The sequence below is a fragment of the Diuraphis noxia genome, unplaced genomic scaffold, assembly GCF_037042655.1.
Source record: "Diuraphis noxia isolate RWA-SAM2 unplaced genomic scaffold, SU_Dnox_SAM2 contig0001, whole genome shotgun sequence".
Lineage (NCBI taxonomy): Eukaryota > Metazoa > Arthropoda > Insecta > Hemiptera > Aphididae > Diuraphis > Diuraphis noxia.
In genome coordinates, this window is record NW_028301711.1 from 21,026,186 (window position 1) to 21,162,218 (window position 136,033).

The window sequence follows — 136,033 nt, forward strand, 5'->3', positions numbered from 1 at the left end:
TCTTATACCCTAAAAATACGATATTACTAAATATATACATTTAATACATACATTTCGGAATTTTCAACAGCATACTCGATATAAACGCGATCAAGATGTAATTCCAACTGACCAATTAGTTGTTTAATTTGTTCCAGTTCCGGTATAACTGTATACTATTTATTAGTAGATAGTAGATACCACGTATCCTATAATCGTCGTAGATAAATAATTATTGAGAGTGTTTTTACAATATAACCGTGTAGGTACTTTATAGATAACCAGGTAGGTACACGAATAGAAATAATGAACATTTTTCAATTGCAATAAAATATATGTTATAGCGATATCATATTATATTATGGTCATAGGTATTATATTATACGGCTACAACACAATGAAACTGCGCTCAGTCATTTGTTGGCACTGTATATATTATATATATATAGTTTACTACATAGTGTGCCTTAAAAATGGAATTAATAAAAACAGCACGAGGGTATAAAATTGTATATAAAGGGCATATGTATACATTACAAAAAAATGTTGGAATTTTATTCGTTAGCGTTGTTCAAAAAGGCAATTTTTTTATAAAATAACAATTTTTAACATAATATACAATATTTATTTTATTTATAATTTATAATTTATTATAATATATTAAATTATTTATATTTAGTCTATCCCCGCCTCCCCGGTATAATGTTAGTGATGATTTTTTTCCGCACAGGCACGCGCTCCCCTCCCACCAACAATTTTAATAAAAAGAAAGAATAAAATAAAATTAAAACATAACCTTAACCAGCTCAATCTCACAAGTTATGACAGTGAAATTTCCCTTAATGGACACCTCCAAATAGCGACATTTTTTCAGGAATGGGGACATTTTCACTACTTTTACGCAGGAAAACATTTGTTTTTCTAGTTTATGTTCTGTGATGTATCCTACTCGTATTTAGTTGTGTTTGTAATTCCATTACATACGAATGTATTATCTCCAACACAGTTGAATTAGAAAATGCCTCGATACACGAAATTACAATGCATCAAGGTCTTAACAAGCTAAAGCAACTGATTTTAGATTCTGAACGAAGTGATGAATGTATTGATTTTACAATGATGTGTGTTTTTTTTTTTCTTGTGTCTGTATACAGCATAACTAGTCGAAATAATGCTTCGATTTCAAACTTTGGGGGTGGTTTCCGATGTAAAAGTCAAGATCCTTGGTGCATTATAGAGGTCAAAAGTAAACATTTTCCAACAGTTTTCAAAAAAATCGAGAAAAACAAAAAAAAAATGACAGAAAAAAGAATTTTTACGCAAAATCAGTTTTCGACCAAATCGATATTTTTATATGGTTGTAATTCAAAAACTAATCACTGTAAATACTTGAAATTTTCACCAAATGTTTATGTTAGTGATATCTATATATAGTTTAATTTTCAAAAATGTTTGACTGTTTTGAGTTATTTATAGACCACAGAAATTTTCAATTTTTCTGTATTTTTTTTTTTTGAAGTGTCGATAAAATTTTTTTGGTCCTATCAAAATACTTGAAAATTTAATACAAAGTTTCTCATAAGTTATTCTTACTGTGAAGACTGTGTTCGTATCGTTACGATTTTACGAAATGAAAAGGTTTCAAAAAAGGTCAAATAAGGTCTTTATTGTTTATTCTATATGTTTATAAAAATAAAAATATTTATCTTCTATACTTCTATAGAGTGTTTTTACCCGAACAACGAACAGATGGCCGTAAAGAGGGGTGTTGTAGGTAATGCTCAGACAAAACTAAATATGTTAGTTCCAAGTAAAATATTAATAAATTACATTTTTCCGAATAATCATATTGTATGCTCAGAAATGTGCTCTCAAGTGTACGGGTAGTTATAATATTATTATTATTATTCAGTATAATTAGAATTACGTTTCATTCCACTATATTATCTGACTTATAATGATATTTCCACTGATTGATAAGATAGCGTTTAAAGGCTATAAATAATGTTGTGTTTAACATTTATCGGCACTTGGCAAACGAGTACGGTACACATAGATACACAAATATTGAAACATACAACACACCTTGTACATACGGGTGTTTCACTGTGTTTATGTGTGTGCAATGTGCACGACATTGTGTTAAACATATTATTATAACGTTGGACGGGATTACTTATCGAAAAGTTAATTTGTTATATTATTATCGTGATTTTAACGGGCGTCCTTCCGCCTTCAATGGGCCTACCTACATTATAAATACGTTGTAGTTAATTCATTTTTATATAGTAAACAGACGAGCGGAGGCTATTAGGTATCGTCATTTAATAATATTATAAATATAAAATTACTGTAAAAAATAATTTCAGTGATTTCCTTAGATGTTATATGGATTAATGGATTACATAATATTGTAATAATTTGGGAAACGTATTCGTTTAAAAATCAAATAAAAATCGTATACTAAAAACTCTATTGACATCATGTCAATGACATGAACAAAACTTATCGTTACATTATTATATTTTAATAAAAAATATGCCGTATGCGCCGATTGGTGATTGTCGGATTGTCCGAATCCCAGAGGAAAAGTCAATTTTGAAAAAACATGAACAATGTCCGGATTCATTTTCTTTAATGTCAGACAAAAAGTTCGAGCACATTTTTATTGTCAGACAAAATGTCCGAAAATATAATTAAAATATTTTATTACATTTTCATCTATAATTATAATATAGCCATATAGGTATTTCATGCTACACAAAACAAATAATTCAATACACACATCGAAGCCTATAATAATAATTTTAAATAATTCAATACAATTATCGACTATTATTACAGTAATATTAATAATTTAAATTACTTAAGTCAAAATAATGACTTAATGTTTGTATTGAATTTTTTGTTTTGTGTAGTGTGAAATACCTATATAATACAATTATAGATGAAAATGTAATAAAATATTTTAATTGTATTTTTGGACTTTTTTTGACAATAAAAACGTGCTCAGACTTGTTGTCCGACATTAAAAATAAAATGAATCCGGACTTTTTGTTCATTTTTTTTTTAAATGGATTTTTTGTCCCCGGACTTTTTGACCGATTACCGGATTGTCCATTTGTCCATGACCATGAGACATGAAGCCATGCACCTAAATGCCAGATTTGCATTGTTTATGGTACAACGTATTAAGTCGGGTTCACACTACACCGTGTCGTGTTCCATATTATATGAAATACGTACCTGTGTAAGTAACAAATTGTTGGTCTTTTAAAGTGATAACACGTTGCCTACATTGTGAAATACTTTTAAATCTACACGGGACACGGCAGAGTCATGTAAAGAGAACTCAGCCCAAAGACGGCACACTCGTTACGTCAAATTTCTGTTGACTTTTGTATTAGTTATTGTATCAAACATTAACTATGATCTACCAGAAAATTTCCAGTTGGGGCGAGCTCAACTTTTTGATACGACACGACATAGGTACCAAGCAGCTGTCATGCCACCTGAAAGTTAAGACGCAAAATAATATACAAAATAATTTTAAATTATAACGCTTTGTTGGACACAAACAATAATCCATTATTATAATAATTTAAGATATTATAATATTATCGAAGAAGCATACGAGTATATAAATAAGGCATGACTGGTGTGAGGGTCCTTTTCTTTTTGCTTTATTAATTTTTAGGTGGCCACGAATAAAACGGTGACAGTAAAATTTTTTTAATTTGGCGGTACCACCGTGGTGCCTGTAAATTGTGTCCGCAGTCCGGCCTCATTAGTCATTAGTGATTTTAACTCAACCACTGCGTTGTACGAGAACCCTTACTCATGTATAGACGTATAGTTGCTTAAATCTTTAAATTATTAAAATTTTCAATAAGCCGTTAAATTAACGGATGAAGAACACTATAAAATGAGAAATAATAACTGAACAAGTACAATGTATAAATAATTCTCAAACAATTTGTTATAACGGGTGAGTAAAATAGTGATGTCGATCATTGGAAAAACGAGGCTTATAAAACAATTCATAATATGATTTCGTCGGTTATATCTGTGATTAAGTATAGTAACTATCCTGTTTTTATTAAATTATTACATTTATTATTTTAATTGATGGTTATTATCATTTTAGCACAGTGACGGTAATAAGATAACGTTCAATGTGGCAATGCATATCGTCGTGTGTGCGTGATATCGTTTCGACAAATTAACGTGACAACACGAGCACATAATAATAAAAATTAAAAATAGATCCTGTCTCTGGTGTACACATATAATATTGTGCTCCAAAACACCATGTTAACATTTCTGACGACGTGTCGATGCATGTAGCTAATAAGAGTGTACGAGACCGCCTGGAGTCGCACTAAGAAATCTGAAATGCTGAAAAAAAAAATTATAATTGAAATGTATGAAATATTTATTATTCGACCATGTGCATAATAACCAACTATAACATATTATGGAAATCTAATAATATTTTATGACATTTTTTTTGGTGGTTAACTTGCATCTGTGTGTCGAAGCACTCGTAGCACACTAGCTCGTCCCACAATGTGTTTTATAAAGGTATACTATATTTAATATTATACTATGGTTACCTATTCGGTATTCATATATTACGAACTACGATAGATAACGACCGATTTAGATGAGATTTGTGTTGGGTAATTTACGATCAATCATTTTCTATAAATTGGTCTTTGTGAACCATAAAATTGTCGGTCAGTAAAATTTGTAGTATTGCCTTGCCATTGATTGCCGTGCCTCGTGCAGTGATTTAAATGATCAAAATATCAAATTACGAATATGAATATCCTTTATAATATTATTACAACACAAGTTTCGTATAAACCTCTGAAACATAAGTCGCGAACCGTCTTGCCCTCGATAGCCGATCATAGTTGATGTAGAAAAAAAAATTATATACTTTATTTATAGTAAATTACGATTGTTACGTTGGTAATCTTATTAAGTTATTTAAATCATTAAAGTGGCCTGCTGTATTGACCGTGTGAGTGTGACGGTCGAGTAATATAAATATAAATTATAATAATGTTTCAATAACCAACAAGTTTCTACTATATAGTTATTATTGGGAATTGGGATAGAAATTGGCAGTTGGTTGTTACGAATGTTACAATATTGTGGCTTCACTAGTAACTCAATAATAATATTCATACATCATTGCCGGTGTATTATGATTATTTTTTCTATATAAATTAATAATTAAAGGCCAGAGTCCGTTACAGTTCAGGTATAAAATGTTTAATGTATTACGTTATAGACGTTATAGTATTATACATATCTACATATTATACAGATATAAATTATACATAATATTGTTTACCCACACTTAAAATTGTGTTTATCACTCAACTAATTATAAAATATTTTTATTGTTTCTTAATAATCCCGATCTGTTGTTACTTTTTATGTTCCTTTCGCATCCACTAATTACCTTAAAAATAAACCTATTGCGAGTACAAGTATGATCTCAAATGTTAACTCTTCGTTTCTTCTATATGCCTATGCGCTATGCCAGATACTGCCTAGCCTCTAGCAGTCTAGCTATTAATTTTATATTATATAATACATTGAACAATTAATGATTAATGTGTAACTATATTATATGTATAATGTGTATATATGTTCAAAGGGATTATACCATATATTTAATAAAATAAATACAAATAAAGTCAAATTTGGTTATTAAATTACAGATATTGAAAATGATTATAAAATATATAATATAACCTTCCATTTCAGATTACTTTTTTTGTGAAACTGTAATGCTGAAAATGCTGTAGTTGTGTATGTGTATCATAATAAATTTTTAATTATTTTGCTTTTTTTCAGCATTGCTTCCTTGGCACAAAATTATTTCGAAATACGTTCGTATTTAATATTTATAGAAACATTATCGATTCGTATCCGCATAATACATTTTTATCCGCTTGTATATAGTGTACATAATAGAAATCACCCGCTAAATATAAATAAATATACTGTGGCTACTATTAAAACATCATCTTAATTCTGTCACTTTAACTTATATGTACAAAAAACGAACGTGAATCAAAATTTATAATAAAAAATTTAATTTTACTACTCATTATTCATACATTAAGTTGAACTGTTATGTGTAATTGTAGGTAGGATAAATAGCACTTAAACTTCACCGTAATATTCGTTTCGTTAAGCTTTTCTTAGTGCACCGAATAGCGTAGTTCTGCTGTAAGCACAATTGCTTAATATTTTGCCGCCTAATTTCCAATTTGATGAATTTCGGTTGTTTTTATATTTTTACTTTGCCTACCTGTTGTCTTTTAAACTAGGTATCTTTTAAAATATGATTATATACAATTTATTCACTGTAGGCCAAAATGTCGGTAAAAATTAATAAACAAAATTAATACATATTATAACACTAGAACGGGTTTTACTTTATTTTTCTTGTCTGTGGATTTCTTTTAGTCCTTTTAACCGTATATTTTTTTTTTCATTGTGTTACTCACGACGTTGCAGGGACGTTTTGGGAATTATATCGTCAAAAACCTTACTTAAATTATACAATTTGTAAACATCTGACGGTGGTGACTTGGCTGTGTGGGACTCATCGACCGGTTTTCGTGACGGTTTTATAGCCTCCTTAGCCCTTAACATTCCGTACACGACACGATATAAACGTTTGTTTTTTTTGTGTGACTGGTGTTATTTATAACCGTGGTGTACTCTTGTCTCATTGTCTGTTTAGGGCTATACACACGAGTTTTGTACTACAACTACTACGTATATTGTTAGGCAGTGGCGCCGAGAACATGATTCAAGTCTGGCAACGACCAGACCTAATTTAGGGGGTGGGTGTCTGGTGGTAGGTGGTAAAATTATAAAAATGTATAGGTATGAATAATGAATATCATAATATTATATAGGCTAGACATGTTACCATTATTTAGATGATTCAAGAATACTTATCAAGTAAAAAAAAAAAATGTGAATTATGATTATTTTACCACCTCAACTTTAATGATGTTGTTCTGGACCGTCAATGTTACCTAAATTTCTCTCTATAACATCTCAACCAGTAATACATCCTAGTCTTCCTAATTATATTCACGAGTCACTGCAACCATCTTATTCAGATACTTTTAATAATTACATTAAGTAACCAAATGTAGGTACTTATTAGAAGTTTTCTAATTTGAAACATATTATACAAATACATTTTATTTTAAGAATATTTTGTTAAATTTATTTAAGAATTTTTCAATTTCTCATTATATATAATCTAAAAGACCGGCGTATTTTAGATTCTGAACGAAGTGATGAATGTATTGATTTTACAATGATGTGTGATGTGTGTTTTTTAACTAGTCGAAATAATGCTTCGATTTCAAACTTTGGGGGTGGTTTCCGATGTAAAAGTGAAGATTCTTGGTGCATTATAGAGGTCAAAAGTAAACATTTTCCAACATTTTTCAAAAAAATTTAGAAAAACAAAAAAAAAAAATGACAGAAAAAAGAATTTTTACGCAAAATCAGTTTTCGACCAAATCGATTTTTTTATATGGTTGTAATTCAAAAACTAATCACTGTAAATACTTGAAATTTTCACCAAATGTTTATGGTAGTGCTATCTATATACAGTTTAATTTTCAAAATTTTTGATTTTCAATTGACTTTTTTTGAGTTATTTATAGACCACTGAAATTTTCGACTTTTTTGAGAATTTTTTTTTGAAGTGTCGGTAAAAAAATGTTGGACGACCAAAAAAACTTGAAAATTTAATACAAGGTTCCTTATGAGTTGTTCTTATCGTAGCTAAAAAAATTAAAAATCGTAAGTCACGATTTATTTTAATAAGCGTTTATAGTTCAAAATTTTACGAAATCTGTCGAAAACGCGAAAATTTGCAAGTAATTTTGAAGTTGAAAAATCATAAAATCTTTTGCGTTTATAACTAAGGATTAAAAATACAACACTAAGTTTTCCATAAGTTTTCCTTCAAGTAGCTATAGAGAAAACTCGAAGCATCATTATAGGATAAATTTTAAGTGCGTTTGAATTTTAAATTTTTACGAAATAGCGAACCGATAACGATTTATCCTGAAACGATTTTAAATATTTGTTATTATTCAAAAAGTATAAGTCCTAGATACTTGAAAATTTTACCAGTTATTAGGATTGGCATTTTCTTTACATGATTTAAATTTCAAAATATTTTGACTTTTTTTGAGATATTTATAGATGACTGAAATTTTCAATTTGTCTGAAAATTTTTTTTTTGAAGTGTCGATAAAAACTTTTTGGCCCTATCAAAATACTTGAAAATTTAATACAAAGTTCCTCATAAGTTATTCTTATAGTGATTAAAAAAATTTTAAGAATACATCGGCACAATTTTTTTTTATTAGTATTTGAAGTTCAAATATTGACTTAATACGTAAAAATTACGGCAATTTTCAAATTATCTTATATCGAAATTCATAAAAGTTTTTCTAAGATTTGATAATTTAATACAAGGCTCATAATATATTTTTACAATAGCAGTTGAAAAATAAAATAAATGTATAGCCACAATTTTTTTTTACATGTATTCAAATTTTAATTTTGACAACATACGTAAAAATCACAAAAATTCGTAAATTATTTTATCCTAGAAATTCATAAAAAATTTTCCTTTTATACCTAAGATTTGAAAATTTAATACAAGGCTCCTTACAAGTTTTTCAATCTTTATCACAAAAAAAATGTCCACCGGAAATTCAAATTAAATTTTTATTAGCATTTGAATTTCAAATATTGACAAAAATTCGTCAAAACCATGAATATTTGCAAATTATTTTGTAGTTCAAAATTCATAATATTGTTTGTATTTATATCTAAGGTTATAAAATTTAACACCAAGTTTTCCATAAGTTTTGCTTCAAATAGCTATAGAGAAAATTTGAAGTGTCATTATAGGAAAAATGTTTTGATCGTTTGAGTTTTAAATTTTTATGAAATCGCGTAACGATAACGATTTATCTTTAAACCAGGTATTCGTATATCTATGATAATATAAGGTATTATGAATTATGATAACTACACTAATTGATTAACTATGCCTTATGCAAAATGCGACTTAATTGAAAAATAAAATATTTATTTCAAAATAGAATATATGACAATATTAAAATATAATATATCCTAGACTGACAAATCATCTCCGTTCAGAATCGTTTTTCGTATACAATGATACCTATCATAGTATCATTGCACTCAAATTTAATCCCATCCATTACAGTAACCTACAGAGCGACATCCACGATTTATCCGCCGTTTTTTAATAATGCAGATTTCAATCTTTTAAAATACTTTAAATTTTTTTTTTTAATCACATCATTTTTCTAAGTAAAATTGAACTGGAAAATATTGTTTTATTTATACTTCTATAGGCTAAGACTGCCAAATGTGAAAACATATTATTTTTAATGTTCAATTTTTATAACTATTTGACACGGGTTTGTTAATATCATATATTTTATGATTTAATATTTTGTATTATAAATATTTAGTGAGCTAATACTGCTGCCTACAATTATTTTTTATTTGATTATACAAATATACCGTTAAATTCATTTTGCGACTTCGACAAATATTAATGCGTTTTTGGTTAGTAAATTAAAGTAAGTAAATTTATTATTTTTTTGCCGGTTATTATAATTCTTGATGATTATATTTACAATTCCACGATGAACAGCTATTGAAATGACTTGAGAATAACATTTCATTTGTCAATTTCACAATTCATAAATATTAAAGTTTTAAATTAATAGGAAGTTACACGGGTCTTAGTTGTCTCCGTCTTTACAATACGTGAAATTCGCATGAACATATTAATTATTTAATAAGATTCCCGTGTAGGCTGGGAAGAAAATGCGTATTCAAAGTTTGTGATGCTGCACGCACGACGAATGTTCCAAAAGACCATATTTTACTAACCAAAGTATCGAGGCATGTAGCTATTATTTCATATTTCTACAATCACGCGAAATTGTACACTAATAAATTGTCAACACGATAGAATTTTTTGACTTTTTGATAAACAATTTTTATGTTACAGACTATGCGCATAAAATCCAACTATAGTTTATTAAAGAAATTAAAAAAATCTCTACTTTGATGTAATTTTGTTTGGGATAGTTCACGTGCTCTTGAGCACTAGAACACAGAACACGAAACACCACTGTTGGCACTGTTTGTTGGGCATTTCAATTTTCAAGTGGAACGTGGATGTCAGTGATTGTTTTATAATATCATCTCTGGTCCATCCACGACATGGACAAAATGTAAATAAAAATAAATATTGTTGTTCTTGAGTAATTTTAGAGTAAAATCATCAATTAAAATTAATAAACTAAACGATTGTACGTGACAGTGTTTAATACGACGTGTTGCGCTATGGGCTGAGAGGGAAAACAAAAATTTTTGGAGCTGACATCCTCTCAATAATATTATTATTATGAAACAAGAATATCTTATTATTATTTTTAATTTCACACGAAACACGATCGTCGTCGCGTCCGTTCACCGTTGCCTCGGTCCAGTCGGTCCCGTAAGTCGTCGTCGGCGGGTGTGTCACGGTAAGAGCAACGCCTTCGTGTCCGCTGCGCATGCCGAGCGCCGCGTTCGTTCGTCAATCCTCTCCGCGTACGATTTCCAGCAGACATTCCACAACAACAAAACCACCACCACAGTTTTGTAATTTCACCGGTTGCAGTGCTGCGTGCGCCGCTGGCCACTGCATTTATCAGTTTTCAGTGTTTGCACTTCAGTTTTTGTATCGCGACTCGAGAGGCAAGGTGCTTGTCGTTCACGCTCGTTTCGTCTCCCGACTCTTCTACACTCGTCACCAGAGGTACGTTTATTATTTATTAGTTGGTACTATTGGTACTTGGATTTTTTTTTTATTTCCATAAAAATATCTACCACCATCGTGCTGTCATAATATCGTCCTACTTCTACTATTCAAATAGAAACGAAAACGTGGTTTTGCGTTTTTCAAGTCCGGCGGCGGCGGAGGATTATTTTCATTATTTTTGTTTTCTTTCTTACATGTGCGCCAAGGATAGTAGAAATTTTAAATTTTGTATTTTATATTTCAAATTCCAATTATAATAATAAAAATAAATTATAGATATCGAATGCTATTGCTATTAAAAAATTTGGTATATCTCTTTCCCCATTTACATATTCTTCACATAATGTATTGAGTTTATTTTGTTATTCGGTGTATATTTAAAAAAAAAAATTTTTTCGCAACATACTCGGTGAATTTTGCGCTAATGTTGATTTGTTTGATATACGTTATACTTATACTAGTGATGGAAATACGTCATCGTCAGAGCAACGTATATGAATGTAACTAAACACGTGGCGTATTATACATGGAAAATATGAAAAGAGTCATGTTTTCTTTTTATCTAAATTTTCGTCAACATAATATAGAGAATATTATTAGTAAAGTTCTAAAAATATTAGGATTTGTGAAACATTATTCTTTTGATTTTAAAAATCCACATTTATTCCTGCTACTAAACGACAATGCATTAATGAAGTTCATACACCAATTCTGATATTGATAGCATTGAGCGTGTCTAAACTGCTTATTGAGATACATAATATCATTCAAACTTATTATACCCATAGGCGGTACTAGACCCTCTTGGCAGGGGGGCAGAAAACAGTTACGAGCGTCTGGAGACAGCACTCTCGGAGCAGTTTCCCTTATCACAATACCATTATCACAACCAACCAAGATACTAGTTACAATGTTTAATACCATTCCTTTGGTTAATACTTTATTAGTATAATAATTATCAATTATTGATATTAAATTTAAATATTAAATTATTTAAATTATTACCATAACACAGCGATTCCCAACCTCGGGTCTCGACCCAAATTAGGGTCGCAGAGGTTTTTATAGAGGGTCGCGAAATTATGATTTTTTTTTTATGGGGGGGGGGGGGTTCACCAAAAGTTAAATTAAAAATATTAGGGTCACGTTTACAGTGGCGTGCCCAGGAAATTTCAATGGGGAGGGGGGATATATTTTATAAATTTTTTGGTAAAAGTACATTTAAATTAATTATGGTTATCCAAATATAAAAATTGCTTAACATTATATGTTCATTCATGCATAATGAGTATCATTCTACAATTAGAATTAATTTAAATAGCCCCACACTATTCACTATTGTTTAAATAAAATGACAAAATTAAACTAATAACATTTATAACCTTTATTAAAATATTTAATATTCAAAAGAAAAATAATTCTTATAAACAACTTAATTATTCCAAACGAAAATTTAACCGCCTAGATTTTGTACTCATCTCATTAATGACTTCATCAGTATTTATTTTAATGTCTCGATGAATGTTCATCAGAGCTAAGCCGTTTAATCTTGCTTGTCCAATAGAATATATAAATGTTTATAAATGTCTATGGTAATATACTAATATCTAATAAGTTGAAGTCAACAAAAAAAAGTCAATGGGGAGGGATATAACCCCTAACCATCCCCCCCCCCCCTTGGGCACGCTACTGCACGTTTATAAAAGGTTGGGAACCGCTGCCATAACAGCATAACTTCTATAACAAAATATACATAATTATTTTGTCATGATTATTAGTTACTACAAATTACAATACAATGGCAAAACAGGACACATTAAATTTAATTTAATAAGGCACGTTTCCCTATATTTTTACTATGAAATACACAATTATATACATAATTTAATTTTATCCCTCTGTATTGAACAATTTTAGTAGATGATCATATTTATTCCCTCTCTTTCCAATCATTAAATACTACAATTAATTAACAAAATATTTATATATAATTTTATTACTTCATCATAAATATAATGTACATTGTCAAAAATAATCTAAATTATAATTTTGATGGCACGTTTCCCTATATTTTTTCTATTATTACCTAAAATAGTTGTGTACTGCATTGTCTGCAGTATTGACATACACACAGTATTTAATTAACAGAATCTGTTAATTCTCTTTCTATGTACAAAGATGAAAGATTAGTGAATCTACTCTGCACCATACTGGTTCATAACCAATTCTTAATGCGACGCATTGTGTAAAATGACCTTTCACATGTTGCTTATGCAATTGGTATGGTTAATGCAACTTGCATTAATTTGTTAAGGTTTGGATATACTTCCGGATTACATGTGCATATGACATCTTCAAATTAAAAAAAAATATCAATATATGTAGCTATTTCTTGGCTTTTTTCGGAAAATCTTTTATTCAAATTTGAAATCACATCATCAATAATTCTGAAGTATGCAGTTCTTTGCCAATAAACGTCAACAGATACACATTCATCTTCATTAATACGGTATGTGGCTCCCGTTGGATAAGTCAAAGCATAATCTTGAAGTGTTATAGGTTCTTTTCTTTTACGTTTTTTACTTTGAATTCAAAACAAAAAATAAAATAATAAAAGTAATAAATAATCACAATGAAATTATCATAGTTAATAAGATAATAAAATATAAAAGTGATATTTAATTAATAATATGTTAAACTAACCTCCTATAGATACTAGATAGTGTTGTTAATACTATATCATTATCATCGCGAAAATCTTTTACTTTAATCTAGAATAAAGAGAATGCATTATTGGAACGTAAATCTTCAAAAGACTTTTGTAACACTTTTTATGACATTTACAGATTTATCCAAAGTAGCTGATTTACTTTGAAGCTGCTGACTAAACACATTTATGATTGATAAAACTTCATTTAGTATGAATACAACTACAACAAAATCACTGATTTGTATTGAATTTAAAATACCTATAAATAATGTTTTATTTATTTAGTTCATAATATATAATATGACAGTAATTATATTAGTTTAATAGGTGTAATTTAATAAATTGTTAATTTGTCATGAATAAAATTTAAAACTTCTATACAATACCTACCTATTGCTTTCGCTACATCTTTGTCATATTGAACTTCTTTTCGGAGAGTAACAATAATTGCCTTACAGTTCTTGAACAACAAATCCAATGTGTATCTTTTTAAGACTAAGTTGTTTTTGGATATCAAGTATAGTTAAGGATTTTTAGATGGTCGAGAAAAATGGACATAGGTTGATTCTATAATTTTGAATACCTTTGAGCACTATAAATAAAACATTTTTCATTGACAAAAGTTGATACTCAAGTTCTTTTAAAATAAATTACCTTTATTGATTTGGATAAATCTAAAACATCTAAATTAAGTCTATACGCCATACAGTGTGTATACAGGGTGATTTTGTTATCATAAACCACTCATTATTTCAAAAAGTATCAATGTTTTTGAAAATATTTTTTTACAAAGTTTCATGTTGTTAAAAAAACAAAGTTTTTATTAAAAAATTAGGTTTTTAAATAATTTTTATCATAATTTTTAAGTTTTTTACTTTTTTGAATGACAACCTAGAGTTTCAATTTCATATTCCAAAGTAGAATATTTTTCTAAGCATTTTAATATGTAAAAATCGAATTTTGGACGAGTAGGTTATGATTTATAAGTATTTTAAGTTTAGACAAGCGGAGTAGTGGACAAACATTTTGCTGGGTAACCCCGTAACACTTCACTCCGCCAATCTAAACTTTAAATACTTATAACTTATAAACTACTCCTCCAAAATTCGATTTTTACGTATCAAAATACTCAGGAAAATATTCTGCTTTGGAATATGAAATTAAAACTCTAGGTTGTCATTCAAAAAATAAAAATGTTGTTTTTTTTAACAACATGAAACTTTGTAAAAAAATATTTTCAAAAAATTGATACTTTTTAAAATAATGAGTGGTTCATGATAAAAAATTCACCCTGTATATGGCTACTGGATATTGCTTTTGCACTTTAGCTTATACTCTGTTTAGATGACCGGACATAACACTAGATCCATCGTAAGATTGAGCCACTATATGAATGATTTCCTTGTTTGTATTTTGTTGTTCAAAGTCTCGTTCAAAGTAATGCATTAAGTAAATTTGTGTTGTATTTTGGCCACTAGAAACATCTATGAAACCCAAAAATCTTCCAAAACATTCAATCCTACAGCATATTGTATACATAATGAAAGCCAGTGGTGTATTTAGGGGGGGGGGGCTAGTGGGCTGCAGCCCCTCCTGAAATTACAGTATTAACTTTTAACTATATTGTAGTCTCTAGGTGCTAGATAATTATTGTTAGTCGCTATATATTATAGCCCACCCCAAAAATTATTTCTATATACGCTACTGATGAAAGCTTTTCTATAACTCTTAAGAACATAATTGGCAATTATTATGAAATGACCCTTAATTATTTTTAAACATGCTTTTTCATTTTTTAGACTAAAATGAACGTAATATAATAACAATTACAATTTGGTTTCCTTAGATTTATAGATAATTAGATATTAAAATACCAACCTAGCTTTATCACACATAATAGCAAAGAAACCAGTTTTTGAATATTCATTAAGTGTCATTTCCTTTATGGCACTGGCACAAATATCAATAAGTTTGATTTGAATTCTCCAACTACTATAATTTGTATCTTTAGAATACATATTTTCAAATCTGATACTGATTTAGCATACAATTTGCACAACTCTGTAAAATTTCCTAAAACACAAAATAACTGATAATTTTACTTTAATAATATTTATTATAATATTAGAATATAGGTACCTTGATTAATTGATTCATCATTCTCATAATGTCTTCTAAAGGCAACAGCTTGTTTCCTATAAACGACACTATGTTGATTAGATGTGAAAAGTACTGAAACATTTTTCTTATTTGTTCTCTGTGTGCAGACGACAATTGAGCTACAACAGTTTCTTTTGTTTTACTTGAATACAATGATGACAGTTTCGAAACACATGGCTATGAGCAATATTATGTTTTTTTAATCGTTCACTGAGCTACATAACAATATTATAACTTTGATTAAAATAAAATAATAATAGTTACACATTTACACTATTAATCTATCAAATTTAAATTTGACTTGCACTCTTATTTTATTATTATTTTTTAATTTATATAAATTAAAATAATTATACACACCTGCAACTTATCCTTTCCAAGAGCACTGACACTTTGCTCCAAGTGCCCCAATAACGACTTATTTTCTTCTACTTTAATTAAGATTTTATTTTCATATTGTACTTTAAACCCTTTAAACCTTATTCTGAATTCAGAATTATTATTGTTAAACTATATACTAAAATTATTTTATTTTTTTGTTTATTCATATTAGCTATTCACTTATTTATATAATATTATTATTTTACTTTATATTAGTCAGTGTAATTTTAACCACTATATACAACTAGGCCTAGGTCCATTATATTTAATTATTTGAATTTTTATTATCATTGTGATTGTGTAGTCTAAGTTGAATGAAAATAGTAGTTACTATGAATTTTATATATTAAAATATTGTGCTACTATGAATACGTTTTTATGTCCTCCATCATTAAGAGCCCATATTACAATTAGTTGAACTCCGGTTAAACAACGGAATTCGGCCGGTAAAATCAGTGGTTCAAACATAACCGAGGTTTAAACTATGATTGTAAAACGGGTCCTAAATACTTTTCAAATGGCGTTTGGTTATCCAAATTTTTTCTTACTTCAGTCCAATTTCATTGGTTAAGAGTACTGTATTTGCTCATTTATCTGGCTTTTATATCATTCTTACCTTTAGAAATTAAAAAAAAAATTTTAAATGGATCCAGTTAGACTTTAAAAGAGGATAAGCTCGTATGGACTTTTCTAGTACCAACAAATCAACCAATTTTATTAAATCCTTCTGGATATTTTCAGATATGTTTGTCTGGAATTAATGAAAGAAGAGGACCAAGACCAGTACATTCCCCAATAACTTCTACATAATTACTGTGACCACCATTTACAGTTGTAAACATATAACAGCTACCTCGTCAAATGCCACCTAAAGCTCCTGGTGCCTCTCAAAAGAGGGCCCCAAAGCCAAATGGACCAAGACCTATGGTTTCTGGTGAAAGCTCTATAGTTCCTAATCAGGTCCCAATAGCAGCAGTAAGAATCTTTTAAAAATGTATGGCATATATTTACCAAGTATTTATATATGTTTTTTTCTAGGTACAACAAGGACTTAAGACTTTAAATACAGGTAAAACAAAAAAATTATCTCAAATTTATATTAGGTATATATAGGATTATATTAATATAATATAAACAAAAAAATCAACTTGTGTCTTTTTATACTCAAAAAAATTCAAGTTGATGTTAAATTTGATGGAATACCTAATACTATATATTAGTTGCTAATATTAATATTAGTTAATAAAACTTTTAATGATTCTAAATTGTATTAGTTTTTTTAATAGTTTTTGATAAATCCTTAGGTGGGGATGTACCAGCATTACCAGTAGGCCGTGGAGCTATAAGAGGTCGAAGACAAATTGAGCTTGAACATTTTAGGACTCCAAGACCTGAATCTTCATTGGGCAAAGTGGGAAAACAAGGTAAGATATTATTTAAATGAACACCTTTTTCTTTTATAAATATATTGTGTATACCCTATATTAAATGATGTATAAAAAAAATAAATACTATGCAACTAATTGTATAAGGTTAGTCAACAATACTTAGTTAATTACATTTACTTGGGAAGTAAAATAATATAAAAAATTAACTTGCAATATTGCATAAAATATTATAATATAAGTTAAATTTATTGTGGTGGCTACATTTAATTTATCATATTATATCAAGACTAACTGTTGCTATTAAGCGTAAATTATATGCTAAAATTTTCTTCAGGAACTTCAGGGCAACCTGTGAAATTGTTGGCAAATTATTTTCCGATAACCTCATATGCAAATTGGTGTTTATACCAATATAGAGTTGATTTTGATCTAGAAGAAGATAGAATTAGTACTAAAAGAGGATTATTAGCTCAGCACAAAGAACGATTGGGAGGATATTTATTTGATGGAACAATGTTGTTTTCTGGAAGCCGATATGATCCACCAGTAAGTTGTATACGTTTGTGATTTATTAAATGTAAATTGTAGATATGTAGGTATTATTTTGGTGGTACTAATATAAAAATGAATAATAGGTTTTAAAATATGTTTAAAAGAAACAATATTTCACTATTGGTTCATGTTAAAGATTATGCAACCTAGTGTTCAAATGTAATATCAAATTCAATATTTTGGTTTAGACTTTTGAACTTACATCCAAACGACGCTCAGATGATCAAATTATAATAATCAAAGTAAAATTCATAAATGTAATAGAGACTGGTGATTATGCCAACATTCAAGTTTTTAACTTACTCTTGCGCAACTGTCTTCGTCATCTTAAACTAACATTGATTGGAAGAAACTTTTATGATCCAGATGCTAAAGTAAATTTGTAATTATATAAATATTTTATCAATTATTTTCCCGTCATCTTATAATTGCTTTTAGATTGATATGGCTCAACATAAGCTTCAACTTTGGCCAGGTTACGAAACAACAATTGGCAGGTATGAAGACAACATATTATTAAGTGCCGATATATCTACCAAAGTAATGCGTCAAGAGACAGTATTGGACTTTTTAAATCAGTGTGCTAATGAAAGAAATCGTAACCAAGATTGGATGGTGAGTTTATTATGAATTAGTATGTTTTCAGTAAAATTTACTTTCAATAAATAATTTAATGACTAATATATTATTTAGATCAACTTTAAAATGGGAATTGTTGGTACTACAGTAATGACAAAATACAACAACGAAACATACAGAATTGATGACATAGATGAAAATTCAGACCCTACTTCTAAATTCCGGAAAAAAGATGGTTCTGAACTATCCTACATGCAATATTACAAAGAAGTACATATCTTGCGATAAATTTCATTATACTAGACCTTAATTAAAATATGCATTACTGTGTTAGAAATGGAACATAACCATTCGTACGGCTAAGCAACCAATGTTGATTTCAAAAAATAAAAGATCCATACGAACATTTGGTGAAGAAGATACGTTGGTGTATCTTGTTCCAGAGTTGTGTATTATGACTGGTATAACTGATGCCATGAGGTAATCAACTAAAATTTACTTAATTCATATTAATTTTTAATTGATGTTCTAACTATATTGTCTTAAATTATAGAAATAATTTTACACTTATGAAAGATATGGCAATACATACCCGCGTTAATCCCAAAGAACGTATGAACCGACTAACAAATTTTGCAAATCGTCTTCTCAAAACACCAGATGTAAGTTATTTTCATTATATATATTTGGTATATAAGTATTTTCAATTATCTTATTGTAAACATTTTTAAATTATCATGTAGTCTGTGAGTGAATTGAAAAGATGGAACCTGACTTTGAGTAATAAGCTTGTTGAACTAACTGCTCGTACTTTACAACCTGAACCAATCCAAAGTCGTTCTAAAGGATATAACGGCGGAGAAGAAGCAGACTGGACAAAACATTTACGCTCTTTACCAATGTTCACCTCTGCGATGGTGAAACATTGGGTTATTTTAACTCCTAAGGACTGTTATCGAGAAGTTGACTTATTTGCACAGACTCTGGCAAAGGCTGCTCAAGGGATGACTTTTACATTACCTAAGCCTGCGATGTAAATTTTTCACATAGTTAACTGTGTAAGTTTTCTACCGTATTATTAAACTCTCAAATACAATTTTCAGAGTACCAATGAACGATGGAAGATCAAATACATTTTTAATTCATTTGGAACAAGTTATTAATGAATCTAATCCGGCATTGATTTTATGTGTTATTCCATCGGCACGTGGTGATGTTTATAGTTTGATTAAACGGAAATTATGTATTGATAGAGCTGGTATGTTTTAAAATTTTATATTTTATGTGTACTCATTATTTATGTTTAATGTGTATTTTTAACTTTTTTCAGTACCATCCCAAGTAGTATTGTTGAAAAATGTGCAAAAAAACAACTTGTCTGTATGTACAAAAATCGCCATTCAAATAAACTGCAAACTTGGAGGTGCTCCTTGGCTAGTTACCATTCCTAAAAAAGTAATTATTTTTGAACACTAGTTCAACTGTATTTACATATTACGAAACATTTTTCAGGGGATGATGATAGTTGGTTTTGATGTGTGCCATGATAGTCAACGGAAAAATATATCATTCGGAGCGTTAGTATCAACCATGGACGACACTCATACAAGTTACTTCAGTTGTGTAGAGCCTCATGAAAGTGGAGAGGAACTTTCTGTTCATTTCGCTACTGGCATAACTAGTAAATGCTTAAATGTTTTTTTTATTGTGATTTGCTTGAAAAATAAGATAATACCATTAATCTACATTTCTGTAAACATGCCTCAAACTATATTAAGCTTATAATATATATGTTGTATTAAGTTGACAACTGTTAGAGCTTACCATTAGCTAATTATTTAGGTCCTCAAAGAATTTTCCCATGTAAAATTGAAATTCATGTACTTTGATAATATTTGAGTTATATATTGTCAAGTCAAGCGTATTTAGCATCGTTTGTGGAAATAATTCATAGTAAATACAATTTTTAAACATTCGAATAGTCTGTTCACACTGTGGGAGAATTTCTTCTTGTCCCTCTTCTGTTTGGCGATTTACTAAGGCAGTGTAAGATGATAAATAAAATGATTTCCCTTATATATATATATTTATCACATAATATATACTCACGACCAGGGCTCGGGACTTGTAGCACTTAAAATCATTAAAATAAGTGCTTAAAAAAGCTTTGAAAGCACTCAAATAAGCATTTAAAAAACTTAAATTGTTGCAAAAATACTTATCATAAAACTAAAAACTAAAAAATCTAACAAAATAAAAATAAATTTTTTCATTTTCGAGACTAAGGATTTTATGGATTTTCCGAGGAATTTACTGAAAAATGAAATAATAAACAATATTTATAATAGTTAAAAACATAAAAACGTAGAAATATTGGTAAAATAAGCAGAAAAACTGGAAATAAGCATTTTTTTTTAAAAACCGCTGAAACAATAAAAAAAAGCACTTTCAAACTTCATAACTAAATATATTATAACATGACATACACTTCCATACCACTATGCTACATTTAAAGTCAATCCATAAAAATAAGCAAATGCTTTAATTTCCGAGCCCTGCTCATGACATTTGTATGTATATTTATTTAACTACAATTTTTAATACGTATAAATTAAATTGGTCTGTTTTCGTTTCACTAAAAATGTCATAGGTATATAAAAGGTTTTAAAAAATAAAAGTTTTATATATTGAAGATTTGAAATAAACTATAGTAAAAAAATGATTTTGTCTTTTCAGAGGCCTTGGCCAAGTATAGATCTAAAAATGGGGTATTACCTTCTTCCATTATCGTATACAGAGATGGTGTTGGAGAAGGTCAATTATCACATGTCCATAAAACGGAAGTTAGACTTTTTAAGGTACCGTGATATTAATATAAGATATTCTATTTCAAATTTCATACTATAATTTATATTTTTTTAGACTGCTTGTGAACAAGTTTATGGACCAAAGTCTGTCCCATTTGCATTTGTTATAGTCACCAAACGTATAAGTGCAAGATTTTTTGCACCTACTAAGAATGGCCCTGAAAATCCTCGACCTGGTACAATAATTGATACTGTGGTTACAGACCCAACCAAGTAAGATATAGCTTAAATTATTTCATCACTGATTTAAAAACTTGATCAATATAATTTAATTCTGTTGTGATTGGTATAGATAGCTTACAGTTACTGTTTTACTTGTTTGTTGTATAGTAGTGTAAGTAAATAGAATGTAATGGTTAATCTTGAATTTCAGGTACGATTTCTTTTTAGTTTCACAACATGTAAGGCAGGGTACTGTAACTCCTACACATTATCAAGTAATTGAAGACACACTTAGATTTCCTCCTGATATTATGCAAAGACTTACATTCAAGTTGACCCATATGTACTACAATTGGTCGGTTAGTAAACCATTGTGGATATTTTTTTTATTATACCTATATATAATGTTTTACGCTTTTAGGGTACTGTGCGGGTTCCTGCTCCGTGTCAGTTAGCACACAAGTTGGCATTCCTCACTGGTCAGACCCTCAGACGTTCTCCCCACATTGGATTAGATGAGTTGTTATACTATTTATAACTAAATCATTTTGATATGTCATTCATATTTCAATAATTACTACTCTTATCAACTTTTTTATATGAAGCCATATTTAAATACTTTTATTTTATTGATCTTTTAATAGTGTGTATTGATATAATTCCATTTTTATGTTAATAACTGTTTTGAGGTGTCGCCTAATAATTATTAACTCTAACATCTTATAATTTAATTTACATTACTTGATAAAAATATATATACAATTACAACATATTGTAATTTTTTTAACCTAATAGTATACAGTCATGTTTTATCTTCAAGTATTTTTAAATAAATCAATCATTTTACCATCTTGGTGTTCCTTGGTTGTAATCATGTAATTAGGTTTAATTGTATTCATTTTCCATACATTAAAAAATGTATGCTTTAAGACATTAATAGGCAGACAATAAATTGTTTTCCCAATCGTACATTTTTTTTTCTAAATAACAATTTATTTATATTAAACTTGTGACACTGTGAATATTAAACATTAAATAAATAATCAAGACATAGAAGTAGACAATGTATTTCAAGCTGATATTTTTAGTGATCATGACTATTATAAATCAGATACAGAATCATGTGTGTTATATTACATCTGTGGGTATGTCACAAGATATATTAATAAACACACTAAGTGTAACAATTGTCAAATTGCAGTACAAGGTAGAGCAAAGAAATTATAAGATTATTTAATTCCTTAACTAAAAATTATTATTTTAGGTAAAACATCATTTTCTGATATGGTTGAAGCAACTCTCACAAATATTAAAACTAGAGAAGGCTTAATTCATCCAAGCACATTTTTATTCAATTTGTTGATAAACGTAGAGGAATCATTTCAAACATTTTGCAATGATTTTGATGTTTTTCAACAGACAGTTGATGATTTTTTTAACAAAAAATTGAAACTTATCAACACTTTTCCATGTAGTATGCATAAAATTGAAGTACTGACTTTTATAATATCATATTATGTAAAGATGAGGATGTGTCAATATACAAAAGTTTTAAACAATGATCAAAAAAACAAAATAATGCAAAGAAAAAGAAGAATTCAAAACTTGTTAATACATAGATTAAAATATTAATCAAATTAGAGAATACAATCAGAAACAGAATTTTGAAATGGAGAGTTAGGTAGTGAAAAAAAAGCTTACTGTTTCGTCTGTATTTTTATAATTAAAATTTAAAGTAGGTAGTGTAATATTTTTTGGGTAATAAATAAATCGCGTATTTTTGTTATGAATGTGTACATCTACCCTACGTTTTAAAAATCCAGAATCTATTTTCCCTCAAAACCATTTTACGACATCAAAAATGTATTACATAAATTATAAATATAAAATAAAAATAAATAATAATGGTAATAACTAATAGTTCCATTCTAGTCCATGATAGCGCTACATTCGCACTTGTCCCATTTCCCCCCGCACAAGCCTACTCAATTCCATATGCGGCCCTGCTCCCCGTCACCCGCCCACCAGTTCGTTTCCAGTCCATACTATCTTAGTCCGTGGCGATGACGTTGCTCTAAACCTACAAAACTCATAGGGTGTCTTAGGAGGTGGGGGCAGATCTTTCAGAAACATAACCTATGATGATTAAATTAACCTCCAAATATTTAGTATCAAAAAATATATATATATATGGACATAGGAAACAAATCACGATTTTTTTTTACATATTATTTAATTAATAAACTACTAATTTTAATTTTTATAATATAAATAATAAAATACGATATAAGAATTCAGCGCAATAGTGAGTCTGAGTTTTAAACCCAGGAATTTTAGTTTTTTATGTTGGCAACACCCATTATTATGGTCGTCGTCACGTTTAACCTAACCTAAATTAATCTAACACTTAACCGTATTTCGTCGACGACAAAGCTTTGTAGGTAATATTGTAGGTACAGTGTTGAGTTGCCGTACTATTCACCTTGTCAGTCGTTTTTGTGTCGCTCAATACGATTTTCTTCATTCGAGCTCGTTTCATTTTCTGTCTGTTTATCACCAGTCATGGGGTATAATATTAAGGTATGTTAATTTGCATTATATATTTGTTTATAGCGTCTATTTCAATTGAAATAGAAATGAAAACGTGGTTTTGCATTTTGTTTCTTTTAAGCCCGGGGGCGGCAGTTTTATTTAAAAATATATTTGTTTTCTCTTTTCTACAAGCGACAAGGACATTGCCGTCAACTAATTCTATATATTAATTTTCGTATCATTCTTTTAACTCTATTCGAAAAAAATGAAAATATAGCTATTTACAGATTTTTTTTTTTAAATGTATTTTTAATAATTTATTTAAATTTTTAAATTTTGGGTTTCAATTTATTGGTTGAGTTATATGTAATTCTAAATACTTTTATACCCTCCATATTTAAAGCCTCTTCAAACACATGGTAATTTAATTATTTTCATACTTCATTCCAATTGTAATGATTAAGAAATAAGAATACAGTATTTGCTCGTTTATTTGGCTTTTACTTATATTCTTACTTTGACAAATTAAAATTATTATTATAGTTATCTAACATTATTAAATGGATCGAACAATTGGACCTTGAAGAAAAACCGATAGTTTCAAAAAAAGACGTAATGGCGGAGGTAATTATTGTTTGAATTTTCATACTATATCTACATGTATTAAGTTTGTACATGATGTGTTATTTTTTTTCAAGGTACAACAAGTTACAGAAAGCCTTAAAACTTCAGACACAGGTATTATATATATAATTTATCTCAAATCTAAATTAGGTTGATAAAATGCCTAACACATTGATAGTTGTAATTATTACAACTATAATTAATTTAAAATTGTATTAGATTTTCAATTAATTTTGGATAATTCTTTAGGAGATGTATTTCCAGTACCGATAGGGAGTGGAGCTATAAGAGGTCGAAGACAAATTGATTTTGAAAATTTTGGGTCACCAAGAACTGTATCTTCATTGGGTGAAATTGGTAAACAAGGTAAGGTATTATTTAAATGAATATTTTAAAAATACTCTAAGACTCTATTATTAAACAATATTAGAACAATACTTCAAATAATTTTAGTTATTTGTGATCAGATATACCTATTGAGACAGTCAATAATATCTACTTGGGAAATGAGATTAAATGGAATAACTATACTAATAAATTTACTAGCATTATTACATAAAATATTATAATATTTGTAAAATTGATTGTGGTACCCACATTTAATTTATTTAATTATATCAATAACATCTCTTGTTAATAAGTGTTATTACTAATCATATATTATAATAATAATAGTATGTATTACATAGGTAAGTACAAGTTATCGCCGATAACAATTTTATCATAGCCACATAGGCATTGATAAGTATTACTGAATTAGTAACCAATTAGTACGTAACTATGGTAACTTTAAAACTATAAAATAAAAAATTTAAAATCCCATCCCTTATTATCATCATTCACTTAGGTTATTTATTATCCAATTTAATTGGCAATGAATAATGATTGATAAAACTACCTCAAATTATCTATATTACATTTCTACATTTCTTTGTCTCTTAGTAAAGTTTGTAACATTGTGCTTAAACAGTTCGTTCTTGTGACTTGTGAATTTAATAAATTTATAACGGAAATAATTAATACCAAAAGAGGTGGTAAAAAAATAATTTTTGATAAACACTTTTATTATATTCCGTGATATTTTTGATTTATATTATTTAATTTTCGTAAGCTGCAGTAGATTTACCTATGTACAATTATACAATTATATTTATATATTAATTCAATCTAAAATTAATTTAATTTTTAGTTTTTACATTTATTTATTTGCATTGTACATTATTATTGTCTACTTAGTTTTTTTCGGTGGGGGGGGGGGGACGTCCATTGTATTGGGTGGAAAAGGCACGGGGGGGGGAACGTCTTAGATTCATAATATATATACAAGAGGATCTTATGGTAAGCAATCAGAATACGGTAAATACAGCTATATACCGGAAAAAAGGAAAAATATAATTTATATGCAATGTACACTATCAAACTCGTTACCATTATGCTGGTGTGTAATCATTATTCATATTTTATTTGGTTCTACTTTTTATCTACTTGAAATTATTTACCAACTTTTTTTGTATAAATTAAATATTTATTTTAATTTTTAATGTATAATGCCTGACACGAGAAAAACAATTGTTTTTATAATTGTAAAAAAAAAAAACCCCTAACTTATATTATTATTTATTTGAAATGGCATGTAAAAATTTAAAATATATTCATTTGATTACCCTAAACTACAATCTTAAACAATGATGGGTTTGACCGTTGAGAAATGCCAACTGGTATGGAGCAGGAACCCACACAGTACCCTAAGAATGAAAAACATTATATAGGTACAATAAAATAAAAATGTTTACCATTACATTTGAAGAGAACATTTTTAACATAATGTAATAACACTTATTAACAACAGATGTTATTGATATAATAAAATAAATTAAATGTGGGTACCACAATCAATTTCACAAATATTATAATATTTTATGTAATAATGCTAGTAAATTTATTAGTATAGTTATTCCATTTAATCTCATTTCCCAAGTAGATATCATTGACTGTCTTAATAGGTATATCTGATCATAAATAACTAAAATTATTTGAAGTATTGTTTTAATGTTGTTTAATATCATTTCACCCAATGAAGATATAGTTCATTAATATTTTTACACTCTAAAGACTGGTACACACAAGTGCTATTTTCTTTGCATGATATTTTATCGCAAGTATATTTTAAATCTAAATAGATATTATATATTATATAACCTTACCTAGTATATAAAGATATAAAATATTGTATGTTGAAAATAACATTCATGTATACCGGCCCTTTATAAGCATTATTAGTTTGAAACAAAATAACAACAATATTACCCAGATGCTAAGAAATGTATATTTTAGGAGTTGATGTTGCGATGAACACTCATTTGAAAACTGTTAAAAGTACTATGAAAAATAATCAGCCAATACATTATGGTACACTTAGAATCTGTGGTAACAAGATACGGTACTTCATTTCACTAGATTCACTAACCCTTGAAATATTGCTAGTTGACGATTCACCTAAATCAAGGGTAAATCGTAACGGCCGAGGAACTCCTGGAGGTTTGTAACATAATTTTTCTATTATCAAAAAGGCAATATGAGTAATTTGTAAAACAAAATAAAAAATATTTATCAATATTAAATAACAACTAATAATTCCTATATTTCTCTTTATAGATTAACTAAAATTTTAAATACATTTAAGATTATTTATTTAATGTCTTCTTGTTTTATTTTAGGACCCGGAAGAGTTCGTGGACATGGAGGTCCAAAAGGACGAGGAAGTCGTGGAGGACCTCGGGAAGGTGGAAGTCGTGGACGTAGTGGTGGACCACCTCGGCGCTAAAACTATAATTTTCATGTTCCTAATATATAAGAAAATATTTGAAATATATTATTTTAAATATTTTGTATTTTTAGTGCATATAAATCCATTTTCCCTTTTTGAAATATGTTTTCTGCCAATGTAAATCTATCTTCTGCTTATTGTACAAAGTACTCAAGTAATAGAATATGATTTTTGAAAACATATCTTAATTAATCAAGAAGTTTAGTTGAAAAAATTGCTCGACATTTAAAAAAAAAAATTTTAATAATATTTAATTTGAAAAAATTAATTATATATTTGAGGTAGCCATTTTATAGTAAACTTCTTTTTATATTTTTCGAAAAAACTCATAAGAATATTAAGATTTGCTTAGTGCTTTATTATTATTAGCACATATTACTTGGATACCTTAAGAGGACGCTACACATGTATGTGTTGTCTCCGTCTTACAAGGGCGTAACATTGCAAAAACTGTTTCGCGCGAGAAAGAACCAAGAAAGTTATAACTTAGAAACGTAATTTTCACCACATAAAAAGGAGAATTTTGTCTGTGCAATATCGTTTTTATTTTTTCGATATCACTTATACAAAAAAAATTCTTATTGTTTTATAATACATTAATTTTATGTTTTTTAAGCATGAATAACTTTTTTTGTAGTTCTGTTATCGAAAAAATGTTGTTGTGTTAATTTGTCGTACTCACGGACTAAGATATACAGGACTGGAAACGGAGTATTATCAGTGGAACCCAAATGTTTTCATATGGTACATCACGGACTCCTAATCAAACGTTTGTTTACTAAAAATGTATCTTAATAACTCAATAAACAATATAATATACATAGGTACATTTGAATGTTTTTAGATTTAATGTTATACTTTAAATAAATCAAATTTACGCACAATATAATATCAATCGTCAATAACCTATTTATTTTATTTTAATTCAAAAAAATTTAACAATAAATATATTAATACAACATAGAAAATAATTAAACTTAACTTTCCTAAACATAACATAAATTCATTTTTAACCAGTACATGGCTTCTTTATTCATATATACCTAATTAATATATTTGTAAATGCTCGGAGGTAGGAGTGGACTGTATAATCGTTAGGTAAGAATCAAAAAGATAAATAATGGTGCAACAACTTATGTTTGCCACGGTGTCACCGGGTGCTACTATTCAAATAAAAATGATAATAATAATAATACTTAGGTGAAGTAGGGGGCACAATAGTGCTGGCCAGCGGAGGGCAATAAATAATAATAAAATTATAAAACTAATTACGACATAATAACAAAATATATCTCTTATATTATAAAACGCTAAGACGGCTCTTACGACGTCCTTGGAGAACCGTACCGTTTATACGTCGTCCTCGGCCCAGGTTACGTACCACATAGATCCCGCGACAAGTGGATCCACATTCGTCAAATGGATCCCTTTGGACATTTAGATCCTATGATATTAACCATAATCTCCCGCGTCATTTAGATACCCAGTTATTGGCGGCAATTTTAAAAACTTATAAAAATACCTAAATATAATATTAATAAATAATAAGAATAAAAAAATTTTTAAAATTATTAAGTCTTAAAGTAAGTGACTTGTATAAGCGATGCTTAAAATGTCTAATTTTATAAATTGTAAAAATATGTCCATTTCTAAGTATTTTGTTTTATTCATTATAAATTGTAAGACACTAAGCGTTAAACAATTACAGTGGAATTCGATAACTCGAATTTCTATAAGTCGAATTTTCGATATCTCGAAGGAATGCCTTGGCCCCTGGCTTCCGACATATGATATATGTGATAAATTTTCTCTATAATTCGAATTTCTCGATAAGTCGAAGTAATTTTAGTTGAATTTTAGCTTATAACTCGAAATTATATAATAAAATATAACACATACAATGAACATACCTCGATAACTCGAAGGTCAAATAACCAAGTAAATATGTATGTATGTATTATTATAAATAACGATAATCGTAATCGAAAACCGATTAATATTATCAATACTACCTATACTATATTACCTATACTACTTAAAAGGTACAGTTATAAATTCAACGATATATGTAATATGTCTGTAATATGTACGATATAAAGTCTATATCTACGATAAGTTACGTTTATCTTATTGAAAACTTCACAGATAGGTCAAACAATCAAAAATATCTGATTTCTTTAAAAAATAGTTCTTTTATTCTACTTTATTTATTACATTATACTTTTTTTTAAATTTTAATACAATATACATACCTACATAGTACATACATTATTCATTTATTAGTAAATACATAAATAAATAAAATTATAAAATTATAATCTTTGTGTTTTTAAATAAAAAATATTTTCGATAACTCGAATTTTTTGGCAGATTCGAGTTATTGAGGTTTTCCATAAGTCGAATTTTTGATAACTCGAATTTTTTTTTCGCCCCCAACCGATTCGAGTTATCGAGGTTCCACTGTATGTATTGATTGATATATTGGTACGTAAAACCAAGGGTATTCAATGTTGTTTGTTGTTAGCACAACATATAATCTCAAATCTCAAATAACTTTTTATTATAAATTTATATATTATTATTTTGTGTTTATCATTTATTATTATTTTATTTAAAGCAACTTTCATGGTGGTTGGGCGGAACCGCCGGAACCTCTACGAGTTAATGACCAGTGACCACTGGATTAAATACAATACTGTAATTATTAAATTTTAATGCTGATGCTGGCCATTGGGGGGGGGGGTACTTGTCCCCTCCCCAGATAAATTATATAAACTTTTAATTTAATAAGTATTAGCTTGATATTAACAAAATAAAACAAATTTTTTAACTTTTTAGATATGAAATAAACATAAATATATACAATGCTATAGGTTACTACTCTATCATATTAACGACACATTATAGGTACCCTCAAAAGATTGTTGATCGCCAATCATTTTCGGTGTTGCGTGCTAGTGTGTTATACGAAATCCTAGTAATAGCAATAATAGCATACTATTATTTATTAACTATTAAGTAGGTATTAATATTGTTGTAGTGATATTATGATATGTAGTATACGTACAATTTACATTTATGATTTATATTCATACCATACATAACATAGAATGAACTTATATAATATAATATTATATTATGCTGTCGTTTGAATAGTACAATAGAACTATAATATTAATCGTTAGGTATGGATCCATAAACATTCAATACCACAGTTATTTTATCAGAAACTTAATGTTTTGACTTCTAATAAACGTATAATTATGATTTTCTAAAATCTGATAATAAAATACACATATATGTACTATGTACTTAGTGTATTCCTTAATTCCTTAATTAAATTCACTTATATCATCTCTTTCGCTACGATTTTCAAATGCAAACAAATAGTTAACAAAGATTAAAAATTAAACCTTAAATGATTTCAAAACAATAATTAAACTTATTAGTAAACAAAATAATTATATAATTATGTTTCGTCACAACCATAGTGACTTGTGAGTTTGTGACTATATAGTATCTTATATAATATCTATATATGGTATAAGTTTCTTCTTTAGTTTACAACTATTAAATTATTATATAAATATCAAATATCAAATATACAATTATAATGTATTGTAACAAAAAAATTTGAAACAACCCTCCTCTAAAAAAATTAAATATTCAGAATACACGCCTCTGACGTATATTGCACGGGTCTGGGGTAATATTGACATATCACAAGGCGTACTTGAAAATAAGGCCGTATTTTTTTAAAGACTTAAAGTAAAAAAGTTAGTACCTAGTGGGTAACAAAGTTTTTATATTTTGAACTTAAAAACGATGATTGTCCCGATCAGTTAAATCAGACACCACTACACCAGTGACCTCTGGCCAGTATATTAAAAATTCAATTATTAGAATGCAACACTTGAATACGCAGCATTGATACTATTTGCAACTTAAAAGCTCATCGTCCACGTATATATAATTAATTTATATAATATAATAATGATGAATGTCGATTATTAGATGACGGGCTTTCAAGTATATAAGCGATACCTACTTCTATATAAACGATTATGAAGTTATTTTCATATGAGTATCTAGTAGGTATCTACGTTCTACAAGCATAACGACTAACGAGTACCATCATATTATAGGTACATGGAAACTGACATTCCAATAGGATTCTAGTTTCTAAGTAATAATTTACAGGAACATTTAATGTTAATAATGTATATACAATCTGTCATCTGATGAACATCTTAGAAATGTTTAGGTACCTGATTATTACCTGTTAATAATATATCTATGTATACATGCATACAATTTTGAATGTATATAACTATGTCTTTGTCTATATGTCTATATAAGACCCCCTGAACCAATTTTATTTTCATTTGGTTCAAAACTTTTGATGCTATAATAACAGTCAAGCCAACAAATAAGTTATATCCATTTTCGATATATTTTATTTTATTTCAAATATGGAAAAAATAATTTCAACTTTAGAAGGATCGAAAGGCCAAGGGCATACATTCAAAGATGAAGATGGATTTGTCTATTGGAAAAAATTAGATTGTAAATTTCATATGACTGTCAGATGTTCATTGTGGAATAAGACCGGGTAAATAATTATGTTTTGTTTTAAATTAATAAAACTGCATGCATATTTCATAGATTTTTAGGGCATATAATTGTTGGCCCTACAGTAATGTCCAATAGTCGGTATAATAAATAATTATTATAAGGGCAATGCACGAGACATATATTCTTTTGTTCAAAAACATGCTGTATAGAAAAAATTTCACAAAACACAAAACAAATTAAACTTAGCCTTATTACTGAAGTTAATTTAACAAAATCCTTTTCTTATAGTGATATTTTCTTGTTTTAGGTGTAAAGCAAAAGGCAAAATTTAAACGATGGCGGCGCCGCGGAAGCAATGCGAAAGCAGATCCCGCGGCGTCGTCGGTTAAAACAGAAAAAAAAAAAAAAAAAAAAAAAAAAGGTGTAAAGCAAAAGGCAAAATTTATAAAAATGACAAAACAAAACTTATATTAATGGTGGGTCATGATGACAATCACTATGAAAACAATATTGTAACAAAATTCAGAGATATTTGTAACGTACGTGCTAAAAACGAACAGATTTCGCTTCGTATAATTTATAATGAGGTAAAATGTTTTTTATTTATTTTTAATATTTAAAAATATATCTCCATCAATATTTTCAAAATAATCATTAAATTTTTTATACTATATTGTTAAAATCTTAGACAAGTTCTATGCCTGAATTCATGAATATAAATGTTGGTTCATTTATATCTCATCGTCGAACAATGCAAAGGCATAGAAAATCGAATCAACCGACATCACCAAACACCATGACCGATTTCCATCATCAATTGACTGGAGACTACGCTCATCTTTCAGTGATGAATAATGCACCCATTTATATGGGGAAAATAGGCACTGGCCCTGAAGAAGGGATAACAATGTTATTTGTATTACCAGAAATTAAAAAGTAAACTATATGTACCTACTTAGTACTAATACTATATATGCCTATAAAATTAATTATATTGATATGTATGTAAATAAATTTAAATAATAGTATAAAACCTATGTTTTCCTTTTCAGTATACTTAGGACTGGAACAACATTTTTGATGGATGGTACATTTAGTGCTGCTCCATCATTTAACCGGGAGTGTCAACAGCTTTATGTTATAATGGGTATAACATTTAACACCGTGAGTTATACCTATATATAATTATATTAATTTATACAAATATTGTAAATTACAATATGATAATCATTGCTTACCTTAAACCAATAAATCCATTTGTAAGATGTTTTTCTTATTAACTACTTATTCATAAATATCATATCCAAGTATATTGAGCTTATTGAGGTACATAACTCAGTAATTAGGAAAGGGAGGGAAGGAGGATAGACATTGACAAAAAACTAAATGCTCAAGTACAGCAGTAAGTGGTAGCAAGGAATACTTATATTATAAAGCCCCTCATCCAACTATGTATACATTTTTAATTATAAAATATTTGTGTTTTAGGGTTTCCCAATAGCATTTGCATTGATGTCAAGAAAGACAGTGAGGGCGTATAATGCTTTGTTTAAAAGGTTGTTAGAAATTGAGCCACAATGGACACCACAAACAATTATTGTGGATTTTGAAAGAGCCGCAATGGTTTCATTGAAAACAATTTTTAATAATGTTTCAATAAGGGGATGCTGGTTCCATAGCTCTCAAGCTCTGTGGAGAAAAGTAGGGGAATTCGGTAAGCTTATAAATATTTTTGATACCTAGTTAAATTAATATGTAATAAACAAACTTAAATTTATTACAGGAATGATAGAAATGTGTACTGGACATCGAGGTGTGTACGACATTATTCATATGTTAATGGCATTACCGCTGTTGCCTATGGATAAAGTGATGGAAGGTTTTGTCTCTATAATAGATTTTTATTCAGAAAATGTCGAAAATAATTTACAAGAGGAAAGCTGTAGAAAATTTGATAGATATTTTCAATATTATAAATCAACATGGCTCCAAGGTTTGTAAATCCTTATAAATATTAAAAGATGACATTGGGAGTTTGCTGCATTACAATTTAACATCATTTTAATTTCAATTGGTCAATTACTAAATTACTTGTCCAATCGTTTACATGTATAGGCTAGTTGTAAAATTGTTAGGTGAAATGTTAATATTAATAGTTGCAAACTTGGTTTAAGACTTTAAGTATTTAACACATTTTTTTTAAATTAAATTTATATACTTATTTTAACTTATTCAATTGTTTATAATTTAAATATGAAAGGTAAAATACTGACAATGTTTGAGAAATATTGAATAATAACTATAGTGCATTTAAAAACATAATATATACATTATACAGGACCAAATGCAGATATCTTGTCTGTGAATGATGTTATTTGGCGAACAAATAATGTATTAGAAGTTAGCCATCAACACCTTCGTATGCACATGGGTAATATGCATCAACCAGAACCATGGGTGTTTTTAAGTAATTTGTTTTATAATTTTTACTAATTTATATGTTTGTATTATGTTTGCTTATATACCTTAAACATAAAACATTTTTAACATTTTTCCTTCGTAACTTTAAAATTTTTATTAACTATAACTATAAAGCAACTACAAATTTCTAACAAAACAAATATAATTATCCATAATAGGTGTTAAACAACATTTCAATTTTACAGAAGGGTTAATTACATACTCTAGTGGTATATTGGCCGATTATAACTTGGCGATTGATGGTATCCAGGTCAGGGAACCACAACGGCAAATCTGGATAGACCATCAAAGAAACCTTGATTTGGCTTCTAGGCTGTTGACTGAAGGGCGTTACACAGTTATGGAATTTTTGGCATGCACTAAACATATCACTCCAAATTTTGGAGTAGTTCGACCAATGCTTCTTGCCCAACCAATTCCTGAAATACAACCGGTTTTAGAGATTCGACAACCATTTAATGCCAGAGAACAAATTTTACAAAGATGGCCTATTGTTGATGGACAAATAAATAGTAAAATTTAATATAGGTACTCACTAAGAAACAACTAAAATATTCCTAATATTCTTTTATTTTTAGTATTGCATCTTCTTCATGGGCTGGACGATGAAGAAGATATACCACAACCGGCAAGACCAGTATTACCACAAACTATCAACATTTGTCTTGAAGACTTGACCTGTAAATAAATATTAAACTAAAAATATATAATCATTAACCATTCATGCATATTACATTAATTAATATACATAATTATCATTTAACATACTTTGAATTTTCAGTTGAACCAATTGTATCAGAAAAATGCTATATATGCCAGTATTCAATGGCCACTGTCGTAGCATCACCCTGTTGGCATCAAGGATTGTGTGCTCCTTGTCATGAAACATATACAAAGATGCCACCATATAAGAATTTACCATATTACAGATGTCCTTTGTGTAGAGGAGAAATAAAAAAATATTTTATAATAGTTTAAGATTTAAGAAATATAATAATTCTAATAACCAATTTTCCATCTTGAAAAATGTATTTTTGACATGATTATGTTGTTACATGTTTATTTACTAAAATCTTATATTATAAGTTACTGTAGTTAATTGTTTAATTACTTTGCAAAGGTAAAATTTAAATAAAAATAAATAAATAATTCTTAGATCAAATTTGTAGTTATTTACTATGAAATGTATTATATTAATTTATTCAAATATTGTTAGATATACTGTATTTTTTTGTTCTATTATTTTCAAAAACATGCAGGGTTAAATGGGTTAAAAATAATAAATATGATGGTTAATTACTTGTTTCATGTTTGTTTTTCTGACAGTGATAGTTTTAATTTTAAAGAATTCTTTTATCACTAATATAATATGATATAAAATCAGCCTAAAACAGTAAACACAACTATAATAATAATTGATTATTATAATTGACTATTGTATTAATTTATATTTATCTATATCCTATATGTTTCTGTACTGAATGTGGAAGTGTGTAAAAGATTTTGTTAAACCTATTGAATTGACAATTATTACATTTTATAATTAAATTGCTTTACTTCAGTTGAAAATGTATAAGAAGTAGTTTTATTTATAATCTTTTATCAACTGTACCTATACCTATTAAAATTATGACATTATGATGATCAGTGCTGTAGTCCTAAAAAAAGCAGAGGGTATACTATGAGTTATAATATAAAACATTTAAACTATAATATTACTATCATTAGGTTTCACTTTGGTAGAGGTTAAATAACACAACACACATACATTAATTGTACAAATTAAAATTAAAACTAAACATTTTTTTTCCATCAAAAATATTAATAATAATCTAATGACTTATTTTTATATTATTTGGTAATTTCACTACAACAGAGGATACGACTTAATCAGAAGGTATACAGAGTTTATTAGAAATAACCAGAAAGTATACGGCCGTATACCCTCCACTACAGCACTGATTACGATGGCCATTAGAATTATTTATTGTTATTTCACCTTCCACTGTACTTACTTATAATTTATAAATGATAGAATTTGATACACAATAATTGTTCAAAGCTTAGAGACTATCCCAGTAAATATACATCAATGTCTATTAGATATGTACCTATTAGGTATCATTTATATTTTATATGGATAAAATTATCTAATTTTTATGTTTAATATCTGTTTTTTTACGCTCCAAAATAAGTCTGAATGAGACAACTATTTAATGTTTTGGTGGATATTGTTAATATACACCTTTAAGATTGACTGGTATACAAACTAGCATTTGAGATGTATAGAAATTATCTATTATTTTTATAAGATATGATACAGCATGATTAATTAATATACTTAAAAATATTCTTATTGCATCATTTTTACCTTTACTATTATTGACTAGTCCACTTATTTACTATTATACATTTTGGGATAAAAGTACATATTTAGTCTGATAGGTGTTAAATGTAATAATATTCAAAAACAAAAATTAATACACTAAATTAATTTATTTTAATATACATAAATAAATAATAATTGATAATTTGAAAAGTGTGCAATCCCAAGAAATACAATACCTATATAATATTATGATAAAATACAATAATTTTTATGATGTTTAAAACAAAATACTAAGTTAGTTTAACAATTAATCAAACAATCCATAATAATGTTTCACTCAATTATAGACAAGACAAAGTAACTACTTGCATTTTAAGTAGGTCACTGGTACACCACACCATGTTCACTTAATTACTATATGGAAAACAGCTATATATGATGAAAGTATATATGTAGTTTTATTAAACTACATGCTAGATAATACATTTAATTATAATATATATTTAAACTGAATACCCTCATGAAAATATAAAGATTTTAATTACCTCATTTGTATTATTAAGGTGTGGATGTTGTAGTTGAAAAAGTAGTAAAATTGAAGGCATTAATAATTACATTCAAATTACCGAAAATTGTGTTTAAAAAGTAGTAATTTTATATAATATACATTTATATTAATATTATTAATATATTAATATACATATATATACATATATATATATTAATTTATAAACTCCTTGTGGCTGTTTTAATCCGCCGTCAATTAGATCCCATTGCGTCAGTTAGTCACCGAGATCTAGCTGTCGAGGGATCTATGTGACCGTTCACCCTCGGCCCACCGTCGTTATCTCGGCCCGTAGTCCTTATCGCGTTGTTTCTCCCTTTTTACCGTCGTATTCGATCGGTTTCTTCTTTTTAAACGCCGTCCGTGTGCTGATCGGCTTAAGGGGCCTCTACACCAGCCCGTTTTTGATAGAAAATAGCACATTCTAAATTTAACCATACTCCAGAATGCGTCCTTCGACATAAGTTTTGAAAACGGATTTAGATCTTTCAGTACTTGGTTGATGCATCGGTCGGAATACATTTTGAATTTTTATTTTCAATAATATTTTTTAAATGATTTCAAATTTTTAAAAATTGCAACTTTTCAAATAAAAATAATTAAATAATTAAAAATATTTTTTAAATTGTATCACGAGCGATGCCTTGGGAATGTTATTAAGAATTTATAAGTTTTTTCAAAACTAGAGTATTTATGGGAGCGTACTGTTAAAAGTAGAATCGTGTATTCAGTGTGAAATTTTCACTATTCATTTGTTTTGAACAATTTCTTTGACATGTGCCTGCGGGTGCGTAAAATTTCCCCGCGTAGCATTCTCAACCATCTCGTCATCATCACCCGACGCGGCACAAGCGAAATGTAGATAAGGATATTATTATTAGATATTTTGTAATTTGTTGTACTTCGTATATTTACTGTGAACTAAGGGCTACGCTCAGGATAACAAAATATAATTCAATAAACCTATCGTTTATATTATTATCAATGATTTAGAAGTTTCAGTCATTAGACAATCGTCTGACGTAACCAACATTATTCTACTGTTTAGTGAAGTTTTGTCTTTATAAGTTAAAATGAATAGCAAGTACAAACCTAAGCATAGAAAGCCGTTATCCCACAGAAAAAAAAATAAAGGGAATGTTAAGGCATTTACTAAAACCACGTAAGTTGCTATATCACCATTCTAATAAAAAATTTTATATTTAGTCCAGTCATTTAATGATTTTTTGAGGAATTAAATCGGAAAGTTTTAAAACTTTTCCAAAAGTTTGATTATAGGTAGGCTCCTGATAACCAAAAACAACTTTTACTTAACTGTTTGAATTTGATTCAAAATAGAATATATGACAATATTTAAATAGAATATATCCTAGACTGACAAATCATCTCCGTTCATGATTAAATAAAAAAAAAAAAAAACCGGATGAGCCTCGCTCTGCTGTACAGTTGGGGTACAATGGATTTGTTAAATTTGAATTCAATGATAGGTATCATTGTTTACGAAAAACGATTCTGAACGGAGATGATATGTTTGTCTAGAATATAATACATTGTTATTAATTGTAATAAGTATATTTTATTTTGAAACGAAAAATTTAGAAAAATCGAAAATTTTGACAATTTAATCTATAAATAAGTCAAAATACTTTGAAAACTTAATCATTCATAGAAAACGTCAATATAAACATTTGGTGAAAATTTCATGTGTTTACGTTATTTGGTTTTTGAGTTAGAGAACAAATTCCAAAAACCGATATGATTTGTCAGTCTAGAATATTATATATTATATTATGTTTTACATGTAATTTTATGTCAATATTAGCTGTTTTTTTAATTACCCTCGTATTTTTTACAATTATGGTAAGCCGAACTTATGGACAACCTTGTATTCAAATTTCAATTGTTAGCTTCTAATACAAAAATTTTTATTAATTTTTACCTACAACATACATAGCAAATATACATGATTTTGACGAATTTTGTCAATATTCGCACTTATAAACGCTTATAAAAAAATTTGTACCTATGTATTTTTATAATTTTTGAATGGGAGTTAGAACAACTTATGTGGACCCTTCTATTAAATTTTCAAGTATTTTGTCCGAGCTAAATTTTTTTTATCAACATTTATAAAAAAAATCGAATATTTCAAATGCCTATAAATTGATTAAAAATTAGTGAAATCTTTTGAAAATAAAATTATATAAAGAAAATGCCAATATAAACAACTGATAAAATTTTCAAGTTTCTACAACTTATACTTTTTGGAAAAAAAAACAAATAGCAAAAATCGTTTGAAGCTAAACCGTTGTTTAACGTGTTTTTGTAAAAATTTAAATTTCAAACACTCATAAATTTTTTTTGTCTGAATTCGGTAGAGTTTTTTTTACAGATAATTGAAGAAAAACTAATGAAAAACCTTGTACCAAATTTTCAAAACTTAGTTATAAAAAAAAAAATTTTACGATTTTTCAACCACAAAATTATTTGCAAATTTTCGTAATTTTTACATATTTCGTATAAATTGGAACTTTGAGCACTTTAAAAAAAAAATTGTGACTTACGATTTTGGATTTTTTTTTATCAGGTAAGGAACAACTTATAAGAAACCTTGTATTAAATTTTCAAGATTTTCTGGCCGGCCAAAAAAATTTTATCGTTATTTAAAAAAAAAATACTTAAAAAAATTGAAAATTTCAATTGCCTATAATTAGCTCAATAAAAGTCAAAATACTTTGAAAATTTAACGGTGTATAGAGAACGCTAATCTTAACATTTGGTGAAAATTTCAAGTATTTACATCGATTAGTTTTTGAGTTATAACAAAAAAAAATTCGATTTTGTCGAAAACTAGTTTTGCGTAAAATGTACCGTTTTTGCCTTAATTTTGAAGGGTTTTTCCCGACGCATTAAAAAAATATTGAAAATTTTTCACTTTTGACCCCCCAAAGTACCAACTAGAGTCACTTTCCTTTCAGAAAAGTTGCTACATAAGGCAATCGAAGAATTTTTACTGCCCCAAATCGTGTCGACAGACACAAAAAAAAAATTAAAAAAAAAAAAAACACACATCATGGTAAAATCAATACATTCTTCACTCCGTTCAGAATCTAATATATATAATATTATTAAATATAAAAATTGTATTCTTTAAATCAAAAAGCTTGAAAATGTATAATATTAGGCTTTTAATATACTGTTAGAATTATTATTTTCAAAGATGAAACCAATCAAAAATGTTATAATTACAATTGAACAAGTTTTCTTGTATGAAAAATATAACAATATAACTGTTATGTAGAGATAGTTGGTGTTTTCAATTTTCAATTACAAATATAATAAAATAATACATTTATTAAACTGTTATAATATTAGTTAAAAATATGTAAATGTTAATATCGTTTTGAGTGTCAACTGTCAAGTCATATAATGATTATCCAATCCAGTTCACACCAAAACTAGGTATCAAGCTATTATAATATTATTATGGTATAGTCTGTAGGTAATGTATAATAAATAATAATGCTAGACAATTCCCATTATTTAGAATCGGTAATATATTATTACAATGTAATATTTTATTATCTTATCTTGTTTTTGCGGTCGTGCCGTCACGTCGTACGGTGGTCGGGGAACCATTTAAATTTACTTACTAACACTAATGTCCATTTACGAGTATACAATTACTAACACATCCGCAATACAATTATAGAAATTGCCTATAAAATGTCCCTTAATAAATGTTAGTGTCGAGGCCCCTTAACAGTAGTTGTTTTCGCATCAGTCGTCAACTCGAATAGTAGGTAGGGTCCCGTTAGGCGTCAGGCGTAGTCAGCTGTAGGTGTGTAGATCGAATCCGTGACCGCCGGTTTGACGGCGGCGACGATGATCGTGCGGTCGGTTCATATTTTGCATTTTTTTTTACGTAATTTTGTTTTAATTTTATACTTTGCCTCACTCGGTAACGGCGACATATTATTATATGTTTATAGAATTATATATATGACGTATTACCACGGCAGCATAAAGTTCTTGCATTTTATTCAAGTTTTAATAATAACTGTAATGATTTGTCCGTTTTGCAATAATTATTGTTCAGTATACAGCAACAATACCTGTCAGTTTCATTTCATTTTTACTGGGACTTTTTAACATTTATCCTCTTATTTGTGTTGTTTTACTGCTTTACAATTCCAAATTGACCGTTTATTATATGACCGATGAACACATAGATGAATTAATATAATATATAAAGATTATAAACATGTATATGTATGAATATTCCGTATTTTAATGTTGTTTAGGTAAATAGTTCACACGCACGCGCGCACAATAAGCAGAGTTACATTTATTTATATAAGTTATAACTCACTTTTATTTAAAATATATACCAATAACAGACGAACAAAACACATTATGGACTTTCTTACAAGTACACTCACACGAGATGCCTATGTAATTTGTAAATTCACTTAATAGTTAATACATATAGTATAGTACCTACACTTACTGCAGTTACTAACACATAAGCTCATTCGAGTAGATCAACAAATATTTTATAACTCATATATCTTATGGCGGTTTTGTTATTACTGCTGTTATTGATTTTGGCTATGGATTGCATTAATGTTAATTAGGTAAAACCATGTTTTAATTGTATTGTACATACTAATGCACACATTCACATCTACATTAAGTAGTGTTACAATTTTAATGTTACTCATAACACATTGGTATCTAGGTACTTTGACTACAAACAGTTAAAACCACCTGTTGAGTTCTGCTAAATGGATTTCTACTGAATTCTTTATTTGTGAGACGTGTACTAGGGATTCCATCATTCCAAATTCTGTAATGGGTGCCTACACTTGATGTTGTAGAGTCAAATTTTGTTTCTGCAAAACTCATAGGCATATTAAACACTTATAAATAAAAATTATTATAAAGATTATGAATATGTATGTATGAACACACCAATTAAACGTTCTTCTGTTTTGTTCTACTGCTCAATATATAAATTACAATTGAATAATATGTACAATAATATGTTGTTAAGATATAACTGTAATGAACTGTATGTTTCTTTTGCATAATTCACACACACACACACACAATAAGTTATAACTCACATTTATTTTAAATGTGCCTTTAACAAATGAACAGAACACTTATATATTTCACAGTAAGTTATAATGGACTTTCTTTCATAAATCTCACCTCAGCACATCAAGTAAATTGACAAATATCAAAATTGCATAACTCATCTTATACCAGTTTTGTTCAACTGACTACTGCTGTTATTGATTATGTTGCCTATGATTGTATTAATATTAATTAGGTAAAACTATGTTTTAATTGTATTGTACATACTAACGCACACATACACATCTACATTGAATAGTGATACACAATTTTAATGTTACTCATAACACATTGGTATCTATAGGTACTTTAACTACAAACAGTTAAAACCACCTGTTGTGTTCTGCTAAATGGCTTTCTACTGAAATCTTTATTTGTGAGACGTGTACTAGGGATTTCATAATTCCAAATTCTGTACTCAAGACATAAACATTTCTCACTCCAATCATACTGTTGAAAGTAAATTACATAACACTACATATGGGTGCCTACACTTAATGTTGTAGAGTCAACAACAAATTTTGTTTCTGCAAAACTCATAGGCATATTAAAAACTTATAAATAAATTATTATAAAGATTATATGAACACACCAATTAAACATTCTTCTGTTTTGTTCTACTGCTCAGTATAAAATACAATTGAAAATTTTATGTTGTTAAAGTACCTAATAATATGTTGTTGAGGTATAACTGTATGGAACTATGTGTCTTTTGCATAGTTCACACACACAATAAGTAGAGTTACAGTTATTTATAGGTTATAGCTCACTTTTATTTTAAATGTACCTTTAACAAATGAACAAAACACTTATACATTTCACAGTATGTTATAATGGACTTTCTTTCATATAAGTATACGTCCTTGGGGAACCGTACCGTTGTATATCGTCCTCGCTCGCCGCCGCCGGCCGTCACCCGTCCCGAACTCTCTCTCCCGTCACCCGTCCCGTACGCTATTCGCGGACTTTTCAAATTCAAATTATATTACGTCGTGTTTGTCGTTTTTAGTAATATTAAGTTAAATATTAGTTAAATCATATTTAAGTTAAGTATCGCTTGACGAACACACAATTCTAGACGTGTGTTATGTATTTTTGTGTTTTTTTCTGACGTTAGGTTAGCTGTGTGTCGCTGGACGTTTACACGATTCTAAATTCTGTAATTAAACTGATGATGAAAGCCGCGCTGCATAAACACACCGGAGTGATGAGAAAATGCGATTTAAGGTATTAAGGCAAAAAACAGCTTAAGAGTATAATGCAATCAGTAGGTAGGTCCCGTTAGGCGTTAGATGTAGTAGTATTTAGGCGCGTAGAACGAATCCGATCCACGGTCGGCGATGTCCAATAATTAGCACAGGCATATTTGCTTTTTTTTTTAAATACTTAATGAATAGTTATAGTAGTTATAGTAGACGCTCAGAGCTGTTCTTTTTTTTTACATAATTAAATTGGTATGTTGCTAGACATACCTACGCATATTATTTACTTAGGTTAGGGGCTATGTAATTTATTATTATTAAAGATTATTCAATCATATTATGTGCGTTTATAAATTTATAAGAAAATGTATATAATATTGAACGTTCGCTTACGAGTGTCGTTGCAAATCAGCAATAGACGCATTACTACAGTATGACCATTATTAGGCTATGATTTAACATTAAACTGGTTACGATCTGTCAACACGGCGGAGAGGAGCCGTGCAGGGAACAACTTTAACGACGCCAGACGCGCCTGTGTCAGTCTTAGTGTTACTCGACGACATCTTGACGGTTTGTGAGAAACGACCGAACGACGCACGTCAAAGCATACCGAAATCTTTTGAATTTTGATATCGAGTGATTTCTTTCCTTTGTATTTTGTATTGTGCGCTTTCCATACCGGTAAGTACAAATTACACGATTACATAATTTAACAATCTTAACACTATACGTTCAGATGTCTTCATGACACCGCGTATAGCTGTACACGTTGTTTACCGCCTATAAATGCCATTTTGACCATGGTGTGTTTAGTGTTTTTAATATTTTTTTGTTTTAATTTGAATACGACGCGCATTCGTCCTCAGAATTCGACGTTCATCCGTTAGCCGTTTCACAGCTTTCCGAGTTTCAATTGGCCCGTTACCATTGCGATATTTGTTTTGATATGTGATGAGTTTTTGTTTTGACTTTTTGAGCTCGATATGTCATTTTCCGTATTTTTCTATTTTTTATGGACTCACCACATAAATAATGTTTACCGTAATAGTTCTAAAAATAACACACAATCACCCAAGTTGCACTGATAACACACTGATACCGTAATATTATATCCGATTACAACGCGTTGTAGATAATTTATTGAATTTGTTAAATTTGTTAAATATATAATTTATATATGAAGGAATCCATGAAGTTTTTAGGTTATTCACAATGGTCAAACGCTGTGTGCTCTGTGGAGTTGTGGAAAATGTGAATGATGTTTCCGTACACAAGTGCTTACAAATTTAATACATTGGGTACAACTTAACATTTATAATAAATTAATAATATATAACATTTTTAGATTTCCAAGTGGTGGACGTCGTCTCCAGTGGGTGGTATTTGTGATGAACCACGGTTTTCCTGTAAACAACACATCTAAGCTGTGTTCCAGGCATTTCGTTCCTGGGCTTGACTACATTATAGGAGACGCACGTCCCCGTCGTCTGGTGCCCACAGCAGTGCCATCTCTCGTGAGTGTATTATTATTTATTTCAGTACAATATGACTCCACACCTGCCTGGCTGTACAGCAATAGAATAGATGCACTTAATATGGTTTAATCTACCTACTATTGTGGTGTATAAGTAGTTTAACGTTTTTATACCATACATTAAATTACATATGAGTATGTCATTTACATTAACCTATAGTCACATTACTTCATTGCTTTGTTTAGCTTACTTTGATAAACTATATTAAATTGATAATAACAGTACATCAAATTACTTTTAAATGTGATTGCTTAATAACTAAGTCACCCATGCAATATTAATTATTCTTATACCGTATTATTATATTAAATAACATATAGCTAACACATAGTGGTAATTTAAACAAAATCAACGGAAGTTATATTGTTAAATATTTATTATACACCTCATATTATATCGTATTTAATTTAAGTGTTTATACAGTCAACTGAAAGTAATATTATAGATTTTCAAAATAATCATGTAACACCTGATAGCCTTTTTAACGTTGGTATGTCTGGAATGTTATTTTATCATGTAAGTTGTTTGAATGAATTCATTTAACGCATATTATACCATATTAATGTTATTACACTGTTATATACCATGTACTGTTACTGTAAGACAACTGAGCACATTAAGCACTTTTTGTTCAGCCTAACACAGATTATATAAATATGTATGAACTTACAACCAGTTAAACTTTGTTTTGTTGTAGGTATTTTTTTTAAACATCCCCTCCCCTACTTATTTGCAAAGTCTATGTTATTATAACAATTGCAAAATATCATATGTTAAATATTGTATCTATAACGCATGCGGCACCGTCAGAAATGTAGCTAACTACATTCAAAAAATATAAATGTACACTGTACAGTGGCATGTGTTCACACAATATCTTAACATTAACCATACAATTGGTAAATTCACTTAACACATACCTACATCTTACTTTTATAGAATGCAACACTTTTTAAAACATAGGAACATTAGACATTTAATGTTTCAGCCTAACCAACATAATTAAATTAATATGTATGTATAAGAACACAACCAATTAAACTTTCTTTTTTTTGTTCTACTGCCGTAAATGACCAACAAAATACAACTGAATATATTCGCTACATCTATGACTGTATTAAAGTTATAATGGACTTACTACCACATCAACTAATTGTACTTAATATATACAGTTAAAACCACGTGTTGAATTCTTTCTACTGTAAGATTTGTCCTAGGGATTTCATCAATCCACATTCTGTACTCTTATCAATGCTCCCTATATCGTTAGATTATTTCAATACTTTATTTGCGGTGTTAATAGAACTAACTGTACATTGTAGTATTTCCCGTACCAAATTACATACAACAAGTATTCTACAAAACATAAACTTATTTAGTTCATATAATTTAATTCAAAATAAATGTTCACTTAACAAAACATACACCACAGTTAAAATAAATTAATTGGCCTATAACAAAAGCCATTACATTACACCTGCCTACTTCAATGCCAAACATGCTGTCTCAAACAACTCGCTTATTAACACTAACCTAACACTAAGATATGTTAATTCCTTAATAAAAATAAAATTGTATCTACTCTACATTAACTCAACCTAATTTATAGGTGCTCGGGGACGTCCAAATGGAGGAGGTAGGCGTGGAATTCATCGAAGTCCAGCTGGAAGAAGAGGAGGGGGTGGAAATCGTCTACGTCCCTATAGAGGAGGGGGAGGGCGTAGAAATCGTCGACGTCCCAATGGAGGAAGAGGATGGCATGGAATTCGTCGACGGAGGGGAGGACATGGAAGTTGTCGAAGTCCTGGTGGACGACCAAGGCGAGGGTGTGGAAGTGGTCGAAGTTCAGATGGACGAAGCTCAAGCAGAACTCGAGTTTGCCGGCGTGGTCAACGAAGAGGTCAGTAAATACTAAATATGTCTTAAAAATATAATTTTATTAATTGATAAAAAAATTAACATTATTATTTAAACTACAGTTCGGACCAATTCCCGTGGATGTTCCAGTCGAACAACCAAGAGTGCGCGCGCCAATGATCGACCGGCTGGCAGGCGTGAGACACCCTCTTCCAGAGTGCCACCACGTGGGTGCGTTGACTGCTGTCTGCAGGCACTGTGACGCCCGCCACTTTCCCAGCGAACGTACGACCATGGGTCACTTCTCCACGTGTTGCAATAACGGCCAAGTGACCGCTACAGGAGACCACGTGTTGTTGCCTGCCCCGTATCTGTTAATGAATTTGCTAATTTCTGATTCGCCGGATGGTCGTAGTTACCAAGGGAACATCCGGCTGTACAACAATGCCCTGGCATTTGCTGCGATTTCCACCAGCGTGAATCCCAGACCTTTACAAGGGCGAGGTCCGGCGGTGTTCACACTCCAAGGGCAATTGTACCATAGGACTAATAATGACGTGGCTGCCAACAGAGAAGAAGCGAGATACTGCGAGTTGTACTTCATCGAGTACGGGGAAGCCAACACCCGCCGCCTCGACATGGCCCGACAGAGAAATCAACGTGAACTGTCAGAGAGTGTGATGGTAGACTTGGACACTATGCTGCGGGACAGGAATCCATACGCATTGGCTTTAATGTGAGAAAAATTATTGTGTCTATTGACTTTAGACATCTTAATTAACCGACCATTTAGAGTAAGACTCATTAAGAGCTACAAACATACAGCAAACATAAAGTTATTGCTTAATGATGATTCAAAATATACATACAACACAACTCACTACTCAAACAACTCACAACTCAACTTTGTAAAAAAATAACTTGAATAATAACAACATTTACCCTCTTACTCTAATCATGTAAATTATTTGAATGAATTCATTTAATCCCATACACCATATCACTGTTATACAATACAACACTTTTTGTTCAGCCTTACACAGATCATAAATATGTATGAACACACATTAAAAATATAAATTTACACTGTACTGCCATTGCACAGTGGCACGCATTCACACAATACTACAACATTCTTAACATTTACCATATACAATTGATAAATTCACTTTACGCATACCCGTTTGCAGTTATTTCGCTACACCTATGACACACACACACACACACACACTAAGTAGAATTACAGTAAGTTACAATGGACTTTCTTTTAAATTGTATTTCAACTTATACAATACTTAGTAATGTATAATGTACACTGTACTCACATGATACTACAGGTATCTGATATAAATATTCTGCAAAACATAAATCTTACCTCAGACTAATCATATAATTTATAAATTCACTTAACTACACTTACTTTTATAGAGTGCAATATACATTTTTAAAATTAAGTTACTAACACAAAATTCAGTATCATTACATTGATGGTGGAGTTCTGATATTTATTCCCCCTTGCTCTTGCAAATACTATTATTATTGGTGTGTTTAACACAATATACATGTGTACATTTATTCCAGGAATATGCGTCAGGTGTGGCAGGCAGAAAGAGACGTAGCAGATGCCGACCCAGCAGGTGTGCATCCCGGGCCGATCACAATGCATTTTGTCGCAGATGCAACCAGGGATCAGCGGCGTTACAACCTGCCCACAGCAAACGAAGTTGCTGCCGTGTTTGTCGGTGACGACGGTCGTCCGCCCAGAAACCTGAATCTGGTCATCTACGACACGAATCCAATCGACCCGCAACACAGGATGCAAAACATACCTGCGGGTTGGTTAATAACTATTTGAATTGGTCTTTCACTTACTTTCAATACATTTATACACTATAATAGCACAATCAACCTTAACTCTTTCACAGGGACATTTGAAAAGCATTCATAGGGTTTATGTCATACAACAATTACACAGCATAGATGTTGTAGTACGTTGGTACTATTTACATTATATTTTACTGAACTCTATCTACACAACATAAACAATTAATCCTTGCGTTATAATAACTGTATATTTATAATAAATAATACAGCCTTTTCAAATCCAAGTAGTTTTGATAATTTTACAAAAGCAGTAACTGGTAATTCTTTTGAAAAATTCCTTGGATCAAGACATGCAAACTCAGCACTTAGTTCGGAGTGTTTTGCAAAACGTTGTTGTAATTTTGATAAAACGATATCCACAGCTACATTATGGAGAGTATACTCGAATATCGATGTAGCCGATGTTGGGGCTGTTGAAACATTATTTAAGTTTAAATTTTTTTTGGTGGGAATACGAATTGTTGGGAGTACTTCTTCTACAACTAAATCAATACTGCATTTTTCAAATTCATTATTGGCCCACGAGACAAATAGTTTTGCAGCATTCAGTACATTTTCAAAGTTTCTTGACTCTTTTTTCTACAAGTTTCTTGATTCTTCTACAGTCGAATCAACCATATAATGGGCTTGTAATACATACATACCTTCGGTTTGTAAATATTTAGATAAGGATGTTGTATGACTAAATATTTTCAAATATAACTGGTTAAAAGGGTTAGTGAATTTGGTAATATGAAATACTGTACATTATTATCCTGAACACTAAGTGTATTGTAATGTATTAGTTGATTATTTTTCATAGTCATTTGAACAGTTTTCAAGTGAATGTTCATTTCTACATCAAGTCCTAAAATATAATATAACTAAATAGCATCTGGGTAATATGGTTGTCATTTTGTTTCAAACTCTGGTTGTAATAATATATAAAAATAATATAGATTTATATTAATATGGTTTAGTTTTGAATATTTAGAGAAAATAAAAACTACATTACAATATCATTCATTTGGTTAGTAGATGATAAATAATATTTAAGAACTATTCAAATAAGGTTGACACCAGTTATACTATACATACTGCGAATTGGATTTTGATATTTATAATTTACAAACCTAGTGATATTAGTAGGATTTTTTTTTTATTGTTAAAAGATCATTCTTAAAGATATATTTTCAAATTCATAAAATGATAATGTATAGCCGGAGTCCGAATTTCGGCACAGTGTTATTGACGAGAGTTTGTTAGAGATTTCATTTGCCTGGTGCATTCGAATTCATCAACGTAAATAAATATATTGAGATTTATTAGACAACACATAAGTGAATAATATGACATCAGATATCGTGATAAACAATTTTTCGTAGACAATAGTACCTACGAATCGCACTAAAATGATTCACAGAGATCTTCAAATCATATATATGCTATTACCTATTAGCTGATCTCCGTGCATTTCGTTGACCGTTAAAAATACCCATTCTATATGATTTCAAAATGTTTGGCCGATTTGTCGTTTATTTTCGTTGGAAAAGTTATTTGAACTAAACTCCTATTTTATGAAATAGGTACCATTGAATTTTACTATATTTGATACATGTATTGTTGACATCTTATCATTCTTATCTGCTGAGACAAGTTGGATTCCTTTTAGAAATTTTAAAAAATGTATGCTTATAGGACATTAATAGGCAGTCAATAAATTGTTTTCCCAATCGTACATTTTTCTAAATAACAATTTATTTATATTAAACTTGTGACACTGTGAATATTAAACATTAAATAAATAATCAAGACATAGAAGTAGAGAAAGTATTTCAAGCTGATATTTTTAGTGATCATGACTATTATAAATCAGATACAGAATCATGTGTGTTATATTACATCTGTGGGTATGTCACAAGATATATTAATAAACACACTAAGTGTAACAATTGTCAAATTGCAGTACAAGGTAGAGCAAAGAAATTATAAGATTATTTAATTCCTTAACTAAAAATTATTATTTTAGGTAAAACATCATTTTCTGATATGGCTGAAGCAACTCTCACAAATATTAAAACTAGAGGAGGCTTAATTCATCCAAGCACATTTTTATTCAATTTGTTGACAAACGTAGAGGAATCATTTCAAACATTTTGCAATGATTTTGATGTTTTTCAACAGACAGTTTTTAACAAAAAATTGAAACTTATCAACACTTTTCCATGTAGTATGCCTAAAATTGAAGTACTGACTTTTATAATATCATATTATGTAAAGATGAGGATGTGTCAATATACAAAAGTTTTAAACAATGATCAAAAAAAAAAAAAAAAATAATGCAAAGAAAAAGAAGAATTCAAAACTTGTTAATACATAGATTAAAATATTAATCAAATTAGAGAATACAATCAGAAACAGAATTTTGAAATGGAGAGTTAGGTAGTGAAAAAAAAGCTTACTGTTTCGTCTGTATTTTTATAATTAAAATTTAAAGTAGGTAGTGTAATATTTTTTGGGTAATAAATAAATCGCGTATTTTTGTTATGAATGTGTACATCTACCCTACGTTTTAAAAATCCAGAATCTATTTTCCCTCAAAACCATTTTACGACATCAAAAATGTATTACATAAATTATAAATATAAAATAAAAATAAATAATAATGGTAATAACTAATAGTTCCATTCTAGTCCATGATAGCGCTACATTCGCACTTGTCCCATTTCCCCCCGCACAAGCCTACTCAATTCCATAAGCGGCCCTGCTCCCCGTCACCCGCCCGCCAGTTCGTTTCCAGTCCATACTATCTTAGTCCGTGGCGATGACGTTGCTCTAAACCTACAAAACTCATAGGGTGTCTTAGGAGGTGGGGGCAGATCTTTCAGAAACATAACCTATGATGATGAAATTAACCTCCAAATATTTAGTATCAAAAAATATATATATATATATGGACATAGGAAACAGATTACGATTTTTTTTACATATTATTTAATTAATAAACTTTACTAATTTTAATTTTTATAATATAAATAATAAAATACGATTTAAGAATTCAGCGCAATAGTGAGTCTGAGTTTTAAACCCAGGAATTTTAGTTTCTTATGTTGGCAACACCCATGATTATGGTTGTCGTCACGTTTAACCTAACCTAAATTAATCTAACACTTAACCGTATTTCGTCGACGACAAAGCTTTGTAGGTAATATAGTAGGTACAGTGTTGAGTTGCCGCACTATTCACCTTGTCAGTCGTTTTTGTGTCACTCAATACGATTTTCTTCATTCGAGCTCGTTTCATTTTCCGTCTGTTTATCACCAGTCATGGGGTATATTATTAAGGTATGTTAATTTGCATTATATATTTGTTTATAGCGTCTATTTCAATTGAAATAGAAATGAAAACGTGGTTTTGCATTTTGTTTCTTTTAAGCCCGGTGGCGGCAGTTTTATTTAAAAATATATTTGTTTTCTCTTTTCTGCAAGCGACAAGGACATTGCCGTCAACTAATTCTATATATTAATTTTCGTATCATTCTTTTAACTCTATTCGAAAAAAATGAAAATATAGCTATTTACAGATTTTTTTTTTTCATGTATTTTTAATAATTTATTTAAATTTTTAAATTTTGGGTTTCGATTTATTGGTTGAGTTATATGTAATTCTAAATACTTTTATACCCTCCATATTTAAAGCCTCTTCAAACACATGGTAATTTAATTATTTTCATACTTCATTCCAATTGTAATGATTAAGAAATAAGAATACAGTATTTGCTCGTTTATTTGGCTTTTACTTATATTCTTACTTTGACAAATTAAAATTATTATTATAGTTATCTAACATTATTAAATGGATCCAACAATTGGACCTTGAAGAAAAACCGATAGTTTCAAAAAAAGAACTAATGGCGGAGGTAATTATTATTTGAATTTTCATACTATATCTACATGTATTAAGTTTGTACATGATGTGTTACTTTTTTCAAGGTACAACAAGTTACAGAAAGCCTTAAAACTTCAGACACAGGTATTATATATATAATTTATCTCAAATCTAAATTAGGTTGATAAAATGCCTAACACATTAATTTAAAATTGTATTAGATTTTCAATTAATTTTGGATAATTCTTTAGGAGATGTATTTCCAGTACCGATAGGGAGTGGAGCTATAAGAGGTCGAAGACAAATTGATTTTGAAAATTTTGGGTCACCAAGAACTGTATCTTCATTGGGTGAAATTGGTAAACAAGGTAAGGTATTATTTAAATGAATATTTTAAAAATACTCTAAGACTCTATTATTAAACAATATTAAAACAATACTTCAAATAATTTTAGTTATTTGTGATCAGATATACCTATTAAGACAGTCAATGATATCTACTTGGGAAATGAGATTAAATGGAATAACTATACTAATAAATTTACTAGCATTATTACATAAAATATTATAATATTTGTAAAATTGATTGTGGTACCCACATTTAATTTATTTAATTATATCAATAACATCTGTTGTTAATAAGTGTTATTACTAATCATATATTATAATAATAATAGTATGTATTACATAGGTAAGTACAAGTTATCGCCGATAACAATTTTATCATAGCCACATAGGCATTGATAAGTATTACTAGATTAGTAACCAATTAGTACGTAACTATGGTAACTTTAAAACTATAAAATAAAAAATAAAAAATTTAAGATCCCATCCCTTATTATCATCATTCACTTAGGTTATTTATTATCCAATTTAATTGGCAATGAATAATGATTGATAAACCTACCTCAAATTATCTATATTACATTTCTTGATTTTTTGTCTCTTAGTAAAGTTCGTAACATTGTGCGTAAACAGTTCGTTCTTGTGACTTGTGAATTTAATAAATTTATAACGGAAATAATTAATACCAAAAGAGGTGGTAAAAAAATAATTTTTGATAAACAATTTTATTATATTCCGTGATATTTTTGATTTATATTATTTAATTTTCGTAAGCTGCAGTAGATTTACCTATGTACAATTATACAATTATATTTATATATTAATTCAATCCAAAATTAATTTAATTTTTAGTTTTTACATTTATTTATTTGCATTGTACATTATTATTGTCTACTTAGTTTTTTTCGGGGGGGGGGGGGGGGGAGCGTCCATTGTATAGGGTGGAAAAGGCACGGGGGGGGGGAAACGTCTTAGATTCATAATATATATACAAGAGGATCTTATGGTAAGCAATCAGAATACGGTAAATACAGCTATATACCGGAAAAAAGGAAAAATATAATTTATATGCAATGTACACTATCAAACTCGTTACCATTATGCTGGTGTGTAATCATTATTCATATTTTATTTGGTTCTACTTTTTATCTACTTGAAATTATTTACCAACTTTTTTTGTATAAATTAAATATTTATTTTAATTTTTAATGTATAGTGCCTGACACGAGAAAAACAATTGTTTTTATAATTGTAAAAAAAAAAAACCCCTAACTTATATTATTATTTATTTGAAATGGCATGTAAAAATTTAAAATATATTCATTTGATTACCCTAAACTACAATCTTAAACAATGATGGGTTTGACCGTTGAGAAATGCCAACTGGTATGGAGCAGGAACCCACACAGTACCCTAAGAATGAAAAACATTATATAGGTACAATAAAATAAAAATGTTTACCATTACATTTGAAGAGAACATTTTTAACATAATGTAATAACACTTATTAACAACAGATGTTATTGATATAATAAAATAAATTAAATGTAAGTACCACAATCAATTTTACAAATATTATAATATTTTATGTAATAATGCTAGTAAATTTATTAGTATAGTTATTCCATTTAATCTCATTTCCCAAGTAGATATCATTGACTGTCTCAATAGGTATATCTGATCACAAATAACTAAAATTATTTGAAGTATTGTTTTAATGTTGTTTAATATCATTTCACCCAATGAAGATATAGTTCATTAATATTTTTACACTCTAAAGACTGGTACACACAAGTGCTATTTTCTTTGCATGATATTTTATCGCAAGTATATTTTAAATCTAAATAGATGTTACATATTATATAACCTTACCTAGTATATAAAGATATAAAATATTGTATGTTGAAAATAACACTCATGTATACCGGCCCTTTATAAGCATTATTAGTTTGAAACAAAATAACAACAATATTACCCAGATGCTAAAAAATGTATATTTTAGGAGTTGATGTTGCGATGAACACTCATTTGAAAACTGTTAAAATGACTATGAAAAATAATCAGCCAATACATTATGATACACTTAGAATCTGTGGTAACAAAATACGGTACTTCATTTCACTAGATTCACTAACCCTTGAAACATTGCTAGTTGACGATTCACCTAAATCAAGGGTAAATCGTAACGGCCGAGGAACTCGTGGAGGTTTGTAACATAATTTTTCTAATATCAAAAAGGCAATATAAGTAATTTGTAAAACAAAATAAAAAATATTTATCAATATTAAATAACAACTAATAATTCCTATATTTCACTTTATAGATTAACTAAAATTTTAAATACATTTAAGATTATTTATTTAATGTCTTCTTGTTTTATTTTAGGACCCGGAAGAGGTCGTGGACGTGGAGGTCCAAAAGGACGAGGAAGTCGTGGAGGACCTCGGGAAGGTGGAAGTCGTGGACGTAGTGGTGGACCACCTCGGCGCTAAAACTATAATTTTCATGTTCCTAATATATAAGAAAATATTTGAAATATATTATTTTAAATATTTTGTATTTTTAGTGCATATAAATCCATTTTCCCTTTTTGAAATATGTTTTCTGCCAATGTAAATCTATCTTCTGCTTATTGTACAAAGTACTCAAGTAATAGAATATGATTTTTGAAAACATATCTTAATTAATCAAGAAGTTTAGTTGAAAAAATTGCTGGACATTTAAAAAAAAAAAATTTTAATAATATTTAATTTGAAAAAATTAATTATATATTTGAGGTAGCCATTTTATAGTAAACTTCTTTTTATATTTTTCGAAAAAACTCATAAGAATATTAAGATTTGCTTAGTGCTTTATTATTATTAGCACATATTACTTGGATACCTTAAGAGGACGCTACACATGTATGTGTTGTCTCTGTCTTACAAGGGCGTAACATTGCAAAAACTGTTTCGCGCGAGAAAGAACCAAGAAAGTTATAACTTAGAAACGAAATTTTCACCACATAAAAAGGAGAATTTTGTCTGTGCAATATCGTTTTTATTTTTTCGATATCACTTATACAAAAAAAATTCTTATTGTTTTATAATACATTAATTTTATGTTTTTTAAGCATGAATAACTTTTTTTGTAGTTCTGTTATCGAAAAAATAAAAACGATATTGCACAGACGAAATTCTGCTTTTTATGTGGTGAAAATTCCGTTTCTTAGTTATAAATTGATTACCAATATTATAGGTATATAATGATGGTAATTTGAGTGGAAAGGCCTAGCTATGATAAAATTGTTATCGACGATAATTTGTCGTACTCACGGACTAAGATATACAGGACTGGAAACGGAGTATTATCAGTGGAACCCAAATGTTTTCATATGGTACATCACGGACCCCTAATCAAACGTTTGTTTACTAAAAATGTATCTTAATAACTCAATAAACAATATAATATACATAGGTACATTTGAATGTTTTTAGATTTAATGTTATACTTTAAATAAATCAAATTTACGCACAATATAATATCAATCGTCAATAACCTATTTATTTTATTTTAATTCAAAAAAATTTAACAATAAATATATTAATACAACATAGAAAATAATTAAACTTAACTTTCCTAAACATAACATAAATTCATTTTTAACCAGTACATGGCTTCTTTATTCATATATACCTAATTAATATATTTGTAAATGCTCGGAGGTAGGAGTGGACTGTATAATCGTTAGGTAAGAATCAAAAAGATAAATAATGGTGCAACAACTTATGTTTGCCACGGTGTCACCGGGTGCTACTATTCAAATAAAAATGATAATAATAATAATACTTTAGGTGAAGTAGGGGGCACAATAGTGCTGGCCAGCGGAGGGCAATAAATAATAATAAAATTAGGTAAAACTAATTACGACATAATAACAAAATATATATGTATATAAAAACCGTGTTGGGCGACAGCAGTCTGCTGGACAATCAATGGCTTAAGATAATGGTTGGTGGACGGTACTGGTAGTGATGACGGTACGTGTTCAGAAAGATACACAAAAACAATGACGGTAACGGTAACAAAAATAGCTATGAACGGTCGGTCGGTAGGTACCGTGGTGAGTCGGACGGTAGGTCGAACGGTACTGGACATAGGTGCCGGGCGGCCTGCATACTGCAGCAACGCTTTGCCGATATGAACCGGGACGCCGTATAACTGCTTCACGTTCCGAACAATATTTTTTTATTTTAAAGAAGAGGAAAAACATAAAAAAATGTATATTTATTCATTTTATACTACTAATATACTTTTTAATACTGAACTTTGTTGAACAACTTCATTAGTTATGTCTTCAAATGAAAGAGATTCTAAAATATCTTTGTTTAAATTCATCAGCATCCAAGCATCCAAATTATCCATCGAAAAACGATTTCTTAATCGAGTTTTTATAAATGTTAAACTTGAAAAACTTCTTTCACATCCAATTTGAGTACATGACAATGTTAGTACGTACTTATATGCAATAAATAAATTATTATATGCTGAAACATAAAGTCATCTATACTTAAATAAAACATTATAGCAGCTTAATAAGCAATTCTAGCATCGTTTTTTTTCTTTGCATTGTTCTATTTTTTGTTGCTGGTTTTCATTATTCAAAGTTATTTCTCTTCTTCATCATCATCTTCATTGTCTTCTTCCTGCACTAAATAAGTCTCAGGCAATTTTAATTTCATTTTTTCCCATTTGGAAGCAAAATCTTGAAGTTCATTTTTTAATACAGCCTTTTCAAATCCAAGTAGTTTTGATAATTTTACAAAAGCAGTAACTGGTAATTCTTTTGAAAAATTCCTTGGATCAAGACATGCAAACTCAGCACTTAGTTCGGAGTGTTTTGCAAAACGTTGTTGTAATTTTGATAAAACGATATCCACAGCTACATTATGGAGAGTATACTCGAATATCGATGTAGCCGATGTTGGGGCTGTTGAAACATTATTTAAGTTTAAATTTTTTTTGGTGGGAATACGAATTGTTGGGAGTACTTCTTCTACAACTAAATCAATACTGCATTTTTCAAATTCATTATTGGCCCACGAGACAAATAGTTTTGCAGCATTCAGTACATTTTCAAAGTTTCTTGACTCTTTTTTCTACAAGTTTCTTGATTCTTCTACAGTCGAATCAACCATATAATGGGCTTGTAATACATACATACCTTCGGTTTGTAAATATTTAGATAAGGATGTTGTATGACTAAATATTTTCAAATATAACTGGTTAAAAGGGTTAGTGAATTTGGTAATATGAAATACTGTACATTATTATCCTGAACACTAAGTGTATTGTAATGTATTAGTTGATTATTTTTCATAGTCATTTGAACAGTTTTCAAGTGAATGTTCATTTCTACATCAAGTCCTAAAATATAATATAACTAAATAGCATCTGGGTAATATGGTTGTCATTTTGTTTCAAACTCTGGTTGTAATAATATATAAAAATAATATAGATTTATATTAATATGGTTTAGTTTTGAATATTTAGAGAAAATAAAAACTACATTACAATATCATTCATTTGGTTAGTAGATGATAAATAATATTTAAGAACTATTCAAATAAGGTTGACACCAGTTATACTATACATACTGCGAATTGGATTTTGATATTTATAATTTACAAACCTAGTGATATTAGTAGGATTTTTTTTTTATTGTTAAAAGATCATTCTTAAAGATATATTTTCAAATTCATAAAATGATAATGTATAGCCGGAGTCCGAATTTCGGCACAGTGTTATTGACGAGAGTTTGTTAGAGATTTCATTTGCCTGGTGCATTCGAATTCATCAACGTAAATAAATATATTGAGATTTATTAGACAACACATAAGTGAATAATATGACATCAGATATCGTGATAAACAATTTTTCGTAGACAATAGTACCTACGAATCGCACTAAAATGATTCACAGAGATCTTCAAATCATATATATGCTATTACCTATTAGCTGATCTCCGTGCATTTCGTTGACCGTTAAAAATACCCATTCTATATGATTTCAAAATGTTTGGCCGATTTGTCGTTTATTTTCGTTGGAAAAGTTATTTGAACTAAACTCCTATTTTATGAAATAGGTACCATTGAATTTTACTATATTTGATACATGTATTGTTGACATCTTATCATTCTTATCTGCTGAGACAAGTTGGATTCCTTTTAGAAATTTTAAAAAATGTATGCTTATAGGACATTAATAGGCAGTCAATAAATTGTTTTCCCAATCGTACATTTTTCTAAATAACAATTTATTTATATTAAACTTGTGACACTGTGAATATTAAACATTAAATAAATAATCAAGACATAGAAGTAGAGAAAGTATTTCAAGCTGATATTTTTAGTGATCATGACTATTATAAATCAGATACAGAATCATGTGTGTTATATTACATCTGTGGGTATGTCACAAGATATATTAATAAACACACTAAGTGTAACAATTGTCAAATTGCAGTACAAGGTAGAGCAAAGAAATTATAAGATTATTTAATTCCTTAACTAAAAATTATTATTTTAGGTAAAACATCATTTTCTGATATGGCTGAAGCAACTCTCACAAATATTAAAACTAGAGGAGGCTTAATTCATCCAAGCACATTTTTATTCAATTTGTTGACAAACGTAGAGGAATCATTTCAAACATTTTGCAATGATTTTGATGTTTTTCAACAGACAGTTTTTAACAAAAAATTGAAACTTATCAACACTTTTCCATGTAGTATGCCTAAAATTGAAGTACTGACTTTTATAATATCATATTATGTAAAGATGAGGATGTGTCAATATACAAAAGTTTTAAACAATGATCAAAAAAAAAAAAAAAAATAATGCAAAGAAAAAGAAGAATTCAAAACTTGTTAATACATAGATTAAAATATTAATCAAATTAGAGAATACAATCAGAAACAGAATTTTGAAATGGAGAGTTAGGTAGTGAAAAAAAAGCTTACTGTTTCGTCTGTATTTTTATAATTAAAATTTAAAGTAGGTAGTGTAATATTTTTTGGGTAATAAATAAATCGCGTATTTTTGTTATGAATGTGTACATCTACCCTACGTTTTAAAAATCCAGAATCTATTTTCCCTCAAAACCATTTTACGACATCAAAAATGTATTACATAAATTATAAATATAAAATAAAAATAAATAATAATGGTAATAACTAATAGTTCCATTCTAGTCCATGATAGCGCTACATTCGCACTTGTCCCATTTCCCCCCGCACAAGCCTACTCAATTCCATAAGCGGCCCTGCTCCCCGTCACCCGCCCGCCAGTTCGTTTCCAGTCCATACTATCTTAGTCCGTGGCGATGACGTTGCTCTAAACCTACAAAACTCATAGGGTGTCTTAGGAGGTGGGGGCAGATCTTTCAGAAACATAACCTATGATGATGAAATTAACCTCCAAATATTTAGTATCAAAAAATATATATATATATATGGACATAGGAAACAGATTACGATTTTTTTTACATATTATTTAATTAATAAACTTTACTAATTTTAATTTTTATAATATAAATAATAAAATACGATTTAAGAATTCAGCGCAATAGTGAGTCTGAGTTTTAAACCCAGGAATTTTAGTTTCTTATGTTGGCAACACCCATGATTATGGTTGTCGTCACGTTTAACCTAACCTAAATTAATCTAACACTTAACCGTATTTCGTCGACGACAAAGCTTTGTAGGTAATATAGTAGGTACAGTGTTGAGTTGCCGCACTATTCACCTTGTCAGTCGTTTTTGTGTCACTCAATACGATTTTCTTCATTCGAGCTCGTTTCATTTTCCGTCTGTTTATCACCAGTCATGGGGTATATTATTAAGGTATGCTAATTTGCATTATATATTTGTTTATAGCGTCTATTTCAATTGAAATAGAAATGAAAACGTGGTTTTGCATTTTGTTTCTTTTAAGCCCGGTGGCGGCAGTTTTATTTAAAAATATATTTGTTTTCTCTTTTCTGCAAGCGACAAGGACATTGCCGTCAACTAATTCTATATATTAATTTTCGTATCATTCTTTTAACTCTATTCGAAAAAAATGAAAATATAGCTATTTACAGATTTTTTTTTTTCATGTATTTTTAATAATTTATTTAAATTTTTAAATTTTGGGTTTCGATTTATTGGTTGAGTTATATGTAATTCTAAATACTTTTATACCCTCCATATTTAAAGCCTCTTCAAACACATGGTAATTTAATTATTTTCATACTTCATTCCAATTGTAATGATTAAGAAATAAGAATACAGTATTTGCTCGTTTATTTGGCTTTTACTTATATTCTTACTTTGACAAATTAAAATTATTATTATAGTTATCTAACATTATTAAATGGATCCAACAATTGGACCTTGAAGAAAAACCGATAGTTTCAAAAAAAGACCTAATGGCGGAGGTAATTATTATTTGAATTTTCATACTATATCTACATGTATTAAGTTTGTACATGATGTGTTATTTTTTTTCAAGGTACAACAAGTTACAGAAAGCCTTAAAACTTCAGACACAGGTATTATATATATAATTTATCTCAAATCTAAATTAGGTTGATAAAATGCCTAACACATTGATAGTTGTAATTATTACAACTATAATTAATTTAAAATTGTATTAGATTTTCAATTAATTTTGGATAATTCTTTAGGAGATGTATTTCCAGTACCGATAGGGAGTGGAGCTATAAGAGGTCGAAGACAAATTGATTTTGAAAATTTTGGGTCACCAAGAACTGTATCTTCATTGGGTGAAATTGGTAAACAAGGTAAGGTATTATTTAAATGAATATTTTAAAAATACTCTAAGACTCTATTATTAAACAATATTAAAACAATACTTCAAATAATTTTAGTTATTTGTGATCAGATATACCTATTAAGACAGTCAATGATATCTACTTGGGAAATGAGATTAAATGGAATAACTATACTAATAAATTTACTAGCATAATTACATAAAATATAATATTTGTAAAATAGATTTATTTATTTAATTATATCAATAACATCTGTTGTTAATAAGTGTTATTACATTATGTTAAAATTTTCTTTTCAAATGTAATGGTAAACATTTTTATTTTATTGTACCTATATAATGTTTTTCATTCTTAGGGTACTGTGCGGGTTCCTGCTCCATGTCAATTGGTATTTCTCAACGGTCAAACCCACAGACATTCTACCCACAATGGATTGGATTATTGGTTATACTTTTTATAATTGTAAACTATTTTTATATGATGATAAATCATTCATATTAAAATAAACGTATTATGATGAAAAATTCAAGTATCTACGATTAATATTTTTTTTGAATATCAACAAATAATAAAATCATTGTTTAAGGTTGACAGATTTAACAGGTGAATATTTATGTTTTATGTATAACTTCAGATGATTGTAACATTGAATTACATTTTAAAGCTAATTGAAATAGTGAAATTTTTATTACCCATAATAATTTAAAAAATACTAATAAAACTTGAAATTTAATTGTACCCATGAATCGCAAGATATTAATAATTTTATACCACATAGAAATTACTGTTATTAACATTCAGTGAATATTATATGTACCTGTATTTATTTATGTTAACAATAAATGGTTTTACGTATAAATCACATTTATACCTTATTTTTTTGTTTGTTTTTCCCGATGGTTTCGAAATTCTAGTGTGTGTTTATTTTCCCTTTCCCTCAAATGACCAACTATATTATCTCCCAACCAATCTTGATGAAGGAAATCAAATTTACTGTCCCACAAGGTGATGACAGAGACAAATAAAAACATTTATCATTTTGATAATATTAATATACTTTTAGGTACTAAGTCGCTATATATATTGTATTAGTAATTTTTTTATAAACTTTCTTGCAAACTAAAATGATACAAATGCCTCATGATTCTCATAATCATAATAGTTAGTAAAATAATGGTTTATGATTTACCGTTTGAATATGTTGTATGTATAAAAATAACTGCTACTGTCGTAAAAGTAATAGTTAATACGAACATCATTACTCGCAGTGTTATTATGCAATATTATTGATTATTTTAACAGTTTTAAGGCTGAAGTTTTTAGAATAACATTTCTTGAAGCCACTTGAACCATATCATGTATTATATTTTACTCAAAATCTAAATTATACATTTGTATTCAAAAGCTTAAGCTTAAATATTATAAGCGTCCGTTTGGTTCTGAACCATATACCATAATTTATATATGTCTATAATAATTATAGTATTTGTATATGTACCTATCATTAAGAGGACGCTACACCTGCATGTGTTGTCTCCGTCTTATAAGTTTGTAAAATTGCAAAAACTGTTTCGCGCTGGAAAGAACCGAGAAAGCTACAGTTATAACTAAGAAATGTAATTTTCACCGCATAAAAAGCAGAATTTTGTCTGTGCAATATCGTTTTTATTTTTTTGATAACAGAACTACAAAAAAAGTTATTCATGCTTAAAAAACATAAAATTAATGTATTATAAAACAATAAGAATTTTTTTTGTATAAGCGATATCGAAAAAATAAAAACGATATTGTACAGACAAAATTCTCCTTTTTATGTGGTGAAAATTTTGTTTCTTAGTTATAACTTTCTTGGTTCTTTCTCGCGCGAAACAGTTTTTGCAATGTTACGCCCTTGTAAGACGGGACAACGCATATGGGTGTAACGTCCTCTTAAGGTATCCAAGTAACATGTGCTAATAATAATAAAGCACTAACCAAATCTTAATATTCTTATGAATTTTTTTGAAAAATATAAAAAGAAGTTTACTATAAAATGGCTACCTCAAATATATAATAAATTTTTTCAAATTAAATATTATTAAAATTTTTTTTTTTAAATATCGAGCAATTTTTTCAACTAAACCTCTTGAAACATATTTAAAAAAGGGAAAATGGATTTATATGCACTACAAATATAAAATATTTAAAATAATATATTTCAAATATTTTCTTATATATTAGGAACATGAAAATTATATTTTTAGCGCCGAGGTGGTCCACCACTACGTCCACGACTTCCACCTCCCCGAGGTCCTCCACGACTACCTCGTCCTCTTGGACCTCCACGTCCACGACCTCTTCCGGGTCCTAAAATAAAACAATAAGACATTAAATAAATAATCTTAAATGCATTTAAAATTTTAGTTAATCTATAAAGTGAAATATAGGAATTATTAGTTGTTATTTAATATTCATAAATATTTTTTATTTTGTTTTACAAATTACTTATATTGCCTTTTTGATAATAGAAAAATTATGTTACAAACCTCCACGAGTTCCTCGGCTGTTACGATTTACTCTTGATTTAGGTGAATCGTCAACTAGCAATGTTTCAAGGGTTAGTGAATCTGGTAAAATGAAGTATCGTATATTGTTACCACGGATGCTAAGTGTATCATAATGTATTGGCTGATTATTTTTCATAGTCATTTTAACAGTTTTCAAGTGAGTGTTCATCGCAACATCAACTCCTAAAATATACATTTTTTAGCATCTGGGTAATATTGTTGTAATTTTGTTTGCAAAGAAAATAGAACTTGTGTGTACCAGTCTTTAGAGTGTAAAAATATTAATGTAATATAGATTTATATTAAAGTAGTTTAGTTAAGAATGTGTGGAGAAAATAAAAACTATAATAAAATATCATTAGATTGGTTAGTAAATGAAAAATTATGTAATAAATGAATAAAAAATAATATATAATACATTCTATAAATTATGTTTAATAGCCCTATTCTAAGAAAAATTTCCATTCAATTTTGAATTTTATTATCACTTTAAGTGTGACCAAAGTTTTTCTTTATATCAGCTTAACTCATCTTGAGTGTTGTTTTGTTCTTTTCTTATTATTAAAATAAAACATTAAATGTATAATATACATTTTATAATGTTACTTATACTATTTAATAATGAAATTATGTTTAAAAATTACTAAAATTAATTTCTTTTTTAATATTATATTATAATCATATTTTGTGATCCATTTTAATTGTAGATATTTGAAATCATCTAAGCAGAAAATGTATGCTTAGAAATCTATGAATTTTTGGTAGCCATCTGGTTATTTCTCTTTCGGTATAGAAAAAAATTCACATAGTTTATATACATTACTTACATAATTTTTTCTAACTATAGCAATTAAATAAAATGTAAAATTGAATTTCATTGCATTTTTAATTATTTTTTGTTTACTGTTTACCTGTAATGGTTCCGTGAACACTAGTGCCATTTTTCAGTTCTAACGTTACTGTTTCATGACTTAGTTTCATCAAAAACCTGTTGATATACATGAAATAATCAGATAAAAGAAAAAAATTGTCGATAAAATGTTAAGCCTTTAAGAATCGAATATCTTAATTATTTTCTTAATATATATATATATATATATATATACAGGGTGGTTCTTTTATCAAACAACACTCATTATTTTAAAAAGTATTGACTTTTTTCAAATTTTTATTTTTTCAAAATTGTAGATTTACACTCTTCTTGAATTGTTTATTTTTTTTATATTTTTCACCCTTATATTTATTAGATAAACCACTATCAACTTTTGATTTTTAAATGGTAACCTATACTTAAAATTTCATAAATTAATAAAGCTATTTTTTTTATTAACTATTACGTAAGAATTTCGAATTTAGCGCTAGTAGTTTATGAGTTATAGATATTTAAAGTTTAGATTGGCAGAGTGTAGTGGTACGGGGTTACCCCGCAAAATGTTTGTCCACTACTCCGCTTGACTAAACTTAAAATACTTATAACTCATAAAATACTCGTCCTAAATTCGATTTTTATGTATCTAAATTTTTAGAAAAATATTCTGCTTTGGAATATGAAATTAAAAAACTATGTTACCGTTCAAAAAAGTAAAAAACATAAAAAATGATAATGATAAAAAATATTTAAAAATATAATTATTTAATAAAAGCGTTGGTTTTTTAACAACTTGGAACTATGTAAAAAAATATTTTGAAAAAAGTCAATACTTTTTTAAATAATGAGTGTTGTTTGATAAAAGAATCACCCTGTATATATTTATTAATTTTTTTTTTTTATTCATGGTACAGCTTCAACTGCTAAGGTTATTAGCTTGTAATAAAATTAGTATTTAGTACATAGTAAAATATGGTTATACAATAGATTCTTTAATTAGATTATACATATCAATTTGTTTTAAAAATGTAATTATTTTGTTGGTGTTGTCATAGGTAGGGCTGAGGGCTTCAAAGAGGTTGTCGGGCAATTTTAGATTTTTTCTGGTATCTATATGGATACGGCAGTGGATAAGGATACGCCTAACTGTGAGAGGTTCTCTGCAGGTTAGGCACATGGGACATCTTTGAGTGACCTATTCGTAAGGTGACCAGATATAAAAATCCAAAAAAAAGTACATTTTAAAACTTAGGTCCTCCTCTGTCATAATTAACCAATGTGTGTACTTTTTTACCCATTTTTCCCATAACATAGATATTAGCGGCCATGGGTCATCTCCATTTGTATAATTTGTTTTTTTATCTGATTACTCTATTATTTTTTTCTTATAATCAACAATTAAAACTTATTATTTGAAATTATGTCAACTAATTTGGCGTGTGTTTAAGATGAAAATACTTTAAATTTAAAATTTTTTAAGTAAACTTAAACTAAAGTATAAATTATTTTTTAAAGGTAAAAATACCAAGTGTAAAATTTTCTAAAATTTTCTAAAATTATCTTCAGTTATGTTAGTTATTTGGTTATGTCCATTGTTGTAAATATCTAAACGGTGGTAATAATCAAAATATAAAAAACAGTAAAAACACATTAACACGTATTAGCTTATATTTTTTTTAAAAAAGAGTACAATTTCATGTACTTAACACTATTGTTAAGGACACACATCAAAAAAAGAGTACTGTCCTGCGAAAAAGAGTACGTCTGGTCAACATACCTATAAGTAGTCTACTGATAAATATTTCATCTTTACGGTTTGATGAATGGGGTTTAGGCCAGTATTCGGTAGAATTTTATATTTCTCTTAATTTGTTATTGGGTGTGCGACGCCATTCAGATTCCCATAAATTGGTACAAAAGGTGTTGACATATCTAATATTTATTTTTATGTAAATATATATTGGTATTTAAGAGTTTATTTTCTCATGTATTTATTCATTAATTTGGTTATTTTTAATTGTTTTAAATTAAATACTTCTCAACAACTTTGCTTAAGCAAATTTATAAAGGTAAAGTAGATTTATTATTCAAAGATTATAGCTTAAGTTTACCTTTCCACTTTGTTTATTCACTGATCACTAAAAACCATGAGCATATCATTAAAAATGAATTAATTATGTGAAATAGTTAACATGACACTAAGCTAGTTGTGTAAACAATAAATAATGAAAATGGGTACACGAAAGAGAAAAATACAATAATCAGTATTTGCCTAATCAAATCTATTTAACTTACTTGACCAACTTCATGATGGTTTTGCTCGGCTAGACTATTGTACGCTAAAATTATTATCAATTATGATGTATTTTATCGAACCAAACTTAAATTACCCACAAGTCACAAATTTGAACAGATGGATAGCGTACGCCTTCAGCGCTGTTGTATACTTGAGTACTTGACTGCAGTGAATAAGAATAATATCCTTTCGAAAATGCTGGTAATTTGTATTCAGAAATCAGAAGCGTCAGAAACGCTAGGAATTATAAAATAAATGTGGAATACAAAATTTGATACACGGACACGGACGTACGTTGTGACGTTATCAACGATGAACGAATTCGTCAACCGACGACCGCCAGAGAAACCGAATCAATATTTTCGACGAAGAATTTTTTAGTCCATCGATACGTATCGGTGCGAGATCGAGCGATACGTTTGCGTGTTTCGCGGCGTTTCGTGCGCGGCACACCAAGCACCAGCCGGTGACCAGCGAAACGTACCGATCCGGTGATCCATTACGGACTCGGAAATCTTTGCAATAATTATTATTTTACATGCGGCCGGAAGTAATGGCTGAAGTGTTTTAAATATATTTATTATACAATAATATTACGTAATTATTATGATAAATGCACCCTCTCGGCTCTCACGGTCTCGCCGATCCCACCTCCATATTTAATTCCTGTTCACTGATATAATAATATTATTAATACATAATTTTTCTCATCGAGAAACTTGAACCGAATCAAGTGTCAATAGTATTTCAGTAACAACAGAGAGCAATAGACCCTTACTAGAAATTCACAAGGCGTCAAGGCAAAACCGGTGTGATAGGGTTTTCCGGGGATTTTTTTTCCGGGATTCAGAAAAACGTACCGGGATGTGAGGGACGCATATTACCATTCTGCACATCAAATAAAACCCATACAAAAATACGGCTTTCTCATTGGTTCATCATTTGGCGCGATAAAATATTTTAATTATTTATTATAAATTATCCATACAATTAATATATTATGGATATAAGCAAGGCTGGGCAAGTTAACGATTTTTTTTAACTCGTTAAGTTAAGTTAATATAAGAAAAAATAAGTTAAGTTAAGTTAAAAGTTAACTACAGTATTTTTTATAACTTCGTTAAGTTAATAATTAATGAATAAAAAAAATTAACTAAGTTAAAATTAACTTAATTAAAAATTTAATCAAAATAACATCACCGTGGAGTTTATTTTTATATTTATTTTTAAATATACTATAAACCCTGGAGTATAAATACTTTGAATCGGAGCGTTAACAAATATTTTGAGAAATTATTTTTTCCCCATGAGTTATTTTAATAATTTTAGGTAATAAGTAATATTGTAATGACGTATTTCTCGGGATGTGTGGCGTATGAGTTAAAATGTCATTAGGTTGATTTATGCCTTGGTTTACAAGAAAACTAATTGAGTACACAAATGTCGCGACCCGTATCGTGTATACAATTTATTATATTATTATTTGTTAATTAAACAATTTCCCATTTATTTTCTATTATATCTAATATTTCTGAAGTCAACAAAGTTATAAATGAATGAGTTGTATCAAATTTAAAATTTAACTTAATTTTAAGAAATCTGTGTATAATTAACTTGAAGTTAACACGTTAAATATGTATAAAAATTAACGTATTAAGTTAAAAATTAGTTTCAAAAAAAAAGTAACGAGTTATTTAACTTAGTTAATATTAACTTAACGTTTTAACTTAATTTTAATTTTTAACTCGTTAATGCCCAGCCTTGGATATAAGTATTAAGTATATATTATTATATTATTAGAGAACTTATATATATTATATACGTATATTATATATATATATATTATATACGTGTTTAAATTTCATCAACAAATTAAATTATTATTATTATAATTAAGTATAAACATAATTAGATACCTAGCATAATATATAATATACATATATATATATATATATTATTTTAATAATAATTATTATAAAGTAACTATCATAGTCAAATAGAATAATACAAATTAAACAAAGTTCTGTATAGGTATACCAAAGCATTTCTTTTGTTCAAATTATTTATGCAAACAGTAGTACCATAGGCAAATACTATTTTAAAATATTTTATACATTTAGTATATACATATATATATATATATATTATTATTTTAAATATTTAAAGATTTAAAATATTTTTATCATGGTCAAATAGAATATCTTTTGTAGACATAATATAAAGAGTATAATTTTAAATTACCATGCTCAAACAGTAGTACTATTTAAAAATATTTGTAAGTACTATGTGTTTAATAATTGAGTATATTAATTAAATTATTTTATAGCACAATTAATAGTTACAAGCACTTATAAGTTATAATAGTTTAATGAGATTTTGCATTTGGTGCACAATCAGTAACATTTTTAAATAAATTTCTAGGTTTCTTTTTTTGGTTTCTTTGTTCTGTTGAAGCAGGTCGACCTATAATATTATAATTTAATAAAATTAGTAAATCATTAAGCAATAAGTATGTTGTAGTTAATAATTATGAAGATACCTGAAGGTAGACGTTTACTTCCTCTGGTTATTCCAGGTTTTCTCCTTGAAATTGTTGTTGGTTGCACTCTTATAGCAGCACCATCCCTTTGTCTTAGTAACGTTGATTTAGACCCTGCAGTTGCAAGAAAAGTATTAAATTGTCCTTCAGAATTAATTTTTTCTAATCTGCTTTTAAATTTTAATAAATTATCATAAGACGAACCACCAAACTTTCTAACGTTATTTATCATTATACTTTGTATATCTTTCAAAATTAAAAATGATTTTTTTTCATCCATAATATCCTCTTTAAATTTATCCACTATTGTTTCATCATTTTTCATATCATTTTCATTACCAACTTCTTCATTACATTTTATTATACTATTAGCTTCATTACTTTGAACTTGTTTATTTGTTTCATGTTGTTGATGTAGAGTTTCTGTTGGTATTAAACTTTCATAAAACGTTGGCGGAGGTGCTCTATCACCTAATGCAAGTTTTGATATTAAATATTTATCTTCAACTGTTATTGGAGGAAAATTAATTCCAGTTGTTTTAAAATATTTATAAACAATGCATTGGTGTTTGCAAAATTTTCCATGAATACCTGCTTCACATGAACAAACACCAATATTTGGCTCAACACAATACATCATTTTTTTATTTTTTTCACTTGGGACATAAAATTCTTCATTGTCAACATATATATCTTCTTTAGTGACATAATCAATTTTTTTAATTAATTTTTGAAATAACAATCGAGCAGTAGAATTTCTATCATTGGAAAATTCTAAAAATTTTTTTTTATAGTATTCCTCCAATTTTGTACAACTAAAGTCAATCAGTGAAATAACATTGTAAGCTTTAACGCGACATAATATATTTTCCTTGAAAATTCTTACTGATACTTCACTGAAGTTGTTGGTTTGATGGCCTCTATTAGTATGATCCCTCCAAGCTAAACACCAGTTTTCTTTGTATTTCCAATGATGAACAGTAATGTATTATTTTTGCCACATAGGATAGTTACTTCTAATATTCATAGTTTCGATATATTTTTCATGTGCCTCTTCAGAAGTCTGCGCATATAACATTTCCCTAAAAGCTTTCATCATGGGAGGGCGATCTTCTTTTTTAATACTATTTTTACTGTCCCACAGCCATCTCCAAACTGATTGTAGTACATGGAAAATGCAAAGTAGCGATCTCGACTGTGGCCACACAGTTTTCAGTGCATTAATTTCGGCATCTGAGTTATCTGTCAAAAATAAAGATGGGTAACCTTGACCACCAAATGCGTCTTTTATATTTTGCTTTATTAAATTAAATCCACTTGAATATGATGCTTCACTTTGGCCTTTGGATATAATTACACCTAGAGGAGCTGCACCAGCAGCACATGGAGTTAGTAAAAATATAATACAATGGTTTTCAGGATCACAAGAACTAGTTGAATCGACAAAGACAATATCTTTGGATAATGGCAAATCATGAGCTCGTTTCATAATTGGAGTTAAAATAAGAATAACAAATGGTTGCTCTTGGAAGTATAATGAAATCCCATTTGTAGCATAAGTTTCTTTTTTTTCTTCTAGTTTCTAAAATAAATTGAAAACAATTTCAAGTAATATTCTATAATAGAATGTAATTCAAAATTTTAATTAATTACGAAGTAGCATTAAAGATTATAGGAAATAATTTGTAATAAATTACATCCAATATCTATTCTATCTACAATAAAACCAACACTTATTAAATACTCAACATCTGTAATGTCAAGTTATATTCTCACTAAATACCAAATATCCAAATGAAAATGAAATATTGAATATTTTTAATTTGTAATATACAATTATAAAATATAAAAATGCTAATTTTAGTGCTTAAATACATGCATAATTTAACTGATAACTGTATATAATAATTAAGCTCTTATAAATACTTATAATACTTGAAAAATGAAAATATAAAGTAAAATCTGTAATATGATTATGAAAATATAAGTCCACTTGATTTGGTTTACTATTCTGATGCAGTATAATAAATTTCAAAATTATAAGTACCTATTTATAATTTCTAATGAAAAATATTTTATATTAAGTTACATCAATAATAATAATAAATTGAAATAATATATTCATCAAATAAACTATTAAACATATATATTTGATTACCATAATTACTCCTTGACCAGTACGGGGTCCTAGGTTTAGTACTCTCCACTGATCATGCCAATGTTGCACACATCTTTATGTTGGGTTAATTCTACCGTTCGCAAAATTTTCAATAGGTTTATTTGACATATTTAAAATACTCTCATGATATCTATTAATTATAAAATAATATAAATATTTTATTTGTATACTTACTACTTAGGTTGATAAGATATAATTTTTTAAAAAATGTTAATTTTTATTAATAATACTAATAATGTTAGTGATTAATGATTATCAATTGTAATTTGTTTAACATTAGAAACAGAAAAAATGTTATATTTAAATATTACTAAGTTAATTCTATTATAAATATTATACAATAAAATTATGTTTAATTAATATTAAATGGCACTATCTATTATAAGAAATCAGCGTAAATAAATTATACTTTAAATCTGTCACATTATTATTTATTTACCGTAATGCATCTGATATTGTCATCCCATCATTAAAATACTCTTCAAAAGTGTTTCTTAAATGTATATCTGGATTTAAAAACCGTAGTGCTTCTGCAGTGTTAATATTATGATTATGAATATTTGAAATAGTAATCACACCTAAGTACACACATAAGTACTTATTCTATAAACATAAAATATTATTTAGTTGTTTAATAGTATTTAATTTAAAGTTTCAATATTTCAGTAAATAATTGTAAATTAAAAAATGTTTCTATCATTAATATAAATAAATAGTTTCTAATTTTATGACTTATTAGTTGATTGTTATTATAAACATTTTGTTTTGTGAAATATTAAATACAGTCAATTACGGCCAAAGATATATAAACATACATAATATTATGTTTATAAATCTGTTATTACAATTTACAGCACAGTTTTTTTTTTAAATTTTAAATTTGTTTTATAATAATATGACAATCACACAATGATTAATATTAAATATGTATATTATGTATAATGTAATTTTTAATTTAACTTTAATTTTAATATAAAATTACAAGAAGATGTATAACTAGTAACAAGTTACAAGTTACAAGAGTTATATAGGTAATTTAGTTACATGTAACTATGTAACCCTGCATACAGCTTAAATGTAATTATTATTTTACTTTGTGTTTTACCCACCTTTACAAAAGGGTCACTTTTTCTGGTAGAAACAGTGTCTATTTTCACTACAATTTTAATAAATGCTTTACAATCAGTATTCTTTGATTTACCTCTTTTGTTTAATGTTCTATCTACTTTATGGTGAGAACTATGGTGGCAAACATAATTTTTTCTGTAAAGTAATTAAAAAAAAAACATTTAAATTACATTCCTGATTCATAAATAAAGTTATTTAATTACATTATATTTATTAGATAGCTACATACTTGCATTGAATATATGTTCCATTAGGAACTGTTGTTCGTACATTCCACCTAGTGTTAGTGTTTGTAGAAAATTCTTCTACCCATTTACCGATATCTTGTATATTATTTAAATTTGACCGAACAATAGTTATTGAGTCATTTTTTACAATAATATTTTTAAATGAAGAAGTCATAGTATCAGAATTTATAGATAGATTCATTTTTAAATTAATTAATGGATCACTAAATTATGTAGAAAATGCACCATGTAATCATACCAATTTAATCGACATCACATTAAATATTAACAACAGTAAGATTTCTACAAAATACCATACTTAGTTACTATAAATAGATATCATTAGTAATAAAGTATTTATTGATAATAAAAAAAAGGGTTAGGTAATATATTTCTTACATTGTATACTTTTTATAACCTCATTAATCTATTAATTTATAGTTAATTACCTTAAGATATAGAATATTTTAATTAATATACTCAATTATTAAACACATAGTACTTATACAAATATTTTTAAATAGTACTACTGTTTGAGCATGGTAATTTAAAATTATACTCTTTATATTATGTCTACAAAAGATATTCTATTTGACCATGATAAAAATATTTTAAATATTTAAATATTTAAAGTAATATATATATATGTATATACTAAATGTATAAAATATTTTAAAATAGTATTTGTCTATGGTACTACTGTTTGCATAAATAATTTGAACAAAAGAAATGCTTTGGTATACCTATACAGAACTTTGTTTAATTTGTATTATTCTATTTGACTATGATAGTTACTTTATAATAATTATTATTAAAATAATATATATATATATATGTATATTATATATTATGCTAGGTATCTAATTATGTTTATACTTAATTATAATAATAATAATTTAGTTTGTTGATGAAATTTAAACACGTATATAATATATATATATATAATATACGTATATAATATATATAAGTTCTCTAATAATATAATAATATATACTTAATACTTATATCCATAATATATTAATTGTATGGATAATTTATAATAAATAATTAAAATATTTTATCGCGCCAAATGATGAACCAATGAGAAAGCCGTATTTTTGTATGGGTTTTATTTGATGTGCAGAATGGTAATATGCGTGAGGGACCACCTTATGTCATTTACTTTTATACGAATACATTACACTTATATTAGCTCCACTTATATCCACTTATTCCATTCTTGGATCATATTTATAGTTAATTAAATGTTAATTAGTATATGGTCTAAGGTCATACACCTATTATACTAGTTCATATATTAGTTACAGGGGCGTATTTATGGGGGGGCTGAGGGGGCTTCAGCCCCCCCCCGAAATCCAGGAATTGTGTATTAAGTCTACTTATTAATTATTATGTTCTATTAGATGTAAAATCGTAAAAGTTCAATATAATTTTATAAAGAATTATTATTAACAACGAACAATTTATTCATATAATGTGTCAATGACGATTTTGATCATAACGATTATACCTTTGAGTTCGGTACATAAATGTTTAATTTTGACGTGCGGTTCTGCTGCATTATCGTTATTTCGATTTCTTTTATCTAAAATTGATTTACTGATATACACGCGTTGTCACGTCTCGATCACCGTACAATAATCATACGAGCATTACGAGCCCGTATGAGCTAAAAATATTTCCGAGAAGTTGTGACGACGACGGTCGATAACGCTGTTATATAGTCGCTATTATAGATAAATATTTTGTTCTCTGATATATACGACGTTTAGGCGTTTAGTATCGCACGTAGTACGTACCTACTAACTACTAAGACAGTGGATTGTGACGAGTGTTATTGTTGGTTAAATAAAATAATAATACACCTAAGCATAATGAAAAGAACTCAACAATCGTTATTGCATTTTTTTTCATTATTAATTTTTTGAAAACATTAAAAATCATGACAAAAATTAAAATTGTGTATTAATTTTCTAACTCTTATTTTTAATAGGCTGAATTGGGGAATTTCAGTTGCAGAAAATACCACAGCCCCCCCCAAAAAAAATATCTAAATACGCCCCTGATTAGTTAATAGGTCTATGTCTAAGGTAGTAAGATTCCACTTTGGCTCGTTTTATCAGTTAGAATATTATCCGCGTTATCAGTTTTAATCACTCTGTTATCAGTTTTCTCTCAGATTGCGTTTGGCATTCGCATTTTTGTCGCGGCTCACGTGAAGGATCTATATGGCCGGTGCTTCATTAGTCATTATTACTTCGTTTAAAAACTATTCACCTTTGAAATATATTTTATAATCAACAAAATGTTTAAAATACCGGTGTCGGGTATTCTGTTGGGCGCTAGCAAATTGCCTGCTAAGTTGTTCGTGCCCAGCATCGGTTTACATGTATCGGCGCCAATGAAACTGAAGGAGAGTAAGTACTACCGTGTTAGGTGCAACGCACCATTGTGTATTTAATGTGTCGCTCTTGTTGAAACGTCTAGTCCAAGCTAACAAGGTTGGTGGAAAGTTGATTATTGAAGGAACTTTCGTGCCGTCTCCAAGAAAAGACCACCTCATTCCCAACAACAGCGAATGCTGTTCGCTGTGCAGTCTTGGCCTGAACGTCAAACACACGGTATGCTATTATATTCTTGATGTGTTCAAGTGAATTCTAGATTGTTGTTATGTTGTAGGATGTTCTGATCCTTAGTCAATTTGTTCGACCTGACGGTTGTATGATGCCTCAACGAGTTACTGGCCTCTGTAGAACCCAACAGAAAAGAATGTCTAAACTGGTGTCTATGGCGCATAAAGCAGGTAATTTCTGTCTAGTTATGTTGTAGGCAATTTTCTTATTATTTTAAAATACGGAACCAAGCATAGGTAGATATAATTATAATTATTTGCATAGGCGGTGATCGGTGGGGGAGGGCTTAGCCCCCCAAATAAATAATTTGAGTTAAAGCCCCCCTAATAATATTAAATAAACAATACCGTAATTTTGTATAGTTTGCAGAGTTCTTATCATTATTTTATATTTTTATATCCACAATTATATACCTAACCTAACCAATTTATTATTTACGGTAACATACCGAACAATTAAGTCACAATTCACAATTAAGTAAAAAAAAAACCATGGGTCTCTTTGTCATCACATATTTGAGCCGCCCTCAATATTTCTCAAGATCTCGGCTATGATTATTTGGTATGATTGCATGGTTTAAAAAAGTTAAGTTGGAGATAATTTTTGGTTTAATATGCAGATTAATGAATACTAAAAAATTGAACACAATAATATGTTTTAATTTACCTTTTAGTTTTGTTGGGCCTAAATAAGTACCTATTCTGATTATTATACATTTTCATCATTATAAATTATTTGTATGATTTTATTATTAATTGTCTTCTCATATCTTCCTTTCATTTTACCCTGAAAATTTTATCGGTAAAAGCTGAATAAATAATACAATTAATAAAAGTATGATGATTAAATAATATTTTATTTTATTCTTTTAAAATTAATTCAAACTATATTTTATCCATTCTTATTTAAAAACATAAATTGCAAAATAAAAACAAAATTTTTTATTTTCTTGATGTATGAAATGAAATTTGTGCTTGAAAACCAATGTTTTTTGGATGTTCATAAAAATATTAAATTTGCGTTCAAACACATTCTCTAGTAAATATGAATATGATGGCTTAGTGGAAAAATTGGGGGTTACTGGCAGTTGACATTTTTTACAAGTTATTTTTTATAAGTTCTCTTAAAATATGTGATTTTTTTTAAGGAAAAGTGATGTTTACTAAATACAACGCATTTTTTCAAACACTGGTCTGGTTGATCCAGAAAATAATTTATTCAATTTAATTTCTAATGTATTATAATACATATTATATTTAATTTGTTTTAAAGTATGTCTGTAATAAACATATATTTTAACATATTTTATTTATTTTTAGTCTTATTAAACTATTAATACTAAATTATTCAAATTGTTTTTAGGTTTAATGTGTAATTTAGCTCCAGCAAATAGCAAAAAGGATACCACTAAAAGAAAGTTATGGAAAAAATACAATACATACTTTGATGAATCCACTATTAAGGTTTATGAGAGTCATTTCAAAACAATTAAGGAAAACGTTATACTTGACTACATGAAATCAAGAAAACCGAAAAATTAATTAATTGGTAATAAACAACAATATTGAAACTTAAGAGAAGGTATTCTGTACTTTTTTCTTCTTGACAAAATAAAATATTTGTAAAATATATTATACTATTTAGCTTAGATACTTTGTTGAAAATTACTAAAATCCATTTCCTTGAAACGATCTTAATTACTGTTTAAAATGTATTATTATTATACTCATATATATTTTATTAAAATCAGATTTTTCTTTGAACTGTGGTAAATTTATGATGATTGTCTAATATAATTTGAAATTTATTTATTAATATTGTTAAATCAAACTAAGAACATTATCATTTCTGCATTCATACATTGAGTTGTTTTCAATTTAATCAGAGAAATGAATAGTAGTAACTGGTGGTTTTAATTATATTATTAAAATATTTTTTTGGATATTTAGGTAATTTCTATTTACTTAATTACTTATTTACATTATTATTCCTCGGCATCTAATTATACAGTTTTGATGTAAGTTTCTACTTATACCTGATCATTTTTAAAGGTTGCAACAAGTATTTGTTATGTATTTAAACATGCTATACCTAATTAGTTTGATTTGTTTCAATATATTTTAATATTTGTATAATTTATTTATTAATTTAAATTCGGATAAGATCCTAGTACAATATTTATAATATATTAATATATAATATATATACATATAAAATAGTACAATAATCCATAATAATAATTAATAATAATAATAAAAATCCATTAAAAACGTAAAAGTCTATTAACATAATTATTAAAAGAATCTAAGGAAGTAAAATTAAATAAATCAATGTTGGTATCATTTGCTAATGACATAATTCTGTTGATAGGTGAAGATAAAGAGTAATTAGTTCTTTGAGAACCTGTCTAAAAAAATATTAGTGGACCTAGTTTTAAGTTGAGGAAGCTTAATAGTTCTGAACAATCAGTGTAACCGTTTACATGTTTAAATAATATTTTTAAATCTATTTTTATTTCTATCTAATAAACAATCATTGTGAAACAAATTTAATAATGGCTTGTAAGGAGAATGTGGCTCATGGATAATATTACATTTGAAAGCTAAAAAACGTATGAAACGAATTTGAACATTCTTTAAGCAGTAAATTTGATGTTTAATATTTTAATGTAAGGGGACCAAATCACAGAATAATACTCTTACTTTTCCCTGACTAAAGAAGTAAATAAAGTTTTTATAGCAATGGTATCAGAGAAGTATTTACAGTTTCTTATAATAGATCCTAATATCATAGAACCCCTCCTAATTATATTATATAATAAGTGTTTATTATAGAGTGGAATCAAATATTATACCTAGATCACTGATATCATGGACGCGTGCTAACAGAGACTTATTTATGTGGTAAGATTGTAGAAGTGGAACCCGAGACCTAAAAAATGTTATGAATTTGCACTTATCAATGTTTAGTGGTAATCTATTAACTGTATACCAGTCGGACAGAATTTTCAAATATATTTGTTAAAGGGATGCATCATAAGATGAATTAACCATTCTGAATAATTTCAAATCATCAGCAAAAAGAAGTTTTTTTTTTAATCGAGAAGTTGATATCATTTATAAATATTATAAATAATAATGGAGCCAAATGAGAGCCTTGGGGTACACCAGACGGAACATTAAAAGTGTCAGAAAATTTTTTTTATATTTTACAATTTGTGTTCTGTTTGATATGTAGGACAAGATCTAAGAAAGTACAGTACCATGAATACCAATTTTATGTAGTTTAGATAATAGTAACGTATGATTTACCTTGTCGAAAGCCTTCGAAAAGTCAGTATATATAACATCACCTTGAGAGCTAGATGATTTAAATTAAATTTCTGCTACACTAATTGGTTAGGCCGTTGGTTTACTACGCGTGAAACCATGCTGGTCAATAGATACTGACAAAGAAAGTAACGGTGTTATTTTTTTAGATATTATTGATTCGAACATTTTAGGTATAATAGAAATAAGATAAATAGGGCGATAGCTTGATATACTAATATTAAACCACAATATAATTGTATCTTGAGGTAAAATAATGAATTCCAAGCTGATATATTATGCATGTGTTTAGCAATACTATATTCAGTTCACCAGTATGTTGATTCACTTGCTTGATAAAAACTGGTTGCAGCCGCACGGCTCAATTTTCCACCTCTTTGGAGCGCTAGTAGGCTGTGTTGTGCTCGAGGGCAGCTATCTACTATGACTTATATTGAGCAATGGTGACTGTCAAACTCCACCGACCAATCCCAGATTGCCAGTATCTGACCGAGAAAGCCTACAATTTTCGGCTGTTCAGTATACATGCGTAGAAGTGGGTTAACTTACGGTATACAGAGTATAAGTATATTATAATCCAATTCAACTTAAAAGAGAACCTTTGTGGTTACCAGTTCAGTGCCATAGCTAGATATAGATGGGCCCAGAGCAAATTAAATTTGTGGCCCCTTTTAAGGCGCACATTGGGTGTAGGGGTAGCCGATATAATTGATGGTACACAGATTTGTGGGAGGCTTATAGCCCCCCACAGTCCACAACCCCACTAATAATTTAATAAACTGCATTGCAATAATTTTACATTTTTACTTATTTATATTCTTACTTTTTAATTATAATACAAATATAATTAATTAATATTTTAATTAATTTTTTTTCAATACTTTGTATAGACAAATTAATAACTAAAAATAAAATTGAAATTGTATAAATGTTAATGTAATCGCTACTCTTTATTTATTTAAGCTATTAAGCAACTATACTGTACATAATATATTATGTATTCAAAACATTTAAAAATAATTATATTATTACATGTTATTATATGGGAACTGGGGGTGCTAATTTGAAGCCTGGCTGTGCTATATTATACTAAAATAACAAAGTTATTGTATATGCTAACGGCATTATCATTATATTATGATCTTATGAAAAAAATTGTTATCAGCATAGATTCTTAATTCTTATATTATTTTATTTAAGTATGGGCCTCATATTAGAAATTGCAACTCGGGGCCTCGGTGCAATGGACCGCCCGCACCGCGGTTTCTACGGCACTGAACCAGTTTTCATAAATATCTTGTTTATAATATTATTTATTTGAAATATTATTCAGTTATACAATTTTAATTTTTCCGAGTATTAAACAAAAATTATGACCTAAACTGGTATATAATAATAGGAATGGAATTGTTTTTTGATTATGGAAATTATGAAATTATTTACAAAGTAAGTTATTAGCCATAAAACTATTTTATTGGGCATACATTTTAATATTATAAATCATGTAATTTGTGTATAATAAATAGTAGAAAAGAAAAGAATAAAAAAACTAATACCTTTATATGAAAGTATTCTGGATTGAAAAAAAGAGTAATTTCGCAACTCCCCTTCAAATTACACTGCAGCAGTAGATATTCTATTATAATTATTATTAGGGCTGGGATTTGTATGTAAATACATATTTTTAGAAAAACATGATAAATTAATTATTGCAAATGATAAATTCGTTTCACGTAATTTTCAATAAAATAAGACATTTTATTTTGCATATTTCGTCATAGATACATATTTTTACATACTTTGTAAAATTCTCGTTTTTTTTACACATTTGGTAAATTTTGACTATTTCGGTGGTTTAATAATATTTAACATTTATATTTCGATAATGGTACTCAGCGAATTTTAAGTGTACCTATAATAATGTATATAGAAAATAAGTAGGTTAAAATAAATATTAATAACTTGATTTTAGTTTATCTTATCTGTTTCTGTTCGATAACCATACCTTAATGATTATACTTTATGTTCAACAATTATTTGACAAAATAAATTAATGGTTATGAAAACATCTTCACCTAACGTACATTTAATTTTGAAAATTTAAAACAATGTATAGTTTGTCACTGTTTCACTTCAAATTGATTAAACATCAATTGTATTTCAATTTAACAACATATTTTTTTTTTTATCACAAATTATTGTTTTTTAAATTAAATTAATTAGACATAAAACAATAAAGTGTATTATTCAAAAATGATTTAGAGTTGTATTTTAATTTATAATTTTAACATATTTAAAAATTTTTTTTTAGTAGGTACATATTTTTTATTTTATACCACATATTTTGGCAATTTTAATTACATATATATGTGCATATTATTGGTTTTTTATTACATATAAATCCCAGCCCTAATTATTATATTCCTGTATTTTATACCATCATTTATTATTAACCGTATAAGTTTAGAAAAACCGGGCTGTCAGTTTTAACCAACTATTTAATCATATATATTTTAAAATTTAAATTTAAATTTAAAAATTATTTTATGGTAGCATGCTCGAATTAGATTGCAGAGCATAAATAATAGTGTAGCAGTGATAAAGTTATTGCTTTGCCACATTACAAAAATCCGTGCTAACACTGTAAACAATATAATTACATTCATTTTATGCTAATTATTATTATTATATTATTTAATATTATCAAATCATTGAGTAATTAGAAATCCTACTTGTGCCCATCATCTATTACTCTAATCCCTTCTACAGACTTCTAGAACATTATGCCATATTGTACTATTTTTATAATATTAAACTAAACTGTATAAGATTTGTTGATTTTATTGTCTATGTCCAATCATAGATTTAAATCCAAGTAAAGATATTAGATTTTATGACTTATTAATTTGTAAATACATTTAAACTAATTTATTTTAGTTTATATAACATATAATTACAAGTTTTAATTTTAAAAATGTCTTATTTATTTTATGCTTAAATATTCTGTTAGAGTTTACCATAATATGTCCCGGTTTTTGAATTAAATGAGTAATAATTAAATTATTATGCTATATTATACAATGAAAATAAAATAATACAAGTTATCAGTTAAAAAAAAAAATATATATATATTATTAAATGTCATTCTTCCCCCCCCCCCAAAAAAAAAAAAAATGAATGTTACTTTATTTTTTATTACGGAACTAAAGTATGGGTTTTTTGCACTGTGCCAGGTTGTTTAGACTAAATCACTTTTAAAGTATAACAAAAAAGTCCAATGCTGTATATGTACACTTTTTGAAAATTGGACATTGCTTACATCATTAATACACATGTAAATATATGCATGCCATTATGCCACTATTATTGATTTAGAATTACAATTTTAAAAATAATCAATACACTAGTTATTGTGCTTTTGGAGAAAACATTGAAATTAATTGAAAGGTATCACACATATTTATTTTTAATTACAATAGTCAATAATAACATTTATTTTGTAGTTTGATTTTAACCCTTAAATGGTAGTGTATTATTGTCTATGAGCTAAAAAAATAGAAATAAAATAAAGCTTTGCCAGTTAATTAAAGCAGTTAATATGTTCATGAGATTCGATTCGATTACAATGTTCTATACAATTCTGCAATCCGTTACATCCAAATTGCAGTGGTTGAGACTCTAAAATAATGTCGATTCTTGGTGTCTCCCAACCATTGGTCATGTAAGAATCTGGCATTAGTTAATGTGATGTATTGATATCTACTCGATAGGTAATAATAATAATAAAATGCTAATAATAATAATAGTAATATGATAGTAATTATAATAGCTATAGCAATATAATAAGAATAAAATAATTATAGTAATATTTCTTAAGTCTATTGATATTAATATTTCAATAATGATATTGAATTTAATTATTAAGCATTATTTCAAACGATTTTAATAGTAGTATTACATTATAAAAATTGTTTCCATAAAAAAAGTCTTGGTAGTTAACCTTATAAAATCACAAATAAATAAAAATCACACATAAATAGGAGTAAGATAATTAGGTACAATAATTATAATAATAAAACGTGTAGTCTTTGGTTAAAATAATAAAAACATTGGATATAGGGTTTACAATAATTACGAGGGTTTAATGGTTTCTTTATATATTTATGAATAATATATAAATATGTTTATAAAATTAATGGAAATACCTATTTTTAAAGACCACAATATTAAACCACTGCTTTTTATATTGTTAAGTTTTTCTGTGTTTTTTGAATTTAAAAGTTATGTATAAGAAAACTGAAACAAAAAATAACACACTTTTGATTAAATTTACTGTACAAGTATTGATTTGTATTACATAAAACTATTAATAAGATTAATTTTTTAATTAACATGTGTTTTTTTTTTAATTAATGCAAGTTGGAAAATAGAGTATATTATCATATTTGTTTGGGAAAACTAAAGAGCATTTGGCAATGACACACTTGGATATAACATAATAAAATATTTCAAAATAAATTACATATAAAGAGTTAACTATATAGGTGCAGTTTAATGATTATAAAAATTAATACATTTCATCTTAAAGTATATAGTATATATTGGCTAGTTAAAAAGTTAAGTTAATTAATGATGATCAAAGACTCGTTTTTAACATACTGATAAAAGTTAAAAAGTAGAAATAAATCTAATGTTATGTAATGATTAAAAAGAGAGAATGTTTTATCTTTAATATGTTTCATTTGTCATATTTTTCTATTACACCCTGTATATTATTTTAATTTTAATTACAATTTACAAGTTACAACAAACTATTATATAATTTGTTGAGTACCATGCTATAAATAATACAGCAGTAACTCTTCATTCAGTATAATATGTGTAAGACTTGTGTGTGTATGTGGTAGCGCTAACTAGAGGAGGGACTATTTGTGTTTTATTTTTCTCCCGCTTCACTCAAACCTTAACTGTCTCAACTAGTTAAACCGTACAAGTTTATATATTGAGTGTAACAGTAATGTAATTACCAGCGTTTTAAATCATTGTGGCAATTTAAAGTCCATGGTTTAAATGAGGTAGACTTGCTGGTTGATAATCCAATGAGTAAACTGCAACCGGAAAATGTTTAATGTGTGTTTGCCACTGTGATGACAATTGGAAAAACTTCACACCACTCCATTCATATCCATCAATAGTTACTAGAAATTCAAACATATTTTAAATACCATAAACTCTAGTTAAAACATGTAAAAATGAGTTACTTGTGAGTGGGAAATGTTGAGTTTTTGGAGAGCAGATTAATCTTAGTACACTGTCAATAACTTGATTCTTGGGATCTAAATCTTTTTCTTTTTCTTTCTTTTTTCCCAATCGCATAACTAAATTTACATAAAACGACCATTGTTAAAAAGATATAGCAGACATAGGTTAAGGTTAACATTTTTTTTTTCATGCATGAAGTCATGTGTAAAGAATGTACTTAAGTTAAGTACTAAAAATAATTTCTAATAGCCCAAACATTTGAGACATTTTAAATATTAGAATGTGTGATAGACAAAAAATATATTAAATCAAACAATTAATGAATTTCAAAAATGGCTAAAATGGTACGGGTATATAATTTTGACAATAATATTAGTATTGAATTAAAATTTTTATTGCTGTGTATGTTAATACTTTGCTTACTTTTTTGTTTTTTCTCCTTAATATAGCTCACGGTAAAAAATGCTAGTGGTTCTTCATTGGTCAAAAACAGTCTTGAGATATGTAAACTTTTAAAACCAGTCTTTAATGTGAATTTGGTATCCACTCGTTTACTGCTTGGTTCATTGCCTCGAGTGGTGACTTCTTTATTAGTGTTTGGCACCAACCAATAGTCGAGTTGTAATTCTAAGGGCTCGCATAACTCCCTGTTTAGAACAAATTTGTTAGGTTACAAAATATTTAAGGTTTTCTAGTATTTACCAATTGACTTGCTTTGTGGGAGGAGGCAAGTATTGGACACCGATATTGGGGGAATTGGGCGGTGTAGTCTTGTCCAAGATGGACTTACGATCAATGATGATTGAACATTGATCATCGGTATCATTTGATCCTGATGCCGTATCCCCAGAGCAAATTCTCACGTCCTATAAAATGATACAGTTGTAATAAGTTTATAAAGCAAATACAAATTTAATAAGTTAAAATCAAAAATATTTTTATTTAAAAAAATATATTAATATCAAACAAACAGAATTTCAAAATTTTAAGTTCAAAATGTATGCATTTATAATTAGTTATACTCTATTCAGCGAGAGAATGCGCTGATTTTGAGTGAACCTATAATATCAAAGCTTGTTTCAGTATGACAGGGTGTTGTGTGGGGATGTGCAGAAGAACTGATTTTGGTCAGCCTGCAGCAACTTCTTCGCTGAACAGAGTATAAGTATATTTTTAATAATAATCATTTTATTTTTAAATTACAATAAGAAAAATAGTTATCGTTTTTTTTTTTTTTTATATATGTTAAGTACTTTAATTACTAGTCAGTTTTTATACTAGGGCACTATTGATTCTCTCCCATTTTTAAAAACAAATTTAACGTCAACTTACATTAACAAATGGTATGAATGTTTGTAAGGCTTCATCATCAGAACTGTAAAAGTAAATATGTATAATATACAAGTATATTTTGTAATTGATGTCAAATTTTCATAAATAATAGTATACCTTTTTTCTTTATATGATAGCATTGCTTCAGCAATTTGCAATTGAATTGTATTAGAGGCTTCCATTATGTAATTTTGGATTTTGCCTATTATATCCGATCCATCACCACATTCCAATTGTTCCTTCCAGTAGTCTTCTTTAAACAGAAATGTTGTACCGTAATAACTGTCGACTGTACCCAAATATCTTGAGAGAGTGTTAACTCCTGAAATTATAATTATGTTAACAATACATAATATACAAACTCAAAATGTATTATTATTGAAGTGTATTACCTAGTGGTATGATATAAAATTTAATATAATTCATCCAGTCAGGCGGCTTGAATGATAACTGTTCTACATACTGTCGTAATACATAGTTTACAAAGCTATCAGAACCAGCAAGCAATATCTTCATTTGACTCGGGGGTTTGGGGTTAGAATTACAGCTAAAATATTGATAATAGTAAAATAAATAATATTATATATTATTATATTGTTATTATTACTGGCAAACATGAAGTTGAACAAGGTGTCACAAAATATGTGGTATACAATAAAATATTAGCTAAAATTTTTAGGAATCAATATTTTGTACGTCAAAGTATCTTACTATTTCTGTATCTTGTTAATAATGCACACAAAAGTAGCACGCACATCAGCTAATCCAGCTGGAATAATGACTTTAAATTGGTAATTCTGCAGTTTGGATGCGAGCTGACAACCCAATGGATCTGCATAGTGAACTAAACATAATACTTCAGGCATTTTATCTTCAGGCGGCAACACTTTAGACAGTTGTTCCATCAACGCTTTTCTAGGCTGTATTTATAAAAGCATAAATTTAGTAATTTAAGCATACATCCAATACATGATATTACATAAAGGTTTCATTTAATATTAATCTTGAATCAAATATATTTATCATAATTGTGTTTGGTTGGGATTATATAACAATTTATTTTAGAATAAAATTTGGAATAAGTAATTAATGCATTGTGGCTATTATTGGAAGTAATAGTTTAGTGAACTTTTTTCAGCATTTCATATTTGTTTTTACAATGTAAAAAACAGATATAACATCATGACTTTTCTATCTGACATTGAAATTTAATTGAACCTTGAAAATTTACTAAAAATTTATAAATTTGATACAATAATGGAATACGAATATGATTTTTTCTTAGGAGAGTCTATTCTTTTAAACTATTATTTGAATTAAAAGCTTAAGTGTATCTAATTTTGGTTTGGAGTATCAGAGGTTAGAATCCTACTTCTTAGGATATAGATTAGAACCTTGTGTTTTATAATTGTAATTTTCTTTTCCCATTGAAACATAATAATTACAGTACTATAGGTAATATATATACATAAATATTATATATTTTCTGTGATATACTTATTAGTTATTTATTATTATCATATAGTTAGAAGGTTGAAACTTGTAATGATAATTGTCATTTACTAGGTGGGTTATTTAGTTGAATCCTCAGACAAGTAAAAGTAAATTTTTGTTAAAATTTTAAACCTGAACCATTTGATTATGAATATTAGATAAATGAAGACAGTGACATACCTCAACCATGGAGACTATATTTTCTCCTGAACCTCCTGTACCAGTTCCTGTATTTATACGTTCATTTTCGTTAGTCGTCTTCGGCATTGGAGATTTCTTGTACTTATTCGACGACGAAGTACGATCTCTCGTGAAAATTCTTGATTTTTTTTCTTTTTCCTTTTCCACCGTGCCAGGAGTTTCCTTTATAATACCATGTCCATCATTAACATTAAAATGTATCAATAGCCAGTTCTCAAGTATGCAATATACAAAACCTTTTTATCGTCATTATTGCTCATTTTTGGAGGTGACGAATTCATTGGAGTAGGGTCACTGTCCGTCCAGGTGTCCAAATACGAATCGGAATCAGCCTTTTTCGAACTTTCGTCACTAAATCTTTCAATATTACGTTCAACGGTTGGCACACCTATGTCATTAAATAAATATATATACATATGTATATATAGTTTATATATATATATATATATTTTTTTTTTTGAGAATCTGTTCGTTTTTATATATATATGTTTTGTAAGCATATAATCTTCCCTAGCCAATATTTGTTTTATTAATTTAGCAAATTGTTAGCAAAATCATGATTAAAACAAATTAAGCGTGAAAAAAACATTGAACATGCAAACTGAAAACAATTATAGCAGTTATAGATTTCAATCAATAATAATTATAACAATATCAATAAAATATGGGTTTTGTTAAAAACTATGTTAAATTTAAAAAAAAAAACTAAACTATTTTAATCTATTAGTTAAAAACTATTTTAAATTCTTATTACTAAACAGTTTGTATATATCATACTAACGTTTTAAAGACTTCAAACAGGTTGTATGTTAATAAACGGTAACATTTTAAAAGAATGTCAGTTAACGGCATAAATTAGAATATTTGGTCTGTAGGACTAATTACTTCAAAAATCAAGTCTGTAGTATGTTAGGCAACTGGAATATATGCTTCAAATTGAGTTCTTAAATGATTAAATATATTGTACAATGTTAATTACGCATGCCTCGTCTTATTTTCCGACCCGTCTCACAAGTCAAACACTGGTAATTGCGGCACTGTATCTAAGTTACACATTTGACAATTTTACCACAATAATCAGTCATTTTACACTTTTACCATCGAATAAAAAAAAGAAAAGTATAATAAAACATAAACACAAATACGTACTTATATAGTACCTATTAGGTAGAGTGGATTAAGATTAACGTAAGAAATCGTGTTAAAAAAATGTCAACTGAACTGTAATGGACATTTTCAGGTTTATTTTTTACAAAAATAGTAAAATTAAAACTGAAATGTATTATACACGTTTTAAATAAACAAACAACGGAGTTATGAACAATGTTATCGTATTACAGTTTTAATATAGGAAAATGAGTTTTCTTTTTTCCTAAGAAAGGTTAATTGATTGCTAGCATAATAATAGATATTATGTAGGTACACATAATATAAATATTAATGTGCCGACTCCAAGACAACAATATACAATTTTTATTATTATTATTATCGAAACGGAATAAAAAATGTCATCAGCAGCAAACACGACGGTCGATTTAAGTAGGTATGACGGTTAAAATTAAAAATAAATAAATATAATTTCCTATTTCCGGGGTGTTCAATTTTTTTAAATCTGAGAAAATGAGACACCACTCCAACTCCTACCACTCCCCTCTTTTGAGCTATGGGTGATATTGTTATGAAGTGCTATGGCCGCAAAAGTTTGTCTTCAGTCGCACTTGTGTTTTACACTCGATCGTTAATTAGAAAAAAAAAATTGTTTTTATCTTTAACTATCGGAATTCGTTTTCACAACAACGGCGGTTAATTTATCGTGTCGTTCAAATTTTTCCACACAGTCGAAATGTGAAATAAACATGATTATTACACGACTACGATATAATAATATATAATTATGTGCGTGATTTAATTAGAGTTTATTGTTCGTGCGTAGAGCTTATAATATTATTATTGTTGTTGTTGCGCCGACAAACTGTTCTAAGAAAAAACACTATGGACCAAATCTCCGCACGCCGCCATTACAAGGTCTGCGCAATTGATTCCGTTTGTGTGCGTTCAATATTTATTCATTCATTCGTTATTCAATTAACATGTTCGTTTACGATTTTCAATGTGGATAATTAAAATCACATTTCTAGAAAAGTTGAAATAGCATTAATGCACTAACGACTGTCTATCAGGTATATACAATGATGATGTTTTTATTACTTAACAAAAGTTTTAAAACTCTATACCTGGTCTATTGGACAGCCGGACAGGTTATAGGTACCGTTTAGATAATGTAACACTAGCTATGCCGATTTTAAGGTTTTTAAAGGTATCAAATTGATTAAAAAACGATTTACGACGGACGCTAATTTATTGGAACCTAGTGTCGAAATATAACTAAAAAAAATACTCTCTAGTACCATAGGTCGCTTAAACCGAAAACAAATGGACTGTGTCACAAATAATACAAGTACTTGGACTGTAGTAGGCTTGATCAAAAGTGGTGAATTAGATGAATCAGAAATGCCACCATTTGTTCAGCACTGTTGCAAGACAATTATCGAAGGATGCGTATGTCGAGTAGAAATTTAAAACAAAGTTTTAATTTTTAATGAGAAAGCGGAAAAATTCTCTATGGTATTCTGTGTGACGAAAACAACCTTAAGAATTAAAAAATAAATTATTACAAACATGTGACGGTAGCGATGATGAATGGAACTGAATGTTGTATGGTGTTATTAGAGAGAAAAATGCACGCATGAAAAATGCAAATATTACAAATTACAACATGAACACAAAATCTATACTGTAAATAATTGAAATAATAATATTAATAATTAAAAACTGTTAAGCTAATATTTACAAATTAAAGTTTATGTTTAGGCTATAAATAGCATGATAAAATACTATTGATAGTACTTTAAAACCCATGTTTTAACGCACAATTTTTATCCATGATTTATTATTTCGGTCAATTATTTAAAAAAAAAACTATATGAAGATATATAAAATTATATTCAATACATATTGTTGTGATTTTTAAATTTATAAATTTTCTTTTAAAAATATTTTTAAATGGAAGTCTAATAATGATTAAATAAATATTTATAAATGTATAACTTATGATCAGTTCAAGTTTGATAAGCGGGACTAAGTCCAGTAGAAAATATCTCACAAAATTTTGACGGGCATAACTATATTCATTAAAAAATTTGAAATATTAGAAAATGTACAATATTTTATGCTCATAATTCAATATTAACAGAACAGAAATTTAATAAAAATATTTTATTTCAAAATATAAGTTGTAGATAATAAAAAATGGTAAAATCATCAAGATGAAAAAAATAGGTTTATAATATAATATAAATGTACTTACTTCATAAAAAACACAATAATTAACTGAGATCAAGAATTATCATAAATATATACATTATACATATTGTTACCATGCACATGCAATGAGTTGTAAATACTAATTAATACTAATAATAAATCTGTATAAAATGTAAAAAATTAATATAACAATTCACATTATTTTATTAAATGATAATATTATTGTTATGTGTAAATTACTAAGTATTCAAAATAGGGATTTCATTGTTAGAATGTTGCTTAAGAGAATAGTATAGAAATTGTTAGTAATATTAAGTGCATTGGATATAAAGAAAATACAACAAAAGAAGATACTTTGTGCTCATAACTGCATTTTGATCGGGAATTTTCATAGTGCTAACCTTTGGTTCTGTTGTAGGGCGGAAAACTTGTGGTGTGACTTTTCTTATGGGAATGCCGTCCTAGTGACAGGGTGAAAAAATATAAAAATAATTTAAGTGAATATTACTTTTTAAACAATATTCTGATAAAAAGCATTATTATGTTACAATAGATACAATATAAATAAATTATAATAATTACAAGTGGTGGACACAATCTATTGCATAACTATTTTCATTATTTTAACTTATATTTTATGGGTTTATGCTTTTTTTTCTTAACCAAATTGCTTGCTCCAGTTTTAAATGTTCCAATTAGTTCCAATATAATAAAAGTTAACATTCATTAGAAATATGTGTATTAATGTTTAGATTATTAAAACATGCTTAAGCTGATACCGTAATTGAATTACATAATTAGAATATTTTCATGTAAGATATATTTTTATTGTTACAAAGTGATTTCAGTTGTGAATGCCAAATTCATGAAAACTATGAATATGAAAAGTAAAATTGGTCCACCACTAATATATATTTATAAAAACAATATAATACATATTATATATAATATCAACCCATAAATGGAACTGTATTAACATATTAAATCTAATGTACATTTTATAATAAAAAAATAAGTATGTAATAGCAGTAAATAATAACATTACAACAAAAACAACGATACAAGTATGAAGTTATATATGTAGTATTAAATACATATACTATATATAATATTAATATTTAAAACAATGTAATACCAGTGTATTTCCTAAATTTGTGAAGTTCAAAAATGTGTAAAGAATACTATTTTTTCTAAACTACAACAATTTGTGTTTTTGTTATACCTTAGCGCGCACAAAGAGCTGAAAGCTTGTTATATAAGGCAACATTTGTAATATAAGTTGTTTTCGTAGTTACTAACGATAAATAAGCGCAAATCATTCAAATTGTTGGCAAAGCATACCGCTAGAGCTTCACGTCAACATTTTGCGGTCATATGAAATGTTTTATTAAATGAATAGGTATATTATACCACACATCAACACACTTAATTCAATATATAAAAATATTAGATATAATAACATAGTACTATCTTTATTAGCACATTGTCATTAGTAAAATATGCAAATATACATCGAGTTCATAGCGAACAAACAGAAGAATCATTCACATGCTATTTTTCTGAATAAGAATTAAATATTAAAAACACATTGTTAATTTGGCAGGTCCAAATTTGAATCACTTTTTCTTAAATATTTAATTGATTATCTACAAAAATCGACTTTCAAGCCGTATTACTTAAAATGTCATTTAATTCTCAGAATTCTCTCAATTCTGGAAGAAGCCAAAAGGCGTTAATTGAAAATATTAGATGAACCCTTTTTAACTTAAGTACCTCAAAACTTTTTTTGAATTTTGAATTTTATGTTTCTATTTAACAATACATTTAATATCTAATTTTAATAAACACATTGTAATATGACTTTAAGAGGACGCTACACCCGCATGTCTTGTCTTTGTTTTACAACTTTCAAGTGCGTAACATAGAAAATTGTACGCTCTGCAGATAACGTTTAGATCCGTTAGTTTAAAATTGAGAGTAAATGACCTCGTATAAAAATTAAAGATAACATTATTAACGAGGGCTTCTCATAAGATTTTTATTATATTTTATTTTTAAAGCGAGTTATGAGTATTTTAAGATATACAAACAATGTTAAATTTTAAAACACACATAACTCGCTTTAAAATCAAAAATAATAAAGAGCCTATGAGAAGCCCTCAAAAATAATATTACCTTTAATTTTTATAAGAGGTCAATTCACTCTAAATTTTAAGCAAACAGATCTAAACGTGATCTGCTGAGTATAAAATTTGGTATGTAACTTACTTCTAAGATGGAGACAACATATGCGGGTGCAGCGTCCTTTTAAGTAAGATAAACTGTAAGTATAATGGAAGAAATTTAGATGATAGATAAGAATATCAAATTAAAATTAAAATATTTAAAAACATACTTTATATTATTATATTAAATAAATTATTGAACTGTTTTAAACCTTAGTGTTGCATAAATTGCAAAAATATTTACTTTTTAACCGTGGTTTATTATATTACTATACACACAACCATAAACAACAAATTTTATATCATTCAATGCCTATTCTTATTATAACAAGAAACATAAACCTTTAATATGATATATATTTAATAGTTTAGTTATATTATGTAGACATATATAATAAAATTATGTTATGTAAATAGATTAAACGATCAATAAAAAAAAAACAGATTTGATTGAAACAAAAAATTCTTTGCTTATATTTAAAAATAAAAATATTCAACTGTGAAATGTATGTATATATATAACAGCTACAATGGTTACACCATGTTTTGAGATACTTTTTGGTTATAATTTATACTACAAACCTGAGATGCCTTCGTGTATCATATTTGTACGAGAGCTTGAAAAGAATGGACGAAGTGATGGTTTTGGTGTAGATAAAATAGATAATGTATCCAAGTCAGGACCAGAGTCGCTCAAATCTTCCAGTTCCTCAAAAAGATCTTCAATATCTGCTGGGTCCATGTCACCACCTGTAACAACAGTAATACACATGCATTAAATTAACACAAATAAATTATAAACAATTTTTAATTTATTTATTAAATATACCTGACAGTTTTTGACTTATGGTCTCCCTATCGTTCTCTAATGAATGCAAATCTTCATTAACTCGGAACCTTTTCAGAAGTGCAATAAATTTTTGTTTTAGATTTCTTTGCTGTTAACAAAGTAAAACCAAATTCCATTAAATTGTTATATTATGATTTATTATTAAAATCTTGATCTTAAAAAAAAAAAAAACATAATTATTCAAATTACTCTTGCATTTCCAGTTGCGATATTTTTCTTGCGTCGTCTATCCTCCAAGGTTGGTTCAGAATCGGATGCTTCTTCTCCACTGCTGAACTCCTCATCTTCATCAGAATAATCTGGACCCCTTCCTACACAATTTGAAATAATTATTCATTAAATATTTATACCTGCAAATTTTAATATTTGATGAAACCGAAAAAAATTATTTTATTGCTAATATTAGTTTTAATTTTACCAGTAACAGGTTTTGTAGTATCTTCGTGATCCACGGGTTGACTATTTAAGCACATGATATATACACGGCCGATAAGAGACTTGGGGTCTTTAGGATCGCTTAAAAGTTCTAGTTCGAGATCAAGAGGTCTTTGTAGTACCTAAATAAAGATATAATAGTACGTTTGAAATTATAAAGTCTGTATTTTGTAAGTTGATATAATTACAAGTGACATATTAATAACGCCTTCGGCCAATGTTTTAAAACCAAGTATAGTACGGTTTTTGTATTTCTTTCGACGTTGAAGCATTACGTGTAATTTGTTAACGTCTCGTTTCAAAAAGTGCGGATACTGCAGAACAAATACATAATATTAAGACAATACGACTCGTAGTGGTTCCTAATTTCTTTAGTATCTTAACAGAAATAAAATCAAATACCTGAAGACAGAAGTTTAATTGCAATTCTATTTCGAGAGATCCATTTACGGTCAGGGGTAGTTCATTTGTCCGTAAGGTTCTCTTTGATCCCTTAATTTATACAAATAGATTTAATAAATAAATATTTATTGAGTCATGCAGTTTAATTAAAATAGCTGATTAAATTTGTAATACACACTTGCATTTTTACAGCTATAGTTAACGAAGATGACATATCCGATCCCAGTGGTTTGGTTAGCACCAATTTTGTTAAATTCATTGAGCATACTCTAAAACATAATTAATTTTTTACATAAATATTAGATTAAAATAATTGTATATAATATAGTACCACAGATTAAATAAAATTGTATTTAATCTGTGATAGTACCTAGTATACCCTTACAATGTTGTATACATTGAACACCTATGGCCTATGGGCTATAAGTTAATTATTTATAGTTGACCAATAAATAAGAAATAATCAAATAACTAAACAAAAACGAAAAGTTGTTTAGAGTGATATAAATTTATATACGTTATTGAGCAATGCATTTATGTTTAGATATAAATAAAAAATTATATAAACAATATTGTTAACATATGAATTACTTCCTCGAATTTCAATATGCATATCACATATTATCAACAGTTGAACAAATGTATATTCTTAAAAATAGTTTTAGAGTAGGATTGAAGTATACAACATATAGGTGTTAAAATACTACGCAGCAATCTATTGGATACATATAGATAATGAATCTAAAAATACGAATGAATTGAAAATATATAAATCATATCATGATCTTATAAAATATTTTAAAACATATACCAGTAACTAGTAAGGAAGTATGTCTTAAATGTTATTCTCATTGATCAACCTACCTACTCTGTAGTGTATTATATAAATAGCACGTGAGTTCATTATTGATAAGTTTTAAATGTACTACTATGACGTAACAAGGTGCTTATTTTTATTTCTTAATGGTAAATATAAAGTCAATTATCATCTATTTCTAATGATGATAGATATGTGAAATATTAAAAAATATAGTAAAATACTAGGATATCAGCGCAGATAATAAAATATAGTTAAGTAGTTAACAAAACAAGAGTAATAAGACACATTATATTATTTAGAATACAATACAATAATCAATACCTAATAGAAATATTTTTTTATCGATACCTACCACTAAGTTTTAAATTTTGAACTCAATTTTTTTTACTGTAAAAGTATACTGTGCAATTATTATCATGCTGTAAATTGTAATACGTAATAACTCTCAGAAGCATCTATACTCCATAATTAATAAAATATATTTTTAATACAATGTTATCTGACTTTGTAGTATATAACCACAAGACAATGGAAAACAATACTTCAAATTACAGGTGAATAATGTTTAATTGAATAAATACTTAAGGATCTATGTAATAATAAAATCATTATAAATCGTCAATAAAAAAATTTAAATAAAAGTCCAGCCAACCTGTCAATATGAATAATAATTACAGACATGGAAATATATTGTACCGTCTAAATGAGTAATAACTAATAAGTGACTAATTTCGTAAATAATGACTTCGGTGACTATTAGTAAGAATAAATCAATAGAAAAAAAAAATAATGAAATTTAATGTTTCACTCTTAGAAATAATATTATTTTAAATGTTAACAAAATAATTGTTTAATAAACAATTTAATTGCATAATATAATAATTGGTTTAAAATAAGTCTCCCATTATACGTTAAATTGTACGTCTATTAAATAATTTATTATGCTAAAAATATTTATTTTAATTTGAGGACACCATGCTCGCATGGGTTGTATCTGTTAATAAACTAACAGCATTTAACGATTGAACATATTTTTCATTACCACATTTTACATAATATTTTAAAATATAATCTATTTAACCCTATTAATTTTAATATTAAGATTCATTGAGATTTATCAAATTTAAACGTAAGAATATTATCTAGGACTCCCTATTTACAATTTTAAAATGTATATGATTACTTGTCAACATCAAAAATAAAGTAGTAAAATGGATTATTTTGATCAAAAATTGCTGTTGTGTGTTTATACGACGGACACAACACGTGCGAGTATGACGTCCTCTTGAGTTAATTATTAAGTAAATACGAATGTAATCTTTTGAAGAGCACAGTACTGCAGTGTATGAATGTTATATTTCATAGATAATACACTTATACACACCTAAATGGATCGACCATTTGGACTTATCGTATTAGGAGGATTAAGTGGATGTTTAGGTATTATGTAACAGTGTAATAGTTGCAAGAAAGAGAAGACATAGATAGGTAATATTTATTGTAGGTCTCTCTCACCCAATCATAACCGCGATCCTATACAGACATACAGTAGTCAGTAACTGTATAATATTAATTTTATCTATAAATATTCTACATTATTAAAGTTAAAATTTATTCTCACAGACATAAACTATTCCCATTTTCCCAACCCAATTATTACTAGTATGTTTACTAATACGCCCAGTATGTGAGAGATATTAGGTACCTAATAATAATGATTTGATGGAAAATAATAACTAATAATTATTAAAGGCCAGATTAGGCCACTAGGGGGAGGCGGAAGTAAATGCTATAAAATAATAATTTTAATCATCAAGGAAATCTATCATATTTTATTTATTATAAGAGCAACTATAATGAAAAATATACTTTATTTTATCATCAACCAAATTATTCAAACGATCAGGAATAAACAAGATCTTGATAAACTGTATTAATGTAATTTTGATTACAAAATATGATAAATAAATATATTATGAACATTCAAAATAATTTGGATCATCGTATTTTATGATAATTATTATAATATTAACATCTCGAGGAATAAAAATACAATTATAATATACAGTAGGTACACACATATAACTAACACAATATACTGATGTCTGATAGTATAACTTATAAAGTCCATTTTAATCAAGACAGCAAATTAATCATAAAGATTGTTAGTAGGTAGTTAATTTAATGCCACACGCATAAAAAATTATTATTTTTTTAGATTTATATAAATTGGTTTTTGAACATTATCTAAGACTTATTGTGAAGTAACTTGACTACAGACTGTGTATTAGATAGTACTCGTCTTGAGTATTCTATTATCTAATAAAGTGTATTCATTGAATATAAAAAACATGTTTCAACCTCTGACATTTTACTTAGAGCAATAAAATCAACGATCATCGCAACCTAAATGTTGAGCAAAAAAAAAAGCAAAAAAAAAACAAACACTTCAACTCGATCACAAATCTTAACAAAATTGAATCAAAATTATCAAAATTAAAGTAGAGAGAAATCCCCCCTATGCGCGTGCAACACACACACGCACACAAATTTTAAGCTTGAGCGTTAAACCCTAACCATTCAAATAAAAATATTACTTATTTCTTAAGTCAGGACTTAAAATATTGATAAAAATCTAATGCAATAATACAAAAATACAATGTATCATGAAAGTTCAATGAAAAAAATCCATAGTTAATGAACACGTGTACAATTTACTAACATTTAACATATTTATTAATTACTCATTAATCATTAAATACTAATAGTCATTAATATTTTGTTCACTAACTACGTAATGATAATAATTATTATGTTTTAAAATTCAACATTGGCTGCAATTCTTAATGGCCGTACAGCATCCACTCAATTTAACATGTAATAAATTCGTCAGTACTATTATTTTAAGTATATAATTTTAAATTTACCACATATGATTTACAAATATTTTTTTTGCATAATTTATAGTCACATGACCAAAAAAACAGCAGGTATCGCTCAGCTGTTCGTTAGATGTTACGCAGCCATGTAAGCCACTGCATTTAATGGGTGTAAAAATTTAAATTAAATGACATAAAATCATTGTAGATACAAAAAATGATTTTGAGAGAAAAGCGATCTCTCCAGCCAATATTAAGTAGATCGTATGATATTATTGATATAAAGAAATTTATTTTACAATTAGACATTAGTACACAGTTCATTGAATTGATTGCTGCTGAAAAATTACATTTGAAAAAGTCATGCGAAAAAAATGTAATAATATACTTTATTATATGTAATATTTTTAAATCAATGCATAATAATTAAAATTGATATTTTTTATTTTTTTTTATTACAGAATGAAATATTTACAATACATATTGTTTAAAATGTTGAATCCTTAACTTTAAAAATTAAAAATTTTATATATGTATAACTACTAAACTGCAACAAACAAATTTTCGTGATTTTTATGAATTTTGTCAAAATTTGAACTTAAATACTTATTAAAACTATGTATCATTAATACGCTATATTATTTACTATACTATAACATCATATGAATAACTTTAAATTTTCAAGTTTATTGGCCACGCTAAAATTTGTGAACGATAACTATAGATAAAAACACAGTCTATTTTAAATGGCTATAAATAAAACTTAAAAGTCAAAATATTTTAAAATTATGAGATAAATATTTGGTGAAAATTATATATCTAGGTTAGGTGTCTGAATTTTCCGGTAATTTTTTTTTTTTTTGTCAAAGCTAGAACAAATTATATAAAATCATCTATTAAACTTACAAAACCATAGATTTAAAAAAGTGAGATGTCACGAGACGCCTGGAATATGTGAAACATTGAAATCGTTTTGTATAGAAAATATGCATGTAAGTTGAAAAATGCTTTATAAAGGGAAATAATGAATAAACATGGTATAATCAAAAATAAATATATATATATTCAGATTAATTTAATAAAAATGATTCTTTATTTTAAAGGTACATTAGATGTAGCATGAAAAAGCCAACAGCGAACAGCCGGTCTATCCACCGCATTAGGCGTTTCACATTAAAAAAGCGGGTAAGTGGATGTCGCTTTGCAGTACAGTAGGTTACAAGTGGGTTACTGTAATGGATGGTATTAAATTTGAATTCAATAATGTAATATCATTGTATACGAAAAACGATTCTGAGTGGAGACGGTTTATCAGTCTAGGATATGTTATACTATATTAATTATAATGTTATAATTTCAAAAAAGAAAAAAAAACGTGGTACGTAGGTAATTATTTAAAATTATAAAATCGTGAAATCGTACGTTTTTTCTCCTATAATCGCTTTTATTTCGAGTACCGTTTCGAAAATCGAAAAATGACCTCTCTAAAGTACCAGCTCAAGAACATTACCTTTCAGAAAGATGCTAAATTTGATACTTTTGAGCAAGTTTAGAAGGAGAAAAAGTGTTTTTAGAATAAAAAAGAAAAAGAAAAAGGTAAACATCATCATTGTAAAACCAATACATTCTTCGCTCCATTCAGAATCTAAAAAATATCTGAATTTCTAACATAAAATTGCTTTGCTCAGAATCTAAAATTATATTTTTACTATTTTTTTTTTTATCGTAATACATTTTTAAGCTGTTTTTTATTTATATGACAAAATACATATTCAACTCTTTATCCTCGTATGCACCTAAGATGAAATAATTTTTCCAAGAATTTAAATACCTTAATAACAATTAATTTTTTAACAAGTAGTTAATTAGTATTTAAAGATTAGATGAGCGAAATGGAGTGGTTACAAGGGTACTCCGTATAATATTGGTTTATTACTCCGCTCTTATAAATTTTAAGTTTAATTTTATCTAATTAACAACTTGATCGAAATCGATTTTTATACATTGAAATTCTCAGGTAAATATAATGTAATGTTTTTCTATGGTAGTCGGTAAGTATATGATGTATATAAATAATCAAACACATATTTGACTTATGATAACTATGTATCTTCAGCATATAGATTAGTTTAGTTTAATTATAATTTTGAAACAGTTTTCCAATTGGACATTTTTAGATTGGCATAACTTTTATGATAATAATTCATATAAAAATTTAAATATATAGAATATTATTGAAGTTAAAACTAATTATATGTTCAACGTTATAAAATATAGTGTATAATATACAGGGTGTCCCACAGAGATCTGACATTCTGGCAAATGAAATAACTTTTGTTCTAATCAATATTTAAAAAAAATGTCTTTTAAATATAACTCATAGACACTTGCGCTACATTTTTAGAATACATTTTTTATTTTTTAATACTGAAAATAAAAAACTTAAAAATTGATAAAATTTTTTTTCGAAATATTCAATATAGTCAATTTGTAAATCTGATTTTTAGAAAAATGTATATAGTAAAAACACTTATTTAAGTCAAATGATTGATTTTTAAATTTCAATATTTTCGTTATGTAAATTACGATATAGTTTATGTTAGAAACCTTGTAATTTCAAATAATAATGTTTTTTTAAAATATTTTATAAGAACATTTTTAAATAAGTGCATGTTAAAATCTAATTATTTTTTTTATTGTATTTATTTTAATAATATGTGATGTATAAATTATAAATTACTATAATTTACCAAACGAAAATATTGATATGTAAAAAAATCAGCCTTTTGACTTAAATAAGTGTTTTTACCATATAAATTTTTCTGAAAATCAAATTTACAAATTGGCTATATTGAATATTTCGAAAAAAAATTTATCAATTTTTAAGTTTTTTATTTTCAGTATTAAAAAATAAAAAATGTAACGCAAATGTACCTATATGGATTATATTTAAAAGACATTTTTAAAAAATATTGATTAGAACAAAAGTTATTTCATTTGTCAGAATGTCATATCTCTGTGGGACACTCTGTATATATAATTTGTATAGGATACCAATTATTACGACTAATAGTAAATTTCAATTTCTGTAATTATAATAGATAAACAAATACACTTAATTGAATTACATCATGATCCGCATATTAATTCATGACCCAATATGTTGATTAAACATTTTTTAAATGTTTAAAAAAACTATGGATAGTTGAAATAATTTTTTTTTAATATATACACTTTTCCATATTTCATTATTTAAATTTTAAATGAACACACATTTATAACTTATAATGTATATAGTATACCTAATAAATGAAAATTATGGCAATTATATAATAAATAACTAAGTTCTAAGAGTGTAATATTCTATAAAAGTGTATCCTTTAATATTGATAATTGAACGGTTAACGACATATAAAATAATTCAACAACATTATTATTATTTTAGCAGACACGCAGAAATGATTTTGAACGACAATTTCACACGCCAATATAATATTAGAACACATCAAATGTATATACCTATCTTTTGTCAGTACAATCAGTACATAGCTGATAGAAATTTATTGTAAATATATAGGTACGAGTACTAAAACCTCAATTTAAAATAGAAATTAGTTTTATAATTTCAAAACAATAATAGTATAGGTTGCTTGTCCAATAAACGATTAGTATATGATCGTAGATGAATTTTTTAAAATACAATGTCTATATACCTAACTAAAAACTAAAAAGTCATAAGCATAACTTATATAAAAATAATAATATCAACCCTTATAGAGAATTTTAGATTATCACCTTATGTAGAGGAGTATATGTTATTTTCAACCTCTCATAAGAGGACGCTACACAAACATTTATTATCTCGTTACAATAGTACGTAAAATAGCAAATTTAAGCTCAGAAGATTACGTTTAGCGCCGTTAGTTTAAAAATTAGAGTGAATAGACCTATTATGAAATTAGATGTTAAGAACATTAATACATTATCTGTGTTTGAATGTGGGTTTTTTTTACGATAGTTCAATTTTGTAGCAAGTTATGCGTCTATAAAAAATGCTCATAACTCAATTCTAAACTAAGATGTAGTAAGAAACCCGCATACAAACACAGATAATGTTCTTAACATCAAATTTTGTAATAGGTAAATTCACTCTTAATTTATAACCTAACGGAATTAAACGTAATCTGCTGCTAAACGTAATTTTGCAGTTACGCGCTTATAAGACGGAGACAACAAATATGTGTAACGTCCTCTTAAGGAGTTACGTACCTATAACCAATAGAAAAAGAAAGAATTATAATAGGTACATATTATTTTACAAATGCATGTCAATATCTTGAAAATAATCATAATCAAATAATTCAATTTTCCACTCTTATAAAAATAATAATATTTATAATTCTTCTGTAATTCTTTATTCATTAAGTTTATATTAAATCTACAATGTACGTATTTAAGATAATGTTGATGATGAAAGTATCCGATATCCAAACCTGGTTCGAAACCACACCTTACTCAAGAATAGTAAACAACAAAAGTAGTTTTGATAACAGATTTAGTTGTTTGAGTTATTAGGTACGACGTAGGTACGTAGTAGTATTGTGAAATGTTTTAATTTATTTTAATTTAATACACCTAAATTTCCTTAGGAATACTGAATAACAAAGAAATTTAATATAAATAGAATAGTTTGGTTGATATTTAAGAAGCATATATTCAATATTGTAAACGTGAATTACGATTAAAATTTAAAATATAAGTAAACCACTTAAAATATGTAATGCACCTAGGAGTTTTGAAGGGAACTATAGAAACAGTATTCTGAGGAAAATAGGTTAAAGTTATAAATCAATAATTACAATCGTTGCACACGAAAAATGGTATTAAGAGGACGCTACACCCGCATATGTGTTGTCTCCGTCTTACAAGTGCGTAATAACATGGCAAAATCTGTTTAGCGCGGGACAACTGTTCTCCCTCAATATTTATAATAGAATTTTCAAAATTTCACAACGCATAGGTAAGAACTTTATCCGTGTCATAGCGTCGTTATTTTTTTGATAGCACAAACCAATAATTTAAGTAATTTAATGAAAAAATAAAAAAATAAATGTATTTTCTTAAGCTTATAACTTTAACTATATTTATGTTATCAAAAAAATAACGACGCTATGGCACGGATAAAGTTCTTACCTATGCGTTGTGAAATTTTGAAAATTCTATCATAAATATTAAGGGAGAACAGTTGTCCCGCGCTAAACAGATTTTGCTATATTATACGTTTGTAAGACGGAGACAACACATGCGGGTGTGGCGTCCTCTTAATCGGACGTTTTAAATACTGTAATTCGTATTTATTGATATAATTCTTCATATTTGCCTTAAATTAAAAATAAACAATGTTAAATTTACATACATATATCTTACATATAAGTATATAACGAAGTTAAATTTAACAATTTGATTATATTATTATTACCTAGATATTTATTTTTTATCCATTTGGTTTTAAATTCTATAAATTAAAATGCTTCACAGTTTCTAGTATTTATTTTAAGATTTTTTAAGATACAACAATAAATGATACTTGATTATATGGAATTTGAATCATTGTATTGAATATGGTTTGATTACATATTTTACTGTCTTACTGATTAAACTAATTAACGCTGTTAAAACGAAGAATAAAATAGTTATTAATTATTAATTATTGAAAAAACAATAGGCTTGGCAATACTATAATTATTAATTCATTTTATTCATATCGTCCGAGAACAAGATATCCTATTTAAAACATTAAAGTTAGGTAATGTAAATTGGCTTTCATCCAAAAAATAATCAACAATGGCCTTATACATGTAAATTTATATCATCAAAAATCCAACTAACATGATTATATTATAATAGACTGTTTATTAGAATATTCTATTATACATTTTATATTGCAACTATTGATGTAAAAACAATTAGGTAAGTACCTGTATACCAATTTTCCTACAATACGTATAGTTAAAAAAATTTTAATTTTCAACCATCATTCAGAAAAATTTAAAACACTCCATCATTATCGCTATGGCCTATGATAGAAGTTAAAACTATTTTACAAAATATATATAATGTACATACATATTTTATTTGGAATTTCGATTTTAACCATTTTATAAGTCACCACTTTAAACCAAAAAACTAAAATTGAAGAAGCATTACTTTACTAGACTAAAAATAGTTTCACTATTAAAACCTATGAAAGATAGCCATCACTAATCATTGTATTAGTTGTATATGAAGAAAGTTTTTTTTTAATGAATTGTTTAAAAATTTTATAGGTAGATTTCATTTATACAGATGTAGTATACTAAAAAAATATAGAGTATTAATTTAAGGACTGCGTGGCTCAACCAAGGACTTACCGTGTGACACAACACACAATACTAGAGAACAAAGTAACTGGAATAAATATATACTATTATACTACGTGTACAGTACAACACGCATAACACCGAACGTGCGTGTTTACTGTTTACTATATCGTCCGCATTTAGCCTGTTGATCCTAAAATCAATATCGATTAACACTGACGTCGTCTGCCTATTTTTTCATAACGCGAGGTTGCGTAATAAGACGAGAATAAAAAACACGTGTTTGTAAAGTTATTTATCAATCGTAGTCCTATGTTTCAATAAGGTTGCCATAGTCACAAAAGGCTATGCGATTCAATAAAAACTACATTAATCTGACAAATGTTTAGCGCTTAACACAGGTATAATACCAGTGCCTAATGGTCTAATTTTAATATACGTTTTTAGAGAAAATGATCGATTGTAAATTGATTTTTTAGCAAACTTATGGTTTTACGCAACCTTCATATTCTTCAATAGAGCTTTTATTAAATAACAAATTATGTTTTTCTATGACAAGTGATTAATGAGAATATATTGTGTCATTATTTATAAATTGGTTAATGCAATAAGTTAATAATATACGTCTTCATAATATATAATAAAGTGTGGTCTTAGATAAATTGATATTTCAAAAATAAAGTAAAACTTAAGTGAAGTAGGTAGTAAAACATAAAATTTGTATTTACTAAATAATGAACATTTATGGTTTTTGGTATTTTTTTCTTACTTTAAATTTATAGAATTAATTTAAAATGTGCATTGAACATTTGAACACAGGTACTGAGTATAATTATCGATTAAAATAAGGATCAAATAAATTTTTTAAATTTTTGAGAAGTAGGTTATAACATTTTTTATTCAAAAATATTTAACACTTCTTAACATTAATATTATTTTTATTTTTACCACTAGGTTTTGTATTTTCAATGTAATTATAGGACCAGTTCATTTATTAAAAATATTGACCATATTTTTCTAAGGGGCGACTTATAAATTAAAAACTATTACATATGCATAGATTTATTAAAACGAATTAAATTGTACCAAGGCAACCATTAAATGAACTACCGAAATTCTAAATTTATATGAACCCATTTGAATGACACACAAAAAAAAAAATAAAAAAACAGTTAAACACACTTTCATTCAATAACGTGTATAAATTGTACCCGGAACCATACAATATTACAGTGTCGCTGAAGTATATATATATATATATAGTATATATTATGTGTGAAATGGCAGGAACGGAATATATAGTGAAAGTGTTCTATTGGGAAATTAAGTTAAACCGTATCACGATACTGTGACAAATCGTTTACAACCAAATTTCCACCAGATGATAGGTATTGATTAAAACGAGATAGATTGTGGTCGGAAACTAACAACGCAGCGGTAAACCATAATATAACAAAATGGATGGATGTAAAATCTTTATAATAATATAAATTTTATTTAAATCATAAAAAAGATAAAATAATAAATGATATATTTTTTTTATAATCAATGATAGGTATATATATATTGTATACATTTTAAAATACAAACTTCGTAGATAATTTTCATATTGAAATCGTGAAGTATAAATTATAATTATATGCCACTGAAACTTTTCATAAATGAACTTTGGATTATTAACGAATGGAATATTTTTTTTCTTATCACTAAAAACTTTTTGAGTACCTACTTTTCATAGGAGTAATATAATTAATACTCAATAACTATAAAAAAAATTAATTTATAAACTTCTGTAACTCATAAAAAATATTATAATATAGGTTCTATTCAAAATATAATAATAAAATACTCTGTTTTAAAATAAAAACTAAAAAAGTTATGTTTCATTTTTTCTCGCTTTATTTACTTATATGGTGAATGTACACTAAAACCAAGCGAAGGAATTGTCCTAGAATAATTAAAATGAACAAATGTCGGATACCTATAAACATATATTAGAGTCAATAAAAGTTATCAATTACCTATAAATAAAATACTTCCAATAAATTACGGTAATAAATGTAATACGTGAGATTAACATACATAGAGCAATATAGAATGATTTAAACTTTTAAAGACTCGCCCTCAATATGAATTAAAATATATAATATGATACACACATAAAAAATATTTTATAATTATTAATAATTAAATAATTAGTAGGTAGTTATAATTTCATAACATAATGCTTAAAACTTATATGAGTTAGCATACATGTCAGCTACCTATTATGTAGCTGACATGTTATATTTTTTATATGATATAGATTAGGATTTATACCTATATAGTTTTTAGTCATACATTTACCGAACTTAAGAGGTCGGTGTTTAGTTAGGTAATGGAAAATATATTTTTGAAAAATCAAGAGTACCTACCTACCAAGAATATTTGTGGGCAAAAACCGATATGTATGTGGTACTTAGTATTAAACTAGTAAAATTTTAATTAATTGTTTAAATGTTTAACTAGTAATTAACTACGCTTTGTTTATTTATAGATATTTCGAATCAGAATTAAAATATATTATAGGGATGTAAAAATTGACATTAATATTATACCTTCTACTAAACGACCATCGCCCTTGTTTTGTAATATATAATACTATTATACACCACTGTATATTTCGATTTATTATAATAAAATATTTAATGAGTTAAATGTTAAAATCTAATATAGACTCAATAAATACATTTTATTACTGTTTTAAAAGGACATCTCTCGTCAACACCGCATGTGTTGTATTCGCTTTTTACTAACATATTATAACGTGACACATTTATGTTCAGCAGTTCAAATTTTGTGATATTAGGACTTATAAATTAGTGAGTTGACTGTTAATCAAACTTAAGGTAAATGTACGTTTCCGCAGCGGATTCAGACAGTGGAACAGCATGACAACTAAATGGCAACCACGACTTAGATTTGTGTTGTTACAGGAAACCGTAAAAAAATTAGGTACTATTAGATATCTTTATGGTTTATTTTAAAATGAAAATGAGTATTTCATATAAACGTATCTTGCTTTAAAATTAAAATATTGATAAACCGATTTAAAAAATCAGATAATGTTAGATAATGTTATGATAATGTGAATGATAACCTTTAAGTTGTTATTAGATCAACTCACTCTAAAATTAAAACTAAGAATAGTATACAGAGTTATAATTTCTGAACGCAAATATTATGTTGTACGTTTGTAATGAAAACACATGTTATTATGGCACCCTTCTTAACTACAACAACGGCAGAATGGTGTTAAGTGTAATGTATAAATATAAAATATCTTATAGTCTATGTTTAAATCAAATGCTATCGCGATTCAAATAAATTTACCAAAGATTATATTGACAATTTGAAGTTGTATTATAAAGGCAATTATTTAAGATAAATTAATCTGTATTATTTTATATTACTGTCAGTCCTGTCAGAGCAATGACCAAAAATTACCTATTATGTACAATATATACCATTTGAATATTCAAAAACAATTGTATAATATTATTTCGATTATATTATTGAAGTCTTGAAGGACATAACGACATAAATTTTTTTTATTATTATTATTTTCAGTCTTAGGTTTATTATTTTAGTCAATAAGAAAAATGTTCAAGCAACACTCCGAAGTTAAAAAAAAAAATATTATTAAAATATTATTGATGTACCTATAAATGCAATACTTTTGAAATCGTAAAAACGCGTACTAAAAATACTTTGTCAATGTTTGGTTCCAAATTATTTCAATTTTAGGATCAAATCATTATTTTGATAAAAATACAATTTATATATTTTGATATAAATATGCACGGAATATATAATTTATGACACACATATTGAAATACATATTTAATAAAGATAGATCATCGTAAATCTACACAAGGTCAGTTAATTTAAAGTAACAAAAATAAAACGATTTTGTTATTAACGGTGCTAATTCATTGACTAATGGTAATACAAGGTGATAAAACTAAAAAGCTCGGACGACACTGATTGTTCAAGGACATTGTTACGATGAATTTATAAACTATAATACAGTAGGTACTTATAACGACTACAACTACGGCGCGGCGATATCAATCCGTACAATTATTTGTTTTATTTACGGATCAAGAATGCCGTTTTATGGGTTCGTAATATATTAAGTAAAATGCATTCATTTGAATAAATTTATAATAAAGAGATACCCTAAAAAATCATTTATTTAATGCATACAATATGTTAAGCCATATAAAGACAAAGTTGCAAAGTATCATTTTTCAACTAACTTTAAAGTTAAAAAATAACTTTAATTATAATTATTGATTTATAGTTTAGGAAGACATTTTTCTTATAGGTACCTATATTTTATTCTAACACATACTTTTATAGGTATAAGTAGAGCTTTGTAAATAATAACTTAAACCCTTAGTTTGTATATAAAATACGTACATGTTATATAAACAAAAAACAATTGTTGTGTTAAAATAGTATTCCAGCGGGAAATGTTATGAAAATGTCACGGGCAGACTCCTATAGTGTGCCCGAACCACGTATCTTAATTAAATTGTTTTGTATTAGCTTGTTACAAGGAAAACGAATTGTGAAACATTGTGTTTGACACAAATTACATCACGAAATAATTTATTTAATAGGGAATATTAATATTGTATGTTGTATCAATGTTAGCATATTATTTCGTGTATGGGTAGGTTATATAATGATTAATACAAAATGAAAAACAAGATTTTACAAGATTTCTTTTTAAAGTAAATAAATACCTACAGTAAAAATAAAGCTATGATGGATTAGGAATGAATTGAAACTTAAGGGCGATGAGAAACTAATTTTATGGTGCATACTAGTTCCTCCCGGAATATACGAATCACTTCTCATCTGTATCATAAATAAAAATATTAATACATACCAGTTCATAAACTTAACTAAAATATACCACGTAAACAGTTGAATTTATGTATTCATAATAAAATGTACTAGACTAAAAATAATTTTAAAAAAACAAGTTAAGGTACAGTAAGTAATGTATATGAATATTTTTCTACTTATTATATATTATTTATTACATATTGGTTTTATTTTAAGCCTGGGAAGAACCTAACATAAAAATATTGAGAATAATTGAATTGTTTAACACATTTGTTTAGATATTTATAATTATATAGTACTATTAAAAAACATCATTCTAAGGTACAGTGGCGTTTATACATGATGTTCAAGTGGGGGGGGGGAATAAAACCAACCCCCAAAATGCTTATCCCCTGAGCATTTTTACACATAGTATACAGCCATATAGGGTGTAATAGAAAGGCCTGACAAAAAAAAAATATGCAGTTAAACATATATGACAAAAATTAATGATATTATATGGTAAGTAAATAATTTTAGAAATATACTCATGTTAGGAAATTTTCAAAAATCATATTTTTAATAAAGTTATTACGTTCCAAATTAATATTTAACTAACAAAAATTGAATTCTAAAAAATAAACTACTTGACTTAAATAAATCTTTTAATCATCAACATTTTTCTTATAATTAGATTCACAAATATGCTATTTTGAATTTATCCAAATAAATTAAAATTTTATTTTTTTATTTTTAGTACTAAAAAATAAACACTAACAAAAATTAATTATACATGTAGTGCTAGAATCTCTTAATGGAAGAAAAAAATTATTAATTTTCATAAAAGTTTTACCAAAAGTCAGTTCTATATATTAAATCTTATATGCTTATTAAATAAAATGTACATAATATGGATTATACTGATTATAGGTATAGTAATGTTAATATATTTATACTATTCATTTATTAAAAAAAGATTTAAATAATGTACCTACCATAAATGTATTGATTTAATAGTTCATTCATTGTCTTATAATAATTATAATAAAAGCATATGTCTTTTTTTTTCTTGGCAAAACGTATAATATATAATCAGAAATGACAACACTGTTATGAAGATAGCTGAGACCACTCCACTAAACCACCGCATGTATCATAGACATACAATGCATGTTTTATTGTTTTAAATGTCTACGGTATGTCGGTATGTATCTGCTGATTTTTATACTAAGTTAATCTGTGTGTTTATCGCACATTCTAATCACAGTTTAAAAACATCTACTCTTGCACCAACTTACCCATTATTTTTTTTAATTTAGGAGGAAAACATACAGAGTTCTGGGAATAATAAGAGAGATGTCTACTATATAGTACTATTCATATTTCAGGAATAAAATGTTTACCTTTATAAATATTTAAAGAAATGAATAAACATTTGAATTGATATGTACACTAGAACACTGTGCCAGTGGCATAAATTGGAATTGGTTCTGGGGTGGGATATAAGTTTATACCATTATAATAGTAGGGGGCTATACCACCATATACTCCTTGACCATTAAATTTCATAGATCATAGTATTATATAAATTTTTTAATTTAAATTAAACGAGGTAAAGGGTATAATTATGATTTTCAAAGTTATGTTTTAACTATGAGCTGAACAATTTTCTCTTTGTATATTATAACTGTTGAGGTTTATATTCAAATAAAATAAAAAAATCTCAACTATAACAATGTCCATGAATTTTTATTTCTTATTTTAAAACCTTTAAAGCCATGTGCTTACAGAATTTAAATATGGTTCATACCCCCCCCATTAATTACGCCACTGCACTGTAGATACATACAGTTATTAACAAAAACATGTTGTTTATTTGTAAAAACATATTAAAAACTATTATTTTTAGTCTAACATAAAATACACTCAAATCTTTAATGTGTCAATAGAATTTGAATTTGGTTTTAGGTAATTAATCATTTTATTTTTATGTAATTATATAAGATTTACAAACATCATAAATCTTTAAAATATGCATTTAACTACCATTTAGTACCATACTATTGATATTTATTATTTTTCAAATTATTGTTAAGCACTAGATAATATAAATAAGACAATAACAATTTAAACAAATTATAAAGTCTTAGATTTTCTACTTAAACTTAGCCAAGAGTTAGTAACCTAAAAATAAAAACAAGGTGTTTAAAATTAAAACAAAACTAAACAAATTTACAATAACAAAAACAAAAACATACCTCTTCTGGCAATCAGCCATTTGTCTTCACTTAAAATTTTACACGTTGAAAGTAATATACAATTTATTATATTCTACCTACAGAAGAATGCATGTTATAATATTTCATACAGACAAATATCTTTCATATTACCCCTTTTAATTCCGTTTTATATAAATTTGTATAGTATGTGAAGACTTATAAGTTTGGTAATTTAGTTTTCAATTTAGATACAATACAATAAGTTAAAAAGCTTAGAAAACAATTAAAATGTATATGTGTCTACATGAGATAATTACCACTCGTTTCAATAGACACTAATTTATAACCACTAAGAAATAAAAAGTTAATTGTTACCTAATAATCATATCATGATTCTGAGAAAAACATAACAATACTGTTATTTAATTTGTAATTTTTTTATAATACGTAAAACAATTTTGACAAAGCAAAATAAAATAAAATAAAAATATTGTTTTAATAATAGTTTATAATTATAAAATAAAAAACATACAAATTTCAAGAAAAGTTCACATAGATTAGTAACCAAGTGTTAGGGACTTCTCACATTGCATTCTCACATCTTTTAGTAATTGTATTTATATTATAATTATAAATTTAAATAAATTGTTTTAAATTTTTATTATTCTTTAGAAATTAAAAAATAGAAACTACTGATAACATTCAAATGTGCTTAAAAAGAACATACATACCTAACATTTAATCTGGGTATCAAATTATATTTGAAACATTAGAAAATATTTTAAAACAAATTAACATATTTTTTTACTTTAAAATATAATTATAAAAAATGGTTTCTAGATATTAAGTGATTGTTTAAGAATCACAAAAATCAATTAATGTATCATTATATAAAATATATATGAACCAATTATAGATATCAATTTAAACTGTTTTGTGATAATACTTTTATATTATTTCTATATGATGTTTGATAAAAGTAGAGCATTACCATAAATTATTATTGGTTTATAGGCAATTCGTTATATGTCATGATACTATAATAGCATTAACTTTTATTTTTAATACCATACATCATTTTATATCAATAGCAGTTTCTATAATTATTCATTGAAAAGGTCATACCTACATAATATGCATAACTTACAATGTAATCATTTATCACATCCCTAACAATGATAAATTCTCATAAATAAATAATATATTTTATAATAGGTATAGATAGTAAAATTAGTATTTTAATAGTCTTAGATAGCTCTACCATATATTTAAATATAACTATATTCAAAAAATTATGAAATATATTTTAATTAAAATGTGTACAAAATACTTTATTAAATACACAGTTAATTATTTATATAATAATTCATACTTTTTAATTTTATTAACTAAAGTAACAATTTTTCATTAAAACAATAGACACTTATAATGTGCTAACTAAATATCAAATAAAATCAATAATGTACATATAACTCGTTATTTCATTTAATTATTGGCTATTGCACCAAATTATAAAAATAAAAACAACAAACAAGTAAAACAATAATACCAAAATTATTAATATCTAGGTACCTATTACTTTCAGTGGTTCTTCCATTTTTTTTTAGAATTTAAAAACATCAATTTTTTTTTATAAAATAATGAATTTTATGAATTTTAAATGGATACCTACCAATTAAAATAATACTTGCCTAAGTATATAAATTACAATATAATGCAATAATATAATAAAAAGAAATACTATGTAATGATTTGATCATTTTGAATGAAATCTTTGATTTCATTTTTGTTTTTATATTAGTTGTAAATTAATTTACAATTAATGTTATATTTTTCAGATGGATAAAATATTGTAGTTCATGGAGTAATGCACCAATAGAACTGTGAACTAGATAATAATAGACCTGGTAATAGACATACACAGGTAACATATTTGGTTAAAATTACTTAAAATATTGAGCATAACAGAATAAACAATATTTATTATTATTACCTACCTATTTGTAATTTAGATACTTACAATATAATAAAACATTTGTAATTAATCTCTTAAATTGAAAAAAAAACATAATCATATCAGATTAATCCTTGTACTATATATATCATTTTTATTAATAAATTTAATAAAGTATGAGCATAAACTTCTTTAAAATAAATTGCCTTTTTACCTATTTACCTAGGTATACAATTATTAATCTGTTATGTATAATAAAATTAATTTATCAGTCAAAAATAAAGCACTCAAATAGTTCATCTTATATTGTTGAGTACCTAGGTAATGTTGTGATTAAATATTAAAGTCTAACAGTAATTTGAAATTAATGAATCTAAAATTCAAATAAATAACATTATCATTAAATAATGACTAATAATTGGGAATTTAATCTTATTATAATTAAATCACATTATATCTATCCTCAAATGTGTTGTAATATTTAAATGACTTATTTATTATACCAGATTAGATCTTTAATGCTTGTTAAATATCTACTTATAAAACTTATCTAATAAACTTATTTTGAATATTTTGGTGTATACCAATAATTTACATTACTCAGGAATGTAAATTTAAATTCTTCACATAATATAAACACTGTATCACATAAAAAAATGTATTAATATGATTCACTAAAATTCAAAGAACCAATCATTAGCCACTAAACCATATTTAATGGACTATTTGCTCACTATTGATTCATTAAATTAATAGTGATTTTTATGAATCCACTGGTCACTGGCATTAGTATGGCCCAATACAGAACAATATTAATTGAAAATGTTATAATAATTAACAAGTTATTCATGCCTGTTAAGTTATAATAATAATCATTATACGGTGGTCACTAGGGATCTTAAAATCGAAAATTAACATAATATCTTATTCAACTACCATCCAAAACCAGTAAGTAACCTGCAGACAATCTACTAGTAATAATTTAAAAATATTAGGTAAATACCAAGTTATAATATGATGTGTAGGAGGTATTTTGTATTCTTCTAAAAGCAAGTCGAGTGTAAGTAAATACTTAGGATTTATTTAAATTTTACTTCTATTGATATTTTAACAAAATATGCTATGTAAAATAGGTACAAAGAATTAAATTGCATCAATAGTGCAAGCGGCAAAGTAAAAACCAATAATATTTCATTATTTAGGAACAACATTTTGAATCATTGAATCCACCATTGAACTTTAGAAAGCACATTATTGAACAAACAATAAGTCACATAAAAATAATTTGAAAACAGTAGGTTTTTGTGCAACATACACATTTTTCCATTTAAGAGTCAAAATAACTGACATTTTTATATCTCAAAGTGTGCAAGTAGGTAGGTATCGGGATATATTACCTAATAAATAACCATTGTACGATATGCCTAGACAATGGATTTCGGACAGAATTGTTTGAGAAATTACCTGGGTACGCAGTTGGATGGTGTGCGATCAACTTCCCAGGTGGCAAACAGTTTCATCGGTACCGGTCGAGTGCCGGTAGCCGGAGCCTTGACGCATTTCTCGGCCATAGTCAGATCGACGTATGAGCAGAAGACGTCTGAGCGGCTTGTCGGTCGAATGTCGGCCCTTGGTGGCTGTCTACACGACGGTATGGTGCACCATATGAACACGACAGACGTGCGATGAGCGTAGTACCTATTGCAGGCGGCAGACGTCTTGGCGGTACATCAGGGCACGGTGGTGGACGACGGGTGGCAGGTAGAAAATATTGTTTGAAAAAAAAAAAAAATAAAAAACAAGACGGGAAGAAGAACGCCGACAGCGTTTCCCGGATAAAAACAAGACGGGAAGAATGGAAGAAAGCCGGCAACAGTGCGGGGACGAGAATTCGGAACAGGACAGACGCGAAAGGAGCAAACGAAAACGAGCGACGGACGGAACGCTACGGTATTGTTATATTATTTTGTTGTTGTTGTGCGTGGTGCCGGGCGGCTGCGATAATAAACGACGGGCGACCAACAGCTATTCACGCCGCACACATAATAAACACGGACCGAGACCGACTATCGCGTTATCAACAATACGGCGGCGGCTCAGCGGTAGCAGGCGCACGCACACGAGCCGGCCCGAATGTGACGTTTTATTAATCTTGGGCGGCGGCGACGGCGGCCCGGCCGTTCGGTTGCAGCGCTACCCTCTCACTCCCCGTCGCCACCTACGAACAACCGCTGAACCGCCTACGTATCACCGACGCCGCCGCCGCCGCCGCCAAGCCTTTTGCTGTTGCATCACCATTCACCCACCACACCACTCCGAAACCGCCGCCGCCCCTGTCGGTTTTTGCTTCCCGACCATCGGTCCGTTGACCGTCACCCCGTCACCCGATTGACACCGCGATTCGAACAGTGGCGGCGAAGACGGTGCTTTAATAAGGGGCGGGTCGCAGCTGTCGTTTTTGAGTGGGCAGGGGTGGGAAAAAGCGAGTACGCGACTCACCCACCGTCTGACCGGCGGGCCAGCGACAGGATTGCCGGGTATATGACAACCGTACACACACACACACACACACACGGTTTCCGTCGTCAACGACTAAAAACGTACAAAGACTTGAGACGACGACGGTAATAACAAATAACAATAAAATTATATTCATGAATGAATGCACATCGCTACACCGTCGTCGACTGCACATATGTGTAGATCCACACTTGGGTAATATCTTTAAAAAAAAGGATGTTTGGATGTTTGGAATAAATATAGGTACCTACTCGGATGTTTTTGAAAAATAGTATACGGAATAAAACATATTATTCAAACACTTTATAAAAATAGCAATCCAAATAAAGCATTACTTAAAATATACTTTTAAAAAATACTTTGAAATTTGAAATTAATGTTATATTAAATTAAAGTCGTTGATATTTGATCTAAATTTTTAAAATGTGTTTAAAAGTTTAAATACTGTAAAAATGTCCAGTAAAAAAAGAATTACTACTGTAAATAAAAAGTATTCTAAATATAGCTATTCAAAAAAGTATTTTAAAAGTATTCTCAATACTTATTACTTAATAAGTAATATCATATTCGAAATACTACCCAAGACTGGCAAGACTGTACGGATCGGATGTGTGTGTGTGTGTGTGTTTGTATTATTATGACTTATTGAGTAGTCGGATTAGTCGAAATCGAGTTTGGAAAGACGTTTTGTACAACAATAAAAATTAATGATATAAAGAGTAAATGTGTCAAATGTGTATTATAGTATATAGGTAGTCTGTAATCTGTATGGCTGTATATATATGTAGGTACTTGAATAATATCTACAATGTGTGTCTTGGGTTGTACATTAGATTAGATAAAATTATCAATTATAATAATATGTAACCTCTAAAATACTGGGCTATCTAAAAGTCACTGAAACTTTCTTTTGTTATTCAGAGGGTTCAGATGATAGAAAATTTGTAGTTGGTTCGCAAAAAAAAAACATTCGCTATTGGGATTTAACAAGTTTCGCTGTGTACAATATAGATAGTATATACATCATCACGCTTTCGACATACAGTTCAGTGTGATGGGCTTAAGATTTTTCCTTTTAAGGGGGGGGGGGGTATAGGATTTTTAGATTTTTTTTTCAAAACAAAATCCAATTTTCTTGAATGCCGACGGGAGTTTAATTTTTTGTCTAAATCCACTGAGGAAATAGCCCACATATGCTCTCACCTGGTATAGATCCACCACTACTGTCTAGTGTCTACTGCTACAACGATATAATAGGCAGCACGAGATACCTAGTACGTATCTATTATAAAACAAGCGAAACAAAAAACGTATTTTTTATGCATTATAACATAGAGAACTATACACGACCAATTATATTTTTTGTTGCACAATGTAATAATGTTATGATAATGATATTTCGTTAATCGTTACTATACTTATATTTTGTAACCGTGGATGACGACTCTGGCGAGTGTGAAACCTGTGACCGGCTGCAGCACGGCGTGTGCTCAAGTTGTGGAATAATCATCGGTTTCGTACGCGTATTGTGTATTATAATATATATGTACTGTTATATACCTACACAACACACACACACACATATATATAGAGCCACATATTGTTGAGAGACCGGCGGGTTTTAAGTAAGTACCTGGTTTCAGTTACATATTAAATTCATAATATATTCATATATTTTCATATCCATATAGGTATATATATTACTATATTACCTATACGCCGCACGGCAGTGGTGTAGTGCCATCGCACTATATATATTATATATAGGTACATCGTACATGCACACGCGTATAGTATTAAAGTATTGTACTGAAAATACGTTGAATATTACATATTTATATGATATAAACGCGTATAATACCTATATATATATATATATATATATACCGGAAGGATTTTCAGGATTAGGATGTTTATTGTTTAATATAACAGAAAGGAAACGAATGGTAAAGGTAGTAATAAAATAAAACTATGTACAATGCGATCTCATAATAATAATAATAATAATAATAATAATATAGTAGATTGTTGTACCTATACAATATAACATTATTACATATTTTTGAACCAACAGTTTGAACAATTATCTAGGTAGTTATAAAATGTTCTTACTTCAAATGTTTTAAGCCTGCGTGTTTTTACACCTAATTTAAATCCCAATTTTAAAATTTATGTATGATGTTTGTTCGAAAAACACATTTTTATTGTACGTGAATTATTGCCATTGTTAATGCGGCGAACATATTATTACACAATTATTAAGTGGCATATTATATGGGTCGACGCCCTTCACGTGAATTGACAATGTACCCAGGCTGGGAATGAACGAGTTAATTAAATTTTTTAACTTAAGAGTTATTTTTGTTCTCTTATTAGTCTTATTTACTTGAGTCAATATTTTACATACATTATCTTTTAAATTTTAATACAAGACGAAATAATTTTCAATTTAATTCGAGCAAAGTTTATAATAACCAACTATCGTGGGCAGGTACTTGCTTATGTTGAAAATATTTAGTAGTGTTGACACTTCGGAAGAATTAGTCACTCCGAGTGACATAGCTGTCCAGAAGGTAAAATTATGTGAAACACATTTATCTTAACAAAGTTTTATCAAACATTTAATTAACATTTAAGTCTAAAATAATTTAAAGTTAAATTAAGTTAAATTATTTTCAACTGCATAATATACCTAACTGGTTGAGTTGAAACACTTAAAACTTAAAATGTTTATTATATGTGTATGATGTAGTCCCATGCACATTTTCAATTAAATTACACAAAATATTCACGAATTATTGAACTATGTGTTCCTATTAACATACTTTAACTTATTAAAACCACTGATATTGTCTAAAATAATTAATTAAGTACAATTTTAAATCTTCTATATGACATATGTATTTATAGATAATGGATCTATGTCTATGATCTATAGACAATATTATATGTACTTACATAAACACTTTTATTTAAGCCTTATGTGATTAAAATAAAATAGAATGCAACCCATCAACCTACGCCCTTTTTGATTCGATTTTACTTAATGCTATTAATATTTATTACTGTTTTTTTGTACAGCAACTTTCCACATAATATTGATTTTGTTATTAAACTGAATTTAATATTAACGTTTGGTCAGTAACTAGTAAGTAAGTATACTCTGTAGTGTAACATTTATTCGTGAGTTATAAATTATAAAAAATTAAAAACACTTAGTAAAATACGTTTATACATGGACAACGGAAATAAGTCATTTATGTTTTTGACGCAAGGGCGTATTTAAGGGGGCACGGGGGCCCGTATCGCCCACCCCTCTATTGACTATGTTCGTATATTTTATTAACAGATCAGAATGATCAGATGAGTTATTGTTGTCTCCTTCTTACAAGCATACATCATACTAAATGTACATTCAGAAAAACTAACTTTATGTGAATTGACCTATATTTTTAAATTTTTAAGTAAGAATATGATCTGTTTTTTACAGTTAAACATTTTTAAGTGAGTTAATATGACTATCAGAGTATGCATGTAGAATATAACATTTTAAAAACTCTCATATCTCGATTTATTATTTCTAAAAAGTTTTGCTACTGTCTTAGTGAATGTTTTATAATAAGTAGGTTTACAATCACAAATATCATAGACTTAATATTGTAATTGTAAACATTTTAGAATTTGGACAACATAAATTATTTGTTCAGCTGAGTTAGATATGATATCTTATGATTTGGTAATTTGATTTAATAGGTCAAGTTTGATAAAACTCTATAGTCTAAACTTATAATCATTATCATATAAATATTAAAATATCACTAAAAACTATATTATATAGTCAATTTTTAATTATGTAAATTGATCATTACTTAAACATTTCATATATCCATCTACATTATAGTCATTGACATTATGGCTAATAATTAATGACTAATGTAAATAATAATACATTAACACTAATAATAGAATGTAAAATGTAAATTATGATTTTTTTTAATCTTTGGTTTATAAATGAATTACTTTTGGCTTTTAAAATTAAATGTATAAAAAATATCGATCCTTATTTTACTGTATTAAATTAATATATGACTATATTGTATGAGAACAAATCGTTTATAATCTATACCTATTATTTAATATATTTATGAGTGCTGAAGCATCAAACAGAATAATGCGTAGGTACTACATGCATAGATTCATTAAATATTTAAACAGTTATTTATGAAAAACTACCCATTAGTTCGATATTCGATACTTAAAAATTAAAAGGGGGAAATAGGTAACCACAACAGGGCTTATCCTAAGGATTTTTATCAAGTAAGCATTTTTTTTTTTTTAAATAAGGCTATTAAATAGAACCATAATAATCTCAAAATTTAATATCAAATTATAGTTAACAATGATAACAGTTTTAGCTTTAAGGCGGAATAATTTGAAATTTAACCTATTATGAGGAAATACGAGTAAGATAAACATTCACATTTAAAATATTTTATTTTAATTAATGTGCTCTTTACTTTTTGTATATCATTTTATTTATATTTAATAATTACTTTTGTAGTTGTAATTAAAAGTAAATGTACTCACCTTGCCTAGTCGAGTGTTAAAAATATAGACTTGCTTACTTTTAAGTTGTAATATTATGTCTTGTATTACCTATGTGATTGTTTTTATATATTAAAAATATACTATATAAGTTAACATAATGTTAAAGTGGGAGAGTTTACAATCGCCCAAATTTTGCACTAATTCAGGCAATTGCATTTGTCTTATCTCTTCAGAATATATTATGTTCCATTAAATCTGTATAGGTACTCTATATTTAGATCAGCTAAATCTAAATCCATACCCAAATCAACCAAAACGTTAAATAGGTACCTATATCTTTGATGTTAGCATTGCAATCAAAGCTAACAACAGGTTTGAAAGTACTAACAAAATATTAATCAATACCTAAGAAGTCTTGCAAAAACTTAGCCAAAGTTTCTACTTTTTCATGGCATATATACTACAGATCTATTTTCAGTTACGTATAAATGATGCCTAAGTTTTCGTTTTTCTTAAAAATCTATTAATTTTATATATTTTAGAGCTTTTGAATAATCAACTTTAAGTTCATGTTTGAGTACATCTACCCAACCACTAACCAAAATAATTGAACTTAATGACTTAATTTTTTTACAACCGGCTCAATATATGTTTAACAAGATCCAAAACCGTTAGGTATTTTATCACTTTGAATAGTTTGTTGACAACGACTAAAAATGTCTAATACATCTGCCAAAAATGCTAATAAAAAATATGGTCGGTATTAATTAGTAATAATAAAAATCATCTGGACTAGTTCTCTTAGAATTTTGTATATATATATATATATAAACAGAGCTTTCCATGAATATTAATATTGAGTTAACTAGATTTAAAAGAAAATTCTGTCCATTGCACTTGCAAAAACGTTGGTATCCTTATTAACTGAGAGTTATTTACAGTTTTTATAAGTTCTCTAGTTTGAAGTGCTGAGTTGTGAAAAAAAATCATAAATTCTTGATAACTTGCTTGCGATATGAGATACTTCTACTACGGTAGAACTTACATCTTTCCATGCAAGATTTGACCGATGAACAACACACCAAATGTTAATTAATTCTATATTACTTTTATTTGAATTATATTTCTCCATTTATTTTCAACCAATGTCCATAAATCTTCTTTACTTCCAATACTCACTACAGCACCATCAGTAATAATCGATGATATATTTTTTCAAATATATTCAGTAACAATATCATGACCTACGTTATTTATACAAGTTGTTTCAATAGCATCCAAAATGCTCTCAATATCTCTTTGTTCAACTTTCCCAGCGGCTAAAAAGGTTTAAAATGTATGTAAGTCTTTAATTTTTGTTATATATATTTTAGCTTAATAACTAAGACGGTGTAACCATAAAAATATTGTTAAAAAGGGGTACAGTGTTCATAAAAGTTTGAGAATCCCCGTGTTAAAGTATTCCATATTATGTTAGGTAAGCTCACTATATTTTCCAAAAAAGGTTAATTTGTTGTTGGGTGTCTATTTATTAGTTATTACCTCCTTTATATTTCAAAATCAAACTAATGGTATTGTTTACTGTGAAAGAAACGTTCTATTTATGTATTACAACTTAACAATACATCAGTCTCGTAAAAAAAATTACTTTTAAAAATATTCAAGTATAGATACAGATACTCATTTCAAAAGTATTTGAAAACTTGTGAAAAAAGTATTCAAGTACAAATACAAATACTATATTAAAAAGTATTTTATTAATACTCTCAAGTACTTTTTTTTTATACACAGATTTTTTTTTACCTTTTTACCTTGACTTAATAAATTACTTACTTTATGGTTTAAATACAAATTTAATCATTAGTAAACTTAATTCATATTTGATTTTAGCACTTTCATACGTTTCCATATATAAAGTTCAGCTGAGTTAGGTAGGATAGGATAAGATCATAATCTTATGATTTCAGATTTATGCATTACATTTTGGTAATTTGGTATAATAGGTCAAGTTTGATAGAACTCTATAGTCTAAATGTATAATCATTATTATATAAATATTAAATACTAAAATATCACTAACAACTATATATAATAAAGTTAGTTTATAATTTTGTAAATGAATCATTACTTAAACAATTCTTATCCGTCTACATAACCATTGACATTACTGCTAAATAATAATGATGTATGTAATAAACTAATAACACATTAGCACTAATAATAGAATGTATAATATAGATTATGATTATTTTTTAATCTGTAATTTATAAATGAATCACTTTGGGTTCTAAAATTGGATGTATAAAAAAATAAAAAATATTGATTGTTATTTTAATGCAACAAATTAATATATGAGTATTCAACTATATATGAGAACAAATTGTTTATACTCTATATCTACTATATCTAATACCTATTATTAAATATATTAATGGGTGCTGAAGCACCAAACAGAAAAATGTACTAGGTACATGCATAGACACATTAAATATTAATTTATGAAAAACTACCTGATGGTTCGAAATTCGATTTTTAAGAACATCAATGAATGAAACACTATGTATAGCTGTATAACGAATTAACAATACACCAGTCTTGTAAAGGATACTTTTAAAAAATATTCAAGTACAGATATAGATACTTAGGGAAAAAAGTATTCAAATATAAATACAAATACTATTAAAAAGTAGTCTAAAATACTTTCAATTCTTTTTTTTTCCACGAAAAAGTGTTTTACTTTTTTACCTTGAATTAATGGCCTTAAGGCTTAAATACAAATTTATTCATTAGTTGATAAACTGAATTATTATTTTGATTTTAGCACTTTTGTAAGTCTCCAAATATAACGTAAGACAAAAAAATAATATGAAGAAATAGATTTTGATTTAAAAACAGATACTTTCAAAAAAGTACTCAAATACTGTGCCAAAGAACTTTTTTCTAATGTGTTTAGAATATGTATTTGAGTACTTAAAAAGTATTTGAATACCTACTTTCGCCCAAGTACTTTACAAGACTGACTTTAAAGCACAATTATACAGCTATACTTATATAGTTATATATATCCCAATATAATATAAAGTTTACTTGAAATTGTAAGTTGCAACATTTGAAATTTGAATGCTAGAAAATGGTATTTTTATTATAATGGAATAGTATCTAATAGTTTGTTAAACTCAATTAACATTAAAAAGTAAATTGCCTGTTTTAGTGCTTGGAAAACATAAATTTTTATTTTTATTTTGTGTGTAGTTTAGCAGAAATCAGAAATAAGCAATTCTTGGACAAGTGCCTAAAAATTCTAAACGCAAGTTGAGTAATTGAGTTATGTTTTTAAAAATTGCGATGGTCGGATCATGTATTCATGTAACATTCTAAGTAATAAGATTATAATAATGAAATGTCGTTGCATTCATAATATACAACGGGCATCAGTAGTTGAGGCATCAGAATTCCAATGGAACTTCTGGAGAAGTTCGCATTGGAGTAACATAATTAATCAGTGAAGATCATAAAGTTACTTCATCATATGAAATGTAATGGTTAAGTTGTAACCACTACTGATGCAAATGTACCGACCGTCGCCAAGATACTTAAGCATAAATATTCCCGAGACCCACACCAGTTTTGCGTTTTGGTGGTGGCCACATTGATAGCCGTAACATGCTGACAGACAGTATCCGGTGACTCGGATGGACTGGCAAGATGTCTAAAGCCGTACCAGTGGTGGGTGTGATGGTCACCTGCGATTGAAGTTCCGGAACTTCCGCTGAAGCTTCACCCTCGACGGCCGTCGATACACCACTGTCGATAAACGCTATCTAACGGCATCGATGGCTGTCGCATCGTTCAGGATTGTTCAAGACTGCCGTGGTAGACGTCATAGTGGCGCGCTCTGGTACTCGCCATCCGATATGTGGTTATTGTTTATATTTTGAAGCGCGAGAACACTAATTTTCAAATAAAACCGAATTTATTCCACTATTCCATATATGCATAAAATTAATAATCTTGATGAATATCATTATGTTTTAGTAAGACGATAAGTGAACAAGCAATCGTTATTTTAGTTCCACGGGCGCTATGGATCAGTAAAGTTATGAGTGTCGGAAAAAATACTCGCTTTGTCCGAAACTATTTGTGATTTCCGATTGGGGCTGTATAGATATACCTAGTTTTATATTGGTTATTTTACTTTTTCGAATAAATTAATTTTGGTATTCAAACTATTTATACGCTGGTATTGCTAACTGTAGACGCTGGTAAGGGTAAGTGCAATTTCTACTAATATTATCAAATATATATACATTCAAACACACTTCACTTTAAGCAAAACAGAAAACGAGATTGTATGGAAATAATAATAATATTATACAAGCTGTCAGCTGATGACAATGCCGATTTTACGTTGGGGGGAAACCGCCTAGCTATCAGTTCTGACAGTTCTACAGTGCTTCCAGTGAATCTGTCTTCCTAATACTATTATAATGAGAAGTTAACGATGTAAGTTTTAGAAATCTTAGTTCTTAGCACACATCACCATTTTTAGCAGTTGTATAGTAGCTCTGTGGCTTGTGCCTATGAAAATGAGCCTAGCAAAAAGTGATTTCATAAGAAGTTATAGCATTTAAACTCATGATAATTATAGTTTGATTTTTCAATAAGTACTATTTTAAAGTTACCTAAATCAAAGTAATTAATATCCGAAAAGGCATAAAACGTAACAATCAATATTATCTATTGTGTCGTTAATTATGGGTAGCTTGCAGTGAGTATTCAGAATCCAGATTTCCAGATTTTATTAAACTTTTATGATTATGGGTAGGTAATTAAAAACTAATTATTATGTTATTATAATGCTTGATTTTAAATCCAAATATTATCTTATCGATTTATGATAGTTATTTTGTGATGGTATGGTTATAGTATTGTCAAAAATAAATTAACATTTTATTTTTTGGGAAATAATTATTCATAGATGTATTATAGAAACGTACATTCGTACTACATACGTACGTTACAGTTTATATTTTTCTATTATTTTAACATAGATCAAATATTATGGTCGACTTAAATATATTATACTAGGTGTCTAGGCACTTATATATGAAATGTATATACCTACATCATAAGTATCTAACATATCATTTATTATACATTATAAGTATAAAAAGTATAGACTTTGATTTAAACAATAATTACCTAGTAGATTAGAATCTTAATGTATTGATATGTTTTCACAACTATTACATGTGTTGAGTAAGCACCATTATACTCTCAACTTCATAATATAAGGTTTTTAACTGAGTTAAGTTGATGAATGACGGAAAACATATTATTAAAAAGTTTAAAATTAATAGTCCACAAATTTTTTTTTAACTCAGCCGAGTTAAAAGTTTTTGGAAATTTTCAATTATCTTATTAACTTAAGTTAAGTTTTTTTTTAATATCTATATAAATACCCAGTAATATGATTTAAAATAATAAAAATCATAAACATTATTGAACACAGGGAATAGTCAATAGCTTTATTCTATACATAGAATTAAATCAAAAAGATAAACTTATTTTACTGGACACTGATAACTATGCCATAGTTTCACAAAAACTGAAACACAATATTCTATATTCAATATTGTAAATTTTGAAAGCTGAGAGAGAGCTGAGAACAAAAATTGAATATATTATGTTAGCTATGACTATTTTATCTACTGACAATATTGAATGTTTATAAATATAAACAATTTAAATGCACCTAAAAATGTAAGAGCATAACCAAATTGGTTTTAATTTACAGTAATAACTTATTCATGGCAAAAATATTTTATAATATGTTCTTAAGAATTGTTCATTTGTGATCACTGATTTGTATCTATATCAATATTTCATACTACCTATTAGTTATGAGTATTTATTAATTATTATTATCATTTTTTTATTACAATTTATGCCTGTATGCTACAGCATGGTATAGTATAACTAAATACCTTTATATATATAATATAATACACCTATATGTATTTAATTAAGTTATTTTTCTTGAGGAATTCTGGTTAATAGAACATGAATTAAATTTAACCATATTTTTAATTTCCTATTCTGTTAATGTACTATAAATTATAATCATTTATATATCTGATTTAATTATATTTATTAATTAATTATTCATAAGTCAACGTAACTTGAATTTGATTAAAAGTAATTCATTATTTATTAAGTTTATATAAATTAAAATAAGTTAAGTTAATAATTAAGTTAAGTAATGAAAATTAAATTAAAAAAGTTTATAATAATAACTAACTGTAATTTTTATAAACTATGTAGTATGTACGTAATTATTTTTATATTTCTGTGTTGCACTTGATTACATATTTGATATTTAGATTACAGTAAGATATTTAAACACAGATATCCAAATATATAATATAATATTATTGTATACAAGATAATAACATTGAATGAACATAAATTATCTGTATATTATTGATTTATTTGCTTAACTTAATTAACAACAAATGTATTATAATTTTATTTTATTACTTGTTTTGTATTAAATATCTATCTATATGTTATGTAAAAACTAAAAATGCCAATACAAGTTTTAGCCAAGACGATTCTCCAACGTGGGTGCAAGGCCACCATAGAATATGAATACGTGTCTGACGGGTATTATTGTTTTCCATATATGACAAAATGTACATAAACGATAAAAATAAAATATATTCATACTCCATGCATTTATATGCATACATGAATGTATTAAACCATGAATTTAAATATTATAATATTGTGAATTAAAGTAAATGTTAAATGTTTTAAGAATATTATAATAAATCAACAAAAATAATTTTTTAGAAAATTAATTCATAAATAACTTTGAATGTTTTGGTAAAATGAAAAGTTCAAAGAAAATTTGTAAATAATGTTTCTAATATAAAATTCTATTGGAAAAATTATTTTTTTGCTTTCAGCACTTTTATTTAATAAATTTTCTTCTGCTATCACAATTCACAATTTTATCTCAATCCTTTTTATACTTTTAACATTACTTAGTTTTCAAAATTGAAAAACTTATTAGTTTTGATTTGAACTGATTTAAAGTGAATAAGCGTGTATTAATTTTAAATTGATGTATGTTCTTTTTTGTGTATGTGTAGGTATACAAATTATTTAAAAAAATTTAAATTAAAAAAAAAATAAGATTTTTTATACATTTTTCTCAATTCATAAATTTTCGTGATTTTGACGAGTATTGTGAAATTCCCACCTTCAGATGCTCATGAAAAAATATCTTAATTTCAGGCTCAAATATTTTATCTATTTACACTAATAATAACTTATGAGGAATCATTTATTAAATTGTCAAGTTTTTTGAATCAGTGAAAAATTATTTATCATGTATAGAATAGTACCTAATTAAAAAAAACTAAAAAAAAATTTTTTATGCCAGCAAAACAGCTTAAAAATTAATTAAAATATTTTGAATAATGTACAGCATATAGTGATTCTTGGTGAAAATTTAAAGTACCTTAAGTTGATCTTCTTGAGTTCTTAAAAAAAATTTAAATAAATTTTGTTAAAACTGGTTTTGCATAAACTTCAGTTTTTTTAAATTAATTTTTTTGTTTTTCCTGACTTCTTTGAAAAATTCTATAATTAAATAATAAATGGATATACTATCATTTTCAAATTGTTATATTTTACTTACTATGATATTCATATCTCTTTAAAATGTATTGTTTTTCAAAAGTAATTTACCCAACACTGCATGTCTGCATTGAGATTTTATCAACGGCAGTAATTATTCGTATAATAAATAATTATATTTTTTTGAACCAATTATTGTTACACGGCGCTCTAGATAGGCTATTGGAGTACATTATTTTAATTTTTTATCCCCATTTTCCAAGATACATTACTATTGGGCACTGACACACTGTAATCATTTACTAAAATATAATTATAATAAACTGATATTATGATGGAATCGTGTTATATCATTTGTAATTATTTGTTAATTTACCATACTTACTATAGTCTCCCATGCTACTATAAATAAAATTGTGAGGAAGTTCGATCCGAGCTGGGTTTTGGAACAAAACAGATCTATTTTATTTTAATTGTGCTGATAACTGTGACTATTTTGTAATCGGATATATTTTCTGAAAACATATTGAAATTTTTCAAGAAGTTTACTTGAAAACAAATTTTTTCACTTTTTTCAATTTCACTCTTAAACCAGGGTTTGAAATCGATTCCATTTTTATTTTGTTTATATATAACCTATTGATGAAATTCATTAAAAATTATATGAGAAATCAAATGTAATATAAAAATTGACATTTTTTTAAATATAATATTCAAAGCTTGTATTGAAATTGTAATAAATGTATTTTTTATAATTTTACATTAAAATCGATTTTAAATTAAATAAAGTTAACTAAGTTTGAAAATTCAACCCATAAGTCTATATTGTTTGTCTGTAGGTTAATAAGGTTAAATAGTCATAACTATTAAGTAAACTTCGGATGTTAATAAATGTTGTATATTTTTTTCGGAACATCATAGACGATGCATTCATGTCTTAAGACTTAAATCGTGTTTCAATAACATACAAATCTATATCACTAATTTTTATTTTGCATTATTTTCGTTTTTTTTTTTTCATTTATACCTAGTTATTTTTGTGACTTTTAAGGTCGTTGTTTGAAGGTTTAAGACATTTTAAAACATTTTAGATTTTGAGTGGTGCGATGAATGTATAGTAGATGTTGTGTTTTTTTTTTGTGTGTGTGTACACGATAAGTTGTCGAAATAATGCTTCGTTTTTCAGCTTCAGTATAGCTTTTCCAGTTGGAAAGTAAATCTTGTTGCGCGGGGGGAGGGGTAAAATTCTGATATTGCCAGTAGTTTTCAAAAGCACTGAGAAAAAACCAAAAAAAAATTAAGAAAAACAGGAATTTTCATACAAAATCAATTTTTAAGAAATTCGATTTTAGATATTGGTGCAACTCTATAATAAATTAACGTAGATACATGGCATTTTCATTGAATGTTTATATTGGAATTTTCTATACATGATAAAATTTTCAAAATTGTTTAAGTTATTTATAGACATTTGAAATTTTTAATCTTTTAAGTTTTTTTTTATTAATCACAATAAAATCTTATTTGTTGGGTAAACAGCTTCAAAATTTAAAACAAGGTTCTCCATAAATTGATATAATAGCAGTTGAAAAATATCAAAAATACATATGCAAGTTTTTTTTTTTAAACCATTTAAAGTTCATGAATATGGAATGGATGAATGAAGATAAGTTTTTCGAAGTCAGGATTTAAATTAAAAATTGTAAAAATGATAAATTGATATTTTAAATCGAAAAAAAAGAAAAAAATTATCGAAGTAAAATTAAAATATAAAACAAAGAAATCGATATTGTAATAATTAAATAGGTAATATATTATTTTTAATTTAAATCAGATAAAGATCAATCAAAAAACAATTATTGATATTTGCTATTTAAATATAAATCGAACATTTTCATTTTGATTTTAAGCCTGTTTTAAACTCTATAAAATTTGAATAGTAAGATTTTTGAAACTTTAATAATTTTTAACTTTTTTACTATTTTTCTCCATGACCTTTTAAGAAATAAATATATAATATTATTGTATCCATTTGACAGTTGGAGTAGTTGGAATAGCTGTGACCATGGCACCGGAAGTCTTGATAGGTGCATGTTACAGGTGGATCGGTGGATGTAACTACCACCAAAACGAAAGAACTATTAACTAGGTAGTAAATATATATAACGTATAAGGTTTGGATGGTACATTAGATATCTATTAATCCTACTGGATGTCGCTCGAGAATTTACCCATTGCGATATCTCTCGAAATAATGGAGACATCGAAATTCTGGTTTTGTAGTAAGGCTCACATGGATAAGAACTACTATTATTCAATATTTTAATTTATTTTAATGTTTTGATAAAAAAATTAAAAAATATATTTTTTTAATTTAATTATTTCTAAAATGTACTGTAGTCATTTTGTCGACGTAGAGTTTATTTTTCTGAAAATATTGTCGTTTCATAATTTTATCTTCATTAATTTCCTAATTTTTAATTTTTTTTTAGTTTCGAGAAAATTGAGAATTATTTAACACCGTAAGTAATGTTATCAAACACGTGACCCGCTGCCACGCCGCGCGCGTTCTCATACGGCTGGCCGAATACTTTCCGCGTGCCTACTTATAATCTTATTTTATTTCTTAAAAACTAGGAAAAATATTAAAAATGAGGAAATTAATGAAATTAAAATTTTGAAACGTCAATATTTTCAGAAAAATAAACTCTAAAAATGGGTATCTTTAATTTTTTTGGAAATAAATAAAAAAATATATTTTTAAATTTTTTTACAAAAACATTAAAATAAATTAAAAAATGAAATAATTGTAGTTATTATCCCTGTGAATCTTGTTTTCATTATTTCTTGAGATATCGCAATGGGTAAATCCTAGCGGGATAGTGTATATATCATAATGTATAATACTATATAATGTTTATGATAATTGATAGGTGTGATCGATGTATCACACATTCGCGGTGTGGTTTAAAATAATTAATAAAGAAACTTTTTTGTCAATTTTTAGGGTTGTGGACAACTTTATAGTGTTAGGTAGGTAGGTAATATGCAATTTTTTTAAATGCATCACACAGTGTGTTAAACGAAATTTGTGAAATTGAACAATTATATTATTCTCATCCCTGAAAAAATACAAACAAAAATTGTATATTATATAATACCAATATAGGGGAAGATGGGGTATTACTGTATGCGGGGCAAAATCGTATTATCGGAATATTATCAATAATTTTTATCGTAGAACCGTAGAAGTAAACTAAATACAACGATTTGAAACGTTTTGTTTGTTTATTTATCGAATATGATAGTACACGTGTTTTAATATCACGTTTTTAAAATAAATACGTTTTATATTTTTACATTCAATTACTAAAATATTATCAAAATTTCAAATAGTGAATTTTTATATGCGAAAAAATTGTTCAGGTATGCCATATTAAATATTCAATAGCTAATTAAGTGTAATTTACATTTTTAGTATAAATACATTCATTTATTAATTTAATATTTGATATGAAGCTCGATAACTTTTAATAGTCTTGTGGGACAAAATCGTATGGTTATACACTATATAATAACTATATAGGTACTTAGGTAAGTTGTATTTGTTGTACTACTGCCAATGGGAGTATGTTTTATCGCATGTTGTGTTGTGTTATTAATTTGTTGATATTTTGATGAATTGAAAACAATGTTTAGGTACATTTTTAAAGGACTATCCAAGGAAAATATAAAAAAAAATATTATTATGAAATATTGTGGAATGAAAACAATTATGAATTTTGGTAAAAATAGTTTTTTGATTGCATCACTTCATTCGGTTTTTATCGTCGTTTTTAAAATGACGCGTGACGTCACAGGTTCCATAGTTCGGCCGCCCGCCTATTGCAATACACGCATTTCCTCGACGCATCGTTAGTCATTAATTTATATATTAACTTATAATACTCAAAATAAAAAGCGGTTTTCATATTTCAAAACCTTAGATTTTTTCCTACAACCTGACAACAACATCATATTGAAATAATAAATATTAAACGTAGAAAACGTATATTTTGTCCATAATTTATACATCTTTTCGTTTGTTCATACTACGTTTCTTCATCACTTTCTTCTTCACTGATATCTTCATGTAATTCAAATGAAATGACAATTCGTTATTAGTCTTTGGTAAATATTGAGCAACACTTTCGCTACCTAAATCATATTGGACACCAATATCATTAACATTATTTTCATGTTCTTGAATAAAATCTATAGAATTGTAACTTAAGTCAAAAGAATGTTAATTTTCCATTTCTAAAATGTTTAGTTCATCTTTAGATTTTTTTACTGGTGTGCTTGATTTGAATGAAGTTTATGTGAATTGATTTTCCCTTTTTCTATTCTGTCTTGCACATCTACTTGTTGATGGTAAGGTAAGAGTAGCGTCGTCAGATTTTGTTTTGTAAATAGTAGGAAATACATTAGATTTTAATCTGATCACTACCTTTGTGTCTGGCATAAGTTGTTTACCTAATACATCAGACTCATTGAAATCATCACTTTTAAAATGAGACGAACAAATTCTATTGTTTTTTCCTGGTATAAAATGTTTACGTTTACAAAAATTAACCCATACCTTGTATCTTTGTGGAGATTTTTCGCGCTTTGGAAACCTTTAAAAATGAATTGCTTCTTTGTGGCTATAACACGTACAACCGAAAACCGAACACAACATTTTAAGTTTAACAATAATTATTATAAAAATAAAAACGAAAACGAACTATATAATTATTTTCTGCCGTCGAATACGCGTCACGTCACATTACGAAGTAAATCAACGACTGTCTGATAAATGATAATGAACCGAAAAATATATTTATAAAAATTGTATTGGTGTACCTACGGATAATACAAGTTTATTATAAAATAATAATAACTAAAGATAAGGCGGTAGTCAAAACATTGAAAAGTGGTAAATATTATTTAACATGACGGGCTTGTGAAATAATTGTAAAATAGAAATAAACGAAAAGACGTATAAATTAAATGTTTTCTATCTTTAATAGTTTAATATTTATTATTTCAATAGTATATAAGTATCAGGTTGTAGGAATATATCTAAGATTTTGTAATATGAAAACTGCTATTCATTATGAGTGTTATGAGTTAATATACGAATAAATGTACAAAAACGCGTCGAGGAAATGCGTGTATTGAAATAGGCGGGCGGCCAACCGATGGAACCTGTGACGTCACGCGTCATTTTAAAACGACAATAACAATTAAACGGAGTGATGGATAATATTTTTAATGGTACCCAAGTTTTAATTATACAAAATACTAACGATTTAGCTTTTATCTATTTTTTCCTTGGATGGTCCTTTAATTAATGAAAATGAAATCATACATAACTTACCAACTACTGTCTAATTTTAGTTAAACTTTACAAGTTAATTAAATAAAAGTCCAATACCAATTAATAATTTACCAATAAATATAATGGACTGTGTTTTGGTATAACAATTACCCTCATACGATTTTGCCCTAGAGTACATACGGATTTACCCCGCACCTGGGGTAAATCCGTATTTTTATCAAAAAAAGCGCAAATTAAACAAATTTAAAAAAAAAATAGAAAAAAGTTTCGAATACAAGTTATAGACCATAAGTTTTTCTATATATACCACTTTAAAACATTTAATTTCGTTAAAAATTGCATGATTTATAAGCCATGGAAGTTTAACCGTACGGTACTGCCCCGCCTTCCCCTACCAAGGGTGGCCAACTTACGGTTCAAGTCTTATTAAAAAAAATCAATATTTACTTATTAATGATAAAATTATAAAAATTATAAAATATATATATATGGACATTTCGGCTCATCACATCATTGTATTTATTATTATTATTATTATTATTATTATTATTATTATTATGCATGTGGTTAGTGGACGTATTAATGTTGGCCATTCCTGCAATATAAAAACAAGTAAAATTATTTGTGTTTCTCGGAGATGTAGTTTTAAAATGTTTACTTAAGGCCAGCGTTTGACTTGAATATAAGTAGAAGCGCATTCTAATGAAATAAAAACAAAATGCTTTTCTAGCTTCTTAATAGCCACCCTTAAACATATTTCCACAAGCCAACAAACATTTCATAATTTATTGTACTTGCTTCAAATTTTTCTTTTGCAGGCAATAATAACTATAATTGCCTTTAATTAATTAAACTTATTTTTATTTTTTTTTTAAATAAACTTATAATTATGTACCTAGTTTTAATTGATATTAGTAACCAATATATATATGTATATATTATATTTACTTTTTAAAATGTCTAAAATTGAATTATAATAAAAAAACACGTATGAACATTACACGAGATGCATTTCGACAGAATTAACAAAATACATTTATTGTTGTGAACAAACATTCTACTTATTTTCATTTATAACAATATTTTCTTCTCGTCTTTTATAGTTTTATTCTTTGTTTCTTTATGATAACAATAGGTTGTAGTTTCATTTATCGTGGCTACTTATTATTTTATACCCAAATATAATTATTTTCAAACGTATAGTTCATGAACTAGTCCTCCTGCTTCACCTCCAAATAAAGCATTGTTTATTTATTATTTTAAATTGTTTAGTCTTGATCATACAATATAGGTACC

General features: G+C 27.4%; 10 protein-coding genes across 16 annotated transcripts; 7 read left to right on the forward strand and 3 right to left on the reverse strand.

The window, feature by feature from the left end:
* The first annotated feature begins 10,719 nt into the window (after nucleotides 1-10,719).
* On the forward strand, nucleotides 10,720-22,469 carry LOC107171200 (piwi-like protein Siwi). Its single transcript, XM_089215688.1, has 18 exons — nucleotides 10,720-10,897; nucleotides 16,893-17,126; nucleotides 17,190-17,220; nucleotides 17,456-17,575; nucleotides 17,874-18,085; nucleotides 18,280-18,465; nucleotides 18,530-18,706; nucleotides 18,785-18,940; nucleotides 19,005-19,150; nucleotides 19,224-19,332; nucleotides 19,414-19,703; nucleotides 19,774-19,928; nucleotides 20,001-20,125; nucleotides 20,183-20,351; nucleotides 21,407-21,528; nucleotides 21,593-21,750; nucleotides 21,911-22,058; nucleotides 22,121-22,469. Exons 2-18 carry the CDS (start codon nucleotides 17,013-17,015, stop codon nucleotides 22,235-22,237), a joined length of 2,535 nt encoding a protein of 844 aa, XP_089071814.1. The 5' UTR covers nucleotides 10,720-10,897; nucleotides 16,893-17,012; the 3' UTR covers nucleotides 22,238-22,469.
* A 142-nt stretch (nucleotides 22,470-22,611) lies between these two features.
* LOC149060309 (uncharacterized) lies at nucleotides 22,612-27,746 on the forward strand. Its single transcript, XM_089215690.1, has 6 exons — nucleotides 22,612-24,279; nucleotides 24,775-24,855; nucleotides 24,930-24,969; nucleotides 25,105-25,221; nucleotides 27,190-27,393; nucleotides 27,573-27,746. Exons 1-6 carry the CDS (start codon nucleotides 24,262-24,264, stop codon nucleotides 27,677-27,679), a joined length of 567 nt encoding a protein of 188 aa, XP_089071816.1. The 5' UTR covers nucleotides 22,612-24,261; the 3' UTR covers nucleotides 27,680-27,746.
* Nucleotides 27,747-32,679: 4,933 nt separating this feature from the next.
* Nucleotides 32,680-35,734, forward strand: LOC107171199 (uncharacterized). The gene is made up of 9 exons (XM_089216529.1): nucleotides 32,680-32,844; nucleotides 32,946-33,193; nucleotides 33,310-33,421; nucleotides 33,746-33,971; nucleotides 34,041-34,250; nucleotides 34,596-34,724; nucleotides 34,924-35,250; nucleotides 35,317-35,418; nucleotides 35,520-35,734. Exons 1-9 carry the CDS (start codon nucleotides 32,731-32,733, stop codon nucleotides 35,714-35,716), a joined length of 1,665 nt encoding a protein of 554 aa, XP_089072655.1. The 5' UTR covers nucleotides 32,680-32,730; the 3' UTR covers nucleotides 35,717-35,734.
* Nucleotides 35,735-44,521: 8,787 nt separating this feature from the next.
* LOC149060310 (uncharacterized) lies at nucleotides 44,522-51,575 on the forward strand. 2 transcript variants are annotated; one of them, XM_089217409.1, is made up of 7 exons: nucleotides 44,535-44,660; nucleotides 45,175-45,253; nucleotides 45,325-45,493; nucleotides 47,124-47,414; nucleotides 47,494-48,107; nucleotides 48,953-49,206; nucleotides 51,264-51,575. In XM_089217409.1, exons 2-7 carry the CDS (start codon nucleotides 45,192-45,194, stop codon nucleotides 51,572-51,574), a joined length of 1,701 nt encoding a protein of 566 aa, XP_089073535.1. In that variant the 5' UTR covers nucleotides 44,535-44,660; nucleotides 45,175-45,191; the 3' UTR covers nucleotide 51,575. The 2 variants fall into 2 exon arrangements, with proteins under 2 accessions (XP_089073536.1, XP_089073535.1); XM_089217410.1 differs by lacking the exon at nucleotides 45,175-45,253 and having other exon boundaries at nucleotides 44,522-44,660.
* Nucleotides 51,576-52,449: 874 nt separating this feature from the next.
* LOC149060311 (uncharacterized) lies at nucleotides 52,450-56,026 on the forward strand. The gene is made up of 6 exons (XM_089217411.1): nucleotides 52,450-52,578; nucleotides 53,073-53,153; nucleotides 53,227-53,266; nucleotides 53,374-53,490; nucleotides 55,470-55,673; nucleotides 55,853-56,026. The coding sequence occupies exons 1-6, from the start codon at nucleotides 52,561-52,563 to the stop codon at nucleotides 55,957-55,959; spliced, it is 567 nt and encodes a 188-aa protein (XP_089073537.1). The 5' UTR covers nucleotides 52,450-52,560; the 3' UTR covers nucleotides 55,960-56,026.
* A 3,117-nt stretch (nucleotides 56,027-59,143) lies between these two features.
* Nucleotides 59,144-63,211, forward strand: LOC149060312 (uncharacterized). The gene is made up of 5 exons (XM_089216807.1): nucleotides 59,144-61,349; nucleotides 61,844-61,924; nucleotides 61,999-62,038; nucleotides 62,174-62,290; nucleotides 62,637-63,211. Exons 1-5 carry the CDS (start codon nucleotides 61,332-61,334, stop codon nucleotides 62,780-62,782), a joined length of 402 nt encoding a protein of 133 aa, XP_089072933.1. The 5' UTR covers nucleotides 59,144-61,331; the 3' UTR covers nucleotides 62,783-63,211.
* Nucleotides 63,212-64,455: 1,244 nt separating this feature from the next.
* On the reverse strand, nucleotides 64,456-68,308 carry LOC149060313 (putative small nuclear ribonucleoprotein Sm D1). 4 transcript variants are annotated; one of them, XM_089216803.1, is made up of 5 exons: nucleotides 68,090-68,308; nucleotides 67,991-68,034; nucleotides 65,739-65,815; nucleotides 64,807-65,010; nucleotides 64,456-64,627 (listed from the first exon to the last, which is right to left on the reverse strand). In XM_089216803.1, the coding sequence occupies exons 2-5, from the start codon at nucleotides 68,002-68,004 to the stop codon at nucleotides 64,521-64,523; spliced, it is 402 nt and encodes a 133-aa protein (XP_089072929.1). In that variant the 5' UTR covers nucleotides 68,005-68,034; nucleotides 68,090-68,308; the 3' UTR covers nucleotides 64,456-64,520. The 4 variants fall into 4 exon arrangements, with proteins under 4 accessions (XP_089072929.1, XP_089072931.1, XP_089072930.1 ...); XM_089216805.1 differs by lacking the exon at nucleotides 67,991-68,034; XM_089216804.1 differs by lacking the exon at nucleotides 67,991-68,034 and having other exon boundaries at nucleotides 68,086-68,308.
* Nucleotides 68,309-70,241: 1,933 nt separating this feature from the next.
* On the reverse strand, nucleotides 70,242-72,019 carry LOC149060314 (uncharacterized). The gene is made up of 3 exons (XM_089228661.1): nucleotides 71,545-72,019; nucleotides 70,531-71,487; nucleotides 70,242-70,454 (listed from the first exon to the last, which is right to left on the reverse strand). Exons 1-3 carry the CDS (start codon nucleotides 72,017-72,019, stop codon nucleotides 70,357-70,359), a joined length of 1,530 nt encoding a protein of 509 aa, XP_089084787.1. The 3' UTR covers nucleotides 70,242-70,356.
* A 4,221-nt stretch (nucleotides 72,020-76,240) lies between these two features.
* mRpS18A (mitochondrial ribosomal protein S18A) lies at nucleotides 76,241-78,345 on the forward strand. The gene is made up of 4 exons (XM_015515477.2): nucleotides 76,241-76,481; nucleotides 76,552-76,685; nucleotides 76,744-76,867; nucleotides 78,060-78,345. Exons 1-4 carry the CDS (start codon nucleotides 76,370-76,372, stop codon nucleotides 78,236-78,238), a joined length of 549 nt encoding a protein of 182 aa, XP_015370963.1. The 5' UTR covers nucleotides 76,241-76,369; the 3' UTR covers nucleotides 78,239-78,345.
* Nucleotides 78,346-83,466: 5,121 nt separating this feature from the next.
* KrT95D (phosphofurin acidic cluster sorting protein KrT95D) lies at nucleotides 83,467-116,732 on the reverse strand. 3 transcript variants are annotated; one of them, XM_015515479.2, is made up of 20 exons: nucleotides 116,125-116,732; nucleotides 95,730-95,820; nucleotides 95,552-95,641; nucleotides 95,338-95,463; nucleotides 95,133-95,271; nucleotides 94,904-95,025; nucleotides 94,694-94,802; nucleotides 94,447-94,614; nucleotides 92,041-92,100; nucleotides 88,552-88,703; nucleotides 88,295-88,477; nucleotides 87,332-87,540; nucleotides 87,013-87,167; nucleotides 86,738-86,942; nucleotides 86,621-86,663; nucleotides 86,003-86,154; nucleotides 85,712-85,935; nucleotides 85,288-85,404; nucleotides 85,054-85,224; nucleotides 83,467-84,322 (listed from the first exon to the last, which is right to left on the reverse strand). In XM_015515479.2, the coding sequence occupies exons 1-19, from the start codon at nucleotides 116,229-116,231 to the stop codon at nucleotides 85,079-85,081; spliced, it is 2,598 nt and encodes an 865-aa protein (XP_015370965.2). In that variant the 5' UTR covers nucleotides 116,232-116,732; the 3' UTR covers nucleotides 83,467-84,322; nucleotides 85,054-85,078. The 3 variants fall into 3 exon arrangements, with proteins under 3 accessions (XP_015370965.2, XP_015370964.2, XP_015370966.2); XM_015515478.2 differs by having other exon boundaries at nucleotides 85,991-86,154; nucleotides 116,125-116,730; XM_015515480.2 differs by lacking the exon at nucleotides 92,041-92,100 and having other exon boundaries at nucleotides 85,991-86,154; nucleotides 116,125-116,729.
* Nucleotides 116,733-136,033: the final 19,301 nt, after the last annotated feature.

Excerpts from the sequence above, each read along its gene's own strand:
- mRpS18A (XM_015515477.2), top strand. The coding sequence starts at position 76,370 with ATGTTTAAAATACCGGTGTCGGGTATTCTGTTGGGCGCTAGCAAATTG. Across the intron at positions 76,482-76,551 it reads GCCAATGAAACTGAAGGAGA|TCCAAGCTAACAAGGTTGGT; the intron begins GTAAGTACTACC and ends TGAAACGTCTAG. Across the intron at positions 76,868-78,059 it reads GTCTATGGCGCATAAAGCAG|GTTTAATGTGTAATTTAGCT; the intron begins GTAATTTCTGTC and ends AATTGTTTTTAG.
- LOC107171199 (XM_089216529.1), top strand. The coding sequence starts at position 32,731 with ATGGTGGGTCATGATGACAATCACTATGAAAACAATATTGTAACAAAA. Across the intron at positions 33,972-34,040 it reads GAGAAAAGTAGGGGAATTCG|GAATGATAGAAATGTGTACT; the intron begins GTAAGCTTATAA and ends AATTTATTACAG. Across the intron at positions 35,419-35,519 it reads TTGTCTTGAAGACTTGACCT|TTGAACCAATTGTATCAGAA; the intron begins GTAAATAAATAT and ends TTGAATTTTCAG.
- LOC149060314 (XM_089228661.1), bottom strand. The coding sequence starts at position 72,019 with ATGAAACGAGCTCATGATTTGCCATTATCCAAAGATATTGTCTTTGTC. Across the intron at positions 71,488-71,544 it reads CGAAACTATGAATATTAGAA|AAAACTGGTGTTTAGCTTGG; the intron begins GTAACTATCCTA and ends GGAAATACAAAG. Across the intron at positions 70,455-70,530 it reads AAGTAAACGTCTACCTTCAG|GTCGACCTGCTTCAACAGAA; the intron begins GTATCTTCATAA and ends ATAATATTATAG.
- LOC149060309 (XM_089215690.1), top strand. Across the intron at positions 24,856-24,929 it reads AAAAAGACGTAATGGCGGAG|GTACAACAAGTTACAGAAAG; the intron begins GTAATTATTGTT and ends TTTTTTTTCAAG. Across the intron at positions 27,394-27,572 it reads CGGCCGAGGAACTCCTGGAG|GACCCGGAAGAGTTCGTGGA; the intron begins GTTTGTAACATA and ends GTTTTATTTTAG.
- LOC149060311 (XM_089217411.1), top strand. Across the intron at positions 53,154-53,226 it reads AAAAAGAACTAATGGCGGAG|GTACAACAAGTTACAGAAAG; the intron begins GTAATTATTATT and ends ACTTTTTTCAAG. Across the intron at positions 53,267-53,373 it reads CCTTAAAACTTCAGACACAG|GAGATGTATTTCCAGTACCG; the intron begins GTATTATATATA and ends ATAATTCTTTAG.
- KrT95D (XM_015515478.2), bottom strand. The coding sequence starts at position 116,231 with ATGGCCGAGAAATGCGTCAAGGCTCCGGCTACCGGCACTCGACCGGTA. Across the intron at positions 95,464-95,551 it reads AATTAAACTTCTGTCTTCAG|TATCCGCACTTTTTGAAACG; the intron begins GTATTTGATTTT and ends TTTGTTCTGCAG. Across the intron at positions 85,225-85,287 it reads TCAACATTTCCCACTCACAA|TAACTATTGATGGATATGAA; the intron begins GTAACTCATTTT and ends TTGAATTTCTAG.
- LOC149060312 (XM_089216807.1), top strand. Across the intron at positions 62,039-62,173 it reads CCTTAAAACTTCAGACACAG|GAGATGTATTTCCAGTACCG; the intron begins GTATTATATATA and ends ATAATTCTTTAG. Across the intron at positions 62,291-62,636 it reads GGGTGAAATTGGTAAACAAG|GGTACTGTGCGGGTTCCTGC; the intron begins GTAAGGTATTAT and ends TTTCATTCTTAG.
- LOC149060310 (XM_089217409.1), top strand. The coding sequence starts at position 45,192 with ATGGTCAAACGCTGTGTGCTCTGTGGAGTTGTGGAAAATGTGAATGAT. Across the intron at positions 45,494-47,123 it reads CCACAGCAGTGCCATCTCTC|GTGCTCGGGGACGTCCAAAT; the intron begins GTGAGTGTATTA and ends CCTAATTTATAG. Across the intron at positions 47,415-47,493 it reads CCGGCGTGGTCAACGAAGAG|TTCGGACCAATTCCCGTGGA; the intron begins GTCAGTAAATAC and ends TTTAAACTACAG.
- LOC149060313 (XM_089216803.1), bottom strand. Across the intron at positions 65,011-65,738 it reads TGTTCACGGAACCATTACAG|GAGTTGATGTTGCGATGAAC; the intron begins GTAAACAGTAAA and ends TGTATATTTTAG. Across the intron at positions 64,628-64,806 it reads CAGCCGAGGAACTCGTGGAG|GACCCGGAAGAGGTCGTGGA; the intron begins GTTTGTAACATA and ends GTTTTATTTTAG.
- LOC107171200 (XM_089215688.1), top strand. The coding sequence starts at position 17,013 with ATGCCACCTAAAGCTCCTGGTGCCTCTCAAAAGAGGGCCCCAAAGCCA. Across the intron at positions 19,704-19,773 it reads ACATTACCTAAGCCTGCGAT|AGTACCAATGAACGATGGAA; the intron begins GTAAATTTTTCA and ends TACAATTTTCAG. Across the intron at positions 22,059-22,120 it reads ATATGTACTACAATTGGTCG|GGTACTGTGCGGGTTCCTGC; the intron begins GTTAGTAAACCA and ends TTACGCTTTTAG.